The sequence below is a fragment of the Ochotona curzoniae genome, unplaced genomic scaffold (genome assembly GCF_017591425.1).
Source record: "Ochotona curzoniae isolate NIBS_2020 unplaced genomic scaffold, NIBS_Ocur_1.0 contig_832, whole genome shotgun sequence".
Lineage (NCBI taxonomy): Eukaryota > Metazoa > Chordata > Mammalia > Lagomorpha > Ochotonidae > Ochotona > Ochotona curzoniae.
Genome location: NW_024466580.1, coordinates 4460861 through 4575466, shown reverse-complemented (window position 1 = coordinate 4575466; position 114606 = coordinate 4460861). Strand labels below are relative to the sequence as shown.

Here is a 114606-nt window from a genome sequence, read left to right as displayed (position 1 = left end):
AGTCTTGAAGTTTTTCCACACTGTACAAAATGGTGCTTGATGTGCCACTACTAGAGTTCTTGATCTGCTGGCCATCAGGTCTGAGGGCTACCCAGACCTGTCTCAGGTGGAACCTGTAGGATGCCACGTTGTTGCAGTTCACTGAACCTGAAATGAGCTCACTCCCAGCTCAGTGCATGCACAGTCCTGCCCATAGGCTTTGCCTCCTTAAATAAAATGACGCCCAATTCGGCTTAATGAGTCATACTGATCTGTGAAATCCACCCTGTTCCCGCACTGCCTGTCTGTGCCCTGGCACTCTGTCTCTGCTTCTGGTCAAATCAAACAGACTAGCAGGACAACCAGTTCTTTGTCTGGGTTCACCTCCTGAGCTCCTGGTGAACACTCCTTCCCACCTTGTTGCTGGTATAGTTCCTGCTGCGGGTGCAGTTCAGATCACCACTCACTGAATGCCACTGGGTATAGGTCATTGCAACATCACACTGTTGCTTCCGATGCTTTCCTGTATCTGTCTCCATGGTTTCTGCTGCTGTTGTTTTGTCCTCTCCTGTTACCTGGCACATGCCCTCCTTGCTTCACATTGGCTAATGTTTTTCCTTCTGCTTAAATGTGTTCTTACCCTATTCCATCATCTTGATTTTTTCTTTAACCTTCATTTTCCCTCCCTTTATTTTCCAGAGTGCTCCCTTTCTTTATGTAATCTGAGATTGTGACTTTCATCTCGGCCTTCTCATACAAAACTTCTTTCAACCTGTCTCGTAAGCTAGGTCTACTGTCAAAAACTTAGTTTTTCTCCTTCTTTCTGAGTTATCATTCCTTAGGGCAAAGCATGCCAGGTTGGTCTTTTCATTCTCTCAACACTTTAAAGATTCACTCTACTTTTCTTCATTACATGGTTTCTGAGGAGAAATCAGACAGAATCTTATCTTTACTCCACGACAAGTAAGGGATTTGGCATTTGTGGGTTTTTTTTTTTTTTTCTCCCTTTGGCTGCTATCATTGGTGTTTTTTTTTTTTTTTCTTTTTAGTAACTTCAAAAAGTTACTCACTTATTTTCATTTTATTTGGAAAGCAGAGAAACAGAGAAATGGAGAAACACAGACAGAAATAGGGAGAAAGACACAGAGATCTCCCTGCTGCTGGTTCACTAACCAAAAAGACTGAGCGATCAGGGCTAGGCCAGGCCAAAGCCAGGATCCTAGAATTCAATGCAGGTCTCCCAGGTGTGTGACTGACTTAAATACTTGAGTATCACTTTCTACCTCCCAGGGTCCATATCAGCAGGAAGCTGGATGGGAAGTGGTGCTGGGTCTTGATACTCAACACTGAAAGTGGAAATCCCAAATGGCGATTTAACCACTGTGTCACATGTACATGCCCATTCTCAGATATTTTTCTTTTTATATAATCTTCTGTATTTTGTTTCTTTTGTTTTTTATTGGAAAGTCAGACACACACAGAGGAGGAGAGACAGAGAGGAAGATCTTCTGTCTGGCTGTAATGCCCAGAGCTGAGCCAATCTGAAGCCAGGAGCCTGGAGCTTCTTTTCAGGTCTCTGACACTGGTGCAGGGTCCCAAGGCTTTGGGCCGTCCTCGACTGCTTTCCCAGGCCACAAGCAGGGAGCTGGATGGGAAGTGGGGCCTTTAGGATCAGAACCAGCACCCATACGGGATCCTGGCGTGTGCAAGGTGAGGACTTAAGCTGCTAAGCTAACACCTTGGGCCCTGTATTTGGTTTCTAATAGCATATTTAAGTGCAATAGGTGTTTTGACATTTAGTAAGCTTCTGAGTCTCTAACTTGGTTTATGACATTAATTAGGCTAAATTCTCAGTTAATTGCTTTCTCTAATATATATATATATTTTACTCCTCTCTTTCCTGGCATTCCTATTACATGTATGTAGTATAGCTTTTGTGGCTTTCCCACAGTTCTGGGGTGTTCTATTGCTTCTTTCCTCAATCTTCTTTGCTTTCCAGTTCCGGATGTTTCCATTGATACACCCTTTAAAGATTGATATATTTTTATTGGAAAGGCATATTTACATAGAGAAGGAGACAGAGAGATCTTCCATCTGCTAGTTCACTTCTCAAATGGCTGCAGCGGCTAGAGCTGAGCTAATCTGAAGCCAGGAACTGGAAGCTTCTTCAGGTCTTCCACAGTGGTGTAGGGTCCCAAGGCTTTGGGCCGTCCTCTGCTGCTTTCCCAGGCCACAAGCAGGGAGCAGGATGGGAAGCAGGGCAGCTGGGACACAAATTGGTGCCCATATGGGATGCCAGAGCTTGGAGGTGGAGGATGAGCCAACTGAGCCATTGTGCCAGATCCTGATACATCCTTAAACTCAGAAACTTCTTGCTCAATCATATGCCACCTACTAAGTCCAAAGCATTTCTCACTTCCGCCAGTGTTTTGTTTTTTAATCTCTAGCACCTTTTGATTACATCTTAAGGCTTTCCATCTCTCTGCTTCCATTGCCTGTATGCTCCTGCATGCTGGCTACTTTATCTATGGGAGCACTTCATATATTGACATTGTTTAAAACTCAGGCTTACCATGTCAACATCGCTGCCACTTTGGAACTGATACCTGTCGTTTCTTTAAAGGGATCCTTTGTCTTGTAATTTTTTTTCCTTGAGAGCCACAATGTACCAGGTAGAAAGACCTTCTGAGAGGAGGCAGTAAAGTGGAAGTAAAGTGTGTGATTGGAGGAATGGGGGTTCTGTAGTCAGCCTGGTTCTCAGCTCTGATCTGGGAACCTCCCCAGTGCTTCCAGAATCGTCCCAGACAGGACAGCTCAGGTGGGCATTTCCCTACCCTCAGGTCAGTCAGGCTCTGCCATGCTCTGGCATATTCTAAAACAGTTCCTTGTTTATTTTTCTGCTTAGTTGTTTCTGGGGATTTTTCTCTGATATTTATGTGAAATCCTAGAAGCAAAACTTACTTATTCCTTCCCAGCAACTGGCTCCCTTCGGAGTGTTTAATCCCTCCAACTGAGTCTCTAACAATTAGTCCACCATAGTTCACGTTTTGCTACCCCTTAAGGGATCCCCAGATTCTGTCCACAGGTTTCTGCTCAGTTGTGATTCTCTGTCTTCCTCAGTTTCTCCGACTCTGGGAGCAGCAGGTTGCCCTGTGAGTCTCCGATAAATTCAGGAAGATTCCTTGCTTTTTCAGTTTGTTCAGCTTTTTACTTGTTTTTAGGTTGGAGTGGTAACTTTCAAGCTTCTTATAGGCCATACTAGAAACCAGAAGTTAAGTTGTAACATCCAAAAAAACCCAGTAATAACCATCTCTATAGTTTTAAAATAATATTTATTTGTTTAGTTGAGAGGCAGAACTAGAGAGAGAGAGACAGAATCTCTTTCATCCATTAGTTCACTTTGCAAATGGCTGCAGCATTCAGGGCTGGGCCAGCTTGAAGATAGAATCCTAGAATTCCATCTGGGTGTTCCACATGGATATAGGAGCCCAAACACCTGGGCCATCTTCCACTGCTGTTCCAGGCACGTTAGCAGGGAGCTGCACTGGAAGCAGAGCAGCTGGCACTCGAACTGGCGCCAACATGGGATGCCAGTTGTTGCAAGTAGCAGCTTCACTTTGGGCACCACGTCGACCCCATCAACAATTCTTGTACCATCACACATACAAACAGGGAATGTGTTTATTTAAAAAAATTTATTAATCTTTACACCTGCTGGGTAGCACAAGACTATTAACACTATAACTCACTGAATGTACAATAAATGTTCACATTTAAATAACAGGATAGGGTCAACATTTTTGACCAGTGGGTCGGCTTTAGCATCTCATGAAGTGCTTTTTGGCCCTAGACATCATAAAGAATGTTTTTTTGAGGGTAACTCCAGGTCAAAAAACAATCCAAAAAGATCTAAACAATAGATTACCCAGTATAACAGGAGTCTTACATGATGAAATATCTATTTCTGTGGGCATAAATCAAACAATAATGAAGTAAAATCTATAGCCAGCCTACTCCAAGACATTCACACCACAATGAATGAAGTCCACACGTCAGTGTGTCTTGGGAGAGAGAGGCCATGATAACAATACTGGCGACACACGTTTTCCTTCCAGCGGCTTTCAATTTTCCACCTCTTCCAACCCTTTTGGAATCTCTTACCTTGGAATGAATGTGCAGAATACCTGATGTTTAAGCAGCATTATTTGGTTTACGTATTCACCAGCATCTCTGGCTGATTATATATAAATTAGTTTAGAGTCTTTTATTTATCCTAAGTAAGGAACAAAAACAAGAATAATAAAAATGAAGAGGCAAAAAAAAAAAAAAACCCTAAACAAACAAAAACTATAACCAAAAGGAAAACAGGCAAAGAAGTTCTTTCCCAGTATTTTTCTCTGTATATTTTAGAACATGAGATAACTGGCATAAAATGAGCATTCCATTCTGTGATCATCTGCAGTTGTAATCAATAGGCTACTTCTGAGAAGAGGGGACATAGCTTTCCAGTTCAAATTAAGCCCACAGGGCCAAGCTTAAGTTATAAGAGCTGAATCTGTCTGCGCATCTTCACTGAGCAAGTCTTCCCAGGACAGACACTAGAACACTTGGGGTGGAACCTTTTGTGATTCTGGGTCAACATTTGATCCTGAAAGTATCAATAGCACTTCTTTGTCACCAAGGATATAGAGTGCATTTTTTCAGTCTCCACACATTATTATAATTTTCTCAAGTTCTCTTCATGCCAAATTTTTTAGGGATAATTACATGAATTAGGTCTCAAAAATAAAGTGCAACATCTAGGTATTAGTAGTTATTTCAATAGAATTATTTCAATTATCTGCCTTTAGGAAAGGTAGCTTTTTAAGAAAGGTAGAAAGATGCTTCTATACTTCTTTTCATCAAACCAGTTTCGATCCCTAAAATAAAAATAAAATGGTTGAGTTCATATGAATTGGTTGATCTTTATTCTAAAGTGATGTATTCTATTGTGCAATAATTAATCTAAAAATGTGTTAGCATATCACATAACGTTATGAAATTCCATACTGATTTTTGAAATCAGCATGTATTTCATGGCAACTGGAATGTACGGTAAAAAGAAGGAAATACTTCTCCCCACTGAATTTTTATAGCAATTAAGACTCTCAAACAGGAACACACTGAAGAAAAACTATTGTCAGAGTGGATTTTTTCTTTTCCTCCTCCAACTAACAGCATAGGACTCACAAAGGTTAGATTTCTTCCAGATCCCTTATAATCACCATAATGTATTACAACTGGTCCCCACATTCCTTTTTTTTTTTTTTTTTCCCTTAAGTGTGAATTTGGTCACCTTACAAAAAGGTCTGGAGGGGTTGCTCTGTTTAAAGATGATGGTGTGTTTCACTAAGGAAGGCCACCTTTCTATACAACTTTAAAGAATGTTCATGTTAAGACAGCATTAAAGTTCTAAAACACACTAAATGCTATGGGCTGGAGTTGAACGCATACTTGGCAAGGGCAAGTATCCATCTTTTACCAATGAAATGGTAAATGGATCCTATAAGCCGGATAAGGTTTCAGTACTTCCTCTTTTCTCTTTCCCTTTCTATATATGCACAGCCAGAGAATGGGGGGCCAAAACTTTCAATTTCACTGACATCCAGTCCCCTCTGCTCTTTCAGGGAGTCCACCACGCTGGAGAAATAACCTAGTAACCATCAGGAGATGAGATGCAGACCCACTGAGGGCTGGGTCTGTGGGGAGAATGCCCAACTGAAGAGGAAATAGAAAAAAATTTGAATTAAAAATTTGGGTGATTGCTTTCCCTTCAGACATTACTGTCTAGTTTTTGCTTTGCTATAGTGTTGTTATTTAACTAGGCTCCCTGTTCTAACTTCAGGACAACTCAGAGTCTCAAGGTAAAGCAGACTGCTGAGACACGCGCCCATCAAATGCTGCTTCTCCTTGGCTACCGGCCTGCAATCCAGGAGTCCTGCAACCCTGGACTTGGCACATCCTTTCTCCACCTTTGGTATGAACACAATAAGCCACTTGATATCTCCACAAAGGGAAAGTAAGGCTTATCAATGTGTATTAAAAAAAAGAAGAAGAAGAAAAAAAAAAACTATTTAAGAGCAAGACAAAGTTTCTCCATCTTGAGATTGGCTTTCCCCGAAAGATCTTCATTCCGTGCCAGGAACCCAGGGTTCAAAGAGTTAATTTGGTAAAGATGATGCTGGCAAGATAAAGCCCACTGGGTACGAGGATCAAAACTGTAGCTTCCAAATTCTTTGAGCGAATAATAAATCTTACAAAAGAGTCCTGGGTGCCAGAAGGAGTCAGGCTTACGAATGAGCAAAGACATGATGGGACTCCTTGGTTCTAGCTCCAGCAAGAGTTAGGGTTTGGTGATGTGCACTTCACTGTCTCCATTCCCGTTGGTGGTAGTGGTGATGATGTACTGTGTGGTCTGCTGCTGGCTGCTGCTCTGGGAGTCCAACGAGTCACTATGTGCAGACGGCTGGACCTGGACTCCACCAGAGAGGGCGGCTGTTTGCTTTTCCTCCAATTCTGGTTGACTTTCCGATAACACATAATGACCCTGGAGTGGGAGAGGAGAATCTTTTAACATCTGGAGGCTCTGAGAGAGAAGGAGAGTTATGAGGGAAGCACAGAGGAAGGAATGTGAAAAGAAACATTACGAGGGGACACCAAAATAGGCACCTGTGAAAGGTGTTTTACCTAAGTGCTTTAGAGAGGATGGATCGGTCACAGTAACTGACTACATAGGTAAGTTAAGGGAGCACCTTAACGATAGACTGGAGACCTTCAGGTACAGAAATTTGCATCATGGTGGTAACCTACACGGCAAAGAAAACATGTGCTATTGTACTGCTCCCAAGAATTCAGAGATGCAGAGATTAGTATGCATTAGTTAAATGTTGAGATTAATACAAAATGGATCAGAATGGCAATACTTCAAGTCAAAGAGGCAAAGTGGCCCCTACAATAAATCAAGGTTAAGATCAATGACTCCCAGACTTCAGAATTTTAAAGGCCAACAAAATTTAAGTACTAATGATAAATAGCTCTCACCTTGCATTTTGTCAAGTAAAGGCATTTTAAAATACACTACTATCACATATACGCTGTAACACTCAAGAAATTTAGAGAACACGATCTTAGCATAAAGTTGTTTTCATTGAATAAATTAGCTTTGTGAAAACATACACTATTTTTTTTTTCTCAGCTTTTTTTCCCCTCGGGTCATGAAAACTTCTCCACAGGTAAGTATTCTGATATTTTCAAACAAGGAACACCTCACTGGCTTACTGTGGAAAGAAAATGGGTGAGCATTTGGTACAGCAGTTAAGATGCTCTGTGGCATGCCTGTATCCCATGCCGGGATGCCCGCGTTTGAGCCCCAATTTGAAAAGTAAACCATAAAATGGATGCTTCTCCATGTTTCCCTTCCCCACCCCTCTCTAGGTGCCTTTCAAATTTAAAAAATATATATTTAAAAAATTTTAAAAAGAAGTCTCAGGGAAAACCCAAGCAGTAGCCTTTCCAAGCACTCTCCAGAGAAAGCCACAACCCAAATCCCCTCCCCGCCCCTGGACCAATGTTCTGAGTCCATGTCCACCTTGCAGCCTGCTGACAATCCTATGTAGTAGGGAGGGGGCTGGCTGTCAATTTAAGGGACGCCTCATGGATGCATGCATAGGTGGTCTGTAGAGATACCACAGACCAAAGCATACACCAAGCACATGTGTATACATTGTGGCAGGGGTGGGAAGCAGCCTGGTTACAAGCAGGTTCACAAATGAGTTCCTAGGCAAGAGAAGGCAGAATTGATCAGTGAGTGGGTCCCATAGGGAAAACTAAGTCATGGCCCCCACTGCTGTGTTGAGGCCTCGCTGTGTCAGAACTGTTCTCATTGACAGTTGACAGCACAACTCTGGGTTCATATATCTCTTCTCAGCCTGGTTCTTGTGATGCTGCCTGCTGAGAAACAGCATCTTCCGCAGTACTTTTATTTTTTTATTTTATTTTTTTTAAGATTTATTTTTTTTATTGGAAAGTCAGATATACAGAGAGGAGAGACAGAGAGGAAGATTTTCTGTCCGATGATTCACTCCCCAAGTGAGCGCAACGGCCGATTGTGCTCTGGCCATTGGAGCCACTTGGGGAGGGAATCAGTGGATGGAAGATCTTCCTCTCTGTCTCTCCTCCTCTCTATCTGACTTTCCAATAAAAAAAAAATCAGCTTTCTGGGGCCACAAACGTACCTATCCCTCCACCTTCTCAGGCCTCTTAGAAAAACAGTCTTCCCCCAGGGAATGTCTCAATATTCTTAAATACTTGGTTTATTTTCTCTACCACTCCAAATTTTATTAAGGTGTAAATAATGAACAGAAATTGCACATATCAAAGAAGTTCAATGTGATGTTCTTACAAATGGCCTATGAACAGATTAAATCAATGCATTTATCTTGCCATACACCATTTCTACAGGGACTCGTTCTCCCAAGAGTATTTCTTATTTACACTTCAACACTACCTTCTTCTTTAAACATTAGTATTATTTCTTAAGCTATTTATTTTCATTTCTTTGAAAGAGGGAGAACCAAAGGTAGCTTGATTCAGAGGTAAAGAGACAGAGATGGCTAGGCAGAGATCTTTTATCCACTAGTTCAGTTCCAAAATATCCCAACAGCGAGGGATGAGCCAGGCCCAAGCCAGAAGCCAAGAACTTGACTCAGTTTCCCTCATGGGTGGCAAGAACACAGCTACCTGAGCCATCCCTGCCACCTCCACAGGGTGGCATACAAGCAGGAAGCTAGCACTGAAAGTGGAGCCAGGCCATGAACTCGGGCAACTTAACGACAATGTCCTAACAGTTATGCCAAATGCTTGCCCTCTGTCCGGCTTCTAATTACAGAAGCATGCTGGAACATGGCAGGCAGGCAGGGGAATCCCAGACTCTACTTTAAAAAAAAAAAAAAAAGTATGCCGGAACAAACAAGTGAAGATAAAAATCGAAAATCTAGTAGATACAATCAATACACTGTATGTGCCCAAGTTACATAGCATAAAATAATATATGGCCACCTTTTTTTTTTTTTCAAGAAGGAGATGAACTGTTTAAAATAGCCCTGTAGTTAGGCAGAGATTTCCTGCTTGAACACCCTAGGAGGCAGGACAGCAGGTAAATGGCTCAAGTGCAGGAACCCCAGATGGTTGTCCCAGCTCCCAGACTACAGCTGTGCAGGCATCTGGGGATGGAACAGCAAGTGGATTTCTCTGCCCAACTCCACCTCGCCCTGGGGCTCTCACTCTCTTACTGTGTGCATTTCTCTCCCTCTCTCTTTGTCTTTCAAATAAATAAATAATAGTTTTTTAGAACCTCTCTGGTTGAATCATTGCATTCATCTCTCCTAACCCAGTAAAGGATCAGCAGTTGTGAGGACTCATAACCTTTCATTAAAGCACACAGAAAAGATGATCATCTGAATGCATCAACGAGGTACATTCAGTTTTTAATTCAGTAGATTCTCGCTAGGCATTTGTTGTAACTAAATGTCCTGAGCAACTCAGTAGAAATACAGTGATAAAGGCCAAAACTCCGGTTTCAAAGAATTAATTATCTACTTTATGAAAACAGAGTGAAGCAAGCATTAAAAGATACAGTGTACCAAGGGATATAAGGTGGCCTCATTGAGGAGCACAGCTTACCGAAGTGACTGCCTTCACTTGGCCGGTAGTAACGGGAGTCGCCACACTGCTATCTGTAATCACAAACTGACCTGGGGGAAGTGTCATCATTTGAATCTCAGATGCTGAAAAAGAAGAAACAGCCACAGTTCAGTTGCGTCGGGCTTTAATACAAGTTCTAAAAACAAATGCAGATGTGATGTTCTTCAACCTACATGATAGGTACACAACCTGATGGTCCCTTTGCATCATGAAAATATCCTAACGCACAGATGTTACCCTTAACCTACTGCAAATCAAAGCTAGCTGCAGCCGGGGCCCCGGAATCCATCCAGCTTTCCAAACACTTGAGCTGTCAGCTGCTTCCTCCCAGTGTGTATGGTAGCAGAGAAGCAGAATTGAAAGCAGGGCTTCTCACACTCGGCACAGCCTCCCGAGCAGCATCTTCAGCCTGCACAGGACACGTGTACCAGTCTACATTTGGGAAAAAAACATCTCTGACAAAGTTAAGTGCTCACTATTCCATGTAATCTATGGAGTGCTCTATGGTTAGGAGGGGAAGGTATCTGGTGCCATGATTAGGATGCTGCTTGGGGAAAATCAGTCAGGAGGAAGGAGTTTAGGGAGGGGGCAGGGAAATCCCAGACTCTGTGGAATTGCACCATAAAATTAAAAAAAAAAAAAGTTGAAACTAACGGAAAGATTTTTGCAGAACTTAGGTTAGAACTGACTTCTTGTATCATGTTCATTTGATTGTTACTGTTCAGACCAAATGTCATGAAGAATACTGAATGTATGTAAGCGCATGTATACAAAATTGTGTCTGTAAATTGTGAATGTTGGAGTAAGTTACTGAATGTAAATTTGGGCATTTTCTTGACTGAGACTTTCATTTGTAAAGTGACTGTGATGTATAAGCTTTGAGAATGTCCCTGTCAATAAAGAAACTGTTGGTAATAAAAATCAAGTATTCTAAAAAGAAAACAAAAAAAGATGCTGCCTGGGAGGCTGCGCCCGAGTCTGAGAAGCCCTGCTATCAATTCTGCTTCTCTGCTACCGTACACACTGGGAGGAAGCAGCTGACAGCTCAAGCGTTTGGAAAGCTGGATGGATTCCGGGGCCAGACCCCTGTTGCAGGCACACAGAGAGCGAGCCAAGCAGGTACATCTCTCCGTGTATTTGTCTCTCGGTGTCTCTGCCTATCAAACAACTAAAAATACATAAACAGTATAGAGTCTCACAGGTTCATTTTCACACCACCCTAAACTTGAGAGATGGCAAGCTGAACCATCACAACTCAGGGACTATCTGCTGTAACCTAGCAAGTAGCTATATCCTCTATTAAGACATTTTCCTTGGATGTGCTTGCCACAATTCTTACAATGCTGTGATTTCTGGAGAAAGCATCTTTGATAAGAACTGATGAGAACAGAGCTATTGAACATCAGAAACAGTCATTGCATCCCCCTCAAATGTGGTTCTTAAATCCATCAAGACGAATATTCAATAATTTGTTAAAACCCTGAAATAAGCTGAAAATAGTTACCCTTAGCATGGTATTTTTATTTTTTATATTCAGACATGCACTATTTACACAAATATGTCCACAGATACCTAGCAATCACAAATTCAACCTCAATTTTAGTTTACCATCAGTGTTATTAAAATGAAACATAACCAAAGTTTTCCCTAGCAACCTGCTGATAATCTCTAAATAATATGTTATAGATTGGGAACCAACACAGGACAATGGTTAATTGAGGACCTGGACTGTATTTGTAACAGATGGCACCAGTGCTGTAGCACAATGGGTTAACCAGGTGCTTATGACACCTTAATGGAGTCCTGGCTGCTCTGCTTCCAGTTCAGCTCTTGGTTAATGTGCCTGGGAAGGCAGTGGAAGACAGTCTAAGCGCTCGGGTCCCTCCCAGCTATGTGAGAGACTCAGATGGAATTCCTGGGTCACTGCGTTGCCCTGGCTTAAACTCAGCTGGTGCACACATTTGGGAGGTGAAGTAGTAGACAGAAGACTCTCTCTGTCACTGTATAAACAAATAAATCTTCAAAAAGTAATACAAGGCAGTCTTTATGTCCTAGAGCTACACACTAAAGTACGTAAAGATGAGATGACACGCTGGTGCCTGTCTACTGGAGGACAGCAGTGAATATGGCTGCAGAGGAGATGAAGCTGGGCGTGAGATGGTGTGTGCTGAGGCTGGGCCACAGGCTCAGTCACATTTGCTTTACTATCCTCTCTACGTTGGAATATTCCGCTAATAATTTTTTCATAATAAAAATCTTCAATACCAGAACCTTTTCTCTAGGTCAGAACATTAGCTCACACTACTGTCAGCAAGGATATCTTTTTTTTTTTTTTCTTTTTAAGATTTATTAATTTTTACTGGAAAGGCAAATTTACAGAGAAAGAAAGACAAAAAGATCTTCCATCCCCTGGGGTACTCCCCCAAATGGCCACAATGGCCTGAGCTGAGCTGGTCTGGAGCCAGGGGCCATTAGCTTCTTTGGGTCTTCCACATGGATGCAGGGGTGTGAGGACTTAGGTCAATCTCTGTTGCTTTCCCAGGCCACAAGCAGAGAGCTGGATGGGAAATGGAGCAGCTAGGACACAAACTGCTGCCCATATGGGGTGCTGGCCCTTTCAGGTAGAGAATTAGCCTGTTGAGCCATGGCACCAACCCCCAAGGATATATTTGTTGTTTTACTTTCTACCACAGGAAGTGAACGGTGTGCGAACACCCAGTCTGTGTCCCAGATCCTTCCGTTTTTGCTGTGACAGAACCAGACTCAGCCCTCATGGTGATCACTGACGTTTTAAATAACATGTCAGAAAAGTGACTACATGGTGGAGTCTGACTCCACAGCTCATCTATCTTACACAGCCAGGGATCGATTAGAATAGTGACAGACCCCCCAGATAGAAATCTCAGGAGAGCAAATATCAACACTGGCCTTTTCTGCCCTTTTCCTCCTCGAGGGACTGAGCTGTTATCTCTATTCCTGTTCCTTCCACACCTTCAATGGTAAAGCCTCATTCTTTGTCTCCCATGCCCACAGCAATGGCTCCCACCCAAATTTCCACCTCTACCCACCTTTGCAGCCAGCTATACCCACTCCACAGCAACAATGTCAGGGTTGGGGAATCACCCAGTGTCTATCCCCTGATATCCCAGGTGATGGTCTCGGAGCCACAGATGAGCTCATGAGAAACAGCACCGAGGGGTGAGTTCAAGGTGAACTCTGGAGTCTGGCTGCTGTGAGCTCTCATCCTCCACTTATAACATGTACCTACTAGACAACCGACCATGTCTAAAAGGTCTGATCTGTAAAATGCAATCAACAACTGCATTTACCTGACAGGTTTCAGTGAATACTGATCTGAATGTGTCCTACATGATTTAGAATCATTCCTGGCATATGGTAAGAGCTCAATGAAAGCTGGCTAATATTATCACTGTGTGGTATTACTGATGTCACTGTCAATGTTAATCTTTATATACAAGGGTTAAGCACAGTGATCAATATACAGACAGCACTCAATAAATATCGGTGGAAGGAATGAGTCACTACCATCAACATATCCTCTTTGTCAATCTACACGCTTTAATAAACTCCTCCAGAATTACACCTACTGCCTCTGAAGATGATATTAAAGTGGCTCTAGAAGGTCAAAACGCTGCCTTGGATTTTGTCACGAAACCACTCATATTCATGTTCTCCAGAGTGTAGTAACTGATCATCTGAAACTTTCATTCAAAATGCTATAGAAAGTGGATGCCATGATAATTCAGGGTAGGAATTACCCTCCCATGACCTACACACATGGTGTTGTCCCAGTTTTTGGACTCAGACTCACAGTAGCCACGGAAGGAATTCCAAGCATTGGGCAGGTACGTGTGCTGGACGGAGGAGCTCTGCTGCTGCTGCAGGGCCTGTCCTTGTGTAGAAGAACTGCTTGGCATGTGGGAGGGGCTGAGCCCCTGCTGCGACTGCTGTGGAGAGGGGCTCAGAGGCTGCCCCGTGACCTAGGGAGAGAGAGAAGGCAGGAGCAGGAATCAATGAATGCCAGTACAGGTGAGACCCACGAGTAACCCAAGGAAGGAAGTCGGGCTACCATGAAATCTGATGTTGACGTTACGACAACTAAAGTAATAATATCAGGTAAAAGTAGGATTTATGAAGTGATTATAATTCTGAAATTCTAATTTGCTTTCAGAGGAGTATCCAAAACACTGAATTTGATAAACTATTAGAAAGACAAACTAATGACAGCAAAATTATTAGATGAGGCTAAAAAACATTGAGAAGTAAAATAACAAAGGGACAAAGCTAAATGGGAACACAAACAGAAATAGACTTCACAAGTCATAATCTCCTCTATAACCTGTACGGAAGGGTCCTTCACAAATGGGCTCCTCCTAGCTACAGGCCCAAGCCCGCGTTTCCTGGCCTGCCGCTCTAGGCCCTCCATGGCCAGCTCCAGACCAACTTTCCAATTTTCTTCCTAAACATTATTTCCTGTTATGCTAATCTGAACAGAGTCATTCACTGCTTTCCATGAATGTATCACAATTTTCTATCTCTGTGTCTTGACTCACCATATGAATTTATTCAGATAGTAAGGTTTTCTTCGATACTGCAGCAAAATCACATCTTTTCTTCAAGACCTAACTCAAAGACCACAACTTCTACTGAAAGGTCCTTGGCTGTCTGATATAGGGTTGTCCCTCCTCTGAACTCCCATGACTTAAATAACTTAGACGCCTTCGACAACGACTCGAGCACACAAACTGTAATTCTCCACCAAGTGACTTCCTAGTCACAGAAGCACAGCTTGGCAATTGCATGTTCAACAAGAAGCCAAGGTTAGTGTTGTTTTCCAGGCTCTGACATCACAGGGATCTACGTGGGGAGAAGTCAATCACTTGATTCATGTGTGTCTTTACCATTATAAAAACTGGAGGCAAAGCTAAGACTCTTCAATTAAGGTCCGAAAATAAAAACGTTTTGAAAATACTGTCTTTACCATTACTAACGCTTACAGTTTATGAAGTCATGTTAAATTGGTTAGAACAGTGGCATTGTGGTGCACAGCAGGTTAAGCTGCTGCCCACAATGCTGACATTCCATTTGAGTGCCAGTTGGAGACCAGGTTGCTCCACTTCCAATCTGGCTGCCTGCTCATGTGGCCAGGAAAGCATGGTCAAGTGCTTGGGTCCATGCCACTAACATGAGATCCATACAGAGCATCAGGCTCCTGGCTTTAGTCTTCCAAATAAATAAATAAATCTTAAAAAAAAAAAAAAAAAGAGGCATACCTGGGCAGGTGAGGGTGTTGAGGTGGGGGCTTCCGTCACCTGGATGTGCTGCACCTGGATGGCATGCGGGGTGTAGGTCTGAGGGTCGTGGAGCTGGCCAACATCCACGGTGGGCTGCTGAGCATGGTGAGGGGAGGTGGCCTGGGGGTGGAGAAAAATAGGCAGAAACCACATGTGTAAGGCTATTGCTGAGGTTTGAAAACAACATTCCAACACAAGAATGGAAGGAGCATCAGATCCATGGCCATGCACCCACGGACCCCATACCTAGGCCAGGATGGACAAGCGGGGAGGAACAGGCTGTTCTCAGCCTCATGCCTCTAGCCTAACACTATTCAATTCTGCAAGAGGACATAGATCTTCCTCTAGTTCCTTGTCAGAAGCTGGCCGAGAAGCTCTGGACTACCTACCTTCCCCATCAAACTTCAATTAAATAGTTGACTTTTATCAGTTAAAAGAGACCAAAGAAGACCATTTCCTTTTAGGTTTGTCACTATGGTTCCTAATTGTTTACATTTCATTACTGTCTTTGAAAACCTGGCTAAAGCATGCCTCCCATCTTCCCCCAGTTAATGTGCATGTGTATCTTGTATCATGGGGCAACTTCCAGACTCATGGATTCCTTCAAAGCCTAAAGCTAAGCAACTCCTTGTAGGAAAATGAAGAGAGTCAAGAATAGCCAATGACAGTGGTCACTTTTCATTTCCTAGGGTCAGCACTGTGGCATAGGGGGTGTTAAGCCACTCTCTGCAATGCTGGCATCCTGTGTGGACACTGGTTTGAGTCCCAGCTGCTCCACTTTTGATCTAGCTCTCTGCTAATAGCCTGAGAAAAGGAGCAGAAGATGGCCCAAGGACAGCCCTGGCTTTGGCTCAGCCAGCCCTGATCTCTGTGGGGAGTGAGCCAGCAGGTGGAAGATATTTCTGTGTCTCTCCCTCTCTGTAATGCTTCCTTCAAATTAAACCTTGTGTTTTTGTTTGCTTGTTTGTTTTAATTTAATTAATTTAAATTTTTAAAGTTTAATTTCCTATGTCCACATCAGTTTTAAATTTTTAGGATCGAAGGGATTTCAAAGCAACAAGATTGTTCCCTGACGTCTAGAATATACTTGCTTGGTGAAATTCAATTAAATGACAGTTCATGCAGAACTGCTTATTTTAGCTCTTCATCAGTAACACTAAGTTATAAATTATTTGGTAGAAGGAACATAATTGTACCTCTTTATTAAAAATGTTCTAATATTCAGAGATTGAATGAAAATTTTGGTACCTGGGGTTGGCACTATGCTGTAACAGAAGAAAAGGCACTTTCTAAAAGTGCCAGCATCCAGTATGGGCACAGGTTCAAATCCTCACTGTTCTGCTTTGATCCAGCTCCCTTCTCACATGCCCAGGGAAAGCAGAAAGGCATGGCACAACTGCTTGGGCCCCTGCATCCACAGGGGAAACCTGGAAAAAGTTCCTAACTCCTGGCTTAAGTCTCGCCTAGCAAATGGAAGGGGTGTGTGTGTGTGTGTGTGTGTGTGTGTGTGTGTGTGTGTGTCTCCCTCTCTCTCTGTACCTCTGCCACTGAAATAAATGAAATAAATCTTTTTAAAAATGGTTTTTTCCTTCCAATCTCCCATTAATATATCATTTGATGCCCCAGTAGGCATTTACGAAAGGGGCTCATTCCTAAAGAGACAGCCCAAATGCTACAAGACGAGGGTTTGGAAGAGCTTAGGACACACTGTTCTGTAGTGGCACGCACTATTAAACACATCACAGTGAAAATCCCCTACTCCTAGAGACAGATCCCTCTTACAGTGCTACAGCCGAGGCCCTGACAGCTGGGGGAGGCGGACTGGCTGTCTCACAAGTGCCTGAGGTTTTGAGACACCCCAGCCAGAGCTTTGATGCTCTGGGAGCTGACACCGACTCCTGTCACGGCTGATGGCACTCTGGTGGTCACAGAGCTAAAGAGAAAAGGTCATACGTACTGGAGCTACCTGGACCACCTGGAGCTGGATGTGTTGAGGCTGCTGGAGACCGGATGCAGACTGAGACACTGGGATATACTGAATCCTCTGGTAGTCCCCCTGGGGCGTTCGGTAATCCGTTGTTAAGGTCTGGGACAGTTCTGTCATTGCCTGGGTTAGCAGGTCTGTTGTCTACAAAAAAAAAGAAAAGAAAATGCAGTCATTGGTAACACTACTATAACTATTCCAGCGTGCTTAAATCCTACTGAAATGCAGTTTGTCTCACAGATGGATACAGAGCTACAAATTAGCCCTGGGGCCAGCGAGTTTGAGAGAATGCTGGCAGACTCTGCACCCACATCAGCAACCATGACTAAGCCACGCCTGCCTGTGTGCCCGTGGTCCAGGGTGGATGCTCTCGAGGACCTGACAATCCTGCCGCCCCTCAGCAGCACTGAAATGTCAGGATGGCCCTTTCACACCAAGCTCCAGAACACTCAGCCAGGAGACCCAATCTTAACGCCTTCAGTAGAAAACTGATGACGGGCTACGTGTGCAGCCCACTGATGAGCAAGATGGACATGGCTCTGGAGTTGGGAAGAGTCCAGGACACCGCAGGAGAGGACAGGCTCCTGCCTGCCACACGCTTACCACCACGGTCTCTCCAGTGGTGCTATCTGTCGTCAGGACAGCTGGGGCGGCACTGATCACCGCCGTCGTCAAAGGTGTGTGCATGGTGTTGGGCAGCTGGGCGTACTCTGGATGCTTCTTTCGAATGTGCTGGACCATTTTGGTCTGAAAAAATTAGAGCGAAAAACCAAGAACAGTTACCTGAAAACAGTCACTCTTAGTCTTTCTCACCTTCCAAAGGTCCCCTAATGTCCTCTCTTTTGCCTTAGGAGTTTTTTTTTTTCCAGAGGAAGCATGTAGCCTAGCAACTGAAATGCACGCTTCCTCCAGCAGAGCATCTGTGTCTGATTCCTGGCTCCAGCTACCGACTGCAGTCTCCTGCTAATGGAGACCCAGGGAGACAGAAAAGATGGCTCCTGCGGGATTAAGTTCCTGCCTCCCTGTGTCAGCCACATTTCAGCCCTGGATATGGAGGATTTGCGGAGTGAACCAGCCCTCTTTGTCGGTCTGTCCTGCCTCTCTCTCTCTCTCTCTCTGCCTTTCAAAAAAGAAAGAGAACATGGAGGGACTGGTATGATGGCTGAATTGGCTAATCCTCCTTCCACAAGCGCCAGGATCTCATATGGGCACCAGTTCATGTCCCAGCTACTTCCGTTTCCTATTCAGCTCCCTACTTGTGGCCTAGGAAACCATAGGAGAATAGTCCAAAGCCTTGGGACCCTGTACCCACATGGGAGACCTGAAAGAAACTCCTGGCTTCTGGCTTCAGATTGGCTTAGCTCCAGCCATTGCAGCCATTTGGCCAGCGAATGCAAGAGCTTTCTCTCTGCCTCTCCTTCTTTCTATAAATTTGCCTTTCCAATAAAAATTTTAAAAACCTTTTTCTTAAAGAAGGCAAATAAAAAAAAAAAAAAAGAAAAAGAATTTGGAGCAGCAGTAGTAGCCCCCATTCCCTATTACTGTGCGCAGTCGTGGTCTCCCAGCAAAAATGGCCCATTGTTTGGATCCCCTACAGTGCCTCCAACAGCCTGAACTCATAAGCCGTGAGCCTCAACACTCATAGGAAGCCCTCTCCAGGCTCAAGGAAAAGGACAACAGTCCGGCACCAGTCTACTGGACAGTGCTGCTTCCTGGGCAAGTCCACAACACTGCCTCCTCATCCTTCGCTGTGGTCCCTGTTCCCAGAAACAAGGAAAATAGCCCCTTCATCCCCTGTCAAGTCAGAAGAAGCTGCTGAGCCATCTCAACGAGAAGAGAATCCGTTGGCAAAGGTTGTGACCTGAGAGCAAGTCAGAAGCTGCGCCCCTACCTTGCTGCTGTACTGCTTGGAGCAGTGCGGGCAGCAGACGGGAGGGGTGGCGATGGTGCCCGTCAGCTGGGTGTGGGTGCGCAGCATGGGGTCGGGTTCGCCGGGGCCAGCAGGACGAAGCTTCCTAATGCTCGGTGGCAGCTCAGCTCCGGGGTGATTCTTCAGAATGTGGGCCTTCCGCTTACTTGCACTTTTATAGACCTGAAAATTCAAATGCACAGCCATGAAAGCAGGGCACTGTTTTTGCTTTATTGGTTAAAACAAAACGAAGTAACAATCCCATGATAAGGAAACGAGGGAAAGTATTCATATAGGTGAAAATAAAGTATATTCTCTGCTAAAAGACAGTAAGTATATAGCATAAATTAGGATAAAGTAATAATACAATATAGATATACTAGGTATTTTTCATGAGATTGCAACTGTGAAAACACTCATTACCCTAAGTATAAAAGGTAGGTGACGGAGGTTAACACTGTAGTATAGTGAGTTAACCTGCCACCTGCAATATCAGCATCCCACATGGTGCCAGTTCATGTCCCGGCTGCTTCACTTGCTTTTTTTTTTTTAAGATTTCTTTTATTTTTATTGCAAAGTCAGATATACAGAGAGAAGAGACAGTGAATCCATGCAACGATTCACTCCCCAAGTGGCCGCAACGGCTGGTACTGCACCAATCTGAAGTCAGGAGCCAGGAACTTCCTCCAGGTCTCCCACGGGGGTGCAGGGTCCCAAGGCTTTGGGCCATCCTCGACTGCTTTCCCAGACCACAAACAGGGAGCTGGATGGGAAGTGGAGCTTCCGGGATTAGAATCAGTGCCTCTATGGGATCCAGACATGTTTAAGGCGAGGACTTTAACTGCTAGGCCACAGTGCCGGGCCTTGTTTCACTTTCAGTTCAACTCCCCATTAATGACCTGGGAAAAGCAATGGAGGATGGCCCAAAGGTTTGGGCCACTGTCACCCATGTGGGAACCCAGCTGGGTAACTAACTCATGACTTCAGCCTGGTCCAGCCCCAGCTCTTAGCATCATCTGGGAAGTGAACCAGCAACGCAATCTCTCTCTCTCCCCTCCCCTGTAACTTTGACTTTCGAATAAATAAACAAATCTCACGGTAACCTAGCAGCTAAAGTCCCTGCCTTGCACGTGTCAGGATCTCATATGGGTGCCGGTTCTAATCCTGGTGGCGCCATCCGCTTCCCATCCAGCAACGTGCTTGTGGCCTGGGAAAGTAGTAGAGGATGGCTCAAGGCCTTGGGAGCCTGCACCCATACGGGAGACCTGGAAGAGGCTCCAGGCTCCTGGCTTCAGATCGGCGAAGCTCTGGCCATTGCAGCCACTTGGGGAGTGCATCATCAGATGGAAGATCTTCTCTGTTTCCACTACTCTCTAAATATCTGACTTTCCAATAAAAATAAAATAAATCTTAAATATATAAATAATAATAATAGGTAGATGTATATAGCCCTAGAAAGCGAACTGTTTCTTTCTTTTTTTTAAAGATTTATTTATTTTATTGGAAGGTGAGATTTACAGAGAGGAGAGACTTAAAGAAAGATTTTCCATCCCCCGGTTCACTCCCCAAGTGGCTGCAATGGCCAGAGATGAGCCAATCCGAAGCCGGGAGCCAGGAGCTTCTTCTGGTTCATTCACATGGCTGCAGAGTCCCCAGGCTTTGGGCCATCCTCCATTACCTTCCCAGGCCACAAGCAAGGAGCTGGATGGGTAGTGGAATAGCCAGGATATGCCCATATGGGATCCCTGCACGTGCAAGGCTAAGATTTAGCCATTAGGTTACTATGCCGGGCCTAAGCAAACTGTTTCCAAGCCATTCCACATTCTAGCCTATTACAATACACTGACTACTGGGAACCAAGGAATTTCCAAACATCAAGTTCAACAGCAACTAGACCTCCAGTGGGGGAACCTATGTTTAAAAGAATATATCCTACTTTTAAGCTAACAAAGCTCCACTACCTTAGAGGCTGTATTACAATGAAACAATTGACATACAGTCCCTTGGTCCTAACAAACAAAGAGCAGTAACGATGGAGAACGAACTCTCAAACCTTCCTCACATCCCACTCATAGTCTAGAAATCCAAAAACTACCAATATAGTGTGAGTAAGATGACAAACACCCTCATTTTAGATCTTAAAGAATTTTAAATTAATTCACATACCTGGATCTCATAACAGAAATCACAGAGTAAGTACAGCAATAACAACAACAACAAAACCAAAGCCAGTTAATTCCCAAGGGCATCTCTAGGCCTTTTTATCCAAATGGAAAACTACTGAGAGACAGGGAACCATCTGCTAGGAGTACCTGCTAGATCCTAGTGCATATTTATATGGGCCGACAAGCTGGCTCCCTGCAGGACACCCACAGTGTGTAGCTGCAGAGTTCTCCCTTTACCTTATCACAGTACTGACAGAAGTAGTCACGGTTGGGTTTAATGATGGGTAGGGTTAGCTCTGGCACCTCCTCAATCTTCATGTCCGGGTGCCTCTTGGATAAGTGATTCACCTAAAATGGGGAGGAAAAAAAGGATAAATGAAAGAAAAAAGACGCCACCATCAACAGAAGCTAAACAAATGCCACTGGTAAGGAGGACCACAAGTTGAAGGCAGGTGGCTGAAATCGGCATCCCTTGCCCTTCGGACAGCAGCACAGCAACAGGCACTCAGAAATAACCAGAGGGGAGTCGGAGCCCAAGGTGGAGGTCACGGACAGGCTTTGGCTGGAACAACGACTGCCAGAAAAGGCAAACTGCACTGGCACAGAGGTCGCTAGAGGATGCTCTTGATGCAAATGCGTCTCTGACTATTTAGCCCCTAGTCTCATTCAGAGAAAACACTGAAAAAGAAACTATGGCTCAGAATTTTAAACATTACTCCATGACATGCCAGCTCCTGGCAGAGGTCTGACTACCTTAATAGGGTGGCTGGCCTGGGCCTTCCGTTGCTCTCTGAAACCTGCAACAGAGACGCACTGACAGGGCACAGTCAAGGAGAAGGCAAAGACACCGCTGGATTGTCTGATGAGAATCACAGAATAAAAAGGAATAAGAATAAAAAGACTGAAAGGGCAAAAAAATGAAAACGCCCTCCAGGAGGTCACTGAGACAGTAACAGGGGAGGGCAGTGGAGAGTGGAGAGGATCCTAAATGGAAAGTCGTTCGCCTCCGTTTCTCCCCGAGCCGTGGTCAGACAGGACAAGTAGGTACAGGTGACAACACAAAAGGCACCATCACCCACAGCAAGCTGCAAATGCCTGGCACTGACCAGCATGCCTCGCCGCCGGAAGCCCATCATGCACAGGCGGCACTTGAAGGTGAAGCTGTCGTAGTCCGTGGTTGTGATGCGAGGTTTGAAGGTCTTGCAGCGGCTGATGCGGTCGGCTTTCTTGGCCTCCCTCTCCGGATTGTGCATCCTCTGCATGTGTTCCCGCAGTTTGTCTTTTCGCTGTTTGAAAGGGAGTATTGAAAAAGGGGACAGGAGAAGGGTGGAGAAATTGTAATTGAAGGGATAATGAGAAAATCCTACAAATTAGCAGCTACCACAAACCTACTAAGAGGCATCCAGGTGGCTGGAGTTCTGGTTCCTACCAGGACAAAGGCCTGAAAGGCCACAAAGGGACATGCTGAATTTTGAGAAGGAAGAGTCTGCATTACGCAGAAATCAAAGGATACGTGGACCACGTATGTGTTTAAAGACTGTCAGACAAACTGAAAATGAGTGATGAGTAACACTAGACTTACAAAGCCAGATATAGCCTCAATTCCCACACATTTCAACAAACACAATGATATTCTTCTACATGCCAGATAAATTTAAGGAAGAAACTTGCACATATGGACCTAGTGGTCCAATGAAAAACATGAGTGCCCATTATGCACAGAGCGCATGATCCAGGGCTCAGCTTTTGGTTTACCAATTCAGGGATCTGTTTTGTTTTTTGTGCTTTTGGGTTTTTTTTTTTTCTCCTAAGTAATAAAAGTTAGACCTAGCTTATCCTGAATTTAAAGAAACTAAAACATTATGCAAACTCCCTGTCCAGTACAGAACTCTGGCTCTCTCTCTCTCTCTCTCTCTCTTAGTCTAGTAAAAACCTGAACCTTTCTACAAGGCCAGTTCTTTTCACTTTTTTTTCCAGGGATTCTTTTTTTAACAACTTCTTTTTTCAGCATATTACTTGAACAAGCATTCCTTGATGCCCACAGCATCAGGAACATGCTCAGCGCCACGTTCCAGAGGCAGGCAGGCTCCCTTGAGACCCAATTGCTCCTTCTTTCTAGCTTCACCTCCTCTCATTTCTGGAAGACCAGAAGAGTCTGATCAGAGTTTGTCAGTCTGCAGTGAGGACTGGATAAAGACCACTGTCCTAACAAACAGCATTTCTTGTTAGCACAGACACAGTGATATACCCGTATGCACACCTTCGCCTATGCATCAGCATTCACTAATTTCCCCCACTCATTTCCTTTAAGCAGTCACCTTCCTTTACTGAATCATCATGTAAGTGCACAGACCTAATTCTAATATGGGTTGAGCACTCCTAATCCAAATTTCCAAAACTTGAAATGTTCCAAAAGTCTGAATATTTTTGAGTGCTGACATGGTGCCACAAGTGGAAAATTCTATGCCATGAAATGCTGCTTCTTGTACAAGATTACTTAAAACAACTGCAAAAAATTATCTTCATACTCTGAATATAAAAGTAAATAAAACATAGGTGATGCATCCCCAAGGTGCATCACTATGTGAATAAATAACGGAGTATCTAAAATCTGAAATTCTCCAGTTTGACCCATCTGGAGAGGATTCCCAGTCTGTACAAACACTACGCCATGCCATATCATGCAGGCATGTGAGTCTTGAATGCCTGGTTTCCACAAGGCCTTTCTGTCCTATTAGCTCTAAAACCGAATTCATTATCTCCCCACCGCTCCGCTCTGGCCTGAGTCTAGCTCCTTGAATACCAGTTGTGTTCCCAAATATCCAACCTCTCCACCCAGATGGCTTGCCTTGCCAGCCCCCTTCAGACTTTCACATAGGTGTGGCATCTTGCTGAGCCACCTATAATAACTGTGCTGAATATGGGCTCTCCTCTGCAAGCCCACAGCCTCTGCCTGAAGCCAGCTCAGCTCCGGCACATCTGTAGCACTCTTCCCTACAACTCTAGTTATTCAGCATCACAAGCTGGCTTAATCTAATTCTGTGACTTCCTTTTACGAGGTCTCATATCAGATCCTGCATGCTCTCCGTCTCTCACCATCCCCTGACCAATGGCACTGCTTCTGTCCCTTCTGCTCCCTCATTCCTCATGATCTCCCTTCCCTGAGCTCACAAACTCTTCCCTACCCTCTGGTGAATTCATAAGCATCACTTTCTTTATGACCTGCCTCCTATACCCCTAATCAGAGTTAATCGTTCCCTTAGCACTTCATTCTTTCTTCTACTATATTGTCGATATTTTTTTAATGTGCCTGTCTGATTTTCCCATTAAGTCAAAAAGTCCTGCTTTGCCTTATGGAAGTTGTCCTCTTGGGGACTAACCAGAGCAGGACAGGCACATACGATTTATACACACTCTGACGGGGTTGCCACCAAAGGCCTGTGGGGATTCAGGACAGAGGCACTTAATTCGGGACCAAGAAACACCCCTTACGAAGTGACATTTGCAAGGTGAAATGAAGTGAGGAGTATGAAAGTTTACTTGCAGGTACAGGTGGGAAGAAGGGCAAATATTACATGCTCTCAGAAAGTGGGTTCCAGAGTCAAGTGAATGCCAAGTAGAGCTGGGAGGCGCAGCAGCAACGAGAACTGAGTAGGCTGTCTGGGGCCAGATCTTGCAGTATCTTTTAGATGAGAAAACTGGGGTTCTATCTGTGTGAAGGGCTATTTCAGAGTTGCTCAGAAGGAACAGCATATCAGGTTTATTCTCTAGCCCCGGGTAGAGTCTGAAAGATACACTGTGTCAACTTGCTTAGGGGGAACCATATTTAAAAGCAATCCCTGGGGCCCTGCGCAATAGCCAATAGCGATAGCATAGTGGTTAAGGTCCTCGCCTTGCATGCGCCAGGATCCCATATAGTTGCCAGTTCTAATTCCGGTGACCCTGCTTCCCATCCAGCTCCCTGCTTGTGGCCTGGGAAAGCAGTTGAGGATGGCCCAAGGCCTTGGGCCCCTGCCCACATAGGAGACCAGGCAGAGCTCCTGACTCTTGGCTTCGGACTGGCTAAGCTCCAGCCGCTGCATTCACTTGGGGAACGAATCACTGGACAGAAGGTCTTCCTCTCTGTCTCTCCTCCTCTCTGTATATCTGCCTTTCCAATAAAAATAAATCTCTTTTAAAAAAAAAAAAGCAATCCCTTCCAGTGTAGCTCCAAGTTGGCATCAGAGTGGTAAGTGGGAACAGGGCAGTCCCATGTAGCCAGAAACACCATCAGGTACAGCGGTGCCAGTTGCCCTCTTAACTGACCTTCAGGCCTATCGGTCAACTCCACATCCACCACGAGGCGCAGTAACACAGGCCAAGTGGCCACACCAGAGTGCTCCTTCATTGGTTCATTGTGCAGTTAGAGGTTCTAGGTCCAAGATTCCCAGGAAAGTGCCCACTGGCCACCCCCATGAGAGCTACAAAGGGCACACGAGCGAGTGCTCTCTCAACATCTCCCATGAGACTCTAACGTCTCATCTTCTAAGATCTTCTAACCTTTAAGCTCTTAAATCATTTTTGGCACGCGATTATCAAAATGCATCGAATGGATACCGATTCAAACACATCACAAGATACAGCTCCTTCTAGATACAATTTTTTAAAGTAAAGAAGCAGAAAAATGTCCAGGTTTACCTATACTTCCACACTGTAGTTCTCTGCAAAGTCCCACACTGTGCTGCTACACTGAAAGCCTATTCTGTAGCACACATCCTGCCAAACCCAAGCTTTGAAAATGACTTCCTACCTCTTTTGATCAGCTACACATTCTATACAAATGCACCCTTGGGCTTCCCTGGACCTGTTCCGGATGCTTTGCCAGCTTCCAGGACAATGTGTGATCCACGATCCCAGGTGGTGACATTTCTGCAGAGTCACGGCTTCCCAGTGGTACAGATGTTGCTGTTTCACATCTCCTACCTTCTGAGTCTCCTGAGGGCATTTCCTTGGTTTCTTCCAAGCTCCAGCCAACTTACTGACAGATTTTCCCCCTGAATCCTACAGGTCATTACTATCCCAAGGTAGGTTCAGCCCTCTGAGTGTCTTCTGCTTGCCCATCTCTGTCAGATGAGACTCCTGCTGCCTGCTTAGCTGCAGCTCTGATGTTTCCTTAGAGCCTCATATGCATCTTTGGATTTAGATGGTCAGTTAAATGTATTGAGGTCTTAGCGATTCCTCAATAGCCACTTAGTACTACAAGTCAATATGCATTTGCATTCTTTTACTGCACAATGCATTATGACTGTGTTTAGGGAATCTTAGTTCGTTCGACAAACTAAGGGATTTTGGGTCATCCTAATTTTTTCTAAAGGCAGGCATGGGAGCCAAGGTGAGAAGATGAGCTCTCAGAAGAGCTGACTGAGTGAACGACACGTTTCCTTGGCAGGCTGTGATGGCAGTGGCCATGAGGAGTCCCTCCAGCTGTGTACTGCTGCCATACCTTAAACTGCTTCCCACAGGTGGAGCACAGGAAGTCTTTGCGGTCCGAGTGCCGGAGCATGTGGAGTCGCAGCTTGTCGGGGCGACAGAAGGCCTTGTCACATTCTGTGCACTGGTAGATCTTCTCCGAGTGGAAGCTGCGCACGTGTTTTTTCACCTGGCAATGAAGACCATGGAAAAATTTAGGTTACCAACGCTAGAGGGAGCCAAAGGCTCGACTACGACCATTTAACAGCCTGGCCCTGTAAATCAATCAGAATTAACTGGCTTTCACGCTAAGACTTATTGTCCCCTGGTACAAAGAAACAAGACAAAAGTCAAAGGAAACTTTAACCTTAACCTCTGAAGAGAATAAAGATGGTTAAATCTCTAATAACTTGGAGATAATTTTCCTTAAGATTAAAAGCGAAGGCAGGCATTGGGGTGCACTGGGTTAAACTACTGGCTGCCATACTAGCATCCCATATTGGAGCCACAGCTCCCATCCTGGCACCTCTGTTTCTGATCTTGCTGCCTGTTAATGCGCTTGAGAAAGCAGTAGAAGATGGCCCAAGTGCTTGGACCCCAGCTACTCTCTGGGGAGACCCACCTGGAGTTCCACATTCCTGGCTTTGGCCTGGCCCAGTCACTAACACTGTAGCCATTTGAGGAGTGAACCAGGAGTTAGAGCTACCCCTCCTTTTCTATGTTGCTCTGCCTTTCAAATAAATAAAATACTTAGAAATAAAGGGATGGAGCTGAGAAACAGGATCTGTGGCTTAGTAAGCTAAGCCTCAGCCTGTAGTGTTAGCATTCCCATACAGGTGTTGATTCTGGTCCTAGCTGCTGCACTTCTGATTTGGCTCCCTGCTTATGGCCTGGGAAAGCAGTCCAGGACGGCCCAAAGCCTTGGGACCCTGCACCCGTGTGGGAGACCCAGAAGAGGTTCCTGGCTCCTGGCTTTGAATCCACTCAGCTCTGGCTGTTGTGGGCCATTTAGTTGGCATTTGAAGGGTGAATCATCAGATGGAGGAGCTCTCTCTGCTTGGCTCTGTGTCTCTGACTCCCAAGTGAATAAAATACAAAACCATTTAAAATTTAAAAAAAAAGTAAATGTCTAGAAAACATGTTTAAATAAAAAATAAATGGAGCAGATTCAGAAAGTATTTATAGGAAAACAACACAAGAATTCTTCCTCATTTCCTTCTGCCTTCAACATGCACTGCATCAGCTCAGCCTCTGGGGGGCACTGGTCCTTCCACGGCCAAAACCAGAGTCTCAACAGCTACAGACACAGATTAGACACAGCATCTACTGTTTCTGAGAATAACACAAGGCTAGCATCACCTCTCCCAAACTGGGCTGTTCCCTTTGCTTTATTTAAATAAAGGAATATGCCTTTTGAACTCTCTTAGCCATTCACACCGAACAGATGGGAGTTAAAGGATGAGTCGTGTCAAAGAGTTTATGTAAGACATTTTACTTCATTATTTTTTTCTTCCTATAAAAATATTTGTCTTTAATCTTTTTTTTTAACCTTACAGTTTTATTTGCATTTACAATTTTTTTTAAATTGAAGTTTCTTCTGCTGTTGAATTCTACCTGAAAGTAACCTTTTTAATATCAGTGCAAATTAAGGAAATGTCCAGCACTTTCAACACTAGCAGAAAGATGATTGAAATCTAGTCTCCTTTCACTTTGGTAATTTCTTGTTAAGGAATATTTTGACTCAACTGTTCACTGACGAATGAACAAAAATACCATTTGGGGTTCCAATGAAATCATGATGATTCTGAAATTTATCTCTACCTCTTTGGCTACAACAAAGAATATAATAAAAGGAGGCAGCCAGCGTACAGCACCAACACATACTACATCCCAACTTTCTCTTTGTTTCCTTCCAAAACACATGACCTTACAAAAGCAAGACAGTTGGAAGCTACAGCGGTAGGGAGCTGACGCTAAGTCTTTAAAACTAGAAGCTGTCTTCAACAGGCTCCACACATTTTATGAATAATGGACAATGAACATGGATTAAGAAAGATCTCCAAACAATGACAACCTTATCTGGATATTTATTTTTGTCATGTAACATCAGTGTTTCAATGTCAGCCTCTGCTCTGCACATTTAAGCCTCAGAATAATCTTCTGTTTACCAGAAGCACTTTGATTGAAGACCAGTTATTCTTGATTGTAAAGTTGTTTCAAGGCAAGGATGACCGTGCAGCTGCTACGTGGTTCCAATCTTCCAAAGAGTGCGGTTTCTTTTTACCAAAGAAGGAAGCAGACAGCAACCTCAGCAGCAGAAACACTCACCTGGATAAAATCTGGGAACCGTTTCTTACAAGTTGGGCAGGTGAAGTAGCCATCATTGATATGAACGGCCACGTGATCTTTCAACAGATCAAGACGGTCAAAGGAGTCTGGGCAAAAAATGCAAGAGTAAGTCTTCTGGTCTGAATGGAGCTTCATGTGGCTCTCCAAGGATGCACTGCTGATGAAGCCTTTGTTACAGAGGTCACAGGTCAGCGGGCAGTTTCCCTCCCGCCCATGGAAGCGCAAGTGTTGGTCCAGTTTGTCCTTCTCCCGGAAGGCCTTCCCACACTGCAAACACTTAAAAGGCCGGAAAGACTTCCGAATAAACAGATGCTGAAGAGCTGCGTTCTGAAAGACACACACAAACGTGATTATATAGGGAGGCAATCCAGCGGGAAGTGGCTCACACTCGTGTAGACAGGGAGGAGCACTCCTCCATTGCAGACTTCCTGTGTGTACACCGGGAGGGAAGATTTTTCTGGCAAAGATGCTGGAAACGAAGCCATCTCGAAAAGACAAACCTTTCTGCTTTTCTTTTGTCTACGTAGGTGTGTTTGCTTCTGAAAGGATTTAAGGAACACTCAACGGAGTGTTCTCCATGGAAGGTCTGTATGGCAGGACAAATCCCAGGATGGAATAGGATAAAAGTGAAAGGTTTGCATGAAGAGGCGGGGAAGTCACATATGCATGAGCGAGGCTGGAACCAGTGTGCCAAATGCTACTTGCTGAGGTCCTTAAGCAAAAGAGACTGGAGCTGATTCAAGTGTTTAGTGGAAAAAAAAAAAAAAAAAAAGAAAAGCAGGTCATAGGAAGTATTAAAGGACAGTGGGTCTTGGCCATGGGTGAGGTTGGAAGAGGACATTTTACAGGGTTTGTTCTGGGAGTAATGAACAATTTCTGGACCTAGATAGTGGTAACATGTTTACAACTTCAGGAATAGTCTAAGAACCATTTCAACAGAATGAATTTTATGCTTTGTGATTTATATTGTAGACCCCAACTTAACAGCAGACTAAAAAGGAAATTAACAATTCAGTTTCATGTTACTGTGTCCCTGAGGTATGGTACTTGAGCACACAGCTAAGAGGGAGATTGAAAAAGCATCTTATCACTTCCTATGTAGGAAGCTGCAGAAGGCAAGTCCCAATGTAGCTGCTTCATTCTACTGGCTAGAATGCAGTGCCAGCAAGGTTAAACATATTGCTTCATCTCGCATCTAGCATGGCCAGTCTTGCTTTTTGTTCAGTAATAGGCTGCGCGTGTGCTGATTAGCCACCTTGTACCTCTGCGCAGTCACAGGAACTTCCGGGAGGGGCATGTGGGTACTCTGTGCCAATCCCTGGGGGCCCTGGCGTTAGAACTCACACTCAGCAGGGAGTGGTTCCACAGTCACCATTCACAACAGAACACAGAACTGGGATTTTGGTTTCACTAACCACGAAGATGTATTCAAAAGTTCCTCCAAACTCCAAGAGAAGGTTCTAGATAGCTGTGATGGGGGAGGAGAACTCGCTCAAAGTGTACATCTGCGAATGGGTACACCTATGTAGCTGGAGGAAAAGGTACAGAAGGCTTCATGGAGCTCTTAAAGCATCACCTGTGCAATGAAGAAGATACATGAGTGATGCTTCAACCCTTACTCTGGAGCAGTGGCCTCCAAACAGCATTCCTGGCGAAATCATCACTTGCAGAAAAGCGAAATGCTTATTTTTGATTTCATGAAATACCTGAATATAGTCACTTTGTAACAGAACTTCTCTAACAGCGGATCATCAGTTGCTCTGGCATCTTGGCAAGCTGGCTGGGGCCACTTGTGGGGCTGCATCACAGTTTAGTCTCCTTTGAGTCTAGAAGCCTCAATAAACTTCTTAGCTCATAAGAAATGTTTGCTGGTGATTTAGGCCCTGGAACATTTTTCATGTGAACTTCAAAAGAGCTCACTTTATGGTCTTTTCCATATCATCTGCAGAGATCTCCAAGAGCAGCTCTTATTCAAGTCAGCTTCTTCTTACCACTTCCTTCTGCTGCCAAGCAGTCTCCTAATATTTCTACGCCTTCTACACAGACACTTCCTTAACATAAAAGCTCTTACTATTCTGTCTGCTTTCCTGACACCATGGAAAGACGGCAGATAAACAGACACTCTGCTAAGGCACACAGATCAGGGCATGCCAGTCACATCAGAGCTGCTTCCTCCCTCTGAGTAGGGTGACATTTCCAGGGACAGACACAGCACACACTGATACTGGTACCGCTGAGGATCCCACTTGCCCTTGGCTGTGATATGGTCCATTTGCTACTCAGTCTTCTGTCATTTCTGATTAGCATGAGTACCCTCAGACACTTGATTTAAACTCAGCAGTGACCTGGTTCTAGTCCCTGAGTTCTACTGACAGCTCTTATCAGCGTTTACATTTCCACGGAGCCATGAACACTGGCTAAGGCCTTGACAGCAAGGCTGTTACTTCTCCAATCTAATGATTCCATGTAACCCTCATATCACAAGGTAGTAACTGTGCTGGAATGGTGCCTGCTCTGTATGCCCCTTGCTAGCCACTTCCACACCAAAGGCTCCTCTGCAGCTCAGAGCCACACCTGGTGCATATTTCTAAAAGAAGCCATGGAAACGATGCAGGTGGCACACAGACCTGCTGCAGGGTTTCTGCCCTGAGAGGCAGTCCACCTACACACCATACTGAACAGCACATCAGCTGCTTAAAGGATGGCAAGATAGAATTGTTGTTAGATTCTGTGATGCAGGAGTCTGCTTGCTCTGCAATGAATTCCCCATGAATATATTCCTTGCAGACAAAAAAAACCACAAAAATGTTTCTAAAGGTTGATATGGATAGCCAAAGGGATCTAAATTATCAAACAATTTTTATACTGTTATGATCTTGATTCTAAAAGGAAGTCAGTCATGTTGGTTCCTCCCCACCCAGGATTTATTCATTCATTCATCCATTCATTCATTTACTTGAAAGGCAGAGTAAAAGAGAGAATGTGAGAAATAGAGAAATCTTTTGGTCTGCCGGTTCACTCCTCAAATGCCTGGCTCACCCAGGTCAAAGGCAGGACTGGGTACTCCACCCAGGTCTCCCATGAGTATGGAAGGCACCCAAGTCCTTGAGTAATCATCTGCTGCTTTGCCAGGCACATTTTCAGGGAGCTGCATTACCAACAGAGCAGCCAGAACTTGAACTGGTCATCCAATATGGGATACCAGCATCACAAGTGGAGGCTTAACCCACTATCCCACACAGCCAGCTCCTAGTTTTTGATTTTTTTGGACACTTTTTTTTTTAACCTATTTTCTTCCTGCTTTTCAGGAGCTCTGATCAGCGAGCCTCTCGTCCTACGGACACCTTCATTCAGAGACCAGCCTGTGACTCACCTCCTGCATGGACTGTCCCCTAACCTCTCTTTTGCCCTCTCCCCTTCCCTTCTTCCAAATTTCTGTAGTGATTACAGGTTAACCTGACTGTAAATTATCTTCCACTAGTAACGACTCTCTATTCAGAGTGCAAACTAGAGGAAAACGCTCCAGTGATAATTCAGTTGTGTACCTAGGGAAGAGAATGATAGAACTCAGTACCATCCCGTAAGCTAACCCCTTGGGTGGAGAGCTGGAAGGGACCTTGGAGATGATGTAGTCCCATCCTTCATTGGGTATGCGAGGACTCTGAGGTCCACTCACTGACTGATGAGCAAATAAAGGATCAGGATTCATTTGTGTTTACTATAGCAACCCAACTGTGGTTTCCACCAGGATTTAGCAAGTACAGGTTGCAAAGAACAGCAGGTCAGGCAAACACATAGCATTCCGTCAAGTGAGACACAGGAGACAAACCTACCTGCAGCTCCAACTGAGCAGGCAGCATTAGAGGAGAGAAAAACAGTTACATTACCAATTGGATTGGGAGACTTTCCTTCAGTTGGTCATTACCAATCTGGATAGAAAAAATGGGAAAAAAAAAACACATGGCCCTGCTTTTCAGAATGTGTGAGAAAAAAAAAGCCACATTGCCCAACTAAGAGTGACCTCTAGATACCATGGACACGAGGCTCTTGCTTCGACACAAGGAACCTTGTACCGAATCAGCAAACCAACCACTGAAAAGCATGAGTAGTTACGGCTCAACTACGCTTCACATCCACGGCTTCACTGTACGTGTGGGTTTCATTTTTTCCTCCCATAAAAAAAAAATCAAGGTAGCAAGAATTTCTCTGGATTTAGTTTTTAAAAAAAAGTCAGAATGGTTATGCAGAAAAAAAAAAAGGCAACAGTACTTGGGTAAGAAAAAGAAGTAGAGATTAGGAAAGAGCTGCCTTTCCAGCCTATGTTTATATATTTGTACACAGCTTGTTGAAGTAATGCAGATTCAGTTCAAACTTAGGTTTCATAGATGAGACCCTAAGAAGGGCAGTTTTACCTCAGACTTCTTGGAGTCCCTTGAAGCTTCTATGACCAGAAGCATTTAAAAGCATTTTTACATGAAGGTAGGGGCTAGACTACTTTTCAAGGTCCCTTCGAGCCCTTAGGCAAGTAAGACCTAAAGGAAGCATTAAGTAAAAGGAACATCCATCTAGGAGGTGAAGAGCTTAGGAATCATACATGTATGACTTTCCACCCACATGTAAAGTACCAGGACAAGTCGTTACGTGCCCAGCTGCCACACATGTGGATTTAATGACTTTGGTTTGGTTTTTGTTTTGAGCACAGCCATTGATTCCACTAATCTTGTCCTTTTCTGCACACATTCCCTGTGCTCAGACTCCAATCATCCTGTCTGGAAAGCACATCTGCATTGGAAGCCACAGTTAAAGCCAAGATGTAGGTTTGCGCTGACTCTGAGATACAACCTAACTCTACAACCTGCACTCCACTTGAAGCTCTGCGCAGGCTTGTGGGCTGTTCCTGCCTCATCGCGTTGGACACACGGCCCTCTGTACGGGTGTGCTATGATATTTTCCAGTCTCCTCTTGGAAACAATAGAAAGCCAAACTTTTAAGTTACCTAAAGTTAACTTGAAAGCTACAATTAGGTAGATTCATCTGGCCTAAATTATAAATAATTCTCACAAGGAAATGTACTTATCTCTCCATTTTCAGTCTGTGACACTGAGGGTTCAAAGAGCTAGTCTACTTTTACTGTAGTATACTAGGATCTAGCCAAACCCAGACTTTTGTGTCATACTGAACTGAATGAGTCTAGGATCTGCCATGCCAGCCTACCATTGGGCTTTGAGAAATGCAAAGGGTCAGGCATGTGATGGAATAAACGCAAGACTCGGAAGTGGAGAGCGGGGAGGCTGGAAAACGCAGCACCAACAGCGCTGGCCGGCGGAAGGAAGCTGAACAGCGTGAGAGGGAGGGGCACGCTTCGCACTTACTCGGATGCGTTTGGCTCTGCGCATGTCGTCGGCAGTCAGGGTGCTCTGGGTGGGTGCTGCGCTCTCCTCCTGCTGAGGCTGCAGGTGCAGGGTGTGGGTTTCTGGTTCGTGGTCCAGAGGAGCTGGGGTTTCCTGTGGCGGCTGAGGCAGTGAGACAGGGGTTTGTACTGGTTGGTCCAGTCCATTTGGAGTAGCTGGTTCAGCCTCATCAAACTGCTCCTTTGTGGGAAAATGCAGCAAGTCCTGAAATGTCCAACGAGCAGGAATTATTTCCCCACCTAGACTGAAGGATCAGTGTTGGAAGGAGTGTCAGCTGACATTCAGAAATGCTGCTCTTTTTAAATGACTAGACTCAAAAACCTTGGGACCAATTTTCTCCCCTCGGGAAAGTTAATTAGGTAACTGCACGGAACCCAAAAAATTAGGAGGTATTGCAGGCCACTTTGAGAGGAAAAGGACTCTTCTGGAATATCAATAACTAGAATTGTTAAATTCGACAAAGTCTCCCTCTGAGATCTCTGATAATTACAACTCTTGAGGGCAGCCCAGTTGGTTTATTGTAACACTTGAGAAATACGCTCTCTTTCTACTGGCCTCTCATCACTTTAAAAGGCGCAGCAACACTTCATCTGAAGGACTGCAAACACACAAAAGGTCTCTGCATTTGCGTCCTCTCCGAGCCCTGCTAAGTCCTCACTCAAGCCTTCCCATCCCAGTACCTGTGTCCCATCATCACTCTTTTCCCCATTCTCGCTGGTGATTTCCAAGCGGATAAATTTGGGAGGACGCCCTGGCCGCCGACCTGGGCCAAATCGTCTCTTGCCTCTTCCCCTTCCTCTGCCTCTCGTTCTGGGGATGAGAGATTGGGTTACGAATGATCACAGTTACATAACACTCCACCACAAACATCCTCTTAAATCGTCCTTTCGAACCCCAGGATTTGACTTTGTTCTAGTCCCTGATACTTTTCTCCAATAGAAACAAGGATTTTGCTCATACATAATTTCTAAGTTTCTCAGCTTCACTCTCCTTAAAACCCAAGTGATGTGTTCCGTTATTATGAGGAACTGTAAAAACCCAAACCGAGGACAGAAACGCAGACAGGATAGAACACGTTAAAGCCTTAATGTGCCTTCCTAGGAGGTGTTCTCAGAGACAGGATTCCATTCTTTCCCTTTGCCTCGCTTCGTTGTTCTCTCAAGAAATGTGGCTAAATCCAAAGTGTCTTCTCGTTTCATTATAAGCTTCTGGCAGGATAGGCAAGTTTTCAGTTCATCCATCCCCTAACACACCTCGGAAATACCACACACGTTTTATCCCTTTGTGCAGGTTTCTGATACGCAACAATTCCTGAATAAAAAGCCCACAAAAGTACGGCATGGACGCTTCTTTCACAATGTGTGTGCAGTTAGACACACCAAGACAAATACTGCATGTTCTCACTTGGATGTGGAAGCTAGAGTTGGTGCCACAACAACAGCGCAGAGGCATTCTTTCCAGGCCCTGGGAAAGTGTATGGGGAGGGAGGGCTGGAGAAGATGTTCACGAGTACCAGGGTGCAGTTGGAGAGGAAGAGTAATTTCTGATGTTCTCTGGCACAGCAGGCTTATAGCAGGGATGACAGCAATTAACCCGTAGAAAAGATTTTGAATGTTCCTAACTCTACTCTAAAAAACAAAAGCTCTGAGGTACTGAATATGCCAACTACCTCGATATGATCAACACATCAAAGATGTATTGTGATTTTTATGTAGCCCACAAATATGTCTGTACAAGGAAATGTGCCCATTAAAAACAAAATTTTCTCTTCATCAAGATGTGTCTGTGGGAAGTACACAATATGAATCAGATCATATTTTAGTCTTCCACTTATTTACTTAACAGTTTAACAAATGTTATATTTTTCTGGGAACTTGTAAAAGACTTTTAATAATAAAAAGTTTTGAATCTAGGTAAATGTAGAGAAAATAGCATTAGAACCCAATGAAGACTGTTATAACGCAACTTCAACATTTATCAAATTGGAGTCAATCTGAGTCCATCCATACTCCCACTAATTCCACACACATATTCTCTTTATGTCCCAAACATTATTGCATCTGTAAATATTTCACTGTGTGTTTCTAAATTATGAGAACTTTTTATGTATCTGTAACTACAATATCAATATCTTACCTTAAAAAAAAAATCTGATAGTTGCTCAAAAGCCCAAGATACGCAGGACAGCCTTCAATTTCATGTATCTACTCCTGTGGTCATGTTCTAGACTTTTCCATTCTTGGAAAATTCCCCTCTCTACACCATCTCCAGGTGCGGTCCTGCACCTCTTTCCTCATTTCATCTATGGACTGGCTCTCCATTCCCACCCCACTGCTGCATCATCAACCTGCTGTATCATCCCTGCCCTGCACCAGTGTCCTGGCAGCTGGATAAAGCCTGCGGGACAGCACACAGCCTTGCTAGCTTCTTGTTTTCACTGGATAACCATGAACCTCAACCATACACTTAAAATTGCAGGCAACTGTATGGTACCTTCCTAGAACATCCACCTTCCCACTTGCCTTGATGCCACTGTGCATGGCCTCTAGCCTTTCCAAACCCTATAAAGGTCGGCAATCCTGAATCTGTCCCACAGGTGCTGCCCTATGCAAGCAGCCCTCATTCCTCAGCTCAACTGTTGCTATAGCTTCTAAATGAACTCTCAGTCCTCACTGTACTCCAACATAAGCCAACATGATGTTTTCATTTTTATCCAAGAGATCTACTAAAACAAAATTGACATCATAATACTCCCTAATTAAAACCATCTGAAAATTTCCTCCTTTCATGGTGAAAACAAAATTAAAAATTCTTATCATCATTCATAAAGCCCTACCTACTCTACCTGGCATCTGGTCAACCCATCCTATGAGATTGTTCCCTCATCTAGCTTTATTATATTGTGCAAATAAACATAGGATCTAATTGTTATAAAGGAATTATTCCACTGAAAAAAAGAAAAGGCTTGGAAATCAGTGTGGCACATTATTTCAACAATCTACGCTACCTTAAGAGTGATACATGCTTAAGAATTCCTATTTCAGAATCTCAAGAAGGATTTTAAAAAGGTGAAAGGATCACTTTTTCTTGGATAGCAGTTATGCTGGAAATTAGTTTTTTATTTAAAAAAATTTTAAAGATTTTATTTTTATTATTTTTTTATTGGAAAGGCGGATATACAGAGAGGAGAGACAGAAAAGATCTTTCATCTTCTGGTTCATACCCCAAGTGGCCACAATGGAGAACTGAGAAGCCAGGAGCTTTTTTCAGGTCTCCCATATGGCTGCAGCGTCCCAAGGCTTTGGGCTGTCCTCTACTGCCTCCCTAGGCCACAAGCAGGGAGCTGGATGGGAAGTGGAACAGCCAGGACACAAACAGGCACCCATATGGGATCCAGCACATTCAAGGGCAAAGATTTAGCCGCTAGGCTACTGTGACTAAATTATCTATTAACAATAATTTAATTCTGTGCAAAAATTATTAAATGGTAAAGAGGGGGTTGGAACAGGAGATGGCAGGTAAAATGTTTCCCTAAGCAGGCTCCCAGAGGCACCTAGCTACCTGGTTTCTCCCTCTCTTGCACACACAAATACACTCCACCAACCAATATTCATTAGTTTATAGATGATACAGAAATAACTTGAAATCTTTAAAGACAAACTAAGTACATGAACAAGCCCTTCGCCTCATACATACCTGCTAAACACATCCAGTTTCTCATCATGAGAATTGAGGTGCTGCTGCAACTGTTCTGAGCTTACAAACCGGCGATTACATTCATAGCAAGGCCAATTCTTCTCTTGCTCTCGAAGAACTGCAGTCACAGGAGAGGAATCAGGAAGGCTGATGAGCAAGAGATACGGCCAAAATGCAAATGCCCACCTCTCTCACAATTTTCATCTCACCATAGCCCAAACAATTCAGCATTATATAGTATCTGCCATTTGAATTGCTGATTTGTTATGAAATCAAAGGCTAAAATTTGGCAAAGGTGGCTTTGAGGAACTTACTTTCTGATATAGTCACAAATGACACCAAAGGAACAAACATCCTCACCCTACCTCCCAACACTCTATCTTTCTACCTACTTTCTCTCTCTCTCTCATGTTCATCATATTGGAAAGATAGCTACAAAGAAAGTGTGATTCAGATAAATTAGTGACTCAAACTGAAAAGCCATAATCAAAGAGTTCATTTTATCATAAGCTATTTTAATGCCAGTGTCCAATATAACTATTTAAGAAAACTGGAAATATCCACTAAAGCTGAATATGTGCTAAGCTTATAACCCACTCATAGACATACACCACAACAGAAAGGTACAGATATATTCATTCAAATAGCCAAAAGTCAGAAACAATAAAGCTACAGGATGCAATCCAGCTGTATACTACAGGGACCTCTGTCCCTGATTCGTAGGAGGTAACCTCTAAATCAATTTACCAAGTTGTCGAAGTATCTTTTTACATGATGGGCTGCAGATCGCACCTAATCACACAGCCACAAGGACTCCATCAACCATGCCTTTGAGATGATGGCTCAAGAAAAACTGAACTCCTGAGCTCAAGTGAGCATCTCTGGTTGGCAACCACATGCCAGTGTGCTAGGAGGGTAACCATCCCTAGGACAAGGATAGTCCTGATACGCATCCTCTATAACACATCAATAGTGAAATATAGCACTTCTTGAGTTCTATGAGTCATTCCATCAGGTTATCAAACCCAAGGGGTTACGGAGAATTCCCCATGCTGCCACTAGTTGCTGAGTAGAGCAGCTGGCTTGGGAACCAGTTTGCAGCTGGGTCTGAAGCGAGGAAATTCTGGAGAAGACTGTGGCCTTAACCAGTGAAATCTGCCCTAACTCTGGCGTAAGCATTATAGTGTCAGAGTTACAATGCCAAATCTGTAGTAAAATGCACAAAAAAAAAAAAGGAATTTTGTTCCATCACAAAACAGAATACCAAATAGCAATGATTGTACACAAATTACAATTACATATAATAGGGCACAGCACAGTAGCCTAGCGGCTGAAGTCCTCGCCTTATACATGCCAGGATCCCATATGGGTGCTGATTCTAATCCCAGCGGCCTTGCTTCCCATCCAGCTCCCTGCTTGTGGCCTGGGAAAGCAGTCGAGGATGGTCCAAAGCCTTGGGACCCTGCACCTATGTGGGAGACCCAGAAGAAGCTCTGAGCTCCTGGCTTTGGATCCATTCAACTCCGGCCATTGCGGTCACTTGGGGAGTGAATCATCAGATGGAAGATCTTCCTCTCTGTCTCTCCTCCTCTCTGAATACCTGAGTTTTCAATAAAAATAAAATAAATCTTTAGGGCCCAGCAGCGTGGCCTAGTGGCTAAAGTCCTCGCCTTGAACACGCCGGGATCCCCTATGGGCACTGGTTCTAATCCCAGCAGCTCCACTTCCCATCCAGCTCTCTGCTTGTGGTCTGGGAATGCAGTGGAGGATGGCCCAAAGCCTTGGGATCCTGCACCCACTTGGGAGACCTGAAGGAAGTTCCTGGTTCCCGGCTTTGGATTGGCGCAGCACCGGCCGTTGCGGTCACTTGGGGAGTGAATCATCAGATGGAAGATCTTCCTCTCTGTCTCTCCTCCTCTCTGTATACCTGACTTTCCAATAAAAAAAAAAATCTTTAAAAAAATTATATACTTATATATAATAATGTGGTTGACTCCACAACATCACTGAGCCAGAGATGTGGTCATAAAAACTATACATACACAATTTCACTTACGTACAACTTAGTAAAAAGTCTGCATTACTATGTATGATATTAGTAGTCCAAGCAGTAGTTATACTTGGCAAATGAGGAGGAATAAAAGACACAAAGGAAGTTTCAGGGTACCAGTCATATTCTGTTTCTTATCTGGCTCCTCTGTGTTCACATACTCAGAATTTGTGCATCTCTATGTAGATTATACCTCACTGACACATTAAAAGGACAATACTTGCTTTGCCATGTTCTTAGAGATGATTAAATCTAAATAGGAACTGCCTTCTGTTCTAGGTTCTAATTTCATGTTTGGAGGTTTTCATTATATTAAATACTATCTTCCAGCTCTCATGAAAGAAATATAAATACTCCTATGTCATTGTAATTCAATCCTAGAATTTACATGGCCATGTGCCATGTAGGAGAGCTAAGGAAACTACTGGAATATCTTCTGCTATAGATTAAGATAGGAAAATTAGATGAGGCATAAAGATAGGACACAAACAGGGCATAATTCATATAGCCAATGTGAAAAACAAAAGTTCAACCACCTTTCCTTTCTTCCTCAGAGATGTCATGAATTTTCTGGTTCACAAACTCAGCGTAGGAAGCAGCATACCACACCTGCAAGGACCAAGGTCAGAGTCAGAGCTAAGGGACATCTCCACTTGCACTTTGCATTATTTCTCCTGTGTACATGAAATGGTTCAGGCTTTCCCACAGCCCATTACAAACAAATTTACAAAAACTCTGTGACCCTCCCCCATAATGCCCACATAGAACCTCTCAGGAAATCCACATATGAAGACACACTGCCTGTTTGCTGTTTTCTTGTCTTAAAAATTGTTTTTGCTGTTAGAACAACTTCACAACAATTATACTCATCATTGCTTTATCTAAATGAAACAGCCTCTTCTAGTTTTTTAACGCATCTTTAAACACAGGTTTGTCCACGGTTGTAATCACAGTGGCTGCTGCCAAACACCTGCACTGGGATCATCATCAGTGACTATTCCCAAAACTTGTGTCACTGTCTTGAGTCTCCCCTCTCCTACTCCGCTGGCTGCCTCTGCTCACTCTCTGTGGCTAGCTCCCCTTCCCTAACTTCTCAACAGTACATCCCCGAAAGTTGAAGCCAAGTCCAGGGCCTTCTTACTCATTTCCAATCAACTTGACGCCAATGACCACGCAAACACTCCCACCCCAGACCCTCCCCTCCTGTCCCCTCTCATTCTACTGCTGAACATACACTGGGCATGTTTCCCTAACTGCTCAAACGTAACACATCCATGCTTCCCATTTTCATGTCAACCCCTGTCTGTTACCCTCAATAAATGCTCTGCTTTCTACCCAGCTGCTCAGACCTGAAGCCTAAAATATAACTTTGATTTCTCAACTTGCTTCTGTAACATTTTAGCAAAGGTGGTGTCTTGCCTGCCTTTGCTTCTGCCACCTACAACCAACCACACAGGACCACTGTTTACCTGGACTACAGGACAGGCCTTCTAACTCATCTAACTGGCTCCTCTCTTCCCTGCAGTCCACACAGAAGCCAGAGTGGTCTTCTTAAAACACTCACCTTATTTGATATCTCCTGCTTGCTTACCTCTTTCTAGTCACTTTTTCCCCTCCAAAATTAAAACTCTGACCACTTTTTTTCTAGTGGCTGAAGCACAGCAGGAGTTCAGTCATCACATGATGTTTATGGGATGTTATTTTCACTATATGGAGACAGCTGTCTGGGGAGACTCCATTTTTAATTGTGGAATAATATTTTACAGAGTATAAATTCCATTATTTGTTATGCCCCTGTGGTTGAACTTCCAGGTGGTTTTATCATTTTTGCTGTTACAACTCTTAAACTATTACCCCAAGGTCTCTATTTTTAATGAGTTCATATTTCAGAAGTCAGAATGTATCTTCAATTCTCTAGTTCTCTACAACCACTGCTATGATGGCACTATCACAGCAGACTCAGGCTCCTGAAGGAACCTTCCAAGCTCTTTGCAACATTTCACCTCATCCTGTTTCAAACCCCATCAGCACTCCATGAATCATTAACACTTGCTATGTAAACAAAGACAAAAAACAAAAAAAACAAGCAAGCAATTTCCTCAGAATAAACAAAAAAATAAATATCAAACCAGGCAAGGTTAGCAAGCATCTGAGCATCCTACAGTGTCTCTCTCATTAACACATCAGACAGCACATTGTCAGAAATTTCCTACTGACTTGATCAAAAACCAATTAACTTCCAGGGAAGGAAGATTCAACTAAGGAAAAAGACACAGATGAATTGGTTCCAATGGGAAGGCACAGTACGAAAACCTGCAGAAAGACTAGCAGCGACCCGGGGAGACATGACCGAGGCAACAGTGGAAAAGTGAACTTTGAAAACTAGTGTATCATCAACAATGGTGTTGCTGGTGCGGATGACAGTACACAGGAAACTGTAAACTTTATGCTGAGGGAACGAGGTGATTCACGGGGGAAATCAGACTCTGCCACGAAGCAGTTTACACCGTAACCAATTCATTTTGCTGAAGTGTGCCTTTTCATGAATGCCCAACAGTGCTGTGGTTTTAAAATTAAGTCTGAATAAGTCTAGGCTGGTTTCATCAAGAAATATACAGTAACTACTTATGCTAATGTTAAGAAAGCATTACAGAGATAGGAATCTGGCATGGGGCCATTCAGACAGGGTGAGATGCCTGGTTTGAGTACTTGGATCCAACTCCTGCTAATGTGCACTATAGGCAGGTGAAAGCTCCAAAACTGGGTCTCTGCCACCCACGCCGGGACACCAGGATGAAGTCCCTGGCTCCTGGCTTTATTCTATCCCAGTCCCCAGCCACTGGAGCATTTGGGGAATGAATCAGTGGCTAGGAGATATTTCTCTCTTTCTCTCCTGTCTTTCAAATGAATAAAATTTTAAAAATAATAATTTTTAAAAAGCAATTTATTAGAGTAGTGTGAAGATTTGTGGATTATCTAGCTATGGTATTAAAGATAACAGTTTGTATAGTTTTGAAACTAGATCCAAGCTTTGTTTTCCAACTAAAGGGGTATCAATTTCTAACTTTCACTACTTTTCAAACATGTGGTGAAACAAATCATGTGCTGATATGATCCTTTCTCATCTATTTTTCCATTTCAGGAAGCTACAGGGTACTAGATACTCTCTATTTTGGCCATGTTCCTAACGTAAGCTTTTGAAATGAAGGCATTTTCATTTAGAACTACAGCAGAATTTGTATTAAGTCACCAGATGTAAATATTCTGATAAACTCAGAGTTAGCCTTAATACATCTGTGAATTCAAAAGTCAGCATGCAAATCTGGTTCAAATATAACATTTAAACAAAGGAAAAGAAAACCCTGCTCAGACATCTGAATTTCCATCTTATAAGATCTGCCGTTCCCCAACTGATTCTTCTCTAGTATGTGCACATGATGCTGACAAGTCACCTCTAACCTCTCCATCACCATGCCGGTCTGCCCCAAGACGCCTACCTCCTACCCCTACACCCGCCTTATAATGGAAGTCTTTTGTAAGCACAGAAGCGATGTACTTTGCATTCTGTTTTATTTATGGTATTATTATCTCAGCGACCCAATGAGCAAATAAATTACTGGAAAAGGACCATTTACGTAATATCACTTTAGGGGTAAGAATTGAAGAAAGGTCCAACCACGGCTCCTCCAGTGGAGAGCGCCTAGGGGCACAGCACGGTACCTTCAGCTCCTGCTTGGGTTCCACGTTCTTTATCGTCGTATAGTACACGTGGTGGCCATACTGGTACGCCACCAGGTTCTGCTCCAAGTGGTTCTGGGCTGGACGTACAAACATCATCCAGTTACAAAGGGTCTCATCAGACAACTCAAACCACAGGTCTTCATGCAAATCCCTGTCTTTTCTGTCCCCTTTATCAAGAGAAACCTGCAACCAAAGAGAAAGTAAAAAGCCACACCAAATACACAAATAAAACCTTCAAGAGAACTCACATGAATGTCCTAACATACAAAGCAGTACTGCTTAAGTTATCCAGACATTTGGATTCGGAAGAAGCTTTGCAAACAGAGAGACACTGCAATCATCATAATTTCCCAAAAGCAAAGAAGAAAGGATATTCTGACCCACCTAAAGAATTCTCCAGCAAAATTTTAAAGTGAGCAGTTCAACTGCATGACTTAATTAGTATTCCATAAAAAATAACACTGAACAATGCTACAGATAAGCCAGAAGATGCATACAACTGGCCTTCTTTGTGGATTCAGTCACAATTACATTATGAAAGATCACCATTTCTCTGTTACAAAGTAATGTTCTTGCTTGTAAATCTCTAGCACTCACCAAAGAAAACCGCCCTGGTGACAGCAAGCCCCCCATTCACCCCTTTCCACAACCCTCTCCTGGTCCTCCAGAGTGGCTTATACAAGAAGTAAATAGCAAAAAGGTTGAACAGAAACAAAAACATCAAATATAAGGAATAGAGAGCAACAGAAATACACTTCACCATACAGTGAACTAATATTTGAGGAAAGATCTAATAGCAAAGACATTACACAATAGGAAAGTGGTTTTCCTCCATCCATTAGTATCACATGACAGATTACTGAAGTCTACAAAGTTCTCTTTGCAAACTGAAGTTGCTTTAAAAGAGGAAGAAGGGGCCCGTGCTATAGCACAGCAGCTTAAGCTACTGCCTGAATTGGAGGCATCCTATGTGGGTGCCTGCTTGCGTCTCAGCTGTTCTCCTTCCAATCCAGCTTCCTGATAACGCACCGGGGGAGGCAGCAGAAGATGGTCCAAGTGCTTGGACTCCTCTCGCTCACGCGGCAGATCCAGTGAAGCTGGGTCCTGCCTTTGGCTTGGTCTAACTTCAGCCATTGCAGCCTTTTGGGAAGTGAATCAACAGAAGTAAGAACCTCTCTGTCTCCTCTGTTTGTAACTGCCTTTAAAATAAATGAATAAATTTGTTTTCTTTTAAGTTTAATAGAAAATGAAAAAAGGCTGTTAGAGGCCCTATTAGGACCTGATTGTAGCCTCCCAAAATTTCTATGCTGAAATTCTAATCCCCAATACCCCAGAATGTGACTGCATTTGGAGAACTGGCTGAAAAACAGGTCAAGCCTGAGAACTTAACCTGATGGCTAAGATGCCTATGAGGACAGCTGTGCTGCGACTTAACAGCTTCGGCTGCCTCCTCTGACACTGGCATCTCAAAGAGCACCAGTTCAAGACCCAGCCGCCCCACTTCTGGTTCAGCACTCTTCTTCTACAGCTAGTAAAGCACAGGAGGGGCTCCCCAATACTTGAAACTCCTGTACTCACATAGAGGATTCCAACAAAGTTCCTGGCTCCTGCCTTTGGCCTGATCCAGACCTTGTCACTGCAGTAATTTGGACAGCAAAACAGCAAAACAGCAGCTAGAAGAGCTCTCTGTGTGTAACTCTGCCTTTCCAGACCCCTGTATTCCACACAGAGTGCCTGGCTTCATTTTATGACTATGTTCGTGATTTTATCTTCTAATGGGTGCCCTGGATGACAATGGTGATGTCTCCATTCACGAGGGAGACTGTGTTCCCAGCTTCCGGCTCTGGCCTAGCTTAGTTCTGGCTGTGGTAGACATTCGGAGTGTAAGCTAACAGAGACCTCTGCTGTCTATCTCAAAAACACATTAAAAAATAATAATAAAATCTGCTTAAAAAGCAAATAAAGAACACTGAAATAAGTGGTGGGTGTTGTGGTGCATATGTTCCATATCACAGTAGTGATTCAAACCCTGGGTACACTAGACTTCCGACCCAGCTTCCTATGAAAGCACCCAAGATGGAGCAGATGACAGATTCCTGCAACCCACGTGGGAGACTGGATGGATCCCTGACTCCTGCTTGCATCCTGGCCCAACCTTGGCTATTGTGAGCATCTGGAAAATGAGCCAGCAGATGGAACTACACACACTTTTTTTTCTATTCCTCTCTCTTTCTCTTCTCTGTCACACTGCATGTCAAATAAATAAGTAAAAAAATAGAAGAAAACTAGGTCATAGGGAAGGGCTCTCATCTCATATGAGTGAGTAGTCCTCGAAAGCAGAGAGACGAGGACACCGAGAAGTACACCTTACAGAGAGGACACGATGAGAGGGTGGCCGCACGCATGCCAGGGAGGGAGCCTCGGCACAAAGCACACCATCGGGCATTTCAACAGGATACAAATTTGCCCCCATTTAAGCCACCAAGCCTGTAGCATTTTATTGTGGGAGTCCTGGCAAACTACTACTGCTCCTCAAAACTACATTTCTCAGAATTCTTCACATACTGCCACAAGGAACTAACCTGCAAATCTCAGTTCTATTGCTGAGACAGAAAAGTTTCCAATGAAAACAAATTAAGCACAGAAAGAAAAACACAGGCAAGCAACGGCTGTGACATTGAAATTAAAAAGTCAGCAGAAAGAAAGTGAGTGCTCTTAAAAAAAAAAAAAAACTGTTAAGGAATCAGGAGTATAAAGTGTTTTATTAAAGCATCAGTTACCTTTAGGTGAATGTAACAGTCCTTAAGCTCAGAGCCCCTGACAAGGGGTCCCTCCACGGGGCCAAACTGGGTGCGTTTGGGGATGCGCCTCTTGGAGAACACCCCACCCAGGAACCTGTCGATGTAGAGGACCAGGGGCAGACTCGCTCTGGCGCGGGTGAGCACGGGCCGGTTAGGGATTGGGTGCAAGGGGCCATGCTTTGGGCACACTGAAGAGTGGGCGTTGTTACACTCCTCGCACCCTGCAAAAGAGAGAAGTTCTTCAAGAAGAATACAACAGCCTGATTCCTTTCCACGATTTGATCCCAAGCAAAAATTTCTGACCTGGGGGAAAAAAAAATCCCAAATCGAAGTTTTCAAGCCAAATTCAGTGAACTCCTTCTGCGGCACCACCCAGCCAATTTCAATCCATTAGCTTTCATAGACCAATGAAAATTCCTGTAATTTTCCTCTTAACGACAGACAGAGTTTGCCTACGCCTGCCAAAAATAATATGCAAGCTGTGACTTCTTGCTCTGCGGTTTAGTGAGTCAAAGAATGGCCACCAAACTCACAAACCAACTCTAACCTGTCTGAAAAAGAACAAAAAGAAGCCCATATCAGGCTAACTGTTGCAACAGATCTGAAGAACATAGGTGAATTTTACAGTAGGTGAGTTCCCATCTCAACAAAGCTGCTATGAAAAAACAAAAACAAAAACAAAACAATCTGACAAAGCTGCTGGAACAAGTTACAGAAGCTGCCTCATCAGAGCAGGGCTGAGTGCCCAATCATCGCCCTGAATGAGGACAATGCTAGGACGAATGTATGCAGCTCACCACCCCTGCATGTGGGCAGTACCACTAGCCCAGCACATTCCAGGAGTACTCAGTTTGCACCGACCCAGCCCCCAACCTCCCTTTTGAGCGAAATAGCCAGCCACAAACAACAACAACCTATCAACTTACATCCTCCCCATGCGATATGGTAGAATTATGGATGTATTAATGTATTCATACTTGTAGGATAAGGTGACTTTCTGTACTTTTGACTTACGAGTTGCTTTGAAATTTTTAAGGAAAGCCAAGGAGAAACAACAGGAGGGGGTTCCCTGGAACTGAACGTGGAGCTAGACACTGGCCCACACAAACAGGTTCTATCGCCACCAGCCAGAGGGTGCAGGAGAAGTCGGGTGAGGCCCCAGATTCTGGAAGCCCCAGCACTCCACATCAATGAGGCCCAAATTCAGTCAATGGGCAGGAAAAACAAAAGCAAGCAAGGGAGAGCAAAGGCAGAACAGAGCGGCAGGGAGGCCGTGGGGTTAACACGTGGCCAGATTGTCTGTGTGGAATGCTGACTCACAATGTACCACCAGGACCTTGGGAAAACTCCCCACCCCTAAGACCGAGGAGAGCTAGAAAAGCATTACTAAATGGGGAGTGCCAGCGCCTGGGGCATGAGAAGCATTTTGAAAGGTGCTTAGTCAGCAGGTAAAGCAGCAAAAGCAAACTTGAAAGCTGAGACTGGATGAACAGCCCGGAGCTGGACAATCTCCCTGTGCCTTTAACAGCAGAAGCTGTGGCACTGGTGAACCCTAAGCTGGGACACTTGCCCCAACCCCCATTCATCCGATAGCATTGAGCAGGGAGCCTAAGCACCTCTGAGCTTGTTTCCTGGGTAACATGGGAAAACCAGCAAGTGTGTCCAGGGAGAGGATGGACCCAGTGTACGTGGGTAGGTTCACATTCACACACCTGCACACCAGTTACATGAAAGACCACATGGTTCAGCTCAGTGTCTGCACTTACATAAGTCATGGGGGTCAAAGGGGCGGGGCGGGTCTGGTTCCCAGTCATCCAGATCTGTGTCTTCACCATCTTCTTCTTCATCTTCCTCCGTATCCTCGTCCTCGTCCTCATCCTCTTCCTCTTTTGCCTCCAATCTCCCTATAGGGTTCTGCAGAGCTGCCAAAGGGTCGGAACCATCGACGCTCTCGATGGAGGGCAGCACCTGGTTATGCACTGGCAATGTGGCCTGCAGGACAGTTCAAAACACAAAGTGAACAGACACCTGGTTTTGATCAGCTGGTACACACACAAGACTTCAGCACAAGGATGTGGTGGAATTTATCCTTCACGGAAGCTTCCTGAAGGCCCTGGGAAGATGACTTCATCTGGAGTTGTAAGGAGGAATCCCACAACCCTGCCTTGTCCTCTGCCCCACACCTGAGCTTGGGCGCCTCTTCCTCTGGCACCAGTGGGAGACTCACCCTCAGCAAGATTCTGGCCTCAAGCCTTGGACCCACCCCTCCTCGAACTCAGGGAAATACTCACTCTTCTCACTCTCCAGGAATTGTCACAGCTGCCTGGGAGAACTGCCCTTGCCTGCGTAGGGACTGCAAATATGCAAATCATAAGTCTTGTCATGTCACAGCATCTACGTGTAGGATCATCAGTCTGCAATATCTGAGCTGACTACGGGGTAGAGGTCCTTGCTGCCCTTACAGGGTGGCCACCACACAGGGGAACGAATGACAGGATCTGCTGTCAATCACTTTCCTTGTAAAAAACTAAACACCTCGTATACCATGTGGCTGGTCCCATTCAATGGGACCAGCTAACAGCTCTCCTTTTAAACACTTGAGCAGTGGAGCTGTTCAAGTAAAAGTGAGAAACAGACATGTGAGGGACACATTGTGTGTTGGAGTGCTTGAGTTCAGGTCCCTGAACTGCTTTCGCTTCTAGCTTCTAAGGCATGCATTAGGTGGCAGCAGTTGGTAACTGAAGTATTTGACAGCCATGCGGGAGAGCCAGATCAAGTTCCAGGCTCCTGGTTTCCGTCTGGCCCAGCCACACCTGCTCCGGCACTTGGCCATTAAACGATCACATAAAATATCTTTCTGTCTACATGTTCGTCTCTCTGCCTGTTGAATAAATATTTTTTTTTCCATGTGCCTGTCTACATGGACGCATTCACACTTCAGCATAAATAGAGACTGGGGTCTGGTACAGTAGCCTAGTGGTTAAAATCCTTGCTTTGCAAGCGCCAGGATCCCAGATGGATACCGGTTCTAATCCTGGCTGCTCTACTTCCCATCCAGCTCCCTGCTTGTGGCTTGGAAAGTAGTAGAAGATGGCGCAAAGCCTTGGGACCCTGTACTCATATGTGAGACCCAGAAGAAGTTCATAGGTCCTGGCTTCAGATCAGCGCAGCTCTGGCCATTTTGGCCACTTGGGGAGTGAATCATTGGATGAAAGATCTTCCTCTCTGTCTCTCTTCCTCTCTTTTCAATCTGCCTTTCCAACAAAAATAAATAAATCTTTTTTTTTTTTTGTAAAGTATAAATAGAGACTGAAAATGGTGCCTATTTGTTTCATCACACTGAAGCCAGCTTCTTGCAAATAAGGCAAGATTTGGGTTACCTTGTATTGGTTACTGCTATTTCACCAAGTGAAATGGCAGGAAAAGAAGTTCTCTTGCCTCTAATAATGAATTGATCCTTGATTCGTTTCAACCACCCTTCTTTCTACTGCCTGACTGGCATCCTAGGTCAGATTCAAGCTCTGTACCTTTCCCGCTCAGTAAGCAAAAACAAGTGCTTTAAGATGCTATCCCTTTTTCTTTGTCTTCCCACGGGCTGTTTGCCTCACCAAGCTTCTAAAACTTATCATGTTCCAGTTTCCAACAAGTCAAGTCACTGCCTCCAGCCCTCCCTGATTCTACTCTGCTCTCAACTCTTACGGCATGTGGAGCCGCAGAGCCCCACGCTGCCCAGCCCTCAGCCTCACCTCCTCTCCTAGGCAGCCGCAGTCATGCTGGAGCAGTTCAGTGACAGTTCGCACAGGGGCCAGATCTCCCCGTACTTCTGCATTTACACATATTGGTTGGGGCCTACGACTTGGCTCTGGAGTCAGCTAAATTCCTGCCACAGCGATCAAGCATTTGAAGACCCAAAAAACCCCAAATTAGTTTTGTCATCTCTCATAGTGCCAAACTTCCAGCTCCCTAGTCCTCCTCTCGTCCTTAGCTCTCTCCCTCAATGGATTGTACATGTTATGAAACAGCATCATCCTGAATTAGTATTTATGAGACTTCCTGTTCTACTGTGAATCCTACTTGAACTTCTAGGTAGCTAAAATCCCTGAGTGCTGTTCCCCCAATGCAGAGTGCTAGTAAAACTTCTGTTTGCTCCTCAGGTCTTGAAGAGCTGACTTCATCTACATGCTGATTTTGCATTTATTGCCAATAAATTCCATTTCATGATTTTGAATCCCTCCTTCCAGTGGCCAAGATCTTTCAGAATCTTGAGCCTGACAACTCCCACATCAGCTGTTTCCCAGAGCTTCAGATCCACTGCTGCCTGGCATCTATGTTGGCTATGAGCAGTCACCATCTCGTGAGTGCATGCTCTGTCTGCCACGGCCCCTTAGGAAAGCAGAGCAGGAGTCCTGCAGACACACAGAGCCAGGTCACAAGCCTGGTGCCATTATGTAGCGCATATCTGTACCTTGGTCTAAGGATGCCTTCCACACAGAAACTGCTCTGGGTGTGTTCAGACTGCTATGGCCAAGGACCATTGCCCAACATCTGGCACACAAGGCTCGGGAAAGCAGAGAACATCAGCTTCATCAAGTAGTACATGCACTCATTTAACAGTGGAGCCCTGGCATGGGCATGACATTCCTTCCTTTGTAATTCAGATCTCTGAGAAATGTTTTCACAGGAACTTGAAGTTCTGTGAGATGAGTCTGCTCCCAACAAGAAGGCATCGGGGTGAGGGCTCCACAAGAAGAGCAGGAGGACTTCTGCCCATGCAACTGCTCTTACCCTGCACCCCCTTGCACCCCACAGGACCCTACAAAGAGATGGCTTCATTTCACCCATCTAGGGGCACAGGGGATATGTCACCCTTCCTTCTATGTCTTTAATCTCACACCAGCGTTAAGTGACACACCCTCTAACACATGCAGCAAATCAAAGCATACATGCACCTCCACTCTCCATCCATCCTTTACTTCTCCACACAGCCAACCTGCAAGAACCAAGTCAGAAATTCCGGTTTATTCTGGAGAAGCTACAAGGTTTTTGTTCCCTCACAGATGCTGCTAGAAAGGTTACTGCTGGCTTCTCACCACTGCTGACAAAGCTGACATCAAAATGGTACCAATCTATGCTAAGGAATGATACTCAGCCATTAAAAAAGAATGAACTTCTACCATTTGAAACAAAATAGTTTCATCTAGAGACCATATAACACTAAGTGAAACAAGCCAATTCCAAAAGGACAAATATAAGTTCTCTCTGATATAAGGCAACTTGCCTGCAAAATACAAAATAACAGATATAAAGGTAAACATACATACATATATATATATATATATAAAATCTAGAGGAACTGTGTAATAGAGGCTAGCATACATTACATTTTGCATCTCTACTCTCCAATAAAAGATGGACTCCCAATGAAACTGTTCAATAAATATATCTTGACAACAGGATGCTGGACTTTCTACCATTGTCTATACTACAGTGTCATGATATACTTGAATAGAAGGACGATGGACTTATGACTGCTGTCGAAGGACTATACTATTGTAATAGTGTGAGGTAAAGTAGAGAGCGGGGAAAGAAGGAGGGTAAAGGGGGAAATGCCTGAGCCTATGGAACTGAATTATGAAAAAAAAAAGGTACTGACAACCTTCGCCTTCCCCATCCTGCAACTCTGCTAAAAACCCAAGGAAAAGCAAAGACTCCAACACAAGTATCCACTTCGGGGACTGTAGCTGCAGTTGAACCCTTTCCAGCACCCTGCAACTGCTGCCCAAAAAGGAACAAGCAACATGGATGACAACCATTTTCAGGTCAGAACCAGGTACCCTCTGGGTGGCGTCAACACATGAGAGGCGTGCACTAAAATGTGTTCGATGAATAAGTGATCTAGAATCAAGTGGCCAGGCATATACTTAAACGCCTCTGAGGCTAGGAGACATTATTACACAGCTCCAAAGTAGCAGAGATGAAATTTAAATTCTGACCCAGTCCTGCTTTTTCCACTAGGTCACAATGGCCCGGATGGAATCCAGTCTGCTGGCAAGAAGGCAGCGGAGCAGGTAACCATCAGCCACCCCTGCACAACAGGGTACCGTGCTGCCCAGCACACTCATGCTGCCCAGGCAAGAGGCAGCCAGCCAGGTGGGAAATAATGCATGCCAATTTTTTTTTATTAATAACATTGTATTATGTGACACAGTTCCATAGGTACTGGGATTCCTCCCACTCCTTCCATAACCCTCCCCCCATGGTGGGTTCCTCCACCTTGTTGCATAACCACAGTTCAAGTTCAGTTGAGACTCCTTCAAACAATGCATGCCAATTTGCTTAGAGGGAAAGAATAAGGAACAAAACACCGTTAATTCTGTGCAGCATTTTATCATGTTTGAATCAAACTAATGTAAAGGGAAAAAAAAATTGTTAAACGTATGGCATAAGGTCTCCTTCCTGCTTAATATAATGTCTAATTATTTCTGAAACTACAGAATGCATTTCAGGATATAACTGATCGGAGAAGTGAAATACGAACCCAGCAAACACAACACAAAGCATTTTGGTTTCCTACTGAGACCAATTCTCAGTGCAGCAGATTTTCCGCTCAGTGTGTGGGGAGCCACACATGTTCATTTTCAGAAACAAAGAGATCTTGGTGCTTCCAAACCTGGAAACGCACAGTGCCTTTCTTAAGGATGAGGAAACATGTCTGGGGGTAAGGCTTCAAACAGCTTTTGACCCCACCAAAAACAACTAAAGGCAAGCACTTCTTTACTACAGCAAAAACAAAAGAAAACAAGCAACACAACCATCACCTTTGCTAAGTCCCTGCTCTGATTTTGTATCCAGAAAATATCCAGGTCACCAAACAGAATGACATTTGCTGAGGTGTTATAGTAACTGTGCTCATGGGGCCAGCACAGTAGCCTAGTGGCTAAAGTCCTCGCCTTGCAGGCGCCAGGATCCCAAATGGGTGCCAGTTCTAATCCCAGTGGCCTTGCTTCCCATCCAGCTCCCTGCTTGTGGCCTGGGAAAACAGTTTAGGATGACCTAAAGCCTTGGGACCCTGCACCTGCATGGGAGACCCAGAAAGATGTTCCTGGCTCCTGGCTTTGGATTGGCTCAGCTCAGGCCATTGTGGCCATTTGGGGAGTGAATCAACAGATGGAAGATCTTCCTCTCTGTCTCTTCCTCTCTGCCTTTCCAATAAAAATAAATCTTAAAAAAAAAAAAACGGAACTGTGCTCATTGGAAGGAAAACACAATAAAGCAGGATGCTAAGCCTATAGTTCCACAGTCTCATGATGCCAAGGTTCATGGAGCTACCTGCACATAGTTTTCCTTTGGTACAAACAAAGCAGGTTGTTTCTGAAGATTAGAGATGAAGACAACAAAACCTTTCATTAATCTTAGAACAACAAAATGCTATTTTGCCTATCAGATGGGCAAAGTTTAAGAAGAATGCAAATGCCCAATGTGGCAAGCAAGGAAGTGTGTGTGGAAATGGGCAACTTGTACATTGTTAGTGGAAATGCACATTTTTCCTTAGGAAAATAATTTTTCTGTTTATATGATCAAACTTCCAACATAAACCAAAAAGAAAAAATAGTATGATAAGCCTCATGTGCCCCCTTAGCTTTGATAGCTGTCAAGTCACGGCCAGTTTTATTGTAACTAGTCTTCCACCCACCGCCTCACTAGAAAAATCTATACATTATACATTTTATCTGTAAATGGTTCAGCATATACTGCTAAAACAAAATTATTTTTAGCCATACCTAAAAGATTAGCCACTACTTAATATTACCAAATACTTGGTAACTGCTACCATTTCCCCAACTGTCTCGTATTTCTCTTTTACAAGTATTTTATTTGAATGAGGAACAAGTCCTACGTCATCTGTAAGTGACCCTTTCTACCCCTCTTCCTCATAATTTATCTGTGGGTGGAAAAAAGGCACGTAACCCATAGAGTTCCTCTGGGCTGGATTTTGCCAATTGCATTGTACACATCTTTTCCTCTATTCCACTCTATCCATGTGTCATATGCGCTGATGGTTGAAATCTAGAGACCTGGGTGGATTCAGGTTTGATCTGGGCAGAAAGAATACCTCAAATGTGGTAAATACCAGGGGACACAGAACACAAGGGTGTCTCCCTGGTGGAGGTCCTCACATGAAAAATGGTCAGAGTCACAGTTGCTATCACCCTGGGCTGCGCGGGATAAAGTCCCCATTAGCTTCTTCTTGGTGACTTCATACTACTATTGATAATCACTGCCTAGATTCATGTTTTCATCAGGAGATGCAAAGTGATGGTATTCCAAGTCAGTCACCTCCTCCTTATATATATGAACCAGAACTCTTCTTCAAAGAAATTTCCTTCATCAAGTCACTGGTTCCCTGGTGCTGGCAGGGACAAAGGCTGAATTCTTTACCTCAATTTACCAGTTTCCAGAATGTCACGGTGATCCTTGGCATTCTCAGAGAGCAACCAATGAGTTATATCTTGTAATATCAATATGAACTTGTAGGTTTTATATGTATGTCATTACTCTTTAATTTTTCAATTTATCTTTGTTTTACTTAAAAGGCAGACACAGAAAGAAGAGAGCTTTTCTATCTACTTGTTCACTCCCAAAGTGGCCATAGCAGCCAGAGCTAAGCCAGTCTGAAGCCAGGTGCCTAGAACTCCATCTGGGTCTCCCATGTGGGCCTCCATGCACGGATCCAAGCATGTGAAGCATCACCTGCTCCCTTTCACATTGAGCATTAATAAGTAGCTAGACCGGAAGTGCAATAGCCGAGAATCAAATCACACAACTAACATGGGATGTGAGCATCTCAAGCTGCAATATGACTGCTGTGTCCAACACCTGTCCCCATTCTTCCTTAATGGGTCAGACTAGCCCAGGCTAGCCCATTCAAGTTACCCCTTGGGTTCTTTCCACTGGATGCCAGAACAGAAGTTTTTAAAGCCCTCTGGCATTCTGAGAATCAGCCAACTGCGGAAGAGACCACAGAAGGGCATTAGGGATGCTGTAATTGAGATGATCATCACACGTAAACCTCTTCACTGCTCACACCAGGAAATATGGTTTTTCAGAAAAAATATATCACAAGTTCATAAGGAAACTCTGGTTCTAAGATTCTAAGGTTTTTATTTTACATATTTGATCTTTGTATCTTTTTCCATTTTCATCAGAAAACTTGGCTCTCAAAGAATGGAAAACATACCTATTTTATATCTCCAACATTTCTCTTGGGGCATTTATTTATTCTAAGGAAATAATCTCATCTTATAACCACAATGTTCTTTATGGTGATAAAAGAAAAGGAAATAGCCTACATGTAAAACAACATAATGAACATAGATAGTAGTACACTACAATATAGGTACATATATAATAACCATCCATTGCCTTCTTAATAAAATCAGTTAATAGAAGAAGTGAGTTTATTTTGGTCAAATATGCTGAGTTTATCGCAAAAAAAAAAAAAATATTAGAAAGTAAAATAAGGGGCAAGTGTTTGGGCCAGCAATTAAGATGACACTGTGACGCTCCACACTCTACCATTCAGCTTGGATTCAGGACAAAGCTCCCACGCCTCGGATTCCAGCTTCCTGTTAATACTCAAGAGCAGCAGATTTTGGTTCAAGTGACTGCGCCCATCCACCCATAGGGGAGATGGACACTAAGCTCCAAGCTCCTGGCTTTGACCTGGCGTGGCCCTGTGTGTGGGCATCTAGGGAGTGAATCAGCAATGGAAGAGCTCTCTCTATCTCTCTGCCTTCCAAATAAACAAAAACAAATAAATAAAAAATTTAATAAGATAAAATGTTCTTTTTCATGTTTTCAGATTCCCAAATCCTAAGCTTCTCTGACAGCCAGAAATGAATTCAATCCCAACCTAAATTATTCAGGCTCTTCAATCTCAACACCTTTCTCCACTGCTCATTTTCCAAATTTTAAAATGGAAGAATGCTGATGATCCACTAAAAGATAAAATTGCAGACAGTGCTTCCTAGAGAAAATTTAATTCTCAGTGGCTCATGGCACGCAGTGGTGGTATGGATCAGTAACAGCCTCACTGAGACAAGCATCAGCCTGGCTGAGCTCACACCCCAGGCAGGACTGCCAACATCCATCGTATGTTCCTTCTTCACTTCCATACCCTTTGCAGGAAACAAAGTTAAGGGATGCTGACGCCAAAATGCCCATTATAGTCAAACAGGACACTTTAGAAATGGCAATAAAAGGAAAGAAACATTTCAAAAGGAAGAATCCCAACCCTTCAGAACTCTTTAGAATGAGGAAGGTTGCCACTAAAAGTCTACCTTAATTACATAGGATTTTTTTTATCTCCACTATTTAAAAATAGAGATTTCAAAAATGTTTCCAACTTCCAAAACAAACAAAACAAAAAATCAAATACAAAGCAGAGGTGCTTTTAAAACTTCTGATCAGACTTTGAAATTTGAAACTAATGATCTATTTGCATGCTTGTTTTTACATTTCAATTCCTTTTTATTACCAGGCTGTCTCAACAACCACTGATCGAGATTTGCTAGTGTTATGCCTTTCAGTGTTTTCATGGGAAGAGCTGGAGAAGGTTCTGAGAGCACAAGAAACAAATGTACAGGGAGGGCATAGTGGAGAGGGGAAGAAAAATACCCACACCAGCACCCCTACCCCCAAAGATGAGAAGCCATCTATTACCTGCTGAGTTGTAGCATCTTGCTGGACATAAGCAACCTGGCCTGGGTCTGTAAACAGAGTCTAGACCAAAAAAAGAAGAAACAAGAGTTATCAGTAGATCTTGAGTCAGCTCACCCACACTGGAAACCTGATCATGCTGCTAAGCACTACTTCGTGGGAGAGTTCCCTGCTATTATAGCCAGTACTCCTTCATTAACAAGACAGAGATGGGAATCTCATCGTAGCCAAAGCCTTTCATTCAGATGGCTCCAAAGAGATGGCCTAAGCCACCCAGCCCGAATGGCAAACACACCTCAGGACTGTCAGGGTTGAATGTCACAGCTAATTTAAAAACGTGTCACAAAAATGTAAACCCATGCGTCAGTGGGGTGTCTCCATTCACACGACACCACTCACAAGAGCACACCTTGACTAATGCAAACGGATGGGCTACACAGACATGAAAGAGACTACTGCATGTATGGATCAGAGCTCTTTCAAATGTACAGGCAGGTTTGTTATTAGAAAAGTAGAAGGAAAATGCATTGGCCTTAATGTCTCACACACCCTTTTGTGAATACAGCCAACAGCCATTTGGAAAAATGAAAAACGACAACTAAATATTATAAACACCCAGAAAGTTGGGTCATAATGCAGCAAAGCTTACTGAAGAAGGACAATCTTCCAAACTGCTACAACCAAAACACACAGTTACCGTCTCTACTCCAGTTCAACAAAAACTAAAAATCTTACTTTTCCTCTGAAGCTTTTAAAAAGACTTTAATTTGCCCAAACCTTTAGCAAACTGTGGTTAAGTTTTGATTCCAGAGGAATGTAAATCAGAGTTTTAGCCATAGTCAGATTTCCTAGATTTGACATAAAAAAAAAATTTGCAATATAGATATTTAAGAAGCTTGGTAAAAACTAAAAGTTGAGCACAGGATATTCCTTATTATAAACTCTATAACCTTATTTTTTAATGTAGTTGGAGATCTAAAACTAAGCAGAGTCATTATAAAAGTACCACCTTTTTATAGATTTGAAAAGTACTGCTTAGGTGGGCCTCATTTCTTTTTGGGAGTGATTTCTCTGGATTAAATACTGCATGAAGGCAATGGGATTCTATGATCACAGTATGACGCTTTGCTTTTTTTTTTTTAAGATTTACTTGTTTGAAAGAGTGACACAGACAGATGAAAAGACAGAGATCTTCCATCTGCTACAGGTGCTGTGTCGGGCTGCGGCCAGCAGCTAGGAATCGCAGCTGGGTCTCCCATACAAAATGGCAGGGACACAAGTATTGGAAACATCACCTGCTGCCTTTCAGGAGGACTAACTGGAATGGACTAGCTGCAATGGAAGTGAGTTAGCCAGGACATAAACTGGCACTCCAATGTGGGAATCCTTAACCCCCTGAGGTACAATATCCACCCTAAAAAAACATGCATACTTTACACAGCCTAAAGGGCTAACTACAGAAAATGACATCTAGAGGAAAATATTTAGGCCTAGCAGTAGACATACATGTCCCATTGGGCAGTTGCTAAGTTCGATTCCTGGCTTTGATTCCTGAACCAGCTTCCTGCCAGTTCAGAGCCTAGGAAGCAGTGGCAATAACGGAAGGAACTGGGTCTCCATATTCAGATAACTGCCACTTAGTTTGTGTTCCCAGTTCCCAGCTTCAGTCCTAGCCCAGCCCTAGTTGTTGCAAGAATTTGGGGAAAACCAGCAGACAGGGAAATGCTTGCCTTGTCTCTCTGTCTCTCTCTGCCTCTAAAATCAATAAAGTTTAAAAAGAAAAGCAACATGTAAACATTAAGGAAATTTTGTCTGACACACTTGGAAAACATTGCCAAAGAATAGAATTGTCTATACTGATACAGCTTTTATCAGTAAACATCTTTGCTTCTTTGTAGTCCTATAAATCATTGAATTGTTAATAAATAGGGGCTGATAAATTGGTAGGCTCCTATGCTTACACATTTAACCAAAATGATCTGTATGTCTTTCCTGAGCCATCTCCAATGAAACTTTATAGAACAAAATGTCAACTTCGGCCTGGTTCTTGAGAAAAATGACAAGTTCACGAACTGGTCTATGGTCACTGGGGACAAAAGCTGATGTGAAACTAGTGCTGAACTTAAATAAAGAAACCACCTCTCCCTCCTCTACCAAGATACTGGCTCCTTAAGAGTGCAAACTTACCTGGATATTTCTCTGTCACTGGCACCCAGCACAAGGACTGGTGGAGACAGGAGACAAGCACCTGCTAAATCAATTAGTAAGTTATAAACAAATAATACTTCACGTGCCTGTGCAGCTTCAACCGGGTGGATGTACACTAGAGTGTGCTCTGGACCGTCCACTGATGTATAGGAGGCACCATCTGCTGTGTATACCACCTGCTGTGGCGGGCGGACCTGGTCATCAGTGTAGACGATCTGAGCCACGGTTCCAGCATCCGGAACAAAGTGCACCTGGGGTGAAAAGCAGGCATGTCTGTAGCACCTGTCCTCATGGCACAAAATCAGCCTCACTGAAGGACACAGCAACCTAGTCCACCTGCATTTCTAAACAAGCCCAGAGAAAGACACACAGAAACCTACAGACTTTCAGCTTTGCGGGGCCCGTGATCGGGAGGAGACAGGCTCCAAGGACCTTGTCCCTGACTCATTGCTTAATAATGGTGGGCACCTCCTTTACACTGCCCTTTGCCTCAAATGGCCAGAGCAGGTAGCTCTTCCGGAGAGTCCTGAGGGAGTGATGAATAACTGAAAATTCCTGCTTGGTTAGTGTTAAACACTCACTACCCAATACAAACTATAAGTGTAGGGGAACCCTGTCTCCCCAACAAAAGACAGGCATAGCTATAAGGGAGTCTGGAAAGTGATTTGAACTGTCACAAAACCAAGCAATTTTCTATCTCCCAAGACCTAAAGAAGCAAAGCAGAAACTAAGCTTTGCAAAAGAGTGTGAGTGGTCAGCTTTGGAGGAATGAATTCTTGAAGGCTGAAGCTTGGCGCACAGCCTGATGCCTGCTACTAAAGGTTGGGAAACAGATGGCCAAAGCGCACATTTGAGAAATAATTTATGTGCTGATACTGAAGTCAGGCACTCTTAGGTTGGAATTCTCATCTTTACACTCATTCACTTTGGACCTAACATGGTCAGGTCATTTTTTTTTTCCAGTAGGGATAATAGATCCCAAGAATCAGATAAACTGATTAAATCATGAGGAACAAATCTAGAGACATTAATAACCAAGCAACACAGCCAACTTCCACCTCTGTACTGAAGGATTCACTTGGCATCTGCAGACATCTGATTTGTCTGTGAAGACAAAGTTTATGTATATTGGCACTGTTTAAATTGCTGTTAAGAGTAGCTTAAAATTTTTTTTTCCCATTGATATCAAACCTTCGAGCTAAGTTCAGTGCTTAAAAGAGGAAAACAAACGTTTGTCCACTTTGCAATTGTCGCTCAGATTCTATCAGACCAGAATTCCTGGCCAGAAATAAGGGGTACAATAGGTGCTGCTGATCTTGGCTGTCCACCATCCAGGTGCCCACACATGGAGACCCTGGTCACATGTAGTATCAGCAAGACTTCCTTTCTGTCCATTTTGCAATCGACTACATGTAAACATTGAGACTGAGGCATTTTTAATCATGCCAGATGACCAATTTTACTTACTGCAATATTTATCACTTGTTACGTGAAAGTTATATATTTACATGTTTTAACTTCTTGAGTTTAATTATAGAACTGTGGTTATGTGGTATTCTCAAAAGGTTAAAGTAAAAGGTGTATGTTTGCTATGATATTTCACAATTAAGTTTTATGTTTTGATCATATTTATAAATCACTGTGCCACATGACTGCTGACTCATTCCAAAGTTCAAATCCTTATCACAAACACAGAGATCGGCCTGTGCTAAGAACTTTCACAGGAGCAAGCAGCTGGCTCTGACTAATGAAAAGGCAGGGGTCAGCAAGGGCTGTAGCATCTGAGAAAGTGACTGGCTGCCCAGCTGTGGACTCAGAATGGGACAACCTTCCCTTGCAAGCTGATGTCCTGAAGCTGTGAAAAGACCACTTAGCACAGATACATCAGAAATCCAAATCCTGTCTCAGGGAAAATAAGAGAAACAGACTACAGGCTTGTTTTTCAGCAACAATAATGAACAACAAGTCAGGGCAGTAAGTTGCAGAGAAGCCACCAGGCGGTACCTTAGCCATTCTGACTCACAGCGAACCATGTGAATGGGGCATTCAAATGTCCAAGCGTTCTACATACAATTAAGCAGGGTCTTCACAAAGTGCTTGGAGAATGTATATTCTGGAAAAGCTATGCACAGATTTCCAAAGTTCATCGAGCAAAGTAAGCCCTCACTCTTTTCCACAAGTGTTTTGAAGTATTCTCACGCCGTGACTATTCCGTAGCTTTCCTTTCCTCAAATGAAAGTGCCATCCAACTGTACTCAGCCAAAAATCTGCTCTCAGTGCCCAACCAGGAAGAGGTAGTCCTCACCTGGGCAGTGCTCTGCTCATGCTCCGCAGCCGTGGGCCACACCGGTGAGTTCTCATCCTTGGACTCCATGGTTGCCAGTGGATGGCACCGGGGTGGAGTACTACAGCCAGACAGAGGACAGGGCAGTCATCTGTCGGCCGCACCTGTGGTCAGGAAGGATGGACGTGAAGGCCTTGCTGCAATTCTGCAATGTGCCTGGAAAAAACACAGAAAGGGAACCAAGACTTTAAGGTGAAGAGATTGCTGTTTCAACCACACAGAGCAGAAGAAAAAGGAGAAGAAAAAGAAAAAGGTATGTTGGAGTCTGTGTTGTAGCAATGAGAACCAGGTTTGAGAACTGATTGTTCTGCTTCCAACCACCTTTCTGCTAACCCACATGCGAAGACAGCAGCAGGTGGCCCAAGTCTGCTACCACAAGGAAATGCAGGATTGAGTTCCCAGCTCCCAGCCTGGCATGGCCCAAACCTGGCTATTACAGCCATTCTGGATATGAACCAGAAGATGGAGGATCTCTCTCCTTTTATCTTCCCCCAACCACCAGCACCACTTTGCCTTTCAAATAACTAAATACATCATTTAAAAATAAGTGAATACATTTTTAAAAGAGGTTTGTTAAAAACAACACATCTGGGAAAAATGTAAAAATAAATAAATTACAATAACAACAATATACTTTGCTGTGTTCTAGGCACTCAATAAGGCTGTTTTACATACACACACACGAGCTTCGAAGTTCATGGAAAGCTTGTGTTATGGAGGAGTACCCTGCATACTGCGTGCAGGTTAGCGATGAGGTTTGACTGCTGCACAGCCTAACTGCTTGCCTTGCCAACAGACTTCCTATAACATCTTTGCTCAAAACGAACAGCAGGACAATTTCGAAAACAGGAAAGAATGGCCAGGGTTTCCCATCTGATCAGTACAGAAATGAGTAGTGACCAAATCATAAGCCTTACTAGAGGTGGGTGTGGTGGTGTTGGGGGGGGTTCAAGCTGTTTCTTGGAACGCCCACATCACACATCTGTGACTAGTTCAAACCCCCGCTACCTGCCTTCCAATCCAGCTTCCTGTTAATCTGATTCTAAGAGGCAGCAGATGCTTGAGTTCCTGCCACCCACATGGAAGATTCAGAAAGTTGCCAGTTCCTGGCTTCCACCTGGCCCAACTCACTTTTGTAGCTATCTGGAGAGTAAACCAGCAGATGAAAAACTTCTCTATCTCTCTGCCTTTCAGATAAATACATAATTAAATAAAAAGTACTACTAAGAGCCCAGCGCGGTGGCGCAAGTGGTTAAAGGTCCTCGCCTTGCACGCCCGGGATCCCATATGGGCGCCGGTTCTAATCCCGGCAGCCCCGCTTCCCTTCCAGCTCCCTGCCTGTGGCCTGGGAAAGCAGTCGAGGACGGCCCAAAAGCTTTGGGAACCTGTACCCGCGTGGGAGACCCAGAAGAGGCTCCTGGCTTCGGATTGGCATAGTATCGGCCCGTTGCGCTCACTTGGGGAGTGAATCATCGGACGGAAGATCTTCCTCTCTGTCTCTCCTCTCTGTATATCTGCCTTTCCAATGAAAAAATAATAAAAATAAATCTTTAAAAAAAATTAAAAAAAAAAAATTACTACTAAGCATGAGCAGACACAAAATCCAGATCTCAAAAGCTTATTCCTCCCCAGCCTCAGCCACCCTGGGCCTGGTTAATGTCAAGTCTATGTTAATTATACCAGTTAACTGTATCAGTGTGCCAGCATAGCACAGTTGCTGATCTGGGGGAAGAGGGCAGAGAGTGTGCTGTACCACCACGGCCCTCACTGTGCAGTGCTACCCCACCACTATCACTGCCACTACACATTGCTAGAAGCTGGAGGATTGGGGATGGGATAAATTAAGGGGCATTGGGCCCAGCGTGGTGGTGCAGTGGCTAAGGTCCTCACCTTGAACGCACCGCCAGGATCCCATATAGGCGCCAGTTCTAATCCCGGCAGCTCCACTTCCCATCCAGCTCCCTGCTTGTGGCCTGGGAAAGCAGTTGAGGATGGCCCAAAAGCTTTGGGACCCTGCACCCACGTGGGAGACCCAGAAGAGGCTCCTGGCTTCGGATTGGCATAGCATCAGCCGTTCCGCTCACTTGGGGAGTGAATCATCGGACGGAGGATCTTCCTCTCTGTCTCTCCTCTCTGTATATCCGCCTTTCCAAAATAAATAAATAAATAAATCTTTTTAAAAAAATTAAGGGGCATCGGAAACTTATTTGACATGTATAAAATCATTTCTTGAGGCTACCACAGACCAGACCACTGCATCCAGAGGTAGTCAAGGAAGCTGAGATGGATCAGAAGGAGGGAATCTGGAGAGCTGGGGTCTGTGCAGTAGGTGTGGATGACACAAAGGTGTGAAGATAACAGCTCCCTGCTTGGCAGGGCCCAGGGGAGCTTCCAGATGTTTGGCAGGACCCGGCGGATTTCTCTCTGACCACCTTGACACAGTCTCACCCCTTTTTGCATGGACACTCAACCACCCCACTAAGAATTCTGTGATCTATTGAGGCATTGTTGTTTGCCCCTGTGAGATGGCTTCTGTAACTGAGGTGAACTTGGGAGTTAATGTTATTGGTAATGTCTTGGTGAGTGGGCCTTTAACTACACACAGGTGTAGGTACAATTACACCCATGCCATTTCTGGACATCTTATTTTGTGCCTCACAATTGCCTTAGAAACTTGCCCAGACATGTAACATGCCTTCTGGGAAATGGTTTGATAAGAATCTTACAAACTAATGGAAGTGATGGGAGTGTGAGCTGAAACTGCTATGGCAAGAAGATATAGTTACTGTGACCCTGAAAGGTTAGCCTGTTCTTGCAACTATTTAGAGCATAGAAAACATAACTGTTTTAGCAACTTTTGTAATTTTTTAATTAGGGAAATTATAGGATGATTTTTATTAATACCAGAGAGATATGCTTTTGAATATTATTTGATTGTTTATAGGATTATAGAGCCTATAATTGTAGGGGGATTTAATATTTGAAACGTTTGTCTTGGATTTTTGCTTTTTTTCCCTGTAACATATTTCTCCCATTAAGTGATGGGCAAGTTGTGGAAACAGAAATGCAGTAGGAATGTATTACTAGTTATTAGGTAATCACATGTGCCTTGGCCTTGGAGTCCTAGCTGTCACCCAAAGGCTACTACTGAAGAACAAACAATGGCTTGCTTTGAAGAAAATGATTATGGTAACTTACAGAACTATCTTTAGGAGCACCTGGTTGACCATGAAGTAAAAAACAAAATAATCAAATATCTGTGCATACCCCTTTAGTCATGAAGCAAAAATAGAACAATCACAAAAAATAGATCAAACAATTGTGCAGAGGCTTGTAATATGTCTGAGTAAATAAAAAGGACAGCTTCTTTTTGAGCTGTTACAAGAGGGCACCAAGTGACACTGTCTGTTTCTTTTCTTATCGCTGACTCCACACACCCTTCTTGAGCTCCAAACTCAGCTGGAGGTGGCCTCCAGCATTGGAGAGTCTCAATGGATGCACATGGGGGCCAGGACTGTGGGAAGTCACAGCCAAGCTAGTACACACCACCTGCCAGCATTCATGAAAGCTGTGTTTAAGGCAGGATCTAGAAGCAGTTCTTTGGTATCACCCCAAATTGGCCACAACACCCTCCAGCATTCATGAAAGCTGAGACTGGGGGCAGGCTGGGGCATGCTAGGTAACAGCATCAGTCAGTGAGAGCTAGGACACAAGGTAGGCTAGGTTAGGTTGCAGTACCCACTGATGTCAGGGCTGGATACGAACCATGACAGGTAGTGATGCAGCACCTGTTGGCATGTGTCAGAATCAGGGCTGGGAACTGGCCAGGAAGGGGGATTTGGAGTTTCCCCTGCTAGGTCACAGCACCCACTGGTACACACAAGCGCAGAGATAGGGAGAAGATCTGGCTGGGATAGGCCACATTAGTCATTGGTACATGCAAGAATCTGAGGCTAGGGGCAGACTGGACTGGGTTAGGCTGCTGTACCTACCAGTTTTTGTGAGAGGCAAGGCTGGAGGCAGGACTGACTAGGAAGCTGCATCCACTGGTGAGTGCACTGGCTGGTGCATGGGGCAGACTAAGCCCATCACTGTGCTAGTTGGCACACAAGAATAAAGTTTGAGGACCTCTCAGGTGAGGTTTCTTAGGGGGCTCTTCAACAAAACTGCTATATTTGATCCTTGACCTCAGGGGAAATCACATAGACATGTGGTCCAACTATGGAGCACATGTTGCAGATCTGGGCCACCTCAGTTGGTGACCCTTGTGCAAAAATGGAGAGCATACCGAGTTGAACATGAATGACAAGAAAGCCAGCTAATCTAAGCCAACTGCAGACTTTGAGTACCTCATCAAAAGGTGGAAAAAAGGAAAAAAGGAAAGGCTGAACAACACTCTAAGACAGGCTCCACAAGAGGCACCTGGGTCTGTGGGCATACTGAAGTAGATAAGGACAGCCAACAAGCCTTAGAAAGAATTTCTCACCCCTGGTATAATGAAGCCTACAACTTCTCAGAACAATCAAGACTCCTCATGTAAGACTCTCAGAACATTTTCCCCACTTCAGTAACCCAAAGGCAAAATCAAACCTCTGTCTCCTTCCCTGGGTGCTGATGTAGTACCATAGCAAAGAGTAGTGCACCTTCTCCCTACCTCCCCTGGGTAGACACAGCAGGAAAAACTGAATCATTTATCTCACTCACCCTTCCCCTCGACGCCAACTCTCTCCATTCTAGTTGGAGGTCCATATGGGTCTGCAATCCCATTACATTTGTAAAAAATAATAAAATTTAAAAATTAGGAAAAAAGGCTACTCCTTTCCAAAAGTTTTTTAAAATAATCAATCATTACTTTGAATGATTTAAAAATATTGACATTCTAAAGGTCATGCTATATTGGGGAAGAAGCGGGGGGGCTGATGTTGAGGTGTAGGTGGTTAAGCTGCCACCTGAAATGCCAGCATCCCATATGGATGCCAGTTCAAGATCTGGCTACTCTACTTCTGCTCTAGCTCTCTGCTAATGCGCCTGGGAGGGCTGAATGGGATGGCCAAGTTCTTGGGCTGCTGAGTCTACAAGGGATTCCCAAAAGTTCCAGGCTCCTGGCTTTTGCATGGCACAGCCCAGCTATTGCAGCCATTTGTGGGGAATAATTTGGCAGATGGAAGATATCTCTATCCCTGTTTTTCCTTCTCTGTGTCCTAAAAAAAAAGGGGGGGGAGATGGGGGTGGGAGGAATCCCAATGCCTATAAAACTATATCATATAATATAATGTTATTAACAATAAAAAAAAAAAAACCTGACAGGTTGACAGGGCAAATAAACTGAGAAGCATATTTATTCTGAGGTCACAGATACTCCAATCTCTGAACCAGAATAAAGTTTAAGGAACAAAGTAAAGAAACTTAAGTTCAATGTCTGTGCCTAGCTCTGGAATATGGGAACAACCCATAAGATATGGAAGAAACCCAGATGCCCAACAACATATGATTGGATTAAAATAATTCCCTACAATGGAATATCACTAAGCCATAAAAAGGACAAAATAAAACTCCTGTATTTTGCAACAAAAAGGATGCAACTGAAGACCATCATGTTTAGTGAAATAAGACAATGCTAAAAAGACAAATATCAGGTTTTTTCTAATATACTCATATAGAGAACAATAAATGTAATATAAATGACTGAAACTGGCACCTTAAAATCTGATTATTGTTTACAATTCTTGTCTATACTCCTAAGGAACCGTGATCTTCGTACTTTCTTGTTGAATTATCTGTTTAGTAGATTAAGCTTGTAAGGTGAGTTGGAAGTATTTGAAACACTGAGAGAAAAAGAAGGAAGGAGAAGGGAATGAAGGGAAAGGAAACGGGGAAGGGACACATCACCATGTTCTTAAAACTGTACATACAAAAAAACTGCACCTATGAAACATGTTCTCTTTATATAAATACATACACTTATTTTGGAAACCCAAAAAAGAAATGTAACAGTAAGTACCACAAATAATATAAAAAACTATGTGAGCTATAAAGATTGTACAAATGAACATAAAAGGCTCAGTAACTACAAAATCAAAATATGTTCCATGTAGAAAGTTTTCATTTTTAAAAGCTTTTTATTTTGAAATAATTTCAGACTGAAACACTATTAGAAAAAAGGGAACATGCCTATATTTCTTCTTGGCAATTCACCAAACATTAACATTTTACCATAATGACATTATTTTTCTCTTTATCTTTCTCGTTTTTTATTTAACCTAAATCACTTGAGAATCAGCAGGAGACACACTTCTTCTTACTCTAAATCCTTAAGTGCTTAACTCCTAAAAATAAGACCATCTTCTTATAAACAGAGTACTATCAAAAACAACACTTTTTAACTAACAGATCACATTCTAATTTGTAACATCCTATACTGCCAAAGAATCTTATTCCTGGTCCAGTGTCCAACATGGTGAATCAGTTAACACGTCCCTTTAGTCTCCCTAAATTTGAAGCCATTGTGTTTCTAACTGCATGTGCATTTTCCATCCTTTATCATAGCTGGGTAACTTCATTGTGTGATTACATCATAACTCATTGTATCAATCAGCCCTGATAAACGTTGAGGCTGTGTCTAACCTTCTGCAATGACTTGCAACACCATGATGAATAACCCTGGACATAAATTATGCTATGCGTGTTAATATCTTGCACTGCCTATGTCAGACTCTTCTGGAGTTTCTGCGGAATGATATTGAAGCAGTTAAAATAGCTGCTTGCAAATGAGGTTGTGATTGCTCTCTAAACCCATCTACACGTGGAGAGGCAGCAGTCAATCAGAGAGGCAGGATGGTAAGGAGCTGGGCTCTGCTCCTGGATTCCAGGAGCACTCTGCAACTTAACTGACCTTGGGTAAATCGCAAAAAGTCTCTATATTTTTAGCCCTTCTCTATAAAAAAGAGGGATCATAAGATTACTAAGAGCAGCGAGCATGTGAAATAACACAGATGAAGGGTTTTTTTTTTGTTTTTTTTTTACTTCTTTTTTATTGTTATCATTCTATGATATAGTTCCATAGGCCCAGGGGATTTCCCTTATCCCATCCTCCAATCCCTCCAAAGGAGTTCCCCTATATCATTACTATAGCATAGTTCTTCATACACAGTCATATGTCCATCATTGCAGGCATGAGCAATGACAGAGTCCAGCTTCCTTTTGTCAAGATATAGTAAACAGTTTCAGTGGGAGTTCATCTTTGTCTGGAAGTAGAGATGAATACTGCACTGTGTCCTCACATCTGGATCTGACAGTCTCCATTACACAGTTACGATACATCCCCTTAAATAAAAGCCACAAAACAAAATCAACAACAGAAAGGAAAAAAAGAAATTAACAACACCATGAAGTTAAATAACATGCTACTGAATGACTAATATGTCGCTGAAGAAATGAAAAAGAAAATCAAGAACCTTCTTAAAGAAAATGATGTATGATCTATGAAGAATTTAATTAGAAAAAAAGTGTCTTGAAGAGATGAAACTAACAAAAGAAGTCAAAATCCATGATATATAGTTTCTGCTGATCTTAGTTGGTGAAATGTGTCTCCTGCAGGCAAGATGGGTTTTGTTTGTTAATCCAATCTATTAATCTATGACATTTGATTTATGTCTTTAAACTATTTACATTCAGGGTTAATACAAATAAATGGTAATTTGGCTCTGTCATTTTAGCAAGGGTTGTTCATTGATTTAGTCTTCTGTTGTTACTTTCCTGGGATGTTCTTCCCGTTTGCCTTTGGTTTTGTTAGGTGCTATTCCTCTTCTCTGTCAAGAGAACATCTTGAAGTATCATTTGTAGGGCAGGTTTAGAAGAGGCATAGTCTTTTAACTTTTCTTAACTATGGAAGAATTTAATTTCATTTTCAAAGACAAAAGAAAGCTTTGCTGGATATGTTATCCTGGGCCGACAATTTTTTTCTTTTAGAATCCGGAATATGTCACTCCATTCTCTTCTGACCTGTAGAGTTTCCTGTGAGAGATCTCCTGTGAGTTTAATTGGCATTCCTTTATATGTCAATTGATTTTTTTTTTCACATTCACATTTAAGGATCTTTTCCTTATGTTCGATTGAAGAGAGCTTGATGTGTCATGGTGAAGATCTCTTTTGATCCAGCCTGTTGGGAGTTTTGTGCCCCTCCTGGATGTTGTTACCTAATTCCTTCTCCAGATTAGGGAAATTTTCCTTTATTATTTCATTAAATACATTTGTAAACCCAGCTTCTCTTTCTGTACCTTCCAGAACTCCCATAACTCTTAAATTAGGCTTTTTAAATAGTGTCTTTCAATTCTTGAATACTTTTTTTATCTTGATCAAGGTCTACTTTCAGTTTTTTGTTTATTCCTCTCTGCTGACAGGAAATATCTTCCAATTTTGAGATTCTTTCTTATTGCAGTTGGTACAGGACTCTTTGTTTGCAGTCACTTGTGCCACTCCCTCCAGTAAGTTCCAGGTCCCCAGGTTCTTATGTTACATTTCCACCATGGTCTCTGTAGCCCCAGCTCCTGGCTTACCAGTCTCTACCTCCTGTGATACTATGCTGTCATACAGTGCTGAGGCTGCACCATTGTCTGTACAACCTTTCTCCCACTTCCTGTTAAAGCAGTTCCCAGGATTAGGGAGACAACAGGAGTCCTATTTAGCTAGGTTGTTGGTGGTGGTGATCTAGCAGGAACCTTAGGCCGTTATGTCTGATGGCCACCTGGACCTATTTTGACTCGTACAATGCCATAGTTGGTATTATTTTCCCGTGGGACCAGTGCAATGTACAGAACTCAGCAAGTTCTCGTTGAGCTCAGGGCATGTGCTGCTCAGCACTGTCCCTACAGTCTCAAAGCCCTTGCCACACTGTACAAAATGGCACCTGATGCAACACTACTAGAGTTCTTGATCTCCTGGCTGTCAGGTCTGAGTGCTACCCAGACCTATCTTGGGTGGGACCTGCAGGATGCCACATTGTTGCAGTTCACTGAACCAGAAATGAGCTCACTCCCAGCTCCTTGCATGTGCAGTCCTACCCAAAGCCCTTGCCTCCTTAAACAAAATGACACCTGATACGGTTCTAGGAGGTGGACCTGGCTATGAAATCCACCTTGTTCCCGCACTGCCTGTCTGGGACCTGCCACTCTGTCTCTGCTTCTGGTCAAATCAGACTAGCAGGACAAGCAGTTCTTTGTCTGGGTTCACCTCCTGAACTCCTGGTAAACGTCCCTTCCACCTTCTTGCTGGTGTAGTTTCAGCTGCGGGTGCAGTTCATTTTGCCATTCACTGAATGCTGCTGGGGTATCAGTCACTGCAACACCACAGAATTGTTTTCACTGCTTTCCTGTATCTGTCAGTCTCCAGGTACCCCTCTGCTGCTGTTTGACCTCTTCTATTTCCTGGAATATGCCCTCTCTGCTTCACACTGGGTAATATTTTTCCATCTGTTTAAACGTGCCCTTACCCTATTCTATCATCTTGATTCTCTCTCTCTCTCTCTCTCTCTTTTATTTTGGGATTGGGGGGGGGGGAGTGAGAAGAGAGAAGACACCAAATCCAAGCAAGCATGATCAGGGACGATTTTTAGAAAAGAGGAAATTTCAATGATGAACAGGAAAAAAGGAGTAAGCAGAAAGAGCAAAGGGCAGAACAAGTATTCTAGACTGAAATGTCTTTCTAATCTTACTAAATATGGAAGTAAGCAGATATAAAATGCCAACAAAGCACATAAGATAAACATAAAAAGGAAGGAGAGTGACAGCTATTTAGCAGATGCAAAGCAAAAGAACATAAAAACCAATCTATTACCAGGTCAGTATACCAGTAAAATTTAGCAATAAAGGATGTAAAGCACTGCTCACAGGGCCTATTCCCAATAAATATGCAAGAAGCCCACCATGTTATCATGAATGCATGTTGGGTCCTAATCCACTTTTCCTGGCTCCTAAAGTCCTTGGCATCTTCAAAGGACTAAGTGTCTCTTCTTTTTGCATGCTAATGTTTTGTATGGTAACTGATCTTCTCCAGTTCTAGCTGAGAGATGGCCACCAGCCTTCCAGCAGCTTCCCTGTGAGGGCTGGTCACATGAAAGACCAAGGCAAGTTTAGGGGATTGGACAGTCAACCCCATACCTCAGTCTCCAGGAAGGGGAGAGGGGCTGGAGGTAGTTTTGGTCACCAATGGCCAATGGTTTCGTCAATCATGCCTATGTAATTAAGCCTCCATGGAGCACACACCAGGATGGCAGAATACATGGTGACTCCTGGAAACAACATGGAAGCTTTGGGCTCCTTCCTCCATACATCTCCTCATCTGGTCATCATGGGTATCATTTGTAATACCTTTATCATAAACTGGTAAACATTAGGTGTGTTTCTCTGAGTTCTGTTAACCCTTCTATCAAATAAACTCAACCCAAACAGGAAGCTGTGGGAACCCCAATTTAGAACCAGATGGTCAAAAACATAAATAAATCACCTGGGGCTTGTTGCTGGAACAGGGTGAGGACAGCAGTCCCGGAACTGAGCCCTCATTTGGAACATCTGACACTTTCTCCAGATAAACAGTGTCAGAGTTGAACTGAGTAAGAGGACATCAGACAGGTGTTAAATGGGACAGAACTGACGGTTTGCTTCTGAGGAAGACACATATGATCACAAAAGTCTACTGGGTTGGTTGTTGAGTAAGGAGCTTCTGAATTAGTTTGTTTCTTTGTCAACTCACACAAGACAGTGAAAACATTAACTTAAAAAGTGTCTAGTGGAGTGGACATGTGACGTAGTGGTTGAGCCACCACCTGGCACACCTACTTCCCATATCAAAGTGTCTGAGTTTAATTCTTAATCTAATTCCGATTTCAGCTACCTCTTAATACACACCCTGGAAACCAGCAGCTCAAGCTTCATGTGATTAATTTCTTGCTTTCCATTTGGGAAATCTAGATTGCATTCAGGGCTCCTGGTTTGGGCCCGATCCAGTCCTAGCTATTCAGATACTTGGAAGTGAGCTAGCAAGTGGAAGATCTTCCTGTCCCTGTCTCTCTGCCTTTGAAACAGTTTTTTTTTTTAATGCCTTAAGTTTAAAAAGCAAAATGTCTGGATTCTGTAATAGTACTGCAGAATACCCAGTGAATAGCTCCTGTTCTTAGACAGATCACTTTAATTATATGTAAAATAGAGATAACAATGACCACCTGCAGCTATTGTGAAAGCTGAATGATATATATGGCAGAAGGTCTAGCACACAGTGGAAACTCAAAATATAAAAATGTTCTTATTTTAACATGAGCTATATGAAACTTTTGAAATATATCATATTCTTTAAAAAAAAAAAAACTATCAAACAATTGGTTGATACAAGTTCTGCATACAAACATCCTCTGTAGTAAGGATTACGAAGTCTTCATCATTCCTTTTCTATTAGCTTTCTTTTTGATGGCCCAGGTGACACAACCCTAGTGATTCTGATTTAAAAAAAGTGAGGAGGAAGCACAGTCATGTCGGCGCTGTCCACCAGGCAGGTGCTGACAGCCCTGGCCACCAGGAAGAGACTTCCTCCCATTCCAAGCTCTGCACCTCAGAAACCAGGGGAGGGCCTGGCATGGTAGCCTAGCGGCTAGAGTCCTTGCCTTGAACACACTGGGATCCCAAATGGGCGCCAGTTCTAATCCTAGCAGCTCCACTTCCCATCCAGCTCTCTTTCTGTGGCCTGGGAAAGCAGTGGAGGATGGCCCAACACCTTGGGACTCTGCACCCAAATGGGAGACCCGGAAGAAGTTCCTGGCTCCTGGCTCTGGATCTGCACTGCATCGGCCGTTGCAGACTCTTGGGGAGTGATTCATTGGACGGAAGATCTTCCTCTCTGTCTCTCCTCCCCTCTTTCTGACCTTGCAATAAAAATAAATAAATGTTTTAGAAAAAGAAACAAACAAGCTAGGGAAACCACAGTTGCACTTGTCTAGAAATGACACCCCCTTCCTTCCTTTTCCCTTTGTTGAAAGAAGAAATTTCATTTCTAAGGAGAGGACTTACTTGCACTTCCATATCCTCTATAATCATTGATGCTAAGTAATACTGGGTGCCAGGAACAGTTCAAAGGAAGGAAGGCAGGAAAGAGGGAAGGAAGGAAGGAACTTCCATATGTTTGTTTACTCCCCAAATGACTACAATGTTGCTGATTTTGTACTCTGGCTTTTCATTTAAGGGGGTGTATTGTAACTGTGTAATGGAGACTATCATATCCAGATATGAGGATATAATGCAGTATGCATCTCTACTTCTTGATCAAAGAAGGACTCCCAATGAAGCTGTTAACTATATCTTGACAAAAGGATGCTGACCTCTCTGCCATTGTCCATGCCTGCAATGATGGACTTATGACTGTTTATGAAGAACTATAGTAATAATAAAGTGGAACTCAGTGGAGGGAGGGAGGGAATTGGAGAGTGGGTAAGGGAAATTCCAAGGCCTATGGAACTGTATCATAAAATGAGTTTTTAAAACTTCAGAATAAAAACTGTTCGGCATTAGAAAAGTTGGATACAGGGTAAAGAAGAAAGCCAGCATTTTCTGAAGACCCAGATTAGGCAGCCAGTAGACATAAAAAGTGAGAAAGATCAAAGAACATGTATGGGCAGGGCAGTGGGGGAATCACTGTTCTGAACTACAGGAGAAAGAACTACAAGTATAACAGTGTAAAAATTTCTCCCATGACAGAGATTTTTCTGTGGTGAAAATCAACTCTGCCCTCAGTCAGGACTGGAGGTAGTACATACCTGTTAGTACATCCATGGTTGTCTGAAAATGTTGCCCTAAAAATGTCACAGGAAGCACGGATGTTTGCTGTAGAAGTTAAAACTGCTTAGGCCATCCACATCCTATACTTTAGCGCCTGGGTTTGAATCCCAGCTTCCTGCTACGGCACTCGGGAGGAGCAGGCGATGGTCCAACGGCTTGAGTTCCAGCCACCCATTTGAGAGATCCACATGGAATTTCTGCCTCCTGGCTTCCACCTGTCCCAGCCCTGGCTATTGAGGGCACCTGGAGAGTGCAACAATGGATAGAGGACCCACCTCTTTCTCACTTGAATTTTTGCTCTCAAAATGAAAATAAAGAATAACAAACAAACAAAAATTTAGGAGCTGCAGTTAACTCAAGCTGATACAGGTTCAAGAACTGATTCTGTTTCCAATCCAGTTTCCTGCTAACATGACTACAAAGACAGAAAATGGTGGCCCAAGTATTTGTACACCTTCAACCCATGTGAGAGACAGGGATGGAGCTCCTGGCTCCTAGATTCAGGTTTGCCAGTCCATGTGTGTACCAGACATTTGGGAAGTGAACCAGCAGATTTAAGATTGCCTCGCTTTCTCTCTCTCTGCTTTCCTCCCTCCCTCCATCTCCCTCTCTTTCTTTCTCTACTTCTCCCTTTCTCAATTTCTCTTTCAAACAAATATTTTTTAAGATGTATACCACAAGTGCTGTCAACAGATGAATAAACAAAATGTGGTATATATATTATTATGTGATGGAATTTATTCACTTCAGGATATTATGTTCAGTGACACAGACACAGAAGGACAACTCCAGGCAAATCCAGACACAAACAAAACAGAGGGTACCTGGGACAGGAAGGCAGGAGCAGTGCCAGATAGGGCTGGTGTGCCTGTCTTGGATGATCAGAGAGTTCTGAAAATAGCTGGTGGCTATGGCTGAACAATATTGTGAATGTACCTAATGCCATTGGGTTGTACATTTAAAAATGGCTCCATGGTAAATCTGATTTCACATATATCTTATCACAATAAAAAAAATTTAAGAAAAGTCATAGGCAGCCCCAGTAGCAACCTCCAACCGACTCTCAGGGTGCCAATGGGACATCATTCATCCCTGCTCCATCACAACTGTGAAGAAACAGGCCGCTGCCACCTACAGGCAGCCACTTGGCACATTTAAGAGGAACCCTGGGGGCCAGGTGTGCGGCCTAGCAGTAACTTCCACTTCTGGAAGGGCTGTGCTCCCCGTCTGACTTTGCTCCTGACTCCAGCTTCCTGCTAACACAGATCCTGAGGGGTAGTGGTGGCTCCAGCAAACAGGTCCCTGCCACAAAGACAGGAGAGTCACACTGGGTTCCTGGGTCTAGCCCTGGCCAGGGTAGGTATTTGGGAAAAAAACAAAACAAAACAAAACAAAACAAAACAGTCTCCACCCCTAGTGATCACTACCGCCCTCCCCCACCATCACTCTGCCTTTAAAATTGGAAAAAAAAAAAAAAAAGGTGGGGGGCTTGTGAGGTAGCCTAGCAGCTGAAGTCCTCAGTTTACAATAGTATCCCACGTGAGCACAGGTTCGTGGTGTTCGTATGCTGGTGTCCCCACTTCCCGTCCAGCTCCCTGCTTGTGGCCTGGGAAAGCAGCTGAGGATGGCTCAAAGCTTTGGGATCCTGCACCCATGTAGGAGACCCGGAAGAGGCTCCGGGCTCCTGGCTTCAGATCAGTGTAGTTTCAGCCATTGCGGCCACCTGGGGAATGAATCATCGAACAGAAGATCGTCCTCTCTGTCTCTCCTCCTCTCTGTATATCTGACTTTGTAATAAAAATAAAATAAATCTTTAAAATTTTTTTTAAAGTTTTGTGAGAGTTTCTGTCGTCCTGACCACACTGGAACCTACTACCAAAGCTAGGCCCCTGTGTGGCACTATGCCCTTGTACTAATGGTACCACTGAGGGGAGGATGGGACAGACTAGGATAACAATGCCTTGTATGCAGTGCTTCTCATGTGACAAGACACCAGTGTCTGCACACTGACACTGGCCAGCTCTGTTAATTACATGCCACAACAGGCCAATGAGTTCGTTAACACGCACATTCAATGACAACCTAACAGCACAGAATAAGAAAGTCAACAGAAACCAAACTTTCACAAAAGATTTCAACAGACTGAAAAAGAAAGAAGACATCAACAAGCCTTGACTAGCTTCTAAGTGACTTTTATTTTCAGTTGAACCATTATAGAATTGGAATACTTGTGCATAAACAGAAAAGTGTAAGGGAAGATAATGAGTGACAATATGATAATAATGGGTCCTCCAGGTAGTTCTAGTACAGTCCTGGCATCTAACAGTGAAGCAAATGATAAAATGTCAAATGTTCCAGAAAAACCCTCCAGGTAATACATATTGCACACAGGAAAAAAAAGAAAAAGAAAAAACATGAGAAGCTCAACAGACAACGGCAAATAAACTTCAGGACAACTGAACCAAATAAACAAACTTCTAGGCAACTGAGCCATCTGTAACAGTCTCAAATCTCGTGAGTAACTAATTTATGCTGAAGAAAACATACTGATTTGTCTTTAGCCCTCGTGGAGGAAGACACGGAGCCATGAGAGAAATGTACAAAGGGCTAAAACAAACAAACAAAACAACAGCAACAAAAAAACAGGCCAGCCACGCGGGGTGACGTCTCGGGGCCAGCTTCTCCCTCGCCATTCTGTGTCTGATCTTCAGCCTCACTTCCCAGGAGGGTCCTCACAACAGATGATTGTGCCTCTCCTTTTCTCACACACAGGGCTTCGGAGAAGCAGGGTTTCCCCTGTAAAAGACACCTCTTTCTACCTGTCGGGGTTGTACCATTCTTTTCTTCGTGCCTCCAAAAGGCCAGGGACGCAAATCTTTTCCTCACACTGACCACACAATATGAGCTGCCTCCCTGCTCCTGACTACCCATTCCCCTGTCATCCAGAGAATTTTCCATGCATCCAAAAAAAAAAAAAAAAACCAATAGACTGGACCTCCCAGCACATCTGACAGTTTATTAGGGATGTAGGCCTTGCCTTCAAAAGAGCCTTTCACCAATACACAGGAAGGAATGGAAACCCAAGGCTTGACATGTGCTGGGGCTCTCAGTCTGTTCCTGCACGAAAATCCTTGTGAGTTCAAAAGGAGCTAACATTTCACTGCCAGTTCGCAAGGATGGCCAAACTTAACATTTCCCTTTTGTCTAAAGAGCAGGTTGACAGGCAAGATGTGAAGGCAACTGCCAAGGGAAATCTCTGTCAGGGGTCCTTTCTTCCACTCTCCCCAAAAAATCCAAGCCCACAGAATATATCACGCACAGGCATAAAAGCACACAAATCCTTAGCATCTAACTTGAGGGATGCTCCTGGGGTTCCCCCATCTGGCTCCTGGCAGCCCCCTTGCATGTGTCAGAAGTAACCATTCCCAAGTGGGTTGCGGAGGCCACAATCCTGCAACCCAGCGTGCTGACTTGAGGCTCATTTGCAGCTGGGGACTACAGGGATGGTACACTCACTCTGGAGTGGAACCTCTCTGTGTTGCTAGGGGAGTCCTAGAACTTCTCCTGCGTGGACCTTGGACTCCAGCCCCCATCTCCCTGACAACATCAGACGACCACCAATGTTGCTCTTCTCTTCAGCTGCATTTTGTGTGACTTTGCAGCCTCCAGACCAATGCAGCGTGGTCAGCAAACACCTCAGGGGAAAGCCCAGAGCTGCACTTCAAGCTCACAGGCCTCAGGTGGCTGATCCTGCATGTCCTGTGGGCCACACAGCCCTCCACTTCTCATTCCCTATCTCCCCTAACCCAAGAAATTGCTGAGCTCTCTGCAGGCTCGGCTGTCGCTCAGCAGCCCCTTCTGACCAGCAGCTTCCCAGCCTCTTCTCCCTGGGAGGAAAAGCCCCTGCAGCAAGCTGGTCAGCATCCCTCCCTCCAAGTAGGAGACTGAAGACAACCCTTTCTACCTTACAAAAAGTTAGCGACCTGTGGGCACCACTAACAGGCAGACTGTGCTAAGGAAAACACTGTTATGGCCACTTGGGGGAGTGAACCAGCAGATGAAATATCTCCCTTTCTCTCTCTTGTCATTCTTGTCAGACTGAATAAACAAATAAATTTAAAAAGAAAAAGAAGAGGAAGCACCATCATGTCTGCTTTAGCACAGTCCTGTAATCAAGACACAACCAGAAACACCAGGTGTCATTTCTTGACCAAGGAGCACAGAAGCAACCAAATGGTCCCAACTAGAGACCATGACATTCAGTGAAATTAGCCTGTCCCAAAAGGAGAAATATCTTACGTTCTGTGATATAAGGCAACCTCAATGCAAAATACAAGATCAATAGATACATAGGTAAACATGCATATGCATATATTTATCTACAGGAACTATATAATGGAGGCAAATATGTCGTAAGATACATTGCGGTATGCACCTCTACTTTTGAATAAAAGTTGGACTCCCAATGAAACTGATGAATATATCTTGCCAACAGCATGGGGGACTTTCTACTATTGTCTATGCCTACAATGTCAAGATACACCTAAACAGAAGAATGACGGACTTAAGACTGTTGTTGAAGGATAATACAATGTTTTTGCAAAGATTCATTTATCTTTATTACAAACTTGGATATACTGAGTGGAGGAGAGACAGAGAAAGATCTTCCATCCGATGATTCATTTCCCAAGTGACTGCAACAGCCAGAGCTGCGACAATCTGAAGCCAGGAGCCAGGAACTTCTTCTGGGTCTCCCACACAGGTGCAGGGTCACAAGGCTTTGGGCCGTCCTTGACTGCATTCCCAGGCCACAAGCAGGGAGCTGGATGGGAAGTGGAGCTGCCGGTATTAGAACTGGTGCCCATATGGGATCCTAGCGTGTTCAAGGTGAGGACTTTAGCTGCTAGGCCACGGCACTGGGCCCAAGGACTATACAATTGTTATAAGGGAAAACAGTGTAGAAGCGGAGAAGGGAGGAGGAGAAATTACTGAGTCAAAAGAACTGTAACATTAAACAAATACATAAACAATAAAATTTAAAATGGGGGGGGCACATAAAGGCATCAAGAAAGCATTAAGGGGTCAATACAATGGCTCAACTGGCTAATCCTCCACCTCCAAGCATGACATCCTATACAGGTGCCAGTTCATGTCCTGACTGCTCCATTTCCCATCTTCCTCCGTGCTTATGGCCTGGGAAAGCAGTGATAGCTTGCAATAAGCCTTGGGACCCTGCACCTGCATGGGAGACCTGGAGGAGGCTCCTGGTTCCTGGAATTTAGATCGGCTCAGTTCTGGCTGCTGTGGCCATAGGGGAAGTGAACCGGCAAATGGAAGATGTTTTTCTTGGTTCCTTCTCAGTGAATCTGCCTTTTAATGAAAATAAACAAATCTTAAAAAAAAAAAAAAGCTTTAACAAACAAATGGCATCTAACGGTGTAAAAATATTAAACCATGACTCTTTTTTTTTCTTTTTAGCTTTTAATTAGTATTTAACAAATTTGCTGGGATTTATAAGTACAATTCTGACATAATGGTATTCAACTTGTCCTTCCCATCTTCCTTCTCTTTTCCTTTATTTTCTAACTTTTGAAATAACTTGTTTTAGATTTACAATGCAGTAAAAGCCTTATTACTTCACCAAATAAAAAGTTCAACAAGTAAAAAGCAAAGCGACATTAGTTTGATAGGAATAGACGACAGCTATAAACAATAACTGAGGGGCCCTGCGCAACAGTGTAGTGGTTAAAGTCTTCGCCTTGAACGCACTGGGATCCCATATGGTTGCGAGTTCCAATCCCGGCAGCCCCGCTTCCCATCCTGCTCCCTGCTTGTGGCCTGGGACAGCAGTTGAGGACGGCCCAAAGCCTTGGGACGCTGCATCTACGTGGGAGACTCAGAAAGAAATTCCTGGCTCCTGCCTTCAGATTAGCTCAACTCCAGCTGGTTGCATCACTTGGGGAATGAATCATCGGACAGAAGATCTTCCTTACTGTCTCTCCTTCTCTCTGTATATCTGCCTTCCCAACAAAAATAAATAAATCTTTAAAAAAAATAATTGAATGGAAAAATTATTTCACCCGCATACAGGGAATTATAAAATCATCACAAATCATTAAAACCATAGTAGCATAACATTCCTAATCATTGGTTTAACAAGAGTCTAAAAGTCTTACAAAACTAATTTGTAATGACAGTGACACAGACATTTTTTCCTTTTTGGTTTCTTTTGCTTGTTTCTTCAATTTTAGTTCCTGCATGGGGGAGAACATGATGGTATTTGCCTTATTAACTCAATACGATGTCCTCCAGTTCCATCTATTTTGCTGCATTCTTTTTCATAGAATTTTCCATCATATATATGAAAATATACCATTTTCCACCATGTACACACACATTTCTTTACCCATTCCTCTGATGGTGGAAACCGTGGCTGACCCACCATATTCACGTACTTGGGGTACAGTGCAGTTACAAACGTGATGGTGTCCATGGCTGACCCAGCATATTCAAGTCCTTGGGGTACATATGCAATAGTATGATTGCTGGGTCATATACCAAGTCTATTTAAGCTTTTAAAAAACCTTCACACTATTTTCCATATTGCACTAATTTAATGTAAACTAAGCAGCCTGTAAATGTATCCCTTACCCCATATCCTCATCAACATTTACTATTCACTGCTTTTTATTTTACTCATTTTGACAGGAGTGAGGTGATATCTCACTTCTTTTGATTTGCATTTCCCTGTTAGATAGTAAAGATGAACATTTAAAAACATATTTATTGGCCATAAGTGTTTCCTCTTTTGAGAACTCTCTATTGAAGTCCTTTACCCATCTCTCAACTGGATGGTTCTTTAGTCAAGATTTTTTTTCTTTTTTTTTTTACATTTCATTACTATTATTATCATAATTTTATGATACAGTTCCATAGGTTCCTGGGATTTCCTTATCCCAGCCCTAATTTGCCTCCCTCCCAGCTAGTTCCTCTATATCATTACTACAGTTTAGTTCTTCACACACAGTCATATGTGCAGCATTGCAAGCATGGACAATCGCAGAAAGTCCATCATCCTATTATCAAGACATAGTAAACAGTTTCATCAGGAGTCCATCTTTGTCTGGAAGTAGATATGCATACTGCATTGTATCCCCACTTCTGGATGTTAGTCTCTGTTTCAGAGCTACTGTACATCCCATCAAAGGAAAAGTCATAATACAAAGTCAATAATAGAAAGAAAAATAGAAATTTACAATGCCATGAAGTTAAATAACATGTTACTAGATAGGACAGTCTCCATTACACAGCTACTATACATCCCCTTAAATGAAAAGCCACAAAACAAAATCAACAACAGAAAGAAAAAAGGAATTAGCAACACCATGAAGTTAATAACATGCTACTAAATGACTAACGTGTAGCTGAAGAAATGAAAATCAAGAACCTTCTTAAAGAAAATGATGCTACTGTATGATCTATGAGTCACTGAAGAATTTAATCAGAAGTATTTTGAAGAGATGAAACTAACAACAACAAAAACATTAAAATTCGTGAGATGTAGTTTCTGCTGATTTTTGTTGGTGAAGTGTGTCTCCTGTAGGCAACAGATGGTTTTTGTTTGTTAATCCAGTCTACTAATCTGTGATGTTTGATTGAGCATAAGCCATTTACATTCAGGGTTAAAATGTTTGGGTGGTAATTTGGTCCTGTCATTTTAGCAACGGATTGTTCTTTCATTTGGTCTTCTGTTATCATTTCACTGGGAGGTTCTTCCCTTTTGCTTTTGGTTTTGGTAGGTGCTATTCCTCTTCTCTGTCAAGAGAACATCTTGAAGTATCATTTGTAGGGCATATTTGGAAGAGACATATTCTTTTAACTTTTCTTAACTATGGGAGAATTTTATTTCATTTTCAAAGACAAAAGAAAGCTTTGCTGGATATGTTATCCTGGACCGACAATTTTTTTTTCTTTTAGAATCCGGAATATGTCACTCCATTCTCTTTTAGCCTGTAGAGTTTCCTGTGAGAGATCTCCTGTGAGTTTAATTGGCATTCCTTTGTATGTCAATTGATTTTTTTCACGTGCACATTTAGGGATTTTTTCTTATGTTTGATTGAAGAGAGCTTGATGATCATGTGTCTTGGTGAAGATCTCTTTTGGTCCAGCCTGTTGGGAGTTCTGTGCCCCTCCTGGATCTTGTTTCCCAATTCTTTCTCCAGATTAGGGATATTTTCCTTTATTATTTCATTAAATATATTTATAAAACCAGTTTCTCTTTCTGCACCTTCTGGGACTCCCATAACTCTTATATTAGGCCTCTAAATAGTGCCTTTCAATTCTTGAAAACTGTTTTTGGCCTGATCCAGGTCTGCAACTAGCTTTTTGTTTGCTTCCCCCAATGACAGAAAATATCTGCCAATTCTGAGATTTTTTCTTCTGCTTGCTGCATTCTATTTTGGAGACTCTCCACTGTACTTTTAATTTGTTCTACTATGTTCTTAATTTCTGATATATCAGCCTTGATTTGCTTTATTGCTTCCTCAAACTCTTTGAACTCTTGTATGTACTTCTCATTGTTGATCAGAAGTTTTAAAATGAGTTTTTTGAATTCTGTGTCCCCATTTTCTTGATGTCTTCCTCAGTGAACTCTGAGGTTGGCAGGGGTTTTGCTCCTTTGCAGGGGAGTCTTCAGTAATGTTCATTGTGCCTTTGTCTCTTCTTTTGCTCTTGGTCATTGTACTTCTGGTAGCAGAGTCTTCTCCTTGGGGCAGGTTTCTAAGCTCTGTCACCCACAGGTGTGCAGTTCAAGTTCACTTATTGCAGTTGGTACACGGCTCTTTGCTTGCAGCGAATGGTGCCACTTCTTTGAGCAAGTTCCAGCTCTGGGTTCTTATCTTAGATTTCCACCAAGAACTCCGTAGCCCCAACTCCTGGCTCACCACTCCCCACCTCCTGTGATACCGTGCTGAGGTTGCACTGTGGTCTCTGCAGCCTTTCTCCCACTTCTGGTTGGAGCAGGTCCCAGGATTAGAGAAACACCATGTGTCCTAAATAGCTAGGTTGTTGGTGGCACTGATCTTGCAGGAACCTGTTAGACGTTAGGTCTGGGAGCCACGCGGACCTATTTCGACCCATTAGATGCCACAGTCGGTATTGTTTTCCTACCAGACCAGTGCAATCTACTGAATTCAGTGAGTTCTCGTGACCACAGCACATGCGCAATTCTCTGTTGTCCCTTGCAGTCCTTAAGTGTTTGCCACACTGTACAAAATGGTACCTGACATACCACTGCTAGAGTTCCTGATCTGCTGACCGTCAGATCTGAGGGCTACCTGGACCTGTCTTGGGTGGAACCTGTAGAATGCCACATTGATGCAGTCCACTGAGTCAGAAATGAGTTCACTCCCAGCTCAGTGCATGCCCAGTCCTTCCACTTGCCTTTTCCTCCTTACACAAAATGGCGCCCAATTCGATTCTAGGGGGTTGACTGGGCTATGAAATCCACGCTGTTCTCGCACTGCTCGTCTGTGATCTGCTGCACTGTCTCTGCTCCTGGTCAAATCAAACAGACCTGCAGGATGGACAGTTCTTTATCTGGGTTCACCTCCTGAACTCCCAGTGAAAGTCCGTTCCCACCTTGTTGCTGGAGTTCCAGCTGCTGGTGGAGTTCAGATTGCCAGTTAGCTGAATGCTGCTGGAGTACTGGTCACTGCAACACCACACCGTTGTGCCCGCTCCTTTCTGTGTCTGTCAGTCTCCAGGTAGCCCTCTACTGTTTTTCTGTCCTCCCCTATATCCAGGAATGTGTCCTCTCTGCTTCACCCTGATTAAATGATTTTCCATCCATTTAAATGTGTCCTTACCCTATTCTGCCATCTTGATTCTTCCTTGTCAAGATTTTTAAGTTAGTGATATGTATGAGATATTAATACTTTGTCAGATAGGTGGGTTGCAATTTTTTCTCCCATTCTGTTGCACGTTTCTTCACTTTGCTGACTGTTTCCTTTGCAGTACAAAAGCATCTGAGTTTGACATAGTCCCATTTGCTTAGTTTGGCTTTTGCTGTCTGTGCTTTGGGTATCTCATCCAAGAAGTCATTGCCTACACCAATGTGTGACTCTACTTTCAAATTAAGTATATTGAATTAAATATTCCTTCCACATGCATCATTTTCCATATACTATATTGAAAATTCCTGGCAGAACATAAATGAAATCCATTTATCTAATTATTACGAAATATATCTCCAAAGGACATCAATCACAGTTTGCATGTGACCAAGCTTTGCTGCACTAAGGAAACAATTTTTCTCATAATCCTTTGGATTAATAGTTCTAATAAGATGGATTTATTTTTTGCAATTAATATGGATTACTTCTCAAACTTTCATTATTTTAACAGTTAGGAAGACCAGGTTTGTTCAACATCCAACAGCCAATTTGTAATACATCATATCAACAGGAGAAAAAACAAAGCAAAATTCCTGTAAAAGGTCACATGACTATCTTGCCAATATGGAAAATACATTTGACAAAATTCAATACCCTTTCTTGTTAAGAGCAGTTGTCAAACTAGGAAGAGAAGGGAAATCCCTCACCCCAACAAAGGGCACAAACAAGCTCACAGCTTTCTTTCTCTGCAATGGTAAACCCTGAATGCCTTCCCCTAGGATTAGGAACAAAGCAAAGATGTCTGTTCTTTCCACTTCATCTCAACCCCGTACTAATGGTTCTAAGCAAGCACTTTGTCAAGGCAGAGAAACAAAAGATAGCAAAGCTAGGGGGAAAAAAGGCAAAACAAACTGTCTCTTTCATGGATTACATGATCTCACATGGGGATAATCTTACAAAATGTACTGAGGAATGATTTAGAGCTAATGAGTTCAACAGAGTTCCAGCAAAAAACATGCAGAATAAATATACCATACAAATACTTTTACATATTTGTGATAAAAATTCTAAAAGCAAAATTAAGAAGACAATTCCCCAGCCCAGTGGCGTGCCCTAGCGGCTAGAGTCCTCGCCTTGAACGCACCCCCAGGATCCCATATGGCCCTGGTTCTAATCCCAACAGTTCCACTTCCCATCCAGCTCCCTGCTTGTGCCCTGGGAAAGCAGTTGAGGATGGCCCAAAGCCTTGGGACCCTGCACCTGTGTGGGAGACCTGGAAAAGGTTACTGGTCCCTGGCTTCAGATCGGAACAGCACCGGCCATTGCGGTCACTTGGTGAGTGAATCATCAGATGGAAGATCTTCCTCTCTGTCTCTCCTCCTCTCTGTAAATCTGACTTTCCAATAAAAATAAATAAATCTTTTTTAAAAATGATATAAGAAGACAATTCCCTTCATGGCAGCAGCATCAAGAAGAGTAAGCGACAGCCATTTGACACAGCAAGTTAAGACACCGCTAAGGACTTCTGACACCCCAAAGCAAAACCTCAACTTCACTTCCATTTCCAGCTTCCTATTTATGTGCACCCTGGGAGGAAGCAACCTGATTGCAGTGGTTACTTCGGAGTCTCCCTGCCACCCTGTGGAAAATCTGGATTCAACTGTAGGCTCCTGGCTTTAGCATGGCCCAGCCCTGGGTATTGCGGCCATTTGGGAAGTGAACTAACATAGATTTCTCTTTGCCTTTCAAATAGATAAAAATAAACAGAAATTTGTAAAGGAATGTTTAGGAATAAATTCTTTAACAAAAGAAGTGCAAAACTACAAAACATTGTATGATTACACCCAAGAGGCTTTTGTGTTTTCTTTTTCATTTCTTCACCCATGCGTTGGCTATTCAGTGGTGCGTTTTTCAACTCCATGGTGCCGTAAATTTTTTGTTTTAGCTTCATATCTGCTGTTGACTATTTCGTGGCTTCTCACTTAAGCAGATATATAATAACGGCACAACAGAGACTATCATATCCATATGTGAAGATACAATGCAGTATGCATCTCTACATTCAAATCAAAGATGGATTCTTAATGAAACTGCTGCACATATCTAGACAATGGGATACTGAACTGTCTGACATTGCCTGTCCCAGCAATGTCAGGGCACACTTAAATAACAGACTGATGGACAAATGACTGCTTATGAGAGACTATACCATCGTAATAATATGGGGAAAATCAGTCGGAGGCTGTGAATTTGGGGAGTGGGTAGAAAAATCCCAGATCCTATAGAACTGTACCATAAAATTCAAAATCAAGGGAAAAAAGAGAGAAAGAGAAAAAAAATGAAAACAAAACAAAACAAAACTTACAAAACACTATCAGAAAGCTTAAAGATTTATGTAAGTCAGAAAACATCACATTCCATAGATCAGAAGAAAGCTGATCAAGAGTCAATGAAATCGGGCCCAGCACGGTGGCCTAGTGGCTAAAGTCATCTCCTTGAACGCTCCGGTATCCCATATGGTAAACAGCCCCACTGTCCGGAAGAAGCTCATAGTTCCTAGCTTAAGATCAGCTCTGCTCCGGGTGTTACAGTGATTTGGGAAGTGAACAAGAATATGGAAGAAACAAGATTGGGTAACAAAATCCAGGAGGGGCACAGAACTCCCAACAGGCTGGACCAAAAGAGATCTTCACCAAAACACATGATCATCAAGCTCTCTTCAATCAAACATAAGGAAAAGATCCCTAAATGTGCACGTGAAAAAAATCAATTGACATACAAAGGAATGCCAATTAAACTCACAGGAGATCTCTCACAGGAAACTCTACAGGCTAAAAGAGAATGGAGTGACATATTCCGGATTCTAAAAGAAAAAAAAATTGTCGGTCCAGGATAACATATCCAGCAAAACTTTCTTTTGTCTTTGAAAATGAAATAAAATTCTCCCACAGTAAAGAAAGTTAAAAGAATATGCCTCTTCCAAATATGCCCTACAAATGATACTTCAAGATGTTCTCTTGACAGAGAAGAGGAATAGCACCTACCAAAACCAAAAGCAAAAGGGAAGAACCTCCCAGTGAAATGATAACAGAAGACCAAATGAATGAACAATCCATTGCTAAAATGACAGGACCAAATTACCACCCAAACATTTTAACCCTGAGTGTAAATGGCTTATGCTCAATCAAACATCACAGATTAGTAGACTGGATTAACAAACAAAACCCATCTGTTGCCTAAAGGAGACACATTTCACCAACAAAAATCAGCAGAAACTACATCTCACGAATTTTAATGTTTTTGTTGTTGTTAGTTTCATTTCTGATTAAATTCTTCAGTGACTCATAGATCACACAGTAGCATCATTTTCTTTAAGACGTGTTTGGGTCCCTGCAGTGGATGTGGGGGGACACGAAGGTGTGAAGGGCATTGTTGCATTGCAGGCAGGACCGCAAGGAACTTCCCGCTGTTTGGCAGGGCCTCATACGTCTCTACAACCACCTGAATGCAGCTCCACCTTCTTTTGCATGGACACCGGACCACCCTGCGGAAAAATACTACTCCATCCAGGCATTGTTTGCTACTGTGAGGCTGGCCTTTTACTCAATGTGAACATGGAGGTTAATGGCAATAATAATGTCTTGCAAAAGGGCCTTCTAATATTCCTACTGTCTTGGCTGTCCCCATTGTCCTTATGCTAATCAAGGGACCTACATTTAGGCTTTCATTCTTTCCTTGATCTCTAGGTTCCCCTTTTCTTTGTGATACAAGATTGATTCGTAGGATAAGAATTGTAGCAGGAACTTCTATTGTTTTTAGGTAAAATTAATGGCAGAATTATCCTTTTAAATACCCACTTGACCATGACGTAAATATCTGAGCCAGAGTTTGACTGTTTCTGTGTAAATAAAGCAGACAGTTTTCCCGCATTGTCCATTATGATCATGAAATCCTAGTGGTCCATCTTTCTTTCCTCTTTGCACCTCATCCACGCACGCTTTCTGAGTTCTGAACTCAGCTGGAGCTGGACTCTGGCAAAGACGGTTCTAGATTTTCTTTTTCATTTCTTCTTAGTCATTCTTAGCAAGTTATTTAACTTCATGGTGTTGTTAATTTATTTTTTATTACTGTTGTTGATTTTGTTTTGTGGCTTTTCATTTAAGGGGATATATAGTAGCTGTGTAATGGAGACTGTCCTATCTAGTAACATGTTGTTTAACTTCATGGCATTGTAAATTTCTATTTTTCTTCCTATTACTGATTTTGTATTGTGGCTTTTCATTTAAGGAGATGCACAGTAACTGTGAAATGGAGACGAACATATCCAGATGTGAGGATACAATGCTCTATGCATCTCTACTTCCAGATCAATGATGGACTCCCTATGAAACTGTTTATAATATCTTGACAATAGGATGATGGACTCTAGGCCACTGTCCATGCCCACCATAATGGACACATGACTATGTATGAAGAACTATAGTAATAATAAAGGGGAACTCAGTTGGGGGGGGGCGGAGCGAGGAATTGTGGAGGGGATAAGGGAAATAAGGAGCCTATGGAACTGTGTCATAAAATGATAATAATAACAATAATAAATGATTTTTTAAAAAGATTCTCTCTCTGTATCTCCTCTCCATAAATCTGTCTTGCCAATAAAAATAAATAAACCCTTAAAAAAATTCTTGTAATTCCTCAAAAGGTTAACTATATCATACCAGGTGACCGAGCGTTTTCTCAACAAGTTGTAATAAGCCCAAGAGGAAAAAATGCATTCCCAAAAAAATCTGTACATCAGCATTTGTAGCATTATTCAAAACAACCAAGTTTGGAGCAGTGTTCACAAACACTTTGCTTTATTTAGCAAGATGTAGTCTTCCATCAAAGTTCCCCCAAGCAGAAGCACTGTAAAAGAAATGGAAGGGGTTGATGTGGTGGTGCAGCGGTTAAAGCTGCTGCCTACAGTACCAGCAACCCTTATGAGCACTGGTTCACATCTCAGCTGTTCTACTTCTGATCCAGTTCCCTGCTAATGTACCTAGCAAAGCAGCAAAAGATGGCTCAGGTACTTGGATCCCTGCCACACGTGGAACCTAGGGCAGAACTCCTGGCTCCCAGGCCAGCCGCAGCCATTACAGTAATTTGGGGAAGGAACTAGAAGATGGAAAATCTGTCTCTTTGTCACTGTGCCTGCCAAACAAATGAATAAATCAAAATAATCACAAAGTAAAATGCTGCTACATGTTTGTTGTTTACCAAACATACACAATAAATGAAACCTTGTGTTGAAGAAAGGGAAGGAAACAATTCAAATATCACTTGACCTTAGCTAAAAGTCCGAGAAGTAATAACAATTCAAATATTTATGATTTGATGAATGGATAAATAAAATGTAATATGTCATGTGGTCTTTCTAGTCAACCAGCTGCCCCTCACCACACGATAACAAGCAAGTCTAAGACATAGTCCTGGTCAGAGCATCTGAAATGAGCGTTGGACGTGAAATGTGGGGCAGCAAGGGGCACTGGAAAACTTAAGAGACCGCTGCCAGTCATGCAGGAAATAATACCAGGTATCCAGATTCTTCAACTGTAGCTTTACAAAGCATCAAGCAGGCCTTCTCCAGTTCTCAGAATAGCATTTATTCACCAAATGATGTGGGCAGTTACAATCTGTGGCCCTGGGACACCTGCGCACCAAAAGCTATCTCGCATATGTCATGCCCTCCCATTAAAGCAGGAGATTTTCAGGTAGCTTTTCTGGGACCCAAAAGCTTTCTTTCTGGAGGGTCTTGATGATAACCATGCCTCAACAAATCACAAACCCTGAGCAACATACAAAAAGGCACAATCTCATTAGCAAGCTCTTTTCTGAATAAATTCAACTGTCTTAAAATGCTTGCCGTGGGGACCAAAGAATCCTTTAAAATTACCTTGGTGAAAATTAATCTGCAGCAAAATTTTCATAACACTATAAATTAAAATCAAAGAAATTGGGGTGCTATATCCCACATCCTGACAAATGGTCCTTTGTTCCAAGATTCATCCATGACTCTGACTCAGAACTAAGAAGCAAAGTGACATTGGTTTGAAGTAACTCCCTTCCTATCAGATTCACACCCATGCAAACAGGTTCATGTGAATGGCCTCACCTGTCTTCATTTTCAACTTCAGGAACTCCCTCACTTGCAAAGTTCAATAGAAAACACAAAATGAGTTTTTCTTTAAAATGATTTTTAACAATAAAGTGAACCCTTATTGAAACAGTTATTACTTTCATAAAAACTCTTATTTTAGGAAAACCTGTAATCTACCAAATTTCAACCTGCTTAAGTTTGATGAAACTACCAGAATAAGCCAGCACTCACTGACCAAGTACTCAGAGTTATCTACCAACCACGACGTTTCTTATTTTCTTATTATGAAGTAGTGGGAAAATAATAGATTTGAATGCAAGCACAATTCCTTTAACTTGACAGTCGGAACAAAACCACCAGACTAACTTACAGGTTCACTTGAACATAAAGGGGTATAATGGTCATGTACAGTACAGTACAATGGTAATGACTGTTCTAAATGTTAGTAACTTTTTAAATCACAACTACCACAGGCTAAGTATTAGAGTGGTAATGGCTTATTTTTAATTAGCAGGCATTTTGTTTTAACACATTTTCATTATTAAACAATTGACTTGGAAATAGCTCCTAACTATGGGACAAGGTACTCTCTTTTTTGTTGTTGTTGTAAATATTTATTTTTGTTGGAAAGGCAGATTTACAGAGAGAATGAGAGGTAGAAATATCTTCCATCCAAAGATTCGCTGCCTGAAGGGCTGCAATGGTTGGAGCTGAACCAATCTGAAATCAGGAGCCAGCAGCCTCTTCCAGGTCTCCTAAACGGGTGCAGGATCCCAAGGCTTTGAGCCATCCTCCACTGATTTCCCAGGCCACAAACCAGTATCCATATGGGATGGTGGTGCTTGGAGGTGGAGGGCTAGCCAGTGAGGCATAGCACCAGTCCCCAGGTACTTACTCTCTTAAAATAAATGTATTTCAACTTAAATTTGACAAAATCATTAAAACCATGCAAATGGCATTTTCTTCCACATTGCAGAATGAATAGAAGCATTTCTGTTTCCAACTCAGCCTCAACTATTACTCATTGGAAACACTTAAGGGGAATGATCCATTTAGTTGTGGCCTGCAACCTGCAAATGCCCCGCAGAAGTTGCACAGGAACACAGACTCAGATCCCTTAACAAAAGCAGCTTCTGAAACCTGAGCGTGTGCAAGGTGCCTCTGAATCCCAGCCCCCGGCACTGACTGGGCAGCCTTCACGTGTCAGGCATAGAGCGCCTGACACACACACTGGTTCTCACCAGGGCTTCATTACCACCAGGAAGGATTACTTGTCCTAGAGTAGAGTGCCGACACCTGAGATTCGAACCTCCACCCTTTTACTGCAGAGCTTGAAGCTCCTTTCCCCTTCAGCTGCACCAACTCCCCAACTCTGCGTCCCCCGCTTGCCGGCAGTGCTGCCAGGCACTGAGCATGCTCAGGGCATGCTGCTATCCTCCTGGCCCCCCACTAGATGATGCAATCATTAAGCCAGGCTTCATCTCAGGGGAGCCAGAGGAGGCTGTGTTTCCCTAAAAACAGCCAGCAGATGGAACCGAGCAAACTGCTCCAACAGCCAGAGAGCTGACACAACTACAAAACCTGGGGAAGAGGTCCCATTGTAAAGCCACAATCTGCACACAGTATACATTAAAAGCCTATTGTTTTGAGAACTGAAAAATACACCGGAGGAAACATCTTATTAAAATATCCAGCAGAGAGAGAACACATAAATCAGATTTATTCAATATTCTTATTAAAAAAAAAACAGTATTGGGCCCGGCGGTGTGGCCTAGCAGCTAAAATCCTCGCCCTGAACGCACCGGGATCCCACATGGGAGCCAGTTCTAATCTCGGCAGCTCCACTTCCCATCCAGCTCCCTGCTTTTGGCCTGAGAAAGCAGTTGAGGACAGCGAAAAGCTTTGGGACCCTGCACTCCTATGGGATCAGCATAGCACCAGTCATTGCACTCACTTGGGGAGTGAATCATCCAATGGAAGATCTTCCTCTCTGTCTCTCCTCCTCTCTGTATATCTGACTTTGTAATTAAAAAAATAAATCTTTTTAAAAAGATTTATTTTTATTATTTTTTCATTGGAAAGGCGGATATACAGAGAGGAGAGACAGAGAGGAAGATCTTCATCCGATGATTCACTCCCCAAGTGAGCGCAACGGTCGATGCTATGCCGATCCGAAGCCAGGAGCCTCTTCCAGGTCTCCCACGCGGATGCAGGGTCCCAAAGCTTTGGGCCGTCCTCGACTGCTTTCCCAGGCCACAGGCAGGGAGCTGGAAGGGAAGCGGGGCTGCCGGGATTAGAACCGGCGCCCATATGGGATCCTGGGCGTGCAAGGTAACCACTGCGCCACCGCGCCGGGCCCAAAAAAAGAAATCTTAAAAAAAAAAGTACCTATCTCTAGCGAACTTAGAGAACTCAGACATTAATTCAATCAACAGTTCACAACAATTTATTATGTATTTTATCTGATTTTTATTATGCATTTTAAAAGAAAACTATTTCAGGAGAAAATGTTAATTACCTGATTTGATCATAACACACTGTATATATGTATCGTATTATACTATGACTCATTCATCTACAATTTCGAAGAATGTGGAAGTCAGAGATAGAGAGGAAAAGAGAAAGATCTTCTATAGCTGGTTCCGTCCCCAAATGGCCCCAGTGGTCAGGATTTGGTCACAAAAAGGCCAGGAGCAAGGAGTCTCACCCACGTTTTCCCACACGGGTGCACAGGACCAAGTACTTGGGCAATTTCTCACTGCTTTCCCAGGTGCCTTTTCAGGGCACTGGACAGGAAGTGGAACATCTGGGACTCTAACCAGTATCCACATAGGATGCAGGTGTCACCGGCAGTGGCTTAGCTGTTACAACCGGGACCACATACATATAATTGTTATGCCAATTAAATTTCACAATTTAAAGATTAACAGAATCAAATCAAAGATGGAAATAACTTCAAAAAAAATGTTTGGTTCTCTCAAATGTACAGAATTTTTCTAAAAAAAGAATGGTCAGTAGCGTAAACATGTGTTTCACTTTGTTTGTAAAGTTGTTTTCCAAAGAATTTATAACTAGTTTACATCTCTCCCAGCTTCCTATGAAAGTTCCTATGCTCAGCTTCCTCAAGATTTGATATTATCAAGTTTAATTTAGGGACACAGTACCAGGATTGTAGTCTGTGTTTTCTTGATTATTATCTAGGCTAGACAACTTCTGACAGATACATTTAGACGTCTGGGACATTCCTTTTCTGAAGTGTCCATTCAAGACATGTACCACTCTTCTCCACGCAGCATCTTAAACCATCTTTTTTTACATTAGTGAAGTCGTAAACATGGTCTCCACCATTAACCTCTGCTTTATTGTTTTGTCTTTCATTGCCAAGATCCCTAGGTCATAAATCCAGTGTCCGACTATATATGAGACTATTTCTGGACTGCTTACACTGCTCCATTCATCTCTCACCATTAGTCTATCCAGTGCCAACACCACCCTGTCTTAATCATCATAGCCCCTTTGGGTCTCTTAGCAAAGTTTTCCCAACTTTCCTTGTCAGAAGTGCTATGCCTTTTTGCAGATTGAGACTTATGTGACTTTGAAAATGCTTTTCGAGTTTGAATCTTTTTTCTTGGATCATATTACATCTATAAATCAGTTCCCAGAGTACAGGCATCTTTATAGTAATAAACCTCCAATCCTGAACCACTGTGTTGTCTATGTATTATGGTTTTGTTTAAATTTACTCAATAAAGTTTTAGAAATCTCTGTAAATATCTTACATACATTACTGTGGCTACACTGTGGTGGAACACATTAGGCAGCCACCTGTGATGCTGGCATTCCATGTAAGTGCTGGTTTGAGTCCCACCATCTCCACTTCCTATCCAGCTCCTGCTAATGTACCTGGGAAGGCAGTGGAGAATGGTCCGACTACTTGAGCCACTGCCATCCCCATGGGAGACCCAGATGGAGCTCCAGGATCCTGGCTTCAACCTGGCCCAGCCCTGACTGTACAACATAAGCATCCCATAGCCCAACAACCAGTTGCAAGTTGGGGCTGCTCCAAAATTTTTTTTTAAGATTTATTTTATTTTTATTGCAAAGTCAGATATGCAGAGAGGAGGAGACACAGAAGAGAGACAGAGAGGAAGATCTTCCTTCTGATGATTCATTTCCCAAGCAGCCACAACAGCTGGTGCTGCGCCTCTCCAAAGTCAGGAGCCAGGAGCCTCTTCTGGGGCTCCCATGCAATTGCAGGCTCCCAAGTCTTTAGGCCATCCTCGACTGCTTTCCCAGGCCACAAGTAGGGAGCTGGATGGGAAGCAGGGCCACTGGGACTAGATCCGGCCCCCATATGGGATCCAGAGGCAGATAAGGCTTTAGCTGCTAGGCTTCCATGCCGGACCCAAGGGACTGCTCCAATTCTGAAACAGCTCCTCACTCATGTGACCTGGGAAGGCAACGGGAGATGTCTCAGCTACTTGAGTCCCTGCCCCCGACACAGGAAACACTGAGGTACTTCCGGACTCTGGCTTCAACCTGCCCACAGGTAGATGTTGCAGCTATTTGGGGAACAAACCAATGGATAGAAAAATCTCTCACTCTCCCTCTCTCACATTCTGCCTTTCAAACATGTAAATAAGTCTTTAAAGTATGTGTATGTATATCTACTATAGGTTATACAGCTGTCAAAAAGTGTATGTGAATATAAAACTTCTAGAAACTTTGAATAAAACAAAATTCAATAAAGTACAATGACTGCTAGTTTCATTTTAAACTCATTGTTACAGTTATGCAATATTTCACTTCAACAGGTTCAAGTGCTTGGGATAATCTGCATATTACCTAAATAAGTATCTTAGACACTATTGTATATAGGCCCTCATATTCATCAAATAATGAAGTACTTAAAATTCACAGTAGCTTGCCAATTAGTCAACTTCAAGAGAAGAAAGGAGGAGGCGAATAAACAATGACTGAATCTCACGACATATACACTCTTGCCCAGGACTGAGCGATCTGATCATGTGCCCCTTCTGCCATCTCCCCACTCTCATCTGATTCACTACTTCCATCTCCTTCCCCTCTGTGTAAGACTGAACATTGTTCAGTAAATGTCACATTCTAGGGACTAAATAGAAACAGATGCCCTGGAAAGAACACTTCAGTAGAGTTAGTCTAACACAAAACAGTGATTAGTCAAAGAAGCTATAGCTATTCTCCTACCAGGTCATCAAAGTGACCTGTTTTAATCATGGTTTGTGGCACAACTGACCTTGATCACTTAATGTAACTGGTCTCGGGGTCTGGCCTGGTAGCATAGCAGCTGAAATCCTCACCTTACACACTCCAGGATCCCATATGGGCCCCACTTCCCATCCAGCTTCCAGCTTGTGGCCTGGGAAAGCAGCCAAGGAGGTCTAAAGGCTTGGGCTGCTGCACCCGCATGGGAGACCCAGAAGAAGCTCCTGGCTCCAGGCTTTGGATCAGCTCAGCTCTGGCCACTGCAACCACTTAGGGAGTGATTCAGTGGACGGAAGATCGTCCTCTGTCTCTCCTTCCCACTATATATCTGCCTTTCCAATAAAATGAATAAATCTTTAAAATAAATAGATAAGTAAATAACTGGCTTCTACAACTACTTTGAGCAATGTTTAGAAAATGGTAGAATTTGTACATAAATTTTTTTTTTTAGAAAAAGGAAAATATCATAAACCATTTTGATTGTCTTAGCAAATTCCACTCTTTTGTTCTTGGAAACATTTTAGAACCGAATACACAATAAAGGCACTATTGTACTGCATCTTTTTAAATTTATTTATTTATTTATTTTTTAGTATTAAAGATTTATTTATTAGAAAGTCAGATATACAGAGAGGAGGAGAGACAGAGAGGAAGATCTTCCGTCCGATCATTCACCCCCAAAGTGAGCACAATGGCTGATGCTATGCCGATCCGAAGCCAGGATCCAGGAGCCTCTTCTGGGTCTCCCACATGAGTGCAGGGTCCCAAAGCTTTGGGCCGTCCTCAACTGGGTGCTGGAAGGGAAGTGGAGCTGCCAGGACTAGAACCGGTGCTCATATGGGATCCCTGTGCATTCAAGGCGAGGACTTTAGGTGCTAGACCACGCCGCCAGGCCCCTATTATTTATTTTTATTGCAAAGTCAGATATACAGAGAAGAGACAGGAAGATCTCCCGTCCGATGATTCACTCCCCAAGGGGCTGCAACGGCCGGAGCTGCGTCAATCCAAAGCCAGGAGCTTCCTCCAGGTCTCCCATGTGGGTGCAGGATCCCAAGGCTTTGGGCCATCCTCGGCTGTTTTCCAGGCCACAGGCAGGGAGCTGCATGGGAAGTGGAGCTGCCGGCATTAGAACCAGCGCCCATATGGGATCCTGGTGCGTTCGAGGCGAGGACTTTAACCACTAGGCCACCATGCCAGAGGCCTATTGTATTGAAGTTTAAGAGGGGACTAGAACACATGTGCAGCTTGTAAGAATGTATAGTCTGGGGCCCAGCCCGGTGGCGCAAGTGGTTAGGGTCCTTGCCTTGCACGCCCGGGATCCCATATGGGTGACGGTTCTATCCCGGCAGCCCCGCTTCCCTTCCAGCTCCCTGCCTGTGGCCCGGGAAAGCAGTCGAGGACGGCCCAAGGCTTTGGGACCCTGCACCCGCGCGGGAGACCCTGAAGAGGCTCCTGGTTTCGGATCGGCATAGCATCGGCCGTTGCGCTCACTTGGGGAGTGAATCATCGGACAGAAGATCTTCCTCTCTGTCTCTCCTCACTGTATATCCGCCTTTCCAATAAAAATAAAATCTTTAAAAAAAAAAAAAGAAAAAAAAGAATGTATAGTCTGTTTAGCAAGCAGAAGGTAAGTACAAACAATTGTAATACAAGATAGAGCAAGCATTCAGTTAAGTGCTGTTATTATTACAAAGCACACAAAAGTCCTGCAGGACCTTCCAAGGCTTAACAAGCTGCTCACGGAGACTTCAACGAGGGCTGTGTGCTTTTGCAGCTCAGGGACAGGGGTGGCACACTCCAGCCCGTGGACGGCCTGACAGCTGTCTGTGCACACTATGCAATCTATATCTGAGATTGGGTCTTGACACTCACATTTGTTGCCGGCTAGGCACAATTTCCCCCTTTCACTTTTTTTTAAGATTTATTTTTATTGGAAAGGCAGGTGCAGGTGTACAGAGAGGAGGAGAGACAGGGAAGAAAAACTTCTGTCTGATGATTCACTCCCCAAGTGAGCACAACGGCCTGTGCTGCATCAATCTGAAGCCAGGAGCCAAGAATTTCTTTCCTCCAGGTCTCCCACGCAGGTGCAGGGTCCCAAGGCTTTGGGCCGTCCTCGACTGCTTTCCCAGGCCACAGGCAGGGAGCTGGATGGGAAACAGGACTGCCGGGATCAGAACTAGCACCCATATGGAATCCCGGCGCATTCAAGGCGAGGATCTTAACCATTACACTATTGCACCGGGCCCAAGAATCGGTTTTAACAGAGGTTATATGGCCCACAAAGATGAAAATATTGAAAATCAAGCCCTTTGAAAAAACGTTTACTAGTCACTGTTGGTGAGCAGAACCAGGAGAAGGGTGGAAGAAAACACTGCTTGAACAACATAGGAATGAAACCAGAAAGAGGAAAACCAGCATAGCTAAGGGACAGGCAGTACGCCAGTTTGGCTGAAGGAGGAGTTTCAAACAGGTTAGCGGTTACTGAGCCACATAGTACTGTGGGTCTTATTACAGAGCCAAGAATGGTGGTGAGTGGCCAGTATCCCCAACCTTTTAGGTTGGCACTAAGATTATCCCTATTAATAACTATGGAAGCCATTAGATGATGTGATAAGGAAATAAAGGTTTACGCAAGTTAAGTGTGTCATTTGCCCAAGACCTCAGCTGTAAGTTGAGAAGGCATGGAATCTCAGTGCCTCTACCCCAGAGCCCACGCAGGTTAGAACTGCGCCCTAACCAACGGCCACGCCGGGCCGTAAAAGAAAGCTATCTACCAACACAGGTCAGTGCTAAACCGCCAACGTTTTCAAACACATAAGTAAAATGAATATGAATTTTATCTGCAGGTAGCAGTGAACAGTGTTTACAAGCAAAGTTGATCCAGGAGCTGCTCCAAAGTGTGCTACCCTGGCTCAAGCTATTCTAACCTTGCTTTGTTTGTTTGTTTGTTTTTTAAAGATTTAGTTGAGAGGCAGAGAACAGACAGCACTAGCTCCCATCTTCTGGTTCACTCCTCAAATGCCACAGTGGCAGGGGGCTGGCAGGGCCCGAAGCCTGAAGCAGGGAATATAACTCAGGCCTCCCACATGGAGGCAAGATTCTTTACTGGCACCAACACCGCTGCCTGCCAGGGCCTTCAGCAGGAAGCTGCAGTCAGGACGCTGGAAGTGAGGTGCCACCCAGGTCCTCCCAGCCGAGATGAGAGCACACGGACCACGAGGCTGCATGCCTGCTTTTATGGTGGCTTTTCTCTAAACCACAAGAGAGAAAAGATGTGAGCTTAATTTTCTTACTGTGCAGTTTCCTTTAGTATTTTCTTCAACCTTTCAGAAATGACAGATTGGAAAACAAGTAAGTAGCAGGTCAAGTTGGGAAAAATTCAGCATATCCTGCTTACTCAACCTCAAAAAGTCATACAATCACAAGTTCAAATACTGGATATATTAAATCAGTAACAGAAATTCGTAATTACCTAGAAATTATTTTGAAATTAAGATGGTTTTCCAAAGAATAATTACATTTTAGGACAGGTGTTTGGCTTACTAGTTAAGGTACCTCCTGCAATGTGCATATTTCATCTCAGATAGAGGGGTTCCTGGGGTCCAGTCGAGCTGGGTTCCTGCTTTGATTCCTGCCAATGTGTACCCTGAAAGGTTCAAGTATCTGTCACCAGCAATGGAAGCCTCAGAGGGGGATCCTCGTTCCTGACTCTGTCCTGGCCCAGCCATGGCTATTCAGGCATTTGGAGAGGAAACCAGCTGAGGCCAGAATTCTGTCTGTCTCTACCTTTCAAATAAACAAAGTAAAAATATTTTTTGAAAGAATCAAACCTGTGCCAGAGTTACCATAAGCATTACAAAAAAAATCACACGGGGCAGGCGATCAGTAGGTGAGCTGCTTGTGAGAACAGCATCCCACCTCTGAGCCAGCTCCCTGCTGATGGCTTGGGAAGCACAAGGGGGGATGTCCTTGCCTACGAGAAACCCGGCTTCAGCCTGGCCCAGCCTTGGCCATGACGGCCAGCTGGGGAGTGAACCAGAAGATGGAAGATCTCTGTCTCTCTTTCTCTCTGTAACTTTCAAATAAATGAATATCTTTAAAAGTTAAAAAATGAGTCACATCTGTATGTTAGCAGTTCTGTTAGCTGAAACTGTAGGAATCATAAACTACTATATTATGTTATATTATTACTTGGAAACCATACTGCCCCTGTCAGCTTAAGGCTGTTCAATGTGCAAGCTACATACATAATCTGAGTGTTCTGGTACCTTCAATTTTAAAAAGCAGACACAGGTCAAATTAATCACAATAATATATTTCATTTAACCCTGTTTAGCCAATATTTCATTTCAAAAATGTAATCAATAGTTAGAAGTTGAGTTATTTGATGTCTTTCCCATGGTAAATCTACAATCTAGTACATGTACTTTAGCCATATGTCAAGTGCTCAGTAGGCCATGTTGCTATGATGACACTAGCATTTAACTCCAACATTCTGTCTGAAATACATGAGTTCAGCTAAAAAATGAGTAACAATAAATTTAGCAGGTTATTTTGGTAAGTCTTGGATGTAATCAAAATTTTTTATTATCCTTAACTTGTCTCACACATCCCAATCCTCTAAGGTACTTTTTAGTTTTTTACAAAGAACTTCCAAGTGCTTTCTAGCCGCAAGTTAAAAATCTACAAATTTGGGCAGTGGGAAAGCACTGAGACATTTCTAAAAGGCAATTTTCAGATATTTCAGACTGAACAACAAGACATCAACGACACAGGAGTTTTAAGGGGGGAAAAACAAAACACAGAAGGCACAGGAGTTTAAAATGTTCCATAGTGAACTAGTGTTGTAACACGGAGAACAAAAATGAGCAGCAGCCCCTCTTCCCACACACTGTGGCTCAACTGACTAATCCTCAGCCTGTGGCACCAGCATCCCACACGGGCACTGGTTCTTGGACTGGCTGCTCCATTTTCCTTCTGGCTGCTTGTGGCCTGAGAAAGCAGCAGAGGATGGCTTAAGTTCTTGGAACCCTGCACCCATGTGGGAGACCCGGAAGAAGCTCCTGGCTCCTGGCTTTTGGATCAGTTCAGCCCCTGAGATGCCACTGCGGCCATTTAGGTAGTAACAGAGCAGAAGGAAGATCTGTCTCTCCTTCTCTGTGTAGATCTGCCTGTCTAAAACAATAATAATTGAAAAAGGGGGGAGGAGCCATTAGATGATCTTGAGCTCCTCAAAATCAAAAGAAGTTTCACCAGCAGCGATCAGAAAGCGCAAAGTTCCCCGCCACCCCTCCTGCTACCTGCTGTACTAGGTATTTTTCAGAGGGAACACGATGCAAAGACTAGGTCTTAGCAGACAGTTCCTTGTTCCCAATTAGCTGCCTTTTTAAATACCAGGCAAAAAGTCCTCCTGCTAATCTGCTATACTTCCTAGGACAAATTTAAACAGCAAATTCCGTTTTGCAAAACAAATGCTGCCTGGGAGTGTCTACCCTTGGGGGTGGGGTTGAGTAAGCGGTATTTTAGTGCCAACTGGTCAAAGTCTATCAGTATTCAGGTTTAAAGCAAACTCTGTCTAAGCTACGCAAACACTGCAAGGGTATCTATCAGGTTTAAAAGAATGTTCTCAGCAAACCATTTTAGTTTAACAATAATGTGGCCACCATATTTATTAGTACTTCGAAAGTTAAAATTGCTAAGAAAGTCAATAGCCTGTAGCTCAGTTCTGTGCCTTTACCAATTGTGCTTCTTTGCCAGAAACCCTTACCCAGCAAACCAGGTTACTACTTTTTGTTCTTGAAAGTAAAAATAATAATAATAATAAAAGGCAACACTCTATTTTGTGCAAGTTTTCCAATTCTAGAATCAAAAGTAATGCCAGTGGAAAAAAAATTTAAAGCAGTGAACTGAGTTCACACAACTTCACGATGCCCTCTTCAAACAGGTGACAAGATACTGAAAGTGGCAAATCCCAGGCGCTTTCTGAAAAGTAGACAGTAAGCCACACATTATGATGAAAAGTGTGAAAAATCTATACATCTGTCCACAGTTTGAAAAACACCAAAGTGTCAGCAGGGATTATCTCAGGGAGTTACACATGGGGGAGGGGTGTCATTTTTGTGCAGTTTCTGCATCCTCTACACTTTCCACGATGATCAGGCATTACTGTAGAAACCAGATGGGGAAAAGAAACGCATTAGACAAGTGGAAATGGAGGCAGTGCCAATCAATTTGGTTTGACATCAGACAGACTGCCATACCAGCCTTTATACCACTGTGTCAACAGAAAGCACTCTGGGTCCTTGAAGACAGAAACCTTGACCTATCAGAACACACACAATGAGCTGTACAGTACACACCATGCACACATAAGCCTGTGGAGGCCACTTAACAGTTGGAAAGATAAATATGGCCTCTTTGGGAAAAACAAGCAGCAATTCAGCATCCTTACAAGAACACAGCAAAGGGAGGGTGTTTAGGAAATAAACCAAGGAGACAAGGGAAGGGGGGGCGCACGGGAACTGGTGGTCTTAACAAGTCAACCCCCCGAACTGCCACCGTTCACTTCAAAATGCCTCGTTTACGCTCCATCTCCAACTGATTTCTAAAAAGTGCATCTGGTGGTTCCTAAACACACCCGACTACAAACAGCAGCACTGCAGGAGTGCTTCGCCTCACCTCCTCACCACCACCATCAATTCTTTTTTCTTTTTAAATTTTGTTTGCTTCACTACAGAATCAAGTTGGGGCGATCACAGAGGAGTGGGCAGGAGCGCGCACAACGCGTACCCTCCAGCCTTGCAAAGGGGTGACACGCAGGCACCTGGCAGGACTTATTTTGAATGCAGGTTAAAAACAAATTGTGGAGCTGAGAAAGACCTTAGAGGGCGATGCGCTGGGCAAGATGTGAACACACCGAAGAAGCGAATTAGCAGCACAGGGTAGGGCGGACGTGTGCCAGCCTACACAATGCCACCCGTCAAGCACTGCAGCCCAACTGATGCACTCCGCCAGGCGTGAGGCGCAGGCACTGCCCTCCGGGACCCGCCTGGAAGGCACCCCACGTCTGGCTCCGCACCACCGGGTGCCGACAGAAAGGGCGAGCAGAGGACCGCGCACCCTCGCCCGGCGCGGCCCGGCAGCACCAAAGCGGGTGCCTCCACCTCAGCCTGCGCCCGGCCCGGCCACCCCGCCGCCCGCTGCTGCACCGACCCACGAGGGCCACCCCCACAGCCCTTCAGCCCTCCCGGGCCCGGCGGCGCCACTTTTGTAAACAAAGGCCGGGGGCCAGCAGTCTACGGCAGGTGGGAGGTGCCGCCTCGCCAGACAAAGCTGGGCGCCCCGTCGGTGAGAGCTCGGCCGTCCTCCGACGCGCTCGCCCCGGCCCGTGCCGCCAAGCCCACGCGCCAGCCCCGGCTGCCCGGCCCCGGCCGACAGAGCGCCCGCCCAACCGCCGCCGCCGCCACCGAAGCGCGCAGGCCGCCCAGCCGCCGTCCCGGCCCAACCAACGCGGGCAGGGGAGGAGAGGCGCGCGCGGCCGGCGAGGCGTGCGAGCCGCTCGGGGGTCGCGGAGGGGACGCGGCGCGCGGCCCGGGCAGGGGCGAGCAGGCGGCCAGGCCGGCGCCGAACGGCGCGCCCGCAGGGCCTCCTGGAGGGGGCTCGGCCCCTGTCCCCTGCAAGGTGCAGATGGTTTGACCCCCCACCCCGAGTGAGGTGCCTCGTCCCAGCCCCGGCTGGACTGTACCATCGGGCGGTGCCGCCGGGATTTCTCCCCCCCACCACCATCACCATCAGCTCTCCCCCCCCCCACCCGGGTCCGCGGTCGGTTGGCCCCGGCCGGGCTCTGAGACGCGGAAAGAGCTGGGCGCCATTTTGGGTGGGACTAAGCAAAGACGAAACACGCTCCCAGGCGATGGGGTACCCCGGACCCTGGCTTATCCGTTTCCCTTAATCCTTTAGGTACTTACACGACGTTGGGAGAGGGGAAGTGAAAAATCAGCGGGTCCCCGATCCTCTTCCCCTAGGGGTGATGGAAATCAAACCCCCCCGCCACCTCCAGGTGGTTCTTCCCGCCGCAGAGTGGGAGCAGCATAAAAGGCGGGGCCTTATTAGCATAATCTGCCTGGCAACCTGATCTCGTCGCTATGTGATTGGTCAGACTCTGTAAACCCCATGCCGTGCCTAGAGACGAGAAACGCCGGGATGAACTGACAGGCCCAGATTTAAGAGTCATGACGAAGATCCTGAGACGTTAATTCAGTCGGCTTGGAAAGCCAAAAGGAGATTCACACAATGGCCCAATGGCTGAAGGTCTCTTTATTTCGTGCTCTGCGGTTCCTGTAGAATCCAATCGGAGAGAGGGTCTCAGGCAGCGCTCGCCTGCGTTGGGACTCTAATCCAATCAAAAAGCCCGACGCTTCGCATCCGAGGTCGAGACCCCTTGGCGAGCTGGGCGCCTTGAATTCGAGGGAGCGTCCCGAGGCCGCGTTCCCTCACGCCCGGGGCCTTCTGCCTTCACTCCCGGAGGCCGCGTCCCCTCGCTGGGGCCGCCTGCCCTCACGCCCGGGGCCGCGTCCCCTCACGCCCGGGACTCTCCCCGTCCCAGGGAGGCCTGCCCGCCGACCCCGCGGCCTCTGAGCCGCCTGGAACAACCGGGAGGCGCCCGCGGAAAATGAAACGTGCACCGGCAGTGCGGTGCTTGGGCTCCGGCGAGCCCCGCGGGCACCCGCCTTCCTGTCAGCCCGGTCGGACGGAATGCGCCCAGTTCCCCGGGAGCCCCTGTCGGTGCCCAGGCCCTGCCTCCCTGCATTATGGTTCTGGAAAAGGAACGGTTTTTGTCAGAAAACTTTAAGAAGTGCAGTATTACTGAACGTTGCTTAACCGGTGAGTTGTCTCGCTCCTTTCATAATCTCAGGCTCCACAGCCCAGGTCCCTTAAAATTGCCTTTTCAAAGGTTACCTTTCAGCAACGCTGGAACTAAAAGGAGTGAAAAGTGTTCATGAGGATAAAACCTACAAAATCCCTAGACTGTTGGCTAACCAAGAAAAAAGATAAAATACAGCTAAACAAGACTGAGGGTAGAAGACAACCTACATTTTTAAGAAAACTAAAGTTCATTCTGCCATTTTCTCTTTGCTGTTTGAAATAACTGAAAAGTAGAAAGATTAGAAGAACAGTATGTTTTCCAAAATTCAGTTAACTATCTTGTAAGCAACTTGGTCGATGGCCAGCATACTGGACCCAGATGAAGGATATCAGGAGCCTGGTTGACGTTCAAGAAGAGGTTAAAAAAAAAAACGTGGGGGTGAGGGGAAACTTGATGAGGCAGGACCAAAATGATGCCACTGACTCTTGCAAGTATACAGGAAGAGATCAGTCTACTAGCATGATTCCCTAGGTGAAGGGAAGGTTTAAATATTCCTTTAGTGTATGGAAAGGTTGACAGGCTGTCTCATGGCTAAGAAAACCAGCCACTTCCTGAAGTAATTGACTTTTGGAGATAGAATTCCTTTGACATGTAACGTTAGCATGGCACAGTTGTCATCTGCTGAATAGAAATGACACCGAGGAACCCCCAAAACAGTACTGTTTGTGAGAGGTGGTGCTGTCTGCTCCAATAGCCCCGCAGTTACCTTCATAGACTTAAAGAAATGCTCCAAAACTTCTGGTAGAAGCCACCTCACATAATTTACATGAAGGATTTATAAAACATGTGCTGTACACCCCTCATGGTTCTAAACAGTGAATAAAGACAGAAAGTGAATAAAAAAGGAAAGTCCCTGCTCATACCAAACTTCCAGGCTAGGGCAGACAGCAGAACAAAAAGAATAAATGACTCCAGGTGCTGGTAAAGCAGGAACAGGCAGCAGGGGAGAATGCTCACAATTTAAACCGTGTTAAAGAACAGTCTTCCTGAGACACTAACATCTAGCCTAAGACTTGAATGTGGAAAACAAGCAAGATCTTGGAGAATATCCCAGTCTGAGAGAACTATAAATGTAAAGGCCATGAGATTTTCAAAACAAAACCCAAAAATGAGCATGGTAAGACCCTATCACACTGCCACCTGCACTAGGCAGGCTGTGTGGTTGCACAAGAGAACCCAGAGGTACCCAAAGCCAATTTAAATGAACAACTCCTTCATCCAGCCAAGCCAAGTGCATCATGGGAAAGGTGATTAGGGGAAAAATATATACTGCAAAGGTTGATCAGGATTACAGGGGCCCTGAGAAGGGAAAAAAAGGAAAGAAAACACCTGAGGGAACTCTCCAGGGACTGTCTCTGGGAAGGGGGAACAATAGACAGGAGACAGAAAAAAACCTACACAAAGTAATATTTAGATGTTTAAATGTTACTGGATCTGTGTAATGGACCTGATTGAGTACTCAGCAGTTACCAGTTTTTTTCCTTTTAATATTTTTCAATGATTTTTACATAGTTGATTAAGGTGATTTGGGTCAAGGGCTACAGGAAGGTAGGTGATATCACCATTTCATGTGCTCTTTCTTTTCCTTTCTGTATTTGGGGGAAGGGGATAGAAAAGGAGAGAAGCCACACCCAGCCTCCCAAATTCTTCTGAGCCCTGGGATGGAGGGCAGCCACCCAAGGGTCCCCAGTGTAGGGCATGCTCTGAGAGGGTCCTGCTCATGAGGTTTCAATAGTTCCAAATTACTACCGATCTCGCCACTCCAAGCATGGTGAAATATCTACAGAATCCACTGGTTGGCATAGTCCACCTTAGAGTACCTATTTGCCCAGTTATTCACGGCCAGCATTTGACTGGGGTAGTTGATCAATTTGTTCCGTCATCTGTCCTCTGTTGTGGCACCAGGTGTCCTCTGTAGACACCAGTGTACTGCCATATCCTCCGTGTACCCCTGGATATGCTGTTTTCTGCTCCATCTAAGCTACTGAGGAGGCCCAGCTCTGACGTATACACTCCATGGTCAGATCATGAAACCTGCAATCCTCTCCATGGTTGGTTCTGAGTCCAGCAATTTGGTTGGAAGGATCCCCATAGAAACTAAATCTGAGGTGATCCCAGACCTGATTCTTGTGTGTAGTTGCCAATACAGGGTCCAGCACAGTCCGTCACCCAAATCAGCTTATGCATATGCTGATAGTATCAATTGCTTAGTTCTGTCTCCACCGCTGTCTTTTACACAAATCAGTGGGTGTTGCTGCCCAGCCTGATCCTGTCCACAGCACACTTGGCCATGTAGACAAGAGGGAGCTGTAGCCTAGCTGGGATGACCCACAATAACCCCCACTAGGCCTGCCCCCTGCACTGGTTCCCGTGCTTGCCAGTATATACAGCAGACTGATCCAGTCTATCCCACATCCCATTCAGCTCTGATACATGTCAATGGGCATTGAAACCTAGTTCAACGCAACCAGCCCCACTATCCAGCCCACACACCTGTCAGCGAGTGCCACTCTGTCAAGTCATGCCTGCCCCAGTGCTGGTCCTTATCTTCACCAGTCAGAGCAGCAACTCAAGAGGAAACCCACAGTTTCCCTACTGAGTCCACTCCCAATCACGGATCTTGCACTCTCCAGGTGATTCTGCAGTTTAACTTGACAGAATTTACCACCCATGCCAACCTCTGCCAGCCACACTCACTGACTTATGCATGCACCAATAGAAACAGTCAACCCAGCCTGACTTTCCCCTGATCCAGCCTACATGATGAGGCCATCAGTTATTATAGCCCTGCCTGGCCTGGTCTGACCCCATCCCAACTCACACTTTCCCGTGGGAATGGTAATCCAGACGGGGAGCTCTCCACAGCCCCTCTACTGGCTTCCCCCCCTCCCCCGAAGGTCTCATGTGTGCTGTTTGTTAGGTGCTGCAGCCCAGTCTGTCATGAGACCATGACATTTGCCAGTGGGTCCTATAGCCTGGATAGGCCTGACCCACCCCCAATTCCAACTCACACTGGTGGGGGCTACAACCTATCTCAGCCCAGCTGGCCCCCAGTCCCCTCATGTGAGCTGGCTTATGTTGCAGCCTGACCCACACTCCATTCTAGTACTTGGATTTGCCAACAGGTGACATGAACTGGCCCAGCCTGGATCACCCCAGACCTGCGCCAAATGTATGCAGCTGGGTACCATTACCTGGCCTAGGCTGGGCTGGGCTGCTCCCTATCATGGTTCTTGTGCTCACCTGTGGGTATTGTGCCCTGACAGAGGAGTTCCCCAAGTTCATCCATCAGAACCTTTGCCAATGCCAGATCTCACACCCACCAGTGGGTCCATGGGCCAGCCTTACGTAGTCCACCTCCTGTCCTTGCAGGAACAGTGTCCTTTCCTGACTGGTCCTCACCCTTTCTGGTTTTTACTGTTGGGTGTTACAGCCCAGCCAAGCCTGGTCTACACCCAGACACATCTCATACATGGCTCAGCAGGGGCAGAGACCCAGCATAGCCCATCCTACATCTATCCTGGTTCTCATGAGCACCAGTGGGTGCTGCAGTCTAGTCTGGCGCACCCTAGACCCAGCTCACACTTGTGCCAAGAGACACTGCAGTCATGTCCAGACCAGATAGCAGCCCCCACTCTGGCCCTTGTACTCACCAGTGGGAAACACAACCCAGGCAGGATATCCCCTTAGCTCCCCAACCAGGCCTATTCTGAGCCACAGAACTCATGCATGCCATTGGTTGCTCTGGCCCAGCTTGGCATAACCCCTCACCTGTCTTGGCCTTTGCCTTTGGATGCTGTAGCCTGGCCTAACCTGGTCTGCCCTCAGTCCTATCACTGGTGGGGCTAGAACCTGGTCCTGCTCAGTCTGCTTCCATCCCTGGCCTATGCAAACCAGTAGGTGTGACAACCTAGCCCAACATGACCTGCGCTCCAGCCTGGTCTCTGCACTTGCCAGTGAGCTAAGGTTTGCTCAGCCCTGCCAAGCATGTACCCTTCTAAAACCAACCCACACATTAGCCAACAGTTGGAGTTACCTTGCCTAGCCTGCCCGACTCCCAGGCCTAGACCATGTGCTCACCAGCAGGAGCCATGACCCACTAGGGGAGTTTCCCAAGTTCTCCACTAGGCCCATTCCTACACCCAGATCATGCATGCCAGTGGGTGCTGGGTCTTTGCCCAGCAGAGCCTGCTCCTTTATTTTTGGCCTAGTATGAGCTGGTGAATGTTGTGGCCTGGTGCACTTCACACCTTGGTTTAGGATGTACATGCGGGTGCTGGAGCCTGGATCTACCCATCTTATTCACAGTCCCTGTGCCCATGAATGTTGGTAGGTTCCATGGTCATAACTAGCTCAACCCATAACCCCCCAACTCTTGAGCTAACTAGCAGGATTTGTATTTCTACAGGGTTTTCCCACATTTCCCCCCTGAATTTACCCTGGACTTGGCTTTCTCTAGTGCTGGTTAGTGTCATGGCCCTGCCTAAAGTGACCCATCTGTGTTCTAACACTTACTCAGGTACTGGGATCTAGCTCTGCTTGACAGGCTCCCAGCCCTAGCTTTCATGTGGACTGGCATGTGGTAGTCAGCGATGTTCCATGCTAACAAGATCAACTCCGATTCCTAGGGAGCTGGTGCATAAGTCTGATCCATACATATCTTCCAGTCTCTCCCCTCCAAACCACAGGCTTCAGTCTCTTCGTTTACCTGAAAGTACAGTGGCCCTATCATTGAGTGTCCCTCAGGATTCATTTCTTACCTACAATACTATGGCCTTATCTGTGGATATCCCTAGGCAGTAATTTCAGACCCCCAAGACCCTAGAGTTTGCCACCAGGTAGCCAAGAGTGAAGCCTGGCTCCGTTCTTGCTCTGGCCACCTGCAAGCCCCGAATTCACTAAGTGTATGGAAGTGGTAGATGGGGAGCTACAATCCACATCAGGAATCCTAGCTCAGCAGGGTTCTTCCAGCCACAGCCACAGGGCTGGAGATTCAGACACCTGCACCTCTGAGCAGACTTACCTGAACTGCCACAATTCTCAAATTTTTTGCAGAGAACTCTCAAGAGTTTTTCAGAGAACTCTTAACATTTGGCAAACTTGTATGCAAAACAGTCTACTTCACTATCAGTTCTCTGATTGGTTCCTGAAGCATGTCTCATTAGCATGAGTACCAACCAATCAGGGAGAACTTCCTCCTGTACTGCACTATAATGGTCTGAGTCCTGTGGTCTTGAGAGGTGGCTTAAACAGAAAAATCTGCCAACTGCCAGAGAGCTTTCTTGCTCTGCTTAGCCTTTGTTTGTCCACGTACCTCATTCTTCATGGTTACAAACAAAAAATGATTAATAAAGAATAATAATAATTTAAAAAATAATTACCTGGTAGAGAGGTGAGAGCTATAGCCCTGAGAACCGCAGCATGCAGAGCTGGAGCTTGTGAAAGACGCTCCTCCTGCCGCCATTCTTACAACAGTGGCTCCAGAATACCTGTGACAAAGCAGGAGAGACCAGGTGTGTCCCGAATACTATTAAAATGTTTTGATAAGCAAAATCCCACCTTAGTGAATGATGAGGCAGAGCCCAACATACAATTTTAGAATGCATAAAATTATGAACTTACTTAAATCCACATGATTAGATGGGGTCTAGTTAGATGCAGTCATCTGATGAAAATGAGATGAGGCAAGAGTTGATAAAGAGGATAAACATCTTCAGGATTAAGCTGTCAGGAACCATTGACTTTACTAGTGAGTGACAGGAATGCAGAGATGGACAAGTCCAGTAATACGGGACAGGTAGGAGAGGGCAGTGCCTGAGAGGCCAAGGGAAGAAAATGGTTCAGGAGAGATGTGGCTGCCAGCTGCTGCAAGAATCGGCAAAACTGTGTAGCTGGAAAGAGAGCCATAGAAGCAGCTGGTCACTTTGGTTATGGAAGCTTCAGGGGAGTTAGGAAACTTGGTAGAAATGCTGAAAGGAGTGATGGCCTGTTGTGGGCTAAGGAGTTGATTAGCCATCGTTCGGCTGGGCAGGAACAGGAACTGTGCTAGTACCTAAAAACACTTAGACTAATTGGACTCATCTGTATCCAATTTCCTGGCTAAATTAGGACTTGGTGGGGGGAAGAGTATATAAGGAGAGGTGAAGGAGCAATAAAGAGAGACTTGGCAGAGACTTCTACCATCACTCGTCTCCTTTCACCCCAGACCATCTCCCTGTCAACGTTACTTGCTCTGCTGGTCAGAGCGATGGCCTCTGTCAAGAATCAGTGAAAATGCTATATAGCACTAAAAAAGTTTACCGAGAAGTGGAATTAAAAGATAAGTTTAGTTGGTAAAGCTGCCACCTGCAAAACCAACAATGCCAATTCAAATCCCAGATGCTCCACTTCTGATCCATTTCCCTGCTAATCTGTCTAGGAAGGCAGCGTTAAGATGGCCCAAATACTTAGCTCCCTACATCCATGTGGGAGACCTCAAAAACTCCTGGTTTTTGCCTTCATGCTGGCTAAACTCCAGCCATTTGACTCATTTGAAGAGTGAGCCATCAGATGGAAGATCTGTCTCCTCCTCTCTTTGTAACTCTGCCTTTGAAATAAATAATTTAAAAATTTGTTTAACAAGGTAAATGTATTGGGCAGGTATTATGGCAAAGTGAACTAAATTAACACTGGTGATGCCAGCATCTTAGAGTATCAATTCAAGCCCAGGTTACTCCCCTTCCAATCTGGGAAAGTGCTAAAAGATAGCCCAGTTACATGAGCCTCTGCCACTCAACTGGAAGACTTGGATGAAGTTTTGGGCTCCTCGCTTTGGCCTGAGCCAACTGGAGCCATTATATCCATTGTATCACCACTACTGGGAGTAATCTAGTAATCAGAAGATCTCTCTCTCTCCTTTTCTCTCTCTCTGATGCTCTGTTTGTTTAAAAAAAAAAAAAATCAGGGCCCAGTGTCATAGCATAGTGGTTATAAAATTCTCGCCATAAACTGCACGGAGATCTCATTTGGGCACCAGTTCTAATCCCAGCAGCTCTGCTTCCCATTCTGCTCCCTGCTTGTGGCCTGGGAAAGCAGTCCAGGACAGCCCAAATCCTTGGGACCCTGCACCCACGTGGGAGACCCAGAAGAGCTCCTGGCATCCTGGCTTCAGCTTGGCTCAGTTCCAGCCGTTGAGGCAGCTTTGGGTGTGAACCATTGGACAGAAGTTTTCTGTCTCTCCTCCTCTCTGTATATTTCACTTTCCAATAAAAAAATAAATCTTTTTTTAAAAATCAGAAAAGAGAAAGACAAGTATATTTTGGTACAAAAACAGTTAAAATTCATGCATTTTTTAAAAAGATTTATTTTTTTTAATTGCAAAGTCAGATATATAGAGAGAAGGAGCAGCAGAAAGGAAGATCTTCCATCTAATGATTCACTCCTCAAGCGGCTGCAATGACTGGAGCTGAGCTAATCCGAAGCCAAGAAGCAGGATCTTCTTTTGGGTCTCCAACATGAATGTGCCAGCCTAAGGCTTTGGGCCAACCTTGACTGCTTTCCCAGGCCACAAGTAGGGAGCTGGATGAGAAGTGGGGCTACCATGATTAGAACCGGCACCCATATGGGATCCCAGTACATTCTATGGGAGGACTTTAGTCAGTAGACTTTTGCTCTCAGCCCCAAAATTCATGCATATTTTGATAATGACCTTCCCCAGCTCCCCCTCTCCCCTCCCCCCTGTACTGTTTTTTTTTGTTTGCTTGTTTGTTTTTAAATTGGAAATGCAAATGTTGTAGAAAGAATGTAAGATAGAGATAGAGCGCCTTCTGTGTCCATTGGTTCACTCCCCAAATGGTCACAATGGCCAGAGTTGAGCTGATCTGAAGCCAGAGGCCAGAAGCTCTTCTGGGTCACCCATGTGAGGGTAGGAATCTAAAGTTCTGTGTCATCCTCTGCTGTTTTCAGGCCATAAGCAGGAAGCTTGATTAGAAGTGGAACAACTGGGGCCCAGCGCAGTGGCGCAATGGATAAGGTCCTCTCCTTGCACGCCCGGGATCCCATATGGGCGCCATTTCTAATCCTGGCAGCCCCACTTCCCATCCAGCTCCCTACTTGTGGCCTGGGAAAGCAGTCGAGGATGGCCCAAGGCTTTGGGACCCTGCACCCCCGTGGGAGACCCTGAAGAGGCTCCTGGTTTCAGATTGGCTCAGCTCCAGCTGTTGCGGCTGCCTGGGGAGGGAATCATTGGACGAAGATCTTCCTCTCTGTCTCTCCTCTCTGTATATTCGCCTTTCCAATAAAAAATAAAATAAATCTTTAAAAAAAAAAAAGAAGTGGAACAACTGGGACATGAACTGGTACCCATATGGGATGCTGCACTTGCAGGTAGATACCACGCTTGCAAGTAGAAGGTGAGCCAGTTGGGCCTTTGCACCAACTTCCTTATACGTGCTATTTCGAGGACACTTTCTTAATGCATTATTAAGCTGGCAAGACAATAAGGACACTACAAAGGTTAAAAGACAAAGGGAGTAGGCATTTTATCTGGCTGTTTACCCAAGTCCCATATTGGAATACCTGTGTTCAATTCCTCCCCGAAGCTCCTGACTCCAATTTCCTGCCAATGCAGATTCTTGCCAGCATGTGGTGAGGGCTAAGGTGCCTGATTTCGGGCCACCTCCATGGGACTCCAGAACTGAGCTCCTGACAATGGCTGTGACAAGGCCAAGTCCAGTTCTTGCCTTTGTAGGCATTGTATGGAAGTTCTTTCCATCTAATTAACTTCTATAACTCTCTCTCTGGCTCTCAAAAAAAAAAAAAAGAAGAAGAACCATTTAAAAGCAAAGTTCATAGGGTTAAAAGCAAAGAAAAGCAAATAAATAACACTCAAAATAATGCTGGAGAATGAAAATACATAATTTTAGCAGCCACTGTAAACATTATACCTTCTTTTTTTCAAGTAAGAATTAAGGACAGATCATAAAAATAATGGGTGAAAATTTGGCACTTTGATAACACAGAAGGGAGCATCTATCTACAAAGAATGAGCAGAGTTGAAGAACAGCACTGCACAAGCCAAGGTAAGCCAGGGGCAGCCAGCAGCTGCTGGAGCTGATGAAGGAAAGGAAAGGTTTTTTTTTTCCCTTGGAATGCAGCACTTCAAGCACCTTGATTTAGGACAGCTAACCTCAGAATGGAGAGCAAATATGTTGCTATTGTTTAAGCCACACAATCTGTGGCACTCAGCTACTACAACGCTAGGAAATGAATTTGACATAGTAGAGTGAAAAACTGTGCAATACAAGTTGGGGGAGGTGGGCCTGGCATGGTAGTCTAGTGACTAAAGTCCTCGCCTTGCACGTTCCAGGATCCCAAATGGGCTCTAGTTAAAGTAACAGCTCCACTTCTATTCCAGTTCTTTGCTTGTAGCCTGGGAAAGTAGTCTAGGATGGCCCAAAGCCTTGGGACCCTGCACCGCGTGGGAGACCTGGAAGAAGCTCTTGCGGCCACTTGGGGAGTGAATCAGTGATTGGAAGATCTTACTCTCTGTCTCTCCTCCTCTCTGTATATCTAACTTTCCAATAAAAATAAATGAACCTTTAAAAAATGAAAGATGGGGGTGGTAGAAAAGAGTAAGAATATGGATGGGCAAGATTAAGAGCATGAGCTAGCAATAGTCTGTTACAGTTGTGGTTGTTTTACTAATTAAAGAGGAGAGGCTAAGGAATTGAAGTGTGGCTGTTACATAAA

The 114606-nt window shown here is 44.1% G+C and overlaps 1 protein-coding gene across 1 annotated transcript; it reads right to left on the bottom strand.

Moving 5' to 3' along the window:
- Window positions 1-4375: 4375 nt before the first annotated feature.
- On the bottom strand, window positions 4376-104012 carry PRDM10 (PR/SET domain 10). Its single transcript, XM_040992667.1, has 23 exons — window positions 103919-104012; window positions 61822-62016; window positions 59603-59767; window positions 57312-57371; window positions 48356-48581; window positions 46569-46810; window positions 43768-43971; window positions 40584-40656; window positions 37998-38115; window positions 34982-35111; window positions 34263-34505; window positions 32724-32735; window positions 28870-29217; window positions 26576-26731; window positions 22200-22379; window positions 21331-21441; window positions 18911-19111; window positions 17623-17766; window positions 16993-17163; window positions 15015-15155; window positions 13553-13721; window positions 9700-9803; window positions 4376-6565 (listed from the first exon to the last, which is right to left on the bottom strand). The coding sequence occupies exons 2-23, from the start codon at window positions 61888-61890 to the stop codon at window positions 6362-6364; spliced, it is 3471 nt and encodes a 1156-aa protein (XP_040848601.1). The 5' UTR covers window positions 61891-62016; window positions 103919-104012; the 3' UTR covers window positions 4376-6361.
- Window positions 104013-114606: the final 10594 nt, after the last annotated feature.

Excerpts from the sequence above, each read along its gene's own strand:
- PRDM10 (XM_040992667.1), bottom strand. The coding sequence starts at position 61,890 with ATGGAGTCCAAGGATGAGAACTCACCGGTGTGGCCCACGGCTGCGGAG. Across the intron at positions 38,116-40,583 it reads CTCTGAGGAAGAAAGGAAAG|TTCTTCGAGAGCAAGAGAAG; the intron begins GTGGTTGAACTT and ends CTGTGACTGCAG. Across the intron at positions 15,156-16,992 it reads AGGTGGTCCAGGTAGCTCCA|GCCACCTCCCCTCACCATGC; the intron begins GTACGTATGACC and ends CTCCACCCCCAG.